Genomic DNA, 144,179 nt, shown 5'->3' with positions numbered 1-144,179 from the left:
ATTTTGTTTCTTCTTCTGTAATCCATGAAGAGAGTTTATTGTGCAAATATTTTGCATATACTTTCTACAGTGATGGACAATAAACTAATCGATTTGCAATTGGAAGGGAGCAAAAAATCTCCCTTTTTGAAGACAGGAATTATAATCGCGATAAGTCCAATCTGATGGCACAAGAGCTGTTTGATTAACGGATGTAAAAAAAGAGCTGTTAGTACCGGGGACCACCAGTCAACAAAGTTCTTAAATAACTCTGGGGGGAACCCGTCGGGTCCTGGAGCCTTGTGGTCCTTTAATTTAAGCACAATTTCACGCACTTCTTCTGCACAGACAGGGGGCCACTCTGGACTGTCGTTTATGTAGGCAGAAACATGTAAATCAGAAAAAAGAGGGTCTCATTAAAAACATCAAGGAAGTATTTCTGCCAGATATGACTGGGTATACAAGCTGCGTGGAAACTAAGTGAACCTGAGTCATTGGATACAAGGGACCAAAACTTCCTCTTTGAGTCGTTACAGTTTATTGCCTGTACAAGTTGCTCCCAGTGATCATTTAGTAGTATCAATTTACGTTCTTTGAGAATACTATGAAGTTGGTTCTTTAGGGAGAAGTATGTACCCAAGGTGTTACTACAGGAGGTATCTCTAAAGATTGCATATGTCTCCCGTAAGAGTCCCTTTGTGCGATAGTATTCATCATTTAGTACTAGGTCATGTCGACTTCTTGATTTGGTTCTTTCCACATGACTGGTGGTCGTAGTAGTGGCAATAATCTCCTTTCTTACCAACTGGAGAGAGTAGATATTAAATATTATTAAACTACCCTGCTCCCAGGTAAGAAGTAGGGCCATGGCTAAGTTGTTAAAAGGTGGTTGCTTACAGTTCTAACATTCCCTTCAGTCATCCAGACCCAATCCTTGGTGTTGCTCTAACATTAAATTGGTAATAACTGTCCAATTCAAGTGGGGAATCTGCCCAAGTTTCCTGTAAAATTATAATATCAAATTTACAATGAAGAAATAATCATTATCTAAAGCAAGACATCACTTCTGGTCTTCCACATTCCAGGAGATAATTTCCAAGGGCTTGCTCATCAGTTTCTGTGATTGTGTTTGACATAGTCATTTACTGGTCTTAGTCTGTGTCTCAAGTGAGGTAGTCAAAAAAATTTCAGTTGTGATCTGTGGACCACTTTACCCTTTAGCTTCAGAGCCCACAATCATATGGTCTTTAAGGGGGGGAATGTGAAATCAAGTCCAATTGGCCCGCATGATCAGTGAAGATACACCCATTAGTTCTTATAGGACCAATTGGATTCAAAGCTTCCTTCTGTGGATTGGAACTGTTTCCCTTCCCTTCAAGCTTGGAGGTGTTTTTAAAATGGTCTGAAGGGAGAGGATTTTGCTTTAACATTTCTTGGGCCCAGGATTTCCCCTTCTCCAAAATAATATGGGTCATGCTAGAATGCTAATCCAAGTCTATATCTTGTAAGGGGAGTATATCCTGTGGCTGGCCCTTGTGCCTCCAGGAGATCGCTACTTCATGTTGCTCTTTAGATGGGAGGAGATCCAGCCTGATAAGAACTCCCATCGAGCTATCATCCATGTCTTCCTCCCCTTTCTCTGTCAGTTTCTCCAATTCCATCCTCACAGTTGAATATTGAATATCTAACAGCTGAGTAGGGCGTATAATCCCTCTTTCCCCCTCTAATTCTCTTTTTAATGAGTCCAATCTGTAGATAATAGCAGTTTGTTCATCTTCTGGGAAAAAATAAGGTTTTTTTTTCAAAATATTTTCCAGAATTTTATCATTTTGGGATATATTTACTGGTGTCAGAAAAGTCATTATCAATCTTCACATTTTCAGCAAGATTGTTATTGTGATCTGATGTCTCCCCAGCCTTGCGCTGAAGACTACTGGAATGACCAGTATTGTGAAAAATTAGAGGGTGCACAAATGTCCCAAATGAGAATTGGCTATATTTACTCAGTGCACCCACCCCACAATTTTTTGAATATGGTGGAATAACTAATAGAGACACGACTAGGGCTCATCTTAAAAACTGACCCTCCTATCTTGCCATGGGCTTGCATGCCAACACCCCTGCAGCCATTTCAGCTAAGAAAAACAGTGACCCAACTCATAGGAAATATATTGTCTCATTTAACATTTCTATATTCAATGTAGACATAACGTTTAGACTGTCATTTTTTATGGTAAAATATTCTAGGTGGCTCCTTGAGGCAAATTTGTGCATCACATATGAGGACAACCTCTACATCCTGCAGAACGTGGTCTTGATGCACCACCAAAAACTGTTGGAGTGGGACCAAGTCCATGGTGGCATCATTTACTATTTCCTCTGATAGTCCTGAAGATACAGTGCAGGCAAGCAAAGGCAATAGTTCACTGAGACTATTAGGTCCATGGAGCAGAACATGTCAAGTAAACAATTATTCATGAGAAATTATACCCTATATGGTTAGGGATAACGTACCTGAAGGACTGCCTACAACCTTAAAAACTCATCTAATCACTACTATCATGTTTGCACCCCCTGCTTCAGGTGTCCCAATCTTGTGTGATTAGGCAGATGGCACTGTGGGAGAAGCCTTCTTGATTATGACACCAATGCTTTAGAACTGTCTCCCAAGTGAGATTCATGTGTCTCCTTACATTGCTGTTTTCTGCCAGTGGATTAATTTTTTTAATTAGTTTGGCATTCCCTCTGTGATCCCTCCTTCATAACCAATGTTTTCATGACTGTTTATCTCTTTAAATGTATTTAGCTCTGTTCTTGCTGCTTGAATGATATGTGTATGGGAGGGGGTGATTTTAAAATGTTGTTTTATATGTTTTAATTTGTTACTGCTTTTGTGGCCACTGTGATATAATTTTTGTAAAAAAAATTGTAATTTTTGTAAAATAAAAGCATTCTCCACTATTTTGTCACAGTCCATACTTGGACTCCACTCTGGGTATCTACCTTTTTTGCTTGTCCTTGTAGGTATCAGTAGTTGAAAGGGGAAGGGTTTTGAGGTCTTCCCTGTGCTCCTTTCCCCAGGATTGCTCCTCCATTGCTTGTATTACAGACTATCCTATCCCCATTTGCCTTTATCTTGCTTTTAAAGGTAAGCCTTTAGAAGAGATCAGTTCCTCTGTAGCTTCAGGGTTCTTGTGAGAAAGAAGGCCTAACCTTGAGAGCTGGCGAGCCAACTGGCCAATAAGTCCAGCCTAATTCTGTATTATTTTGTAACTGCCCTTCCATATGACAGGCAATGTAGTCTTATCCCTGAGTTGCAAGCAGTTCCGACTGTGGCCAGATTTGCCTTTCATGTTAACACACAGTGGACAATGCACAATGTTGAAGTAATGTGCTGTAAGGCTCAACTGCTTATTGCTCAAGGATGGGAAATATATGAAAGTTGTGGTTTCTTGGCTACTACATGGAAGTTGTGGTTTCTTGCAACCACGGAATAATGGGATTTTGATGCTTGAGATTTAGTAATCCATCAACTGAAGAGTTGCCACACTAGCCCATTTACCCACTTTATTATTCCAGTCCAGAATCCAGCTATAGGTTTTTTGAATAACCAATCATGATTCTGTGGACTAGTTCTTAGCCAATGAGCCACACTGCCACTGAGGAGGGGGAACAGGAAAAAGGTGGGCTACTTGCACATTATAACTGGGCTTGCTGTTCCCAGTTTAGTCACTTTGGTTGACATTTGGGCCACTTTGGGTAAGTTACATCCTTCAGACTTTTAAAATCATGAGGTTTCAATCCAGCAGAGTTACTGATGCTAAATGCTTTCAGTTGGATTAAATATGCCTAGAAATGATCTGAGCTGTGCTTTGAAAGCATAAACTGGTATGATCTCATTTCTCTGTACCTATGTGGCTTAGATCAATGGAAGGAGAATTGAAATTACGCCAGGCTTGCTATCATGTCTTTCTGATTAATTGTTATCTTACATTTGTTTTCTGTATTTTCCTGTGTATTTTCACTGATATAATTGAGCTTTCTATTTCATAACTGCTGTTGTCCCTGGCACCTCCTCCAAGCAAGACTACAAACAACCAGAAATGGGTTTAACTAGTTTATTAAGTTGCTGATTAATATCATAATTTATTTTTATTTTAAGATGGGGGACTGTGATTAGCAGCCATTGATGGCTACCTTCATTTGATCAATATCACTGCGGCTCCAAAACCAGCCAACACACAATTACTACCTTTATTTATATCTGCCGACGATTCATGCAGAGAGGTGCCAAGATTATTACTCTCCCCCAATATACCATTCAACAGGGAAGAGTTTAGTTCATGCTACTTAACATCCAGGATGCTCCTTCCCAATCCACTTTGCCATACAACTATTGTTGGGCTGGTCATGAGTGATCCTCCATTATAGCACAATGCCTGCCAATTCTTCCTATCTAATCATGAGTAACACATTCCTGCTGAACAAGTTATAGCCTAATGAGACTAAAGACCATTCTTATTTATATAAAAAACTTTTTGAAGCTAACAGAGAGCAGGTTAAAAAAGAAAGACTACAAAGCCAAGTGTAGGAACACTTTCCCTCCCACAAATCCTGAAGTGACCAGGTAATCTGATGCTCCTAGGAAGGGTAGGTGGGCAACAGCATGCATCAAATGCTTCCAGAGGGGAAGGCAGGAAGCTGCTTAAATGCTGCCCTGTTCTGAAGCTCCCAATAGGCTGGGCAATTTCTCCTTTAGCCCTTCCTCAATCCTGCTTCTTCCTCCCCAATCACCTCCCTTAATTGGGTGTTTCTATTTGTGATATTTGTGAAAGTTTGAGCCAAGGAGGGATGCAGTTTTTAAAACCCCTAAATACTGTTACATGATGGAAAATCTAGGATCTGATCCAGTCTCCAAATATTTAGAGAAACCATCAGTCAAGAGAGAATCCATTTTGTTTGTTAGAAGGTCTACTAAAATCTTTTTGCCTTTCTCATAAGCGTAGAGGTTTCAGAAAGCAGGTGGCAGTGTAGCATTCCTTCAAGCATTCCTTGTTAAAAGGTATGGTCATTTTCATTCATTCTAACCAGCTGGAACTGGTCAGTTAGTGATTGATTGAAAAGATTTCCTTTTAGGAGGGTTGGTGTAGATTTGCTCATCTTCCAGAACATTCTGATCAAGAATGTACTCTGGCTGATCAGTGATTACTTGATGTAGCCAGCCTATATCATAAATTAGTTCTACCAGTGTTAGCAGTTACTTTCCTTTCTGCTATGTTTTGTTCTCCATTCCACCTGAAATTCTATTGGAATTTTGCACATGTACTGAAGATGTCTAGTACCTTTTGCCTACAGGTATTTCCTTTTGGTATGCAGATTTTAGCTTTTGCTTTTTTATTTGTGTAACTGTATTGTACCTTGATTTTGTGTTCACTCTTATGGTTTTAAATCTATGTTTCCCTTTCTTTCTATAATAACATTTTAAAAATATATTTTGTTGCCTGGTGTTCTAGTTTAGAGCACATGGCTCAGTGTTGCTAACCCAAAGGCTCGGCCAGGTCTTTGATGCCATCACTTTGTATTGTTCATTGAGTTGCCCTGATGCCACATGTGAAGAAAAACAATTGGTAAGAAATTAATCTCTACCAATGTACATTTATCAGTCATTTTAAAAACCGATCTGAAGACTTCACAAAAATCATAATCAGAAATGAACTGCAAGTGGCTTTGGATCCTGGCTCTGGTCCTGATTTTAGGATTTAGCAGTGTTGTGGATGGCAGACGATTCCCAAGACCACCACGACGACGGCCACCACCACGAAGACGGCCACCACGACGGCCACCACAACGTGGTAAGCAATATTTATAATGGTGTTTATGGGGGGGGAGGAGTTAGATTTTAATAGTTTATTCTGCAGCACTTCCATCCCCTGAACCCAATCTTTGGCCCTAAATTCAGGCATGAAACAGCCCAATGACAGGATATATCCCTGTATTCTTTACTCAGTGTATGGGAGAGCCATTAAAAAGTCACTTCTGTGAGTTGGATGCTTCCTAACACTGAGGAAAGCAAGGAATAAGGGCTGACCTGTCCAGCCAGTTTTCAGGCACTTGATTGGCCAACAGTTCATAAAGACGTGCCCTTGTACCATGGCCGCCATTCTCTTGTGTTCATTGGCTCATTTTGTTCAGTGTGCTGCTTTTGTATTTATTATGAAGAGTTTCAAGGTAATTTAAAGTTTCTAAAGTTCAGGTTCACAAGGATCTCCCAATATTGCTGCTTAAGAGCCTTTATCTGTACTTTATATAAGCAGACATATATCATAATTGGAAAAGCATTTTTCACTTTTCCTTCTACTAGAGATACACAAACAAGCAGACCGAGGGAAAAAAAGCAGAGGGAAAGCATCAATAGTACAGTCCTACAAACCCATTTCCTCCCAGTTGGTGGGAACCTTTCCTGTGCTTCACTTTATATCCTCTGTGTTATATCCTCTGTGTTATAACTATGTTGCCCGCTCCATTATATAGCCCTATCAAAAAAGATCACTGCAGAGCCTCTTATCTAGTTGACATAACACAATATAATATAAGAAGGGCTCTGACAGCATTACGCTTCCAATCAATGCCAACAATGTATTTGGAAGGCAAATATGCTCAGATACCACTGGAGCAGTGAATTTGCATTTGCAGGAGCGAAATGGAAGATCTTTAATATGTTATGAACTGCCCCTTGTATGATGAGTCAAGGGCCAAGTTCCTTTTCAGTCTTGCATCCATGTACCAGATGCACTCTGTTGCAGATAAATAAGAATATAAGAACAAGCCTTCTGGATCAGACCAGAGTCCATCTAGTCCAGCACTCTGCTACTCGCAGTGGCCCACCAGGTGCTTTTGGGAGCTCACAATAAATCTCCTTCTCTCAGACTTGAATCCTTTTATTTCTTATAGGGTTGGCCTTTTTGCTTTGGCAGCCTCAAAGATTCGAGCTAAGAAAATACAGAAGGAAATAGTATAATTGAAATTTGTATTAGTCATGTCTGATTTTAAGCTCTGTCATACTGGAAGGGAAAATGGTGAAGGTTTGAGGGCTCATAAGATCTATTTTTATATGGTAAAACTTTTTTATTGTATCCTATGTCAACTTCATGTTTTAAAATTGTAATGGCCTATGGCTCTACAATAAAGCTCATCTACTACTATTAACTATGTTGCCCTGATATCTAATGAAACAGAAAAAAGACTGAAGTTAATCTTATATGCGTGTGGAAAAAAGAAACCATCCTGAATATGAAACACCATTTGGAGGAATTTCTAGTTACTTTATCATCCATAAGGACTTTACTGTTAATAGCTGTCATCTGTATAGAGCAGAGGTCTGCAACCTGTAGCTCTCTAGATGTTCAAGGACTACAATTCCCATCAGCCCCTGCCAGCATGGCCAATTTGCCATACTGGCAGGGGCTGGTGGGAATTGTAGTCCTTGAACATCTGGAGAGCCACAGGTTGCAGACCCCTGGTATAGAGCAATAGTACAGCTCACTAGCTGGGGATCCTGGACTAAGGACCAGTATGTCCCTAGTTGCTTTCACAGTAAACATTAGTTATACTTTGGGCTACTGATGCATATCCAAGTCAAATGGGATTCTTGCCTAGAAAGGTAAGACTATAGAAAATTTTCTGGGATGCTAACAATCCAATCCAGAGTTGGCAGAGGGCAGTGGCCAGGGAAGGTGCCACTACCATACCGCCACACTGCCTCCAATAGGTTTCCTAGCAGTGAAGCAAGGAAAAAATGGGGGGGAGGCCCTGGCAGCTGAAAAACTTCCACAGGGGAAAATGGGCATGTGCCACGTTTCTTGTGGCATGTATTTGAGGCTGGGGAGGGCAGTGTTCCTAGGCTGGAATCCTGGTAGAAGCAGACTACAGTTGGCTTCACCCCAGGAACACCTCAGTCTGCCCCTCCATGCTGCCCTTCCAATTGTACCCCAGTGTAGTTCTGCAACGGCACCAACTTACTGGTTTGCTTGCTGCAGGGCACCCATACTCTGGAATTTTTCCCCTCCCCACCAGAGGGTGTGCCCATTATGCTGGCAGAAGGGGACAAATGCATCAGCCTGGCACTATGCTGCTCCCAGATGCTGTTTTGCCCTTCCTGGATTGAGCCATAAGACAGGACAACTCTCCATAGCATCTCTGTAATAGCTCAGCAATACAATTCAGTATATTCAGCAGCAAATGTATCTTGTAAAAATAGACTTGGTTATGATCTCATTGTGGAACTTTGATATTCCCCATAGTTAATCTCATTGCTGGGACTCATTTAAATGGTGGCACTTCAAAGACATCTTCAGTTAGTAGAGATTCCAAGTACCCGGGTTGGTCTATAGAAATTCCTAAAATGAAATCCTTGTTAATCAAAACAAAACAGAGAGTCACCATCTTCTTCCCATGAGACTGAGAGTGCTTGAAAGAATTCTGTCTTGTGCTGAGGCCCTAAGCTATGTCAAGTATAAAAGGCCCCATACCTTTACCCCAAATGCTATATTATTCTAACAATGAATAATAGGGTTTTTTCCCAATATTTAGTGTGGCCTTATAATCTGACGTTCTAAACTGGAGGTTCTAAACTTTCTTCTGCAAATTCAAGATTTGGATTTGTGCTCCTTACCTTCCTCAAACAACTAGCCATCCAATTTATTTACTTGCTTCATTAATAGCCTGCTTTTCTTGCTGAGGTTCAAGGCAGGTGTGCATGATTCTCCAACAGGAACAGATGAATAGCCTCAATTTTATTCCTCCCCCCCCCCCTTATTAACAGCCAGCCTGGTGGAGAGTTCTAGAAAATGTAAAAACATGCCCAATGCTTTGTGCCATTTTAATTGGTCTTAGTAAAGGGTAGTCTTTGAACTGCACAGGTCGGAAAACTAAACCTAAAGATCTTCTATGGAGGCAGCTGAAAAAGCAGCTAAGTGGAGGGATGAGGTGAAATTATTTTTTCTTCTCTCTTTCCTTGTTTGTTTTTACCATTTAGCCTCATGGGAAGTTATAGAGAACTCAAAAACCTATCCATTATTGTAACATTTTAGTGGTTTTGAGTTTAGTTAATAGGAAGACTAAGCCTACAAATCTTTATATTATCCTATGGTGGCAGCACAAAAGTCAGGAAAGCAGAGTACTGAGGCTGGCAGAAGCAGTCACTGCACTGAGATCTTGAGACATTGACCAGTCTAGTAAATTTTTCACCCAAGTAAAAACACAAAAGTATAGTACAGCCTATAACACAAGATACACATGATTGGTGTCAGCTGAAAGAACTTTCAGGATGGTCGTGGTCCATTTACCCACTGCTGAATACAACAAAGGATTAGGGAAGCCAGTCCTTGATCTATGGCAGCTACATGCAATAGCTGAATGGGGTTGCATGAAACATAGGAGAAAGTGTTCTAGCAAAGTAAATAATGCTTGCCACTCCTAGCTACTTCATGTCACTTAATCTGGATCAGGACTGGAACTAAGATCGATTCCCCACGGTCAAATATCAGGGTTCCAGCAAGAACTCCCCACTGCTTGAGCGACGAACAGGGATTCATCCCGTTTTTGGCACTCGTTCTCCCCCTTAACCCATATCCTGGCAGAACCTGCTTGAAAGTACAACTTTTCTTCTTAGCACGTTTTTGATCCAGTTTTAAGGGAAAGAATGGGGATCCAATCTTTGTTTAAAATTCCTGCTGTGACACAAATGTCTAGCGACCAATCAGCTCTTGGCAGGCGCTGAGTGATGCACATGCAGCCTCTTCTGGGTTTTGATTTCGCTGCTGGTCTCAGCGAGTGTGTGCGTGAGGAGACATTAGCATAGGAGAATGGAAAAAAGCTTAAATGATTAACCGTTCACCCTTCCAAATGAGCAAAAACCCGCTTAAGCACTTAAACGCTTAAACGTTCATCCTTGCAAACGAGTGAACCTCAGGTTGCAAGCAGCAGGGAAAAATTTCCCACCTCCAAAAGGTCCCGCCCCAACACGGCACTACAGCCAATCAGGAGAGACCAGCAAAGGAGATCGCATAATAGTGGGGATTGCTACATTTCTGGAATCTGAAATAGGCCTACCTGTCTTCGCTGAATACATGCTGCAGTGGGGAGGTTGAAACCCCGATGAAAAGGTGCATTTTTTTTACAAACTTGGTTTGATCTAGATAGAATTTCTCCATCGGGAATCAACCTAAGACTTCTTACCTTTTGTTTTGAAATCTTCAAGGGTAGCATTGAACTGCCCATCAATATATAATTTCACAGTTAACTCTGAATTTTTTTGGGGGGAGGGCCAAATAGGTTCGTGTAATGTAGCAGAAAGACGTCGAACAGATTGTGGTTGGCCAGGAATATCCAGACACACCTGTGAGCAAAGAAGTTGTTGTTTTGCAAGCTCCCGTAGGGCCCCATGGTGTTTCCGTCGTCGTTAATAAGGTAATACATTCTGTAACTCGTTCTTTGCTGGCCTGCTTTTGAAACTGCTCTGGAAAATGCAACTGGTCCAGTGGTTTGTGATGGGAATTCTGCATTTTATTTTTGTGATGTTGTTCAACTGTTGCATTATTTAATGTATTACTGTATGATTTTAACAATGCATGTCAGCAGCCCTAAACCCAGCATAGGCTGTGGAGGGTGGGATATCAAGTCAAATAATAAATAATAAATAAAATAATGATATACCGGTAGCTTCATTTTTTATTCATTTTAAACATGCAGCTTCTTTTGTTCCTCCCATGGCTAATAATGCAAAACAAGCAACATCGGTAAGAAGGAGGCAAAGTATGCCAGGGTGTCACTTGTAGGGCTATTAGATCTGTTAACTGAACACTGTCTGCTTACTTAGCTAAATTGTTAGTAAGACAGTTTACAGTCAATACAATACAACAACCTTTATTAGGCATATTAAAATAGGCTCCAGAGCATTACAGACATTTCTGAAGTACAAATCAAAAGTACATTCAAAACACAGACAGACAAACTGTATCTAGCATTGGACGTTACTTAGAAAATTCTGTCACTTGTAAAAGAAATTTTGCTACTTTTTCCAAGAGTATGGCCTCTGTGTTATTTAACAAAAGCTCCACAACAGAGTTGTCAGAGTCTCTTTCAGATTTGTCTAAGACCCGCCCAGGAGAGAAATTCCTAATACCCACATATCTCAGACAGTCAAGTATAATGTGAGCAAGAGTCTCCACTTGGTTTTCACAGTGTGGACAGACCCGATCCTGGAGAGGGATAGATAGGTAGCAACCCTTTGTAATGGCCGATGGAAAAGTATTGCATCTGGCCCTTGTAATAATCCATCTCTGTTGGGGGTTCAGTTAATAGTTCAAGATATTTGGCTATGTGTCCCTGTTCTGGTACTATTCCGACAGAAAGGAGTGAGCATGATTTATTTGCTTGGCACAACAAGATATGGTATCCCTGTTCTAGAAGTCTGCTTTTTAAGGTTTCCAGAATCTCTCTGGGTGACAGCATACAGAGATCTTCAAGTATTAAACCTAGAGAGTAGATTTTTTGATTTAAGAAGTTGATACCATTCGGAGGCAAATAGGTCTGGGCGCACAATATATGTTAAACTGCGCTCATCAGAGTTAAAACATAGTTTGATCCAATACTTGAATGTATTCAGCCATGCTCTTGTTTCAAGTAGGTTCTGACCAGTTTCTAAGCATAGTACAGCATATGGTACAGAGTGTGGTACCCCAAGTATTTTGTAGAGGAAGCCAGATTGTATTATTTCAACTGAGTTGTTCCATGCAGCTATCCATATGGGAACTCCATAGAGAAGTTGCTGAACTACTTTGGAGTTGAAAACCTTTAGAGCCGTGGGGACATATCCCCTTCCCCTGGAATGAAAAAAACTTACCACCGCTGAAGCAGTGTGATAGCTTCCTTTTATAGCAGTGTCTCTGTGTCTGGCCCAAGTGGCTTTGTGATGAAAGGTTAGGTCTAAATATTTAAAGGACTTGGAGTGTTCAACCTTAATCCCATTGATAAGCCATCTGGAAGGCTTAAACACATTGGAAAAAATGACAATTTTTGATTTTTCTGGGTTTAAGGATAGGAAGTTAGATGTACAGTACTCCATATTTTTCTAAGAAGCCTTTTAAGACCCACTTGAGACCTAGAGATCAGTATCACGTCATCAGCGTAAAGTAGGAGTGGTATGGGTTTGTTTGAAAGAATTGGGCTATGTGAGTTAACATCTGACAATGCGTGTACCAGATCATAAATAAGTTAAACAAGACTGGAGCCAATACAGTTGACAGTATTCTCAGTATACCACGCTTTTCCTCCAATGAGGATCGAAAGAAGCTTATATCATTCTCCCCTCCCTTTAAGTATGTCAATAACCCTCTTAGAGTTGCCAGGTTCCCCAGCCCCAAGAAGGAGATTGGAGGAAGGGGGGGATAGGTTGGAAAACTCATGGAGATTTGGGGGTGGACCTGGCAAAAAGGCACCTCAATGGAGGATAAGATCATATAGTCTGCCCTACAAATCATTCCTTTTTTCCAGGAGAAATGATCTCTCTAGTCTGGAGATGATCTGTAATTCTGGGGGATCTTCAGGCTCCCCCTGGAAGTTGTAAAACTAGCCAAGAATGCCCTCGTAAGACTGGCAGCACTACAAGGCTGAATAACATCAAAAATGGCAAACAATATAATTTCAACATGCAAATATCTTTTCAAAATCAAACCACAGGAGCTTAACTTTCAGCTCATGATGTGAACTTCATAACTAACTTACATAATACATAAGAATTATGTTCTAATCAGAGCTGTAATCCCACTGGCACAGCTTCAAACAAAGAAACAGATTCTCTAAGAAGAATGCCATGTTTCCACCAGGCCGATCTGCTGCTCATGAGTGCTTGATATCGTTGGATCTTCAGTGGCCCATGATGTATAAAGTACTCTCTTGAGTCCCACTGTATCAATTCATTCCATACTTTTCAATTCAGACCATGATCTGGCAGCAAGCTCTCATCCTTTGCGTTAATCCCCACTTACCAGCAGCAGATCAGCCTAGCAAAATCATAACGTTCTTCTTAGAGAATCTGTCTACTTGTTTGAAGCTCAACCAGTGGAATTACAGCTCTGATTAGACTATAATTCTTATGTTTGAAGCATTGTATTATATGAGTCTTGGTTATGAAGTACACATTGTGAGCTGAAAGCCAAGCTCCTATGATTTGATTTTGCATGTTGAAATTAAATTGGTATTTTTGAAGTTACACAGCCTTGTATTGCTGCTAGCTTTAAGAGTGCAGTCTTTGCTAGCTTTACATTTGAGCTGCTCTATTACTATGGCAGAACCCTCCTGGAGGTTGGTATCCCTACTTCTGAGGTAGATTAGGTTGCAATTTGTTCAGTTAGAAAATGTAAAAGCAATTTTTTTTGGACAAAAACTGAATGGAAGAATACAAACATGGAAGGCTATGGAAAGAGTTAGCACCATAGACCTTGCAGGGAAAGGGAAGAGTTAGCAGAGATAATTAGAAGGATCCAGCCAGAGTGAGGAACTCATATAGGAAACCATATAGATCAATTACAACCTGTCCCCTCAACACACAAGCATCTTTTCTGAAATCCTTGGTTTACATTTGATTCTACTTTCTAAGATTTTTTTTCTTCTACTTCTTCTTTTAGCAGTATAGGCTGAGGTCAAGACCAGGGCCAAGGATCTCTTGTCAACAGAATTCATCAAAGAGAAATGATACCGGCACAATCTTTGGTTTTGATCACTTGAAATTTCATGTTTTATCCAGATTTCTAGCTTCTCTCAGCCCTAAAAGAGATGGAAGAAAGGGGGGTAGGGTCATATAAGCTCACACATCTGCAAATCTCAGCATTTAAAATACTCTTGCTATACATTATTTTATGAACTTGGTTAGTTTGTACTTTACAACTGTTAATCATTACCATTACTCTTTAGAATGCAAAAATGGATCTTACTTTTCCTCTTTGCTATTTTATGATAATCAAACTGCTTGACGCATTAAAGAATATGGAAGCATTGTAAAGGTTGCATGTCTCTTTCTAGTGCTTTTGATTTATAGTGAAACTTTCCACACCTTTAGATAACCAGAAATATATCCAAAAACATGAATACAATCCAGAAAATCTCATTATTGTCATATTCCTAGAATCATTTATGAAATGGTATGTAACCCTTCTAGACATGTTTTCCCTGGCAGATACACTAATATAATCATCTTGTTACATCAAACAGTCTTTGTGCTGGGTATGTCATTTGAAGGGTGTCTGCTTTGCCACATAAAGAAACACAAAACACAAACCCTAAAGCAAATTACTGAATTGTGAAGTTTATGTATGACAGGATTTTCAGTCTGAAACAATAAATCTTCTAGGAGAGTGGAAGTGGAAAAGAGTCACATAGTTAACCAAAATGTAATTTTATTATGCAGACTAGGAATCAACATAAGAGCAACAAATAAGCAATTTTATCAAGGAAATCAATACAATTCAGTAACATTGTGCAGTCCTAATATTCAGTAGTAGCAATTTAAATCCAATAACTCAATTAAAGCTGCTTCAGTCCAAACTCTCTTCCTCCCACAAAGCCAAGCCAGAAAAAGTGAGAGAGTTTTGGGGAGTAAAAATCAACTTATAAATCATAGCTCTGTTGCAAGCAAATGGAGAGGACAAAGAGAGAAATCTATGAAACCAGAATGGATAAGGAGATATGCATAAGCATTTTATTGTCATTGTGCACGCACAACGAAATTTGTCATTGTGCACGCACAACGAAATGGAGATGGGACTCCTATGGCACTTTTGCAGAGACTGAATAATGCACTTAAAATGCACTTAAAATGCTTCCAAGTGAATGTGCCATTTCACAGAGGCCGTTTCCGCACGGAGGCGGAAACGGCAAGGTCGGCGCATTTCGTGCTGACCCGACGACACTGGGACCGTCCGCACGGACGGTCCTGGAAACAGCCGGGCAGCCGGCATGCGCACGGAGACGCCGGCGTCAAGCCAACCTGAGCAATTAAGTCATCCCTGGGCTCCTTCCGGCATCATCGCCGAGGAGTCTGGGGACGCGCCGCCTCTGGCCCTGCGCCACCTGCTCCAGCCCGGCGCGGAGGGCAGGGTATGCGTGTCCCCAGAGCCTCGACGAACGCGCCCGAGGCCCAGGGATCAAGGTAAGTGCCGGGTGGGTGCGTGGTGAAGCCGCTGCCGTTTGTTCGGCAGTGGCTTCACGGCGGCGTTTCCCCAAAAAGAGCGCTTCCCAGCGCTCTGGGAAAACGGCGGCTTCGGGCGGGGGCGGGCGGTGCGAGGGCGGCCTGGAGACGGTGTTTTTGCCGTCTCCAGGCCGCCATTTAATGCCCGTGCGGAAACGGCCAGAGTAAAAATCAAGCATAATGTGGATTGAAAGTGCTTTTTTTCAGCATGTGTGAACAGCCATTAGGGAAGGCAGAATGAGGAGGCTGTGAAAGAGGCATCATGCTGGACTAGCAACAAGAGAGGAGAGAGAGATGGAAAGAGTGAAAAGTAGAAATGAAGTCCTTGATGGAAGGAAGAATAAGAGGATAACGGTGTTCTGATCTGTAGTGCTAGAAGATCTCTTTCACTTCCACACACACACATGCACATGATCATACATGAAGAGTCAGACCATTAGTCCATCCGTATGCATATTGCCTTTTCAGACTGGCAGCAGCTTCTCAAGTAGAGCTGTTTCATATCATCTACTTCCTGGTTCTTTAAAATGAAGTGGCCAGGGATTGAATGGGGACCTTCTGTATAACCTCTTCCCATGAGCCACAACCCCTCCCTAAGATAGTCTTGGAGGAAGGGAATGCTAGTGATTTTTCAGCATAAAGCATCCAGAAATAAATCTTGTGATTTTCAGCAGTGGATCAAAGTGGAGTCCCCCTGATATGTGTGGTTGTTATGCGTGAAAAAGAAACAACAGTCTGTATAATTTGAATACAGACTGAGTAAATGTGAATCCTGAAAATTTCAGTTCATACATACTGAAACAGTTTGTGCATGGTACACATGTGTGGTGCCTCTGTTCTCAGAATAGTGACCCTAAATATTGGGAGAATTGTGGTTAGCAGGCACTCCTGTTACATATACCCTCCCACAACCCTCCCCTAAAAAAGCAAACTATGCGCTCCTGTTACACATGGTTTACTCCCCACCCCCTCCCCTTGGCCTGACCCCGCAAGGCTGCTCCTTCAGCCAGCGGAGTCTCTGCCAACCTAAGGAACAACCTGGCTGGGCCTCTGCTGGGCGCTTCTCAGACCCACCCCACCAGGCTGCTGAGGTGGAGCCTCAGCTGGCCGAGGGAGCAGGTTTTGCCTTGGGTGCCACTCCCCCATCATCAAAATAGTAGAGGAACTGCTGGTTCTTGTCCTTTAAATAACTCCCAGTTTAAAGTGGGTCCCTGGACAAGGTTTTCCCAGCTGCCCTCCATGGCTTCTTATGGAGACAAAAAAAGTGAGAAAAGGTAACATTAAAAAATCTCCACGAATATTGAAGCCAAACAGCCTCATCCAAAGGGCCAGGCTGATGGTCACAGCACATGGCCACTCTGCCTGACCCTCCCACAAAGGCTTCCTAGTGGTACCAGGAGGCTAAAAAAGCAAAAAAAAAAAAAAATGCCTCCCACTACCAAGAAACCTCTATGGAACTGAATAGACTTTTGCAACCTGCTTACCTGAGGGACAGCATCTCCCTGTACTGCCCCGCTAGGTCCCTCTGCTCCTCAGAGGAGAACTTACTGGAGGTCCCTGGCCCGAAAGTTATATGGCTGGCCTTGACAAGAGTGGTGGAACAGACTCCTGAAAGAGACCAGGGCTCTGCGGGACTCACAAAGTTTCCGCAGGGCCTGCAAAACGGCGTTTGGCCAGCCAGGTTGATTAGTAGATCCTGCAACATCTAGGCCTCCCATGGGCACGGGGTGGGAGGGAATTGTCGCCATCTGGATTGGGTTGTTTTAACGGATTGTTTTATTGTATTTTAAATTGGGATTTTATTGTTTATTATTATTGTTCACCACCCTGAGCACTTTGAGGGAGGGTGGTCTAGAAATTTAATAAATAAATAATAAACCTAATCCAAATGTCCTGTCAACAGCATAACCCAGCAAATGTCTGGGATTAAACCAACTAATGTTGGCTCCCCCCCTGTCCATGCCTCCAGACTACCTTCGCTGTGCCATCAGGGGCATAGGAGCAGTATCTTGTGCCACATCTCAGTGGCAAGGGAGGTCGGTGGTGGCTGCACACCAGTAATTTTGCCTCTCCACTGGGGTAAATGCCCTGGGAAGAACAAATGCACCAGCCCAAGGGAGTGTTGCTCCCGCAAGCCCCCCCCCATAAAATCTCCATGAAGTCTATTGAATCCATTGCTGTGCTGCTAAGTCCAACCAATCTAAAACCTGAAAAATCCAAAACTATGTAAAATGTGAGAATCTTAAACTATGTGAAACACATAAATCTCAACTAGTGGAAAAATGCAAGAATCTCAAAATAAAACACAAGAATCCACCAAAACCCCATTAATCCAATACAACTCAACTTCAGGAAAGAATGAACTTTTAAAAGTCTGAACACTTGAAAGTGTCAGAATGTTACCTAAAACAGCTTAACAAGCTAACACCAAGCCCAGCAGACACAGGAACACAGTTTTGGAGTGGGGAAGGAAAAAACTCTCACAGGCACTTGCAAACACCAGTTTCTGATATTCCTGGCAAATCCAAAATATTTCCAGAATTTTTCAGGACCCCCTTTTTTTGGTATCCCTCCCAAAAAAATCCCAGATATGTCTAGAGGAGCTGAATATTCCAAAAATACTTTAGTACTTTTCAGATATATATTTTTGTTTTGGTCATGCCCAAACATACATCCTTAGTCCAGAAAAGACTGAAGTGGGCTAGCCAGTCAAACCTGGTAAAAGACTCTCATGGCCCCAGCTGCTATATACTTATACAGCATTAGGCCTGGGTCCAAGAACAAAGATAATAGTTTAAAGAGTTAGCAGTTGCATATTTAAAAAAAACAATCAAAGCTTCGTTCAAATTAAACGGTTTGTTGAAGGCCCAAGCTAAATTGCATAACTATAGACATATACTGATTTCTTTGAATCATAGTATGTCTACATTGTCATGGAAGTTCACCCGCCTAAGGTGACAGCTTATAGATAAGGGGACTATTAAAATATTTAACAATAGTGACGGTAACAACCTTTACTGATAGTGTAGAAGGGCTATGACACAAATCAAAAGATTTCTCCACCCTCCTGCCTACTGATAAAAACAGGTTCATTCTGCACAACAAAGATAAGACATTCTGATGATGCAAAAAAAAAAGGTGTCTTGGGGAAAGCTCCACACAGCTTTTCCCCTAAGGTGTCCTCAGAATGCCTTATTTCTGCTCAAGCCATCTGAGGAGAAAGGCCTAATTTAGCCTAACGGCAGATATGTTTAAAAAGTTTGGTTCTTATATTAAAATGTTGGTTTTGGTTTTCTTTAGCCTTCCCAGGCAGTAGCAGAATAAGTTCATTAGCTGAAGGCCAATGCAACTCATCTGTGACTACTGATCAAAATGTTACATGCTAACAATCCGTTGAAATCAGTGGCACCTGAGTATTGCATGCTGGGAGTAATTTTGAAAGAATGACTATCAGCGGCAGTTAAGGCAGAATAACTATCAGCGGCAGTTAAGGCAGTCGAGCTAAGCCCTCAGACTGAGGGGGTTGAAAAAAAATCTCTCCATATACGTGCGTGTATTTATGTCAGTGGAGACTGTTTACTGTTCAGCTAGAACTTGAAATGTGAAACAAATGAACTGTAACTAAAAGAGTTACTTAGTTTAGTGTGTATGGTAACAAACTCAAGCTTCGGATACATTGTTTTGCTTTTGCTCGTTTCTTGAGGAATATTTTACCTCTCAATAAATGAAATATTTTTTTAATCTGCTCTGAGTGCTTTATGTCAACCAAATCAGAATCCACGCAGTAGCAGAGAGTTCCTCTTGCTATACACCATCTGATTTTGAGGATGCTTTAAAATGCCCCCCCCCCCAAGTCGCCTGCAAGATGTCCCCTGCACAGAATGCAGAGCTCTGGAGGTGTTTTATTTTTCCTGCCCAACCAGTAAACTCTCTGGTCAGTTTCACCTTTTGCTTATGCTCGACATTTTATGTGCTGCTGAAGAGATTCTCCCTGCATCCATCTGCTGAATGTTTGCTCTTCAGGTTCTTATCCTGGTTGCCTTGCCACCCTGAATTGTACATAGTTATTGTCAGCTCTTCCTGCTAATTACCATTCAATATAGAGTTTTCATTAAAAAAATTTTTTGGGGAGGAGCTATCTTTGAAGATACAGAGACACACAGAAGAGAATCTTAGCTGTTTGAAGGATTCTCATCCATTGGGATAGCAGAGGACCGTCCCAATTCTTTTCAGTGGGAATCCTCTGAGCAGCTAAGATATTCATATCCGTGTCTGTATATCTTTGAAGAGAACTACGCCATTATTTCTTTTTTTAAGGGAAAATTATATATTATTGGAATTGGAAGGAAGATCTGAGTACAACTATGTACTTCTCAGAATTAAAAAGTACATAGGATCAGAGTCTGAAGAACAAACGTCCTGGGGTAACCTTCAGCAAATGGATGCAGGAAGAAACCCTTCAGTAGCACACAAAATATCAAGTGCAAGTGGAGGGTGAAACTGATCAGAAAGTTTACCAATCAGGCAAGAAAAAATCTCTTCCCTCCAGACGTGTACCTGCCAGAGGGACATTTGGTGTCATATCAGAGGCATAGCAAGGGGGGAAAGCACCTGGTATGTCCTCCACCCCTGCCATGCCCCAGTCCACCCCAGTCCACCCCGGTCCTGCCCGGAATGCCACGCCCCACCACACCCCCACAGGGGCGCACACCCAGTGTGTCGCACCCCCGCCCCCTTGGAGCTACGTCTCTGGGACCCATGTCCCCGGGAACCACTTATTTATTCACATGGGGGTGCAAAATCGTCCCCCCTCTGGTGGAGAGGCACTCCCCCCTTTGCCGACCATAGCAGCCCCGTTCCTTATATCTGTTCTTTTTCTTTACTTTTTTCAGAGTGTTAAAGGAAGTTTTAAAAGGGGGACTTTCAAAAGGAGCTTCCCACCAACTGAAACAGTCCCACAAGAAAGACATTTTGCACACTGTGATCAAATGATTTCGATTTCCAAGTCACTTAGCCTTGGGCTCATGTCTTACAATGATGCATTTAGTCACAGATTATGTCCTTTTCAGAATGTTAGTGCTTGACAACTTTTAAAAGCAATAAAATAATCAAAAGCCTAAATATTAAAGATGCAATATTCTTTCAGTTATGCAGCCAAGGTTTGCTTCTTGTATTACTATTAATACTGGAGCCAATGAAGGCAGAGGTCAAAGAAATGGACTAGGATTTGGGATATCCAGATTTCAAGTTCACTGAGTAATTTATTAAACAGAAAGCCTGTAACTAGTTCAGTCTCTAAACACTCTAATAAAAGAAAGCAATATCATTTTAATTTTCAAGACATATATTTGAGAACCGAACATGAAGAACCAGTTTGCCAGCAGAGAAAAGTGGAATGACAACATTACCACTTTTGAAGTATTAATACTGTGACCAAAAAAAACAACACCCTGAATGAATACACAAATAGGCTCATGAAACCTGCCACTTGTCATCTGGATATTCCATCAGAAGAAAAGAATCTGAACAAATGACTTTCCCCCAAAGTAATCAGAATCCCTCTCCAATAGGAATTAAAATATAGCCCCCATGGAATTGTTGCCTATGAAAATGAACACATAATGGTTATAGGACAGTTAGGCAGTCAGTAATGTTTCTCCATGCAACAGGAAGTTCCTTATATAGTCGTTGCCAATCAACACGTCTTTGGCAACAAGTAGTTCAACCTTAAGACATATTAACTGACAAAAATGTCATACAAGGAAGTAATGCTTTCTTGTAACCACAGGATAGTGGAATTTTTTGTTGTGTAAGCATGAAAGAAGTATAAAGTGTTAACCGACAGATTGCTACCATAGGGAGGAAGCAGAGGTCCTCCCAGGCCTGTCAGCTACTACCATAGCATATTATCACAAAGGCGCATTATGAGCTTATTAAATTCATTATGTTGTCTTCACAGGATAAACAATTTCAACTTCGATCTTTTTTCATTGTTAGATTTCATATCCATCATCATAAGTACATCTAATTAAGAAGGTGGATACTTAAATCCAGAGACTGGAACCATGAATAGACATGGCAGCTCTTTTTAGAAACCTTAGACAAGCCCCAGTTTGCTGATAAATCTGAAATCTCAAAAAAAAAATACATTAGAGATTTTTTTAAAAAACACATAGAAGTAGCAGGTGCAGCTTTAAGAAATGAATGCCTTCAGTGATCATTGCTAGGCAACCACAACAATATTGCTATCCTAAGTAAAAAACAAAGTAAAAAAACTAAAGCCTGAATGCGTCATACTAGCTAAAGACAGCCTCTAGGCTAATTCATGTTACTTAGTTGCTGGTGGAACAAACACCAGGGTCTACTTCCATTCTCCTCTACTTCCAAAAAATGACCAACAGCTGAGGATGAGTGGGGCCTTTTATGTTTGTGTAAAAAGTGCCCTCAAGTCACAATCCTGCAAATCAGTGTCTTTGGTTTCATCTGTGTAGTTCTATCACCCTGTTGTTCACCCTTTATACACATGATTGTACTCCTGTCTATCATAGTAACACCATTATCAAATTTGCCGATGACACAACAGTGGTGGGGCTCATCTCTGGAGGGGATGAGTCTGCCTATCGGAATGAGGTGGACCGACTGCTCTCATGGTGCAGGGAAAATAACCTGGTTCTTAACACTAACAAGACAAAGGAGCTTATAGTGGACTATAGAAGGAATAGCTCAGAAATTCAGCCCTTGACTATAAATGGAGATCAAGTAGAGCGGGTGGTCAGTTTTAAATTTCTGGGCGTTATGATTGGGTAAAGGAGGATCCTTTGGACCTGGGGTGTACATGACTGTCGCTGTGGTTAAGAAAGCCCAGCAAAGACTGTAATTATCTGAGACTTTTAAGGAAGCAACAACTGGATGGAGAACTCCTGGTATCCTTTTACCGCTGCGCTATAGAGAGTGTCTTAACCTACTGCATCAGTGTATGGTTCTCCAGTTGCACAGTGGCAGATAGGAAGGCGCTCCAAAGGGTGATCACTACTGCACAAAAGATTATCGGCTGCCCTCTCCCCTCCTTGGAAGAACTCTACAATTCCCGAAGCCTAAATAAAGCCCAAAATATTCTGAGGGACCCGTCTCATCCAGCACACTCTCTCTTTGAACTGTTACCATCCTGGCAGACGATACAGGGCCCTCAAAACTAGGACAAAGAGGCTTAGAGACAGCTTCTACTCCAGAGCTGTGGCTATGCTAAACTCTGCGGCTTCGTATTGATGTGTTTGGGGCTGTGTAGGGATGGGTGGAGGAAGGGAAAGTGAGGATGATGTGTGAGTCTGAAATTGTGTGCATCGAGGAATGCTGCTGTAAATTTCGTTGTGCGTGCACAATGACAATAAAATGCTTATGCTTATGCTTATCAGAAAGGCAGAGTCCACTACATACACCAAGGGCTTCTTAACTCTAAATTCTAAAAATCTACCTAGTTGGACTTTGAAGACAGGATTGGCCAATCCAGTAATCTGGTTTTGAGTTAGTTGGACTCTCTCACTCTCACATTAGGAAGGATGGGTGGCCAAAACATCTTTTTCTGATTACCTGCAGAAACTCAGAAGTCATATCAGCAGATTATATTTGTACTAAGGTGGGGAATTAGATGATTACTAATTGTAGAATCTAGTTTCTGTTAGATGAATCTTTCAGTGAAGCAAATTCAAAGCAGGAAGCCCTGCTCTGCAAAGCAAATTCAATTTTATTATACTGGGAATGGCAGGGATCTAGACCCTAATGACTATCATTGTGTAATAGCACACAAGGGAGGGCAGGCAGTATAGTATCTGATCTTGGAAGCAAAGTAGGGTTGGTACTTGGAAGGGAAACTACTAAAGAAGACTTTGCAGAGGAAAGCACTTCTCCACTTTTCACTTGCCTTGAAAGTCCCTTGCTAGAGTCACAAGTTGACTGTGACTTAATAGCACTTTACACACACAAGAACATAAACGTTCAATGAGAAAATTAAGGGAAGATTTGCAACTTCAGTTAGCACAGGGGCAAAATTAGTAACTTATTGTTGCTTGAATGAGTGAAAAGCAACAGCTCAGAAGCCCAATCTAAACTTGTTGGTTTTGGGGCAGGTTCATGTTGTTAATATGAATTTACTACTAGCAAAAAACTGTGACTTTTGCTAGAGGCTGCTTCTACTTCCTGTATCTGTGTCTCATTACCGTGGTCTTTGAAATGAGAGGCAACCAGTGCCTGATGCTTGATGTTTCTATTCTGGTAAAGAAAATACTGTGAAACATCAAAAACTTTACGTGTTACTTACACAGGCCTACTTTGATGCAGTTCTACCCTATCTAAGGACATAGGTTCAAGAGATTAATCAGCAAATTGGCATATTTAAGACTTGCTTAGTGATTTGGTGTAGCTAAACATGGCTGCAAGTTTTATCAGCTACGCCTTTTGTCAATGAGTTACTCATTATGAGTTACTTTGTGTACTTTTATTGGAAATGATAAAAATAGGGGCTAAAGAGTTTTGCGCATAGTCCTTAATCTCAAACATGTACAATATGCTATACTGAGTGAGTTAAACAGAATTCTCTGTTAAATTTCTATTTGTAACCAGATGACCATGGTACAAGTAGCTAGTGTTGACTTCTACGGATCTTTACAGATCTTCACAAATCATTCTGTATATTAGTTACTATTTTTCTGACATGACAAGCTAGACTTGCCGCAGCCCAAGATCTTTGTAAAGAGATTTGCCACTTCAGGCATTAACTGTTTAATCTGGCCCTTGGTTATATGATGAGATATAAGAACTTCTAAGGAAAGAGCCACCTCAGGCCATTTGCCTATTTTAAGTGCATGGAAGATAAATAACTAAAATAAATAAACCTGAGAAACAAATTATGATAAATAAATTTCCATACAGCTTCCAAATTAGCAACAACCAAATCCCAAGTAAACAAAAATGACAACACACAAGCTAAATAGCAACTAAATAGCACTCAAATAGCAACCAAAATTCTTGGGCTTTCTCAAGGGGGGGCAGGGGAGGAAGCACACAAAAAACTAAGAGAGGATGGTGTTGACCCCACCAAGTGTTGAAGAATAACCAAATTCAGTGTGAGGTGGAGATTGATGGGACAAAGTTTGTTGTCATGTGAGCCAAAATTAACAGAATTCTGTTTTGACTAGAGTGAATATTTGAACTGAGAAAGGAGACATTTTTCTGATTAAATGTGTGGGCAGTATGATTGATAGAACAGCTCCACCAACAGAATATGGATTAGTTTCAGGTTGCATTGAGTTGATTGATGAGGAAGGAATGAGAAGCCCATCATTGTCTACTGAACCCTCCCAGTAAGATTAATAGACCCACCAGTTATCAGTTGCTTGATAGTGTAGCTAGTATACATAAAAGTGATAATCAAAATCAAAACAAAGGTGGAGTTAGAACACAAAAATTCCCCTCCCAAGATAAATATTGTAAATAAAAACTGAACAAACAGGAGAGTACAAAAATTATAAAAAGCAGATCTTCCATCTAGACTTCACAATTTTAAAACAAAATTTTAAGACAGAGAATTTCAAGTTGCCATGGAGCACAAGACGTTCTTTTTATGGGCTGCTGTCCTGATTTTAGGACTCAGCAGCCTGGCAAATGGATACACCATACTATGTGAGTGGAACTATTTCATTCTTCTCGAATAATGCTAAATTTAATTAGTCACATTGTGTTTTATGCAGCAGCTATGTTTGCCACTGTTATAGAAGTGTTACTTAGCCAATTTATGAGGACAAGGGTAAAGAGGAGACACTGTATGCAGAGACCATGTGCAGCCAACTGGCACATGTTCCCCATCTCCAGGTGTTCCTATCTTAGGGGCTCTGTTTGAGGCCACGTGTATGCTATCCTAAGTTGAGGGTCTCAACACCTATCAGTACTTGGTGTACAGGAATTGACAGGAATGGAAACTCAATACAGCCCCTGGGGTCAATCCCAAACAGATGCTCATTTGAGATTCTAATTTGGGCTACAAAGTTTCAGCCCTGGTTGGAGGATCTGGTAGAAGAACTGTATGCATAGCAACTGCTTGCATGAAAAATATAGTTTTTCTTATTTTACACCATTGGCCTTGGGCTTATTTTTATTTCTTGTGACTGGCATGGCCTTTTTATTTATTACTAAATAAGAGGCAAAAAAGTAATCTGGTAGTAATTTCACTGGGAAATGTTTGGGGGACAAGCTTCTTTATGCATTCATGACATAATCACCACATGGCTCCATTTGACTGGAAAATATATTGTTAATTTATCTAGAGTTGCTGATATAGCAGTCCAAAAGATTTGAGGGTTACAGTTCTTGATGCTGCAAAAAATCTTGTAAATTATATATTGTATACTTTCAGGATGCAATAGAATGTTGGAATTGCTTAACAACCAAGTAAAGTTCAGTATATTCACCAGTAATTTAGACTGACTGATTGATATACAGCGGATCGGAATCCTGAGGAGAGTTAACCCTTCCAAACTCCTTTACTTTAATGAATTTAGAAGAGTGTAATTCTGCTTAGGATATTTAAATTGTAGTACCTGACAAATCAACAAGATTTTGAAATTCAATCAACCTTAGCAAAGCCAGATAATAGATTTCCACAGAGAATTCCTTTTCAGTCCCAAATGTAGCAAACTGACCCCAAACATAGGGGGCTGACTCTGAGCTGGAAAATTCAGGTGGGATCTGTAGATTTGGGTCTGGAACCTGGAGAAGATGGAGTTTGGGAATAGAGGGGCCTCAGTAAAATATGATGCCATAGGGTTCACTCTCCAAAGCAGCCATTTCTCCAGGGGAACTGATTTTTGATGTCTGGAGATAATTTGTAATCGTGGGAGATCTCCAGGCCTCGCCTGAAAGCTGGAAACCCTATCTGGACATAAGTAAAATCTATCCATTAAGTAAGGAGAATGTGAACACCTCTATATCCTGTTTCTTTCCATGGTCATGCCTGCAAATTGTGAGGAACAGCACTAGGGGTAATTCAAGATCATACAACAAGAAATATCCTCTGAGCCACAATTGAAGAACAATATTTATTAATGACACTTTAGTAATGTGATTCAAATGGGGACGAGGAAATCGCTCATTCATGTGTGCGGGCTTTTTAAAGAACGTCACCAAAAAAACCCTTATAGCACAGAGTGGGCTCAATTTGAACAGTTACCGGTAGTTGTGTTTTAGTCCCTTCTCATTTAAAACAATGGGGCTGAAGTAAGAGTAATGTTCTTTAGCATGCCTTGTTTGATGACATCTTTACAGCATATGATACGAAAACAGCTGGTGGTTGTAGGAATGGCTGGAGGGCTGGAATAAAAGGCAGGTGGACATTTTTTCTTGATGGCTTACTGGTGCTACATGGATTTGGTTTTCTAAGACAAATTTTTAACACAACAGTATGATTCTTTAGAATAGTCGTACTGGATCAGGACGTATGACAGAAATGCCTTAAACCCCTGAATTCATGTCAAAGTTATAAAAAGATCTGCACTCTGTATGTGCTCAGAGTGTTAACAAGTAAACAAGGGAAAAGCAAGGGAGGTATGACTCATCTTCTAACATGAGCCATCCAATTCAACGAATATTGAGAAGGCCTAGCTAGAGAAGAATGAAGGAAGCCTCACATCTAAGTCACTGAGACCAAATGGCCTGCCTTTGGGAATAAGCGAAGACAAAGGGTCTAGCAAAAGGGGGGTGGAGAGAGAAGGAGAAAAAAACCCCAGTCCATGAGGGAGAAGCTCAAAGGCATTTTGCCTTCTTCTTGGGAGCTAACTCACACCTGAGTTCCACTGCAATGGCGACCATACCTACCTGTTGCTGACAAAAGGGAGAATCCCCACACCATGAAACCAGGTAATTTCTGAATTTTGCGGCCCCAAGAGTGAATTGCTCATCCTAATTTTGCCATAATTTAGCAAATGTGAGAGTTAGGATCAGAGAACATTGATTATATTGCTTTTTATTTGGATCCTTGTTCACTCTACTGTGTATCTAGTCTATGTGTGCAGTTCTTAATTTCCTGTTTAAAATTCTTTATTTTGAATGCTGGTGGTCTAATCTCTGTACCCGGATTAACCCCATTTAGACACATTTATCAAGGACAAGAAATGAAAGGTGCTGGTGTTGATCCCTTCACCCCCAGAGCAAGCTAATCCCCTCAAGAGGTAGTGACAGCACAGTAGAAGATGCATTTAATAGAGCAGTGCCTTTAAAGGACAATGTGACATACATCAGAGATGGCAGAAATAGGTATCCATCTGCTTCTAGTGTTTTGCACAGCTTTGAAAATCAAATAGTGTCATTGCTCTACTTTTCACAGAAGTCCAAATAGTACATTAATTTTCACTGTCTTTAACAGCCTCACAAGAGTGTGCAGTCCGAACAAGTGCCAGAGTGAACTGTGGCTACCCAGCAATCAGTGCACAAGAATGCAATAACAGAGGATGTTGTTATGATTCAAGTATTTCTGGTGTTATCTGGTGCTTCTTTCCTAATAGTGATCCAGGTATCCATTTCACTGGTTTTCTTCATTTCTAAATGTTGTCAATTAAATTGTTTTTGGTTTTTTATCTCAACCCCCAGTATAATTGCACAATGACCCCCTTTATCTCTTCTGTTTATAGCAATTCCTTCTTCGTGACAAAAAATATGTAATTGGCTGTCAACAAACAGAACCTCTCACTTTGCAAAATACCTTCCCTGGACTCCCTCCTCAAACTGTGTCCTCTCCAAGCCCCACCCCCAAATCTCCAGGAATTTTGTGAGTCAGAGTTGACAACCCTAGTGCACACAGTTGAGTTTCATTGTACTTAGTCCATGCTTCCAATGGGCTTTAAGCACTGAAATGGGGCACATCCACCTAACTTCAGCAAAGTTTTGGCACTGGGTCCTCTCTGACCTGTGATTTCCATGGGCTTCTATTCAGAATTGTAATGTTTGCTCATGCTAAGTCAGGCTTCCTATTTTTCAAACCATGGACAGCTACATCTGGAAGAAAACAGCATCCATCATGAATAGAGCAGGTGCCCATATCCTAAGGTCCAGATTTTCTTGTGATGATGAGGATCTGTGATTAGCTTGCCTCACACACAGTATAAATACAGCATCTTTAGGACATTATAAAAGATTCATTTTGGAATGCTGCGTTCCCTCTATGCAGGAGAACACAAGCATTGCCAGCCAAAATGGATCTTTCCCCCTTCCTACTGCATGGAGCTCTTGTCAGTTTCACAGCTTTGCCCATCATTTTGTGTGCTGCCGCAGATTCTACATCGAGATTCCCCACAGAGGTTTCCTCTGCTTGCAGCTCAAGCTTGTTTAACCTAGCAATCTCATGCAAGTGTTGTTTTTCCTTTTTTTCTTTTGAGGGGGATGTTCACAAAACTACCATGACACGTTCAGAAAATCTGCAATATACACATGTTTGTATTGCTGTAGCTTCACAGACATCCCTCTCAAAACAAAAACAAAAAGGAAAAACAATACGGACATGGGATTGCTAGGCAAAACAAACTTTATCCATCTATTTTTGACAGTGAAATAGCAAGCAGATGAGCTGCAAGTAGAAGAAACCTCTGTGGGAAATATCCATGGAGAATCTGCTGCACCACCAAAATGGCAGGAACGAGCAGCTGAAACAAAAGTAAGAGGTTTGGATGGGAGAAATAAAGCGTTTCCTGCCTGCTGGTATTCACTCAGCAGGCAGGGATTGTTTTTAACATGGGCTGGGGGGAAAAGATTGCTAGTTTAGTGTTGTTGTTTTTTTTAAAAAAAACCCTAATTGAGAGGAATATAACTGGCTGAACTCATTTTGGGAGAAAGAGATGAGTGAAGTTCTTTCCCAAGATGCTTTTTATAATGCCCTAAAGATATTTTATTTGTGCTGTGCAGATTCCACTGCATAATCATCCACAGAAAGGGGTGGGTGTGAATTCAAACCAAGGGGCTGAGGAAAGGGGAGTTAACTTTTCTTTACAAATGCCTCCTGCACCAAGCCTTCTCAAATTCCTGATAGAGAAAAACACTTGTGCCAATATGTAAAATTTTTTTCTTTTCTCTACTAGGGTTTTAAAAGCCCTGGAAAATTTTCTTTCAGAAAAATGTGCATATTTGTGGGGAGATATTTAAACACTTCCCTTCCCTAGTGGCATAACCCCAAACCATACTAGAGGCACTTGCAGCTGCTTTTTGAAGCTACATTATATGTTATGGGGTACAGATCATCACACATAGTTTGGTTCTTAGTGTATAAATGGACAAAGGGCCATGAGAGAACAGAGGTTGGTAGGCAAAGAACAGGAAAAAAGATAGGGGAAAGTAAGCAGTCTCCCTAGTCTACTTCTCCTTCCTTGTCTCAGAAACTCCCCCCCCCCCTCTAAAAGAGAACCAGCATTGTGTAGTGGTTAACACCCGCAGACTCTAATCTGGAGAGCCAGATTTGTTTACCCCCTTATCCACATGAAGCCTGAAGTAGCCTTGGGCCGCACACAGTTCTCTGAGAACTCTCTCATCTTCACCTACTCCACAATGTACCTGTTGTCGGGAGAGGAATGTGTTCTACATCCCAAGTTTGAAGGCTTCATTTTCACCAAACTCCGATTCACTTATATGAGAGCCAAGTTTTCACTGGAAGCAATTCAGCCTGTGCCCAAGAAATGAGCTGAAAACTATCCTGATAGATAAACTCCCCATTCCAGTTGTGATTCCAGGATGGTAGGGGAACTGAGATAAAAAAGTAACGTATATTGCAGCTGGTTCACATGTTATTTGGGGTCACTTCTTTTTACTCGCAGGTCTCGTCAAAGTACCTGAGCAACATGAGGTGTGAGTCAATAGCTCACGGATCTCAGCTGCAGCAACTCCCATGATCTCTGAGGTACAAGCAGCCCCAGAATAACCTGTGAACTGGCAGTTCAGTTATTAGTCCCTTTTGATACTTAGGAGGGTGTTAAAAACTGTAAGCTTCAGTGTTAGATTTTTTAAAAATGTTATATTGTTTCTTCAATTGCTATTCTGAGTTTGGTTAAGTTGATCAACCCCTCATTTTGTAGCTAAGTCAAAATCTCTCCCATCTCACCCCTATTTTAGCAAAAATCTGTTAGCTGATATGTGAAATATCAATTTACTTTCATGTCAAATGCTCCTCTTACAGTGTCATCTTGAGCAGAAATGCATCCTTCTATGCTCATTGACTTCAGTAGAATTAGAAGACTGTAAATCTGCTTGGGATGCCACTGTCAGTTATCAGCCCAGAAACACTTGAAAGTTATGGAAGGATCTTATGTTACTGTCTTTGGTAGGTGTGAATGGCCCATCAAGATGAGATGCTTGCATTCACAGGAGTTGGTTTAGAGTGGCCTTCCTACACACTGTTCTGTGGGGCTGGCTTTCATCTCTTGTTGGTTAATAAGATACTCTTATCATGGAAGCATAAAGGCCTAGAATAATTCTATAGTTATTTGTTTGTTGCAGTAGATATGTTTACAGCCTAGCCAGTATGGTATACTTCTTTCCAAGTTGAATAACCACATGACTTCCATCAGGGCTTGGAACAAGGGGCTACTTGTAAGTAATCTTTGAGTCCAATGTGGATCTATATCTGACATTTTTTTTGGCATCAATGTCACACCTGACTTATGGCAACTCTGTAAGTTTTTCAAAGCAAGAGAAGAGTTTGGGATTTATACCCCCCTTTCTCTCCTGTAAGAGGATTCAAAGGGGTTTACAAACTCCTTTCCCTTCCTCTCCCTACAACTTGTGCAGTAGATGGAGCTGAGAGAAGTCTGAAGAACTGTGACTAGCCCGAGGTCACCCAGGAATGTAGGAGTGTACAAGCAAATCCGACTCATCAGATAAGACTCTGCTGCTCATGTGGGATGTGGAGAATTAAACCTGGTTTTCCAGATTAGAGCCCACCTACTCTTAACCATTACATCACATTGGCTCTCTATTTGAAGATGAAGATGGGTTGCCATCACCTGTCTCGGAGTCACGACTCTGGGTCATGACCACATAATGACTTTTGGAGTTCTCAAATCTAAGTACTGGTTAGGGGCGGGGCTGAGAGTGTGTGACTGGCCCAAGGTCACCCAAGTAAGCTTTTATGACATTAGTAGGGATATGAATCTGGCTTTCCCAGGTCCTAGTCCAGTGATGGTGAACCTTTTTGAGACCGAGTGCCCAATTTGCAACCCAAAACCCACTTTGTTATCACAAAGTGCCAACACGGCAATTTAACCTGAATACAGAGGTTTTAGTTTAGAAAAAACAGTTGGCTCAGAGGCACGCGTTACTCAGGAGTAAGCTTAGTGAAGCAACCGTGCAACGCTTCAAATGGGTGAATCACGATCATAGGAGGGTTTACTCAGAAACAAGCCCCATTGCCAGCAACTGAGCTTACTCCCAGGTTAAGGATCATGCCCAGGCCAGCCTAGATGTGTGTGTGTGTTGGGGGGGGTGATTTTCTGCCCCCTCCCACATGATGAACTCTGTGCGCGAGTGCCCACAGAGAGGGCTCTGAGTGCCACCTCTGGCACCCGTGCCATAGGTTCGCCACCATTGCCTTAGTCCAACACCTTAACCACTACACCACACTGATTCTCTATATCTGGCATTAGATGGTATAAAAATATTTTTAATTCTCTATTTTTATACTCTTGGCAACTTTTAGCATGTTTTCTCCCTTCTAACTTTTTACTGAGAGCCAGTGTAGTGTAGTAATTAAGACTAGGACCTAGGAAATCCAAGTTCAACTCTCCAATGCGGAATGTTGCAAGGTGGAAGCTTGCTGGGTGACCTTAGACTAGTTACAAACTCTCAGTCCTGACCCTGGGTAGTATTTAGATGGGAGATGTTCAAGGAATACCAGGATCATGATGTAGAGGCAGGCAGTGGCAAACCACCTCCAAAACTCTCTTGCCTTAAAAACCCTATGGGGTCACAATAAGTCATCTGTGACTTGACAGCAAACCCCCCCCCCCCCCAAACTTTTAAAAATGGCATGCACATTTCTGTGTCTCTCCTCTCTGCCTGCCTATGATAGCTTTGGTTATGCCTTCTAGTTTGGATATTCTTTGTTAACGCTGGATTTATGTCCTTCCTTAATGAGGGATTTTTTAAATCGATGAATAGAGCCACCAACAGGCTTGCAAAAGAAATGTCCTGTTCCTTTCATAAAAACTTAAAGTGTGTAAATAGATTGCTGAAATTTTTCATGGCATGGAAGTAAAAAAATTCCATTCTCTATTAAAGGCCCGGTCTACCAGTTCTTCTTAACAGTGGGTAGGACAGCCCTCCAGAGAGCTGGTCTACCTGTGATTGAACCAGAAGTGTATCAGGGGAAATGGCACCTGGGGCAACACCTGGTAAAGTGAAAGGTGTGTGCCCAGGGACATGAGTTACCCCTGGATTAAACTTAATAGATGGTCCACCAGTTCTTCTTAACAGCAGGTAACCAGCTCTCCAGAAAGCTCATCAACCTGTGGTTGAAGAGAATGGGCACACCTGGTTGCCAGAGAACTGGTCTTCCAAGATGGGGAAGATCTAATGGATTTGGGGGAGGGATTTCAGTTCTTGCCTTGGATATTTTTCTCTGTGGATACACCCCTGACCCACTAGCCCTCTCTAGGCACTTCTACTGAAAACACCCAGAGGAGCTGCCTCCTTCACTGTGTTTGTGTGTTATCGAGTCATTTCCAACTAACAACCCTATTAATCAGTGTCCTCCAAAACATCCTATTGTCTTGCAAACTGAGGGCTGTGGCTTCCTTTATAGAGGCAATCCATCTCATGCTGGGTCTTCTTGTCCTTCTGCCTTCAACTTTTCCTGAAATTATTGTCTTTTCCAGTGACTCTTGTCTTCTCATAATGAGGGTTCACTGAGGGTTCCTGAAAAGCTGAGCACTCTTACTCAATACAACAAAACAAACATTTGACAGTTTTAAATTGCTATGAAAGTGCACAGTCTTTTAATGCTAGAGGGGAGTATTCAGAGTAATTTGTATTATGTTGTGGTAGGCTAGACAACAAGATGTGGCTGTTTTTATTTCTTAAACACCCCAGGACAATGATATAACATTCATCTAAATACATTTTTGAAATAAGAGCTATTAGGCTGTAATTCTGTATGACATTTCTTCTCAGTTAAACGTAAGTTCCTTCCACACATGCAGAATAATGCACTTTCAATCCACTTTCACAGTTGTTTGCAAGTGGATTTTGCTATTCCGCACGGCATTGAAAGTGGATTGAAAGTGCATTATTCTGCATGTGCGGAAGGGGCCATAGCTAGTAGTGGCGTGCTGATCCATATTTGATACACTACTTGATACTCTCAGCAAGATGTCTCCCAACGCAAGATCATCTGAGAGCCCTTTATTTTATGTTCCCTGCCCAATTTACATGAAGGAAAAAGGCAGAATGTAAAATATAAGACTCTGGATCTTATGATGCATTAGAGTACAACTGAATTATTTTAACTTGGCAGCTTGATCCTCCTATTCATATTCACGGGGGTCAATTGGCCTCCAAAGTGTGAAATGCAATGCTTCAGCACTAATGTGTTTTTAAAATCCTGTTTTGCTTTCAGAATGCATATAGAATAAATGTGATTCAAGAATCTTGCTGCCTCCTCAAGATGGAAAATAAAGTTGATTTTAATTGTGTACTCTCCTGTTGATGACGCCACACACCACTTTCAACAACATATTCCTTCAGCACTGTGTCATGCCAAAAGAATAAAAGGAGCAAGCAAATCTTCACTGTAATTTCTCCAGTTTGATGCCTGGGAAAAGGGGGGATATGGGGAAGGGGGGTGAAAAGGGCAGCCTTTTCCATCACACTTATGAAGATCTGGAGGAAGGTCTGGATCCGGAGGAAGGAGTTGATAACCACCAGTGAATCCAGCAGGAATGACCAGCAGTGAAGAATCCTGACGCCAGTCTGCGGGACTCAGAAATTCAAAAAGAATACTTCCAGTAATCAGTTCTAAAAACTGTTGCATGTACTAACACTGATAATAGTACTGAGGTTTTCTGAAAAGTGCACTCAATAGAATGGCCAATGAAAGAAGTCTATTCCATTTTTCAGAGGCGTAATGAGATGTTATTTATAAGGTGATATTATTTACCCCTGTGGCAAGAAATGCTTCAGCAGTCCCTTTCTGCATAGTGAACCTCTGTTAAAGACTCCCCCACCCCCAGGTACTGGAATGAGATAGGGCTGCTGCAAATTATACAGCAAACGTCTTTGCCAGTCAAATTTATGTTTGAAGACAGCAGTCAGGCATAAGCTAATTGCTCAGTCTGTTTGGTTCATGCCAAACAGTTGCAAATGTTTGCTGAAGCAGTTTCCTGGTGTGTGTGTGTGTGTGCAAAATTGTACATTTTCAAAGTCTCTACTGATTCAAACTGATCAATAGTCACTAAAGACTACTTAGACAAGCACTGAAAGGTGGAATTGAAAATGCAGTTAGTTAACCAGTTGATATTTCTGAATTATTGTCTGTTTAAACCACTGCAGGTGAACAATTATACAGCAAGGCTGGGGATGGGGCAATAGAATTTAACTGGGTTGTGTTAGAATGCACATGCATGAAAAGGTATTTGCACTGTGCTGCATGGTTGAAAGGAATACAGACAAGCATTCTGCTGAACACCCATGAACAGATCACCCATGAGCACATTTACAGGGTGGATCAAACTACTCTGAGTACAGGATGTGTGCCCCAGTAGGGGTATTGGAGCATCCCTAGAATGAACATGAGAATGTGTGTAGTATTTACAAACTACAAGTTACATGCCAGTGGGTAATCAAATCCAGACTGGTGTTTTTATTTTTAAAAAAAGCAGCTCTAGGAAGAGATGGTTCAGTATGAAATGACATGATGAGGAAGCACCTTAAATCAAGTTTCAAGAATATTTTCTCTCTCATTTTCCCTGTTCTAGACCTGTATTTGAAATTAGTAGACCAGAAGTTTCTTAAAGTGTGGTCTAGTTCATTAATCACCAATTATTTAGAGATATGGTAAATTTATATGAGATAATGTTCTCCCTCCTATCTGCTATTACCATCCCTGTTCACATTTTACTTCTCAAATTCTCAGTTTACCAGTCACTACTATACTACTACGACCACTAAGATAGCTGTACTGGGAAAGTAGTTCAATTTGTTTTACTCAAAAAATTGAGCATAAAGTCCAAAGCCTGCATATATCTCTTTTCATTCATAGATCAGGACACGCACACAGATATAAAATGAGCTGTGAATCAACCAGCTCATTCTCTTTTTGTTTAGAGGTTTGTTAAGAGAATAAAAAAATTAAAAAGGTGAGAAAGAGGCTGAAGAGAAAATATTAAAGAGATGGGATGGATCAAGAGATGGAAGTGGGAAAAGACATAGAGTATAAGATAAAAAAGAAATTCCATATTTCTGGCTGGTTTCTGGAGCTGAAAAGTTCAAAACTGCTATCCTTGAATGCTGTATCTGTTCAGTTAGCATTAAAATTAGAATTAGGACTAAGGCAGTTGTCTGAAAATAGCAATACTTTATTCTTTGTATTTCATTATCATAAGTGTTCCCCATTTTCAAGAAATCAGAGATCTAATTTGGAAAATAATGCACATACAAATATCCTATAGGAATTAACTATACAGAAATATACAAAACTTTTAATGTTAGTCTATGTAAAGTGTAGAATTAGAATGCCCAACATTCTAAATCTTTTTAATAGGTACATGAATTCAGGTACATGTAGTTCAATCAGCTATATTTTCTGAACTACAAAAGACCAACAAGCCACCTAAAAAATGACAGTTTACATTTATCTACAACAGTGCAATATATCATAGCGTGCAACAAGCAGCAGTCTCTAGAACGGCAAAACCAACAATAATGCTCTGTGCATTATACATCCAAGAGACAAGCTAGTTGATAAAACAGTATTATTCACACTTCAGCACGCTGATTTTTTGACAGATTACTTGCATTGACTTTTGCTTTTTGTTTTAAATTAAAAATTCACACATACACACAAATATCTTAAATAACTAAGTAAAATTTAAGGGCAACATTTCACCACAACCAAGAGGCAGTATTGTACAAACAGTTGGAAACAAGGCTAAACAGACAAACCTGTCAGCCGTACTGTCATGTTGTACTTCCCATACAGTGGATCATTTCTCATTTTTCAAGAAAAATGCCACAAATGCCTAAAAAGGATTGTTGGGTTTCTTAAAAGGGGTGAGGGGTGAGGAAGGGAGGGTTTTCTAGACTTGTTAAATATTGGTATAGTCATAAAATGGGCAAAAAACAGCATGCATATTATCTTTCTCCTTCATTAACTTCAATGGAAAAAATAAGCATGGACTTAACTCTAGTAGATTCCGCACAACATATTTATAACAAGCTTCAATCATTTAAATGAACTTGTCTTCCCTTTTTACAAATGGAAAACAAATTCATTTATAATGATTGCAATTCAGTATAAATCTGCTGTGCGGAATCCATCTCTCTCCCTTTGAAATCTGTAGGACTTTAAAGTGCCTGACTTGTGAACAGGTGTATGGTTTGCCTAGAATGGTTGATACAGCACTGAAGCTACCAACTCATGCAAAAAGTGTTTATATGATTAACAGTACATTCCTTTGCTGAGTTACATGATTCTGAAGGGCTTCGAGTACTATGGTTCTGCATAGGTTTGCCCTGCAAGAATCACAGCCACTAATATAGTGACAGATGGGTCACATTTGTCAACAGTCCCAATGGCAAGTGTCTTCATAACAGTACAGGTTATCCAACCTATTCTTTCTGCCCAAGAATAATTTCTAGCAATGATGAAGAAAATAATTGTTGAGTGAATAATGATGAAAAGAAAAACAAATATACTAAAGACATGGTTTCTTCACAGCTAGCAGTTCCTGATTCCCTATAACTCAAGTTTTACGACTGAAATAGAAAGCACCAATGCAAATATTATTCCAGCCCATTAGAAGTCCAGATAAGAGCTTTTCTGGAACAGATTTTTCACAGCAAGTTTCACATATTGACTGTTCAGTTATACAGATCTGTCAAAATTAAATAGGAGCTATACCCACAGATCTGAGCCACCCGTCATGCTGATGTATATATGGCTCAAGTAGTGGGCTTCTGTCAAGCACGTACAAACTTTTTAAATCACAGCTGCAAGGAGGCGTTGAAGCCATGAAAACTGCCAATGCTAAATATAGATATAAAAATTGCCCCCATTAAACAGGAATCAGGCTATATCAGTTTCCAAAGCAATTGAGGAGGAAAACACAGATACTGCCCTGAATTACTAGCTAACATGATGATCAATGTAAGCTTAAATGTACAATGAATGTAGGGCCATTTCTGCACGGGCGGAATATGGTGGCCTGGGGACGGCAAAAACGCCGTCCCCAGGCTGCCATTCGCACAGGGGGCGCAGTTGCATCACAGCCGCGCCGCCCTCGCGGCGCAAAGCCGGCGTTTCCGGAGTGCGCTGGGAAGCGCACTTTCCCTGGAACGCCGGCTTCAAGGCACCTCCCCCCCACTCCCTCCCTGCACTTACCTTGTCCCCGGGCCTCCAGCGCGTCGCCGAGGCCCGGGGTCACACACCCCTGCCCTGCGACGCTGGAGCAGGCGCGCAGGGCCGGAGGGCGTGTCCTCAGGCCTCGGTGACGTGCCGGAGGCCCGGGGACATGCCGGGTTGGCTGGGCGACAGCGCTCTGCGGCGCTGTCGTCCCGGCTCTTTCAGGGACCGTCCATGCTGACAAGCGTCCCTTAAGCTGCCGCCGGTGTCGGCGCGAAATGCTTCCGGCTCCAGCCGCTCTCGGCCATTCGCAAGGAAAGCTTGGCCTAGGATTTCGATCTTGTGTTTGCTGTTTTGTTACTTAATTTCCTTTTGTGTGTGTGTGTTTTTTAATGGGCCATGGGGCTCAAGTACCAAGGTGTACATGGACAGCTGGCATTTCAGCTAGAAAATAAACGAAGTCAGGAATATACGGTTTAAATTCTGTTCCTGAAAATTTAAACAAATGCAGTCCGAGACACATAGCAATAATTTTAAAACTGAAAAGAAATGGAATGATCTTATTGGTAGAGTTAATACAGGCCATCATAGTAAACACCACACACCTGTTTTGTCTTGGCAAAACAGCAAAAATTCCATTTTGGTATATATAAACCATAACATATAATTCTTAGGGAGCTAGGTTGGAAGTGTCCTTCAGTCTTGCATGCTATCATTAAACGAGAACTGTTCCTTCCCATGGTTTTTTAAGAGGAATAGAATATTCAAGTTACAAGTATCTGCTTCGGATAAATGTTTTACAATGTGTTGTGCAGCCAACACCAAATGATAATTGAACTCTCTTCCCATAAACTTATTTGTGGTTTTAAATAACCATCTTGCTTTTGCAGTTTCAAACACAAGAGTTTCCAGCAGATTGTTAATTGCGGAGATTCATTTAATATTAGAATAAATCTGGTCTTTCCACCTTTGCTTTTGGAAGGGAAACAAAAAGAACAGCATTGAACGTTGAAGGCTTTTACAGCTAGAACGTTGAAGGCTTTTACAGCTAGAATCAACTAGCCATTGTGAGTTTTCTGGGCTGCGTGGTCATGGCATGATAATTTTAGCTTCTAACCTTTTGCCTGCTTCTAAGGCTGGCATTTTCAGAGGCATGTGCCACAGAGAACACAAATGAGGGAAAGCTCTTTTTCAATACAGTTTTTTTCTTTTGTGTTATTGATGTTGTAATGACCCCCACAGTTCACAGTGAAGATTTGAAGGGATAACTTTTCATTTAAATCAGGGCTACTGAGGGCTGTGGGTAACAAATACAGCATTTTATTAAGTAAAATTCAATATACCTTTCCTTTTAGTCTTGTCCAGAACACAGAAGGATACAGAATTTAACAATTCAAGAAAATTAATTAGAGAGGACTAGTCTTATTTATTTCAATGGCTCAGATGGTATAGTGGTTAACAGCAGTGGTCTCTAATCTGGAGAACCTGGTTTGATTCCCCACTCCTCCACATAAGCTGTGAACCCTTAACTGGTGAACCAGATTTGATTCCCCATTCCTACACCCTTCCAGGTGACCTCGGGCTTGTCACAGTTCTTCAGCACTTTTTTTTCTTCAGCCCCACCTTCCTTACAAGGTGTCTGTTGTAGGGAAAGGAAGGGAAAAAACTTTATAAGCTGCCATTTGTCTCCTTACAGGAGATAAAGGAGGGTATTAATCCAAACTCTTCTTCTTCTTCTTCTCCTGCTTAAGTGATCATTGTCTTGAGAATTTCATCAAAGCTGAACATATCTCAGCAAATACATTTTAGGTTGGTTGGCTGGTGGTGAGTGGGAAGAAGAGAACAGGAAACTCCTTGTTTATTCTGATATATAAAAATGTGAGGGCTAGAAAGTGAAGCTTCCCAATCTGAGGAAAGAACAGCATCACTTGTATCTTGTACAAAGTGACTTGTACAAAACACACTGCTGTTAATTTTGGATAAATGAGTCCTTAAGTGTTCCTGAATGCCTGTGAATAGATTCTTAGTGGTGCAGATCTGTATCCTCTAATATTACGCTAAATTATTTCTATCAGTATAAACAATTTCAATTTCCTAAACATATTAGAGCATAACAGGAAACTCTCTAGGAGGGATGACATTTTCAGTCTTAAGTTAGGAAAATCTGTTAGGAGGCTAACAAACATCTATCTCAGCAGGGTGCCTAATATATCCTGTTCTGGCTTTTACTGGGTCACCTGCACAAAACAGCAGGTCAGCATTTTCTTTATCTGAATGCTTTGAGCTTGATGTGACCTTCAGATCTTTATCAACCCTGTACTCTTCTCCAGCAATGTTTATTATGTGGATACTGATCTCATTTAAATTGCTATGTAAAGCCACAAACACAACCAAATTCTGTCAAGATATAAACCACGGACAATCCTTAAAAACATTCCTTAAAACATTCAAATGTGATTTGAGGTATGATTCTATATTTTCAGGAACTGGAATTCTTAGCTTCTGCATTCATGGGAGGCAGTTAATTGAATAATAAAGACTTTCAAATATCAAAAGAAAACTGAAGAAGATTGCAAAAGCAGAATGCTACAAGAAACTATTGACAGACAATTTATAGGCATGACTTCTCTGCTCTGGAGTCCTTTTCCAGCATTTACTACGAATTTGACATTTTATCTTCATATTGAAATTTTTGGAGTATGAGACCAGCTCATAAGAATAAAGCTCTAGAGCTGTGCATGTAAATAAGAACCAAATTACCTGTATTCTTAAAAACCCATGCATTAAAATGTGTGGATTTCTGCCTTCATGAAGGATTTCATGTTGCGGGGACGGGGGGACTTGCAGAAAATGCAGGAAACTTGCAATGAAGTCTGGGTGCATTCTTCACATTTCCACTTGGTTGCTGACAGAATAATGATGAACCATCTCCGGTCATTTTCTACTTGGCTGTCAGGACTATAGCTATCTTCCAAGAAACCATTTTCCATGAAAGAAAGTTCCTGTGATCAGTACTGACACTTTTGCAGATTCAAAACAACATTTCAAAATTCCCTTCTAGGTCTTCCCAGATAAAGGCAAGCAGTATAACAAGAAGATGACCATACCCAACTGAACTGATTACCATAACGAGGCATCCTCTAATCCAACACACTATATATATATATTTTACAGGCTAGTCACAAATTCATTTGCAACCAGGGTATGGAATCTTTGCAGCCACCATCAGATATGAAATACAGTCCACAACTGCGCAAATAATGTTCTCACAATGGGTTTGTTTCTATCTCTCTGCTCGGATTTTGTATCTGAGGACAAAGTAGGCAACAAGGCGCAGGGCTATGAAGAAAATGCCAAGCACGATGAAATCCAGATAAAGTTTTGCATTTTCTACATCCAGCTCTCGAAGGATATCCTTTGATTTTTGAAAGTGACAAATTTCTTCATCACAGTGGAGATCTTCACGATCCAAGCCATAGATGGAAAGAATAACACCCTCAAACCCGTATCTAAAGAAAAAAGGATATTATGCAAAGTCAGAGCAAACCAGGATGTATACTATACTATACATCTTCAATTCGTTGCTGCTTTCAGGCTTGGGAATATTAATTATAATATCAATTGGGATTCCATATAAATATTAATAGAAGTCCAATTAGGTAAGACCTATTCATATGTAAAAGTAGGCTTCCATCAGCAAATACATGCTGTGTAGATTAATAAAAATCACGCCCTCCCCGCAAAACCCCACTCAAAGAACTGTGCTCATCCTAGAATGAACCCAATGAACAGTTGATCAGTGTTTTAATATTACCAATCACATGTTTTGGGGAATGGATGAGGAGACTGAATCCAGGTCAAAGCTATATAAATTGAGGGCATTTTTATTGATCATGTACATATAAACATCAGAAACTGTCTTATACCAAATCATCCCATTGATCCATGTAGCTTAGAGCAGTCTATTTTGGCTGACATTAGTTCTCCAGCATATCAGGCAGAAATATTTTAACTGCAGATATCAGGGACTGAACATGGGATGTTCTGGATGCAAATGGTTGATCCCATCAACATTCCCTCCATGCAGTATAGCAGACAGGGTTCAACTGAATGTTGCCCGGCACCAAGTGACTGCAGTTCCCCACACTGTATAATAGCCAAAAAGTGCCTGATTTAGGCAAACTGTCCACATCAATCAATATTTCAAGGTATTTGCCAAATACAGGTATCTCTTCTCAAAAATGTTCTTTCACTTTTTAAGAAAGTCCCCAAAAGAGACACTATAAATGTCAAAAAGTGCAGATGAAGAAGCAGCAGATATTGTTGAAATATACCTGACATATGAAATGTAAGACATCCATTGGAGGTATCCTGGAATAGTATCAAAGCTGACAAAGAATCCTGAGAAGAGGAGAACTGGAATCGCTGTAACGGGACCTACAAATGTTGCCACCTTAAGAGAAACAAACAGAAACAAATATATTGGTAGCGGCAAAAATGTATTATGATTTGTCAATACTAACAATTTGTCAGCTTAAATGCTTTTTTAGCATTTGCTGTAAACACGCCTGTGTCACCCAGTACATATTAAGCACAATCTTCCTTATGGTCTGTGTCTTACAGCTAAGAGAAACAGCACCTTTAATAAAGATTACAAGACAGCTGCCAGATCTGTAGAGAAGCAGTTATTTAATCAGGACTAATCTTGGAATGTGATTAAAAATGCTAGAATAAGAACAAATTCTTATGACTCCCAAGACACAGGTGAGCAATGATAGGCTTGACATATTTTTCCACCAGTAACAAAATTATAGTCCATAAATATTGGCGTCTTATACAGGACCTTTCAGGGTGTGAGCAACCTCCTTTGGTATGGTTAAGGTGATATGCTCATAAGATCTGACATTTGGCAAGATCAACAGCAGAAAACGCACATTACAAGTGTGCCACTGCATCACTTGTGCATTAACATGGGTGTGCAAAGAATTTATATCACCTACATTCAATTATCATAAGACGTTACCACACTTATCAAATTGCAATACAAAAAAATCAATTTATGTTATATTTGGTGAATGTTGTTTACTGTATTTTGGGAGCACAACACATTGTATGAAGGTTTGAATTTTAGAGCAAGCATCTAGGATCCAACATCACATAAGAGAAGGCCCACTGGTCTAGAACTTCATAGAGAAACAACACGTTCTGGAATCTTTGAAGTTTTTTGTCCTGGCTGTTGTCAATACTTCAGTTAAACATTGGTTTGATGCACCCGAGAAACACCGCCAATTGGACTCTTTCTACATTTTTCGCCTTAACTATGTAGAGCCTAGTGGTCTAAATCAATCTCTGGACCTCTCCCCGAATGTATCAGTGCACACAACCTTGGGGATGTAGTGACTGATGACAGCTGTTGTAGCAGTAGCCTAAATCTTATTAGAGCAGCGTAGAGATTTTTCTGTTAGGACATTAGCGAGCAAGGAAGAACTCTGTGAGCAATGATGTCTTCATTTAAAGTATTTGGAATTCAGTATGAGATTGTTATAATGCCATTTAACTATTTATTTTATATATCTTTAAAAGTCCAGCACAGAATGACAAACTCTGGTAAGAGTTTTTTACTGTAAGCTATAAGGATTACATAAATATTGGCAACTTTATTGTTTGTTTAATGTTAAAATGGTTAATGATGGAAGATAATACCTTTTTTAATTTTAGAGTATCCTTTGGGTCAAGGAAGGAGTGAGGTTCAGCCCAACTGGGTTGGCTTGCCCAGAGAACGCTTTAAGAGTATATAAAGAGAGCTATTTGCTCTAGTTTATGTTATACACGTATCTTCAGGAGCTACTGAACCCTAAAAAGCTTTTGTGATTACTTTGGGTGTATCAAATGTATCAGAACAGCCTTAGTGATGTGGATAACTATTCTGTTGTACATTGACAGAATGTGGGTTTGTTATTTCTTTTCTTAGTAAGATTGGAAGGTATAAATGCCAAGGTATTTCTTGACTGAGAAACAGTGTGTGACTTGATAATACAGCTATCTTCTTTTGATTTCTGACTTTCTTTGATGTAAGCATTGCTAAATATTCTGTATATTTAATTTCCTGGTTTATTATAATGATATAGTATTAGGTAGTTTCATGTGTTAACATACTTAACTGGAGCCTACACATGAATAACTGTGGGCTGGAATGTAACCTTAAAATGGACTTCTCAACAATAAATGATTTGCTTGTGTTTAAAAAGTGTCTCCGAGCCACTTGCTCTATTTCTGTATACCAGTTAAATTAATACCTTATGCATATTTACCCATACATCCTACAGCAAACACCTTGTGCATAATTGGCCTTTGTTTAAAAACCTTTTCACTTACTGCAGTAGACCTAATTCACAAAACATTCTGCAAGTCAGCTGTGATTTCACAGCACGTTTCACCACCACCATACAAGCAAATGGTTACTGTGCAGCTTGCATGCCCTTGCAGCTGTATTATTATTAGAAACTACAACTCCCAAAAATGTCTCCTTTTTCCAGAAACTCAGTGGGCTCAGCCCCATAACCACCACTAAAGCACAAGTTCTGCACTAAAAGTGAAGTATGAAAACTCCACTCTCCCTCCAGAAGACATTTTTAACATGCCATTAGCTACTTCCCACAGTCAAGAAGGCTATTTTGCAAGCTCAAAAATATTAGGGATTTCACAGCTGTGCAGGATCTCTGCAATGCAAATTCAGTCTTCAGCTGGAGCATGTTTCCAGCTTCCCAAGTATAATTCTCACAGACCATAAACCTCCTTGATTTCATTCATACCATCATTAATTTTTCAGTTGGTCTTTCCTACTGGAAAAATTACTAGATGATAAGTTTGATAGTTTTTGCTTTGACTATCCACTACATTTTGCCTTAACCTCATCTTGTTCCTGCAGACATTTTGAGTGGTGCTGATTTAATAGTTCTATTGATCACATTTTTAATTCACCATTTCTCCAAAAAGCTCAGGGGAGAGCATATGGCTCTCCATTTCCCCCATTTTAAGCTCTCAACAACTGTGCAAGATAGGTCTAACTGAGAGTGGGTGACAGGCCCAAGATCTATTAACTATCAATAGTTTTTATGGGACCTCATTTGGAATATAGTGTGCAGTTCTCGTAACTCTATCTCAAAAATGATATCACAGAGCTGGAAAAAGTACAGAAAGGGCAAACAAGATGATGAGGGAACAGAGCACCTTCTTTATGAAGAAAGGCTGAAGAGTCTGGAAGTTTTCATTTTAGACAACCGCATGGGAACATGATAGAGGTTTATAAAAGAGGGGTGAAGAGAGCTGACAAACACAATCTTTTCTATCATTCCCAGAATACTAGAACTCAAGGGATTCCAATGTATAGTTGATTCAGCATGGAAGAAAGGAAATACTTCTTTACACAATGAGTTATTAAAATGTGGGATTTGCTGACGGAAGATGAAGTGATAGCCACAGGCTTAGGCAGATTCATGGAGGATAGGTCTATCAGTGGCTACTAGTCCTGGTGACTAAGGAGATCCTCTATGTTCAGAGGCAGGAAATCTCTGAATACCAGTGCCTGGAGGCAACATCAGGGAGAAGCCTCAGCCTCCACACCCAGATGCTGGCCCTCCAGAGGAAATGACTGGCCACTCACTGTGTGAGACGGGATGTTGTGAGACTGTGTGAGACAGGATGTTGGACTAGATAGATCCTGGTCTGATTCAGCAAGCTTTTCTTATGTTCCCATACCAGAATGACACTGCAGCTCTAAGCCCACTGCACTGTAAATTTGTTAGTAATTCCCTTGTGGGTCTCTGCTCTGTGCATATTTTTCCTTTATGTGATGCAATGTTCCTGCATTGTAAATAACTCTAGTACATTCACAGATCGTTACAAATGCACTCTCTTATTGACTGTAACTCACATCATACCATCAATGCATATTGTGATCTTCAAGGTTAAATAAAGCAGATCCTGATTAGAAACTTAGCATTATACATTTTCAGCAGCAATCACCCTGCACACTGTCATATGGACCTAAAAGGTAGCTTACATAGAGGGAGTGGGTTGGATTTAGTGCACCGGTCTGCAACCTGTGACTCTCCAGATGTCCATGGACATCTGGAGAGTCACAGGTTGCAGACCCCTGATTTAGTGGAAGAGTTTACAAAAGGGGTTGATCAAACAGCTGTTTCCCACCTTCCCCAAGCAGCCCAAGATAAGCAAAGTGTACAAATGCACGATGGCTGGGATGCTCCAGAGAGAACAGAGATAAGCCTTATTTTCCATTTGAGTCATGCATTAGCAGAGAAGGGAAAACGGCAATTATTATTTACCTTATTCCCCTTTATTGCTGTAGTGTTCCATCTTCTGGCATACTTTGCTTTTAAGTCACACAGTACTCAGAAGAGTTTTGGGACAGATGGCAGGGTGGTTAATGAAGATAGAGACAGCTCCCCTCTGCCAACTGCTTCAGTGAACTCTTCTTCTAGATCCAACTCAAAATGTAAAAACTTGCTGGCTAAGCTCAGGACTTTTTAGTCAGATTGAGGAGTTTCCTGGATCTGGGTTTTTGAGCCAGCTTCAGGACAGCCTCTGAATCTTTCAAAACATCAACAGCTTCTTCCAGCATGTCAAAACTCAGTGAGAAAACTTGTATTTTATAACTTCTAAAAAGAATAAGGGAATATATTCTTTGTAAAAATGAAATACCTGGAGTGAGGTGGAAGCTGCACCAATCAAAAGTCCCAAAGACTGAGCCACTAATGATGTCATTGTTCCCAGTGCTGCAAACAGGACAAATCGTACAGCATCGGACGGCTGTGCTGTCATCCAATAGACAATGCTACAATAAGCTACAGGAAACATTACCTGCAGGACAAACAAATTTCATCTAATGTATTGTTATCAATGACAAAACTGAAAGACAAGGTTTTACTTTATTTTGGCAATGGGAATGTCCTGCTATGCTACTTCTACTAATTCTGCACTCATGTCTAATGCCATTATTCAACAACGTACATATACGTATCAGAGAAAAGCTGTCAGAGTCCTCTATCATCTACCTGATTAGCATTAACCATTTTTGGATTAAATAATTTGTAAAGAGAGGCCCTTTCCGCACGGGCAGTATATGGCACCCTGGGGACGGCAAAAACGCCGTCCCCAGGGAGCCATTCACACACCCTCGCACCACCCAACCGGCACGAAGCCGCCGTTTTCCAACCTCACTCGGGGAGCGAGGTTTTCGGAAAACGGCGGCTTGGAGCCGCTGCCGTGCGAACGGCAGCACCTCCAAGGCGCCCTCCCCCCCTTCACTTACCTTGTCTCCGGCTGTCCGGCGCATCGCCGAGGCCTGAGGACACGCCCCCCTGCCCTGCGACGCTGGAGCAGTTGCGCAGGGCTGGGGGGAGGCACGTCTCCAGGCCTCAGCGACGTGCTGGACGGCCAGAGACACTCCGGGTCGGCCGGGCGATGGTGCTCCGCGGCGCCGTCTTCCCGGCTGTTTCTGGGACCGTTCATGCGAACGGTCCCAGGGGGGTTGGGTCGGCGTGGAATGCGCCGACCCAACACCCATCGACGCCGTGCGGAAACGGCCAGAGAGAGGAAGGCAGAATAGGAGAGCATATATCAGTAGCATTTTTGATAACATGCTGTGAAATGCTTGTCGTTATTGCAATTTAACTAAATGTGAAGGAAAGACCTGAACACTGCATAGAGGGTTGCAAAGCATCTCTCTATGCTTTGCATGTGCATGCATACTTGAACTATCAGATTTCTTCTTAGTGAAGGCTAGGCTATAAATTGCCATGTTTGGGGGTATGTTTTTTCTGCTCTACTGGCACACGTTCACTTATATAGGAGAAAATATCAATGCCACTGGGCTGGTACAAACCCTGTCCTTGGTTAATCAAGTGTCTAGAAAGAAAAACTGATCTTCGCTCCCTGTCAACTGATGCAGCAACTCTGACTTTGTCCCATAAAATTCAGTGGCAGCCATTGCAAACTGATCAACTGATCCATCTGCAAAGTTTCTCCTGCTCTCCCCCATCAGCCTCTCCTCTTGAGTCTTCCATTTGTTGGCATGATCAACAGTGAAATTTAGAGGTTTCAAGAGTATAACAACCACAACAAAGAATATGTTTGGAAATGTCTATTATGCATACAGCTAATGTAATTAATAGCTGTATTAAAAATGGCTCACATTGGCTGTATTAAAAATTAGTGTTCTCCACTAATTTCTATTATGCATAGAAGAGAGCCAGTGTGGGGTAGTGAGGTTGAGAGTGGTGGACTCTAATCTGGAGAACCAGGTTTGATTCTCTGCTCTTCCACATGAAGCCTGCTGGGTGACCTTGGGCTAGTCACAATTCTTTCAGAATTTTCTCAGCCCCACTTATTTCACAACAAGCCTGTGGTGGTGTTTGGGGTGGGGAGGTGATTGTAAGCTTCTTTGAGATTCCTTCAGATACAGAAAAGCGAGGTATAAAAACCAATTCTTCATAAAGAATACACTTAGGAAGGGTTGTTATTGACTTTATGGTCATACAAAAAATGTGTGAATTGCAAAATGATGTTTACCTGAAAAGGAACATCAGCCATGGTTTTTGCTAAGTAGTAGGCCTTCAGACTATACCAATAATTCAGATGTTCTCTAAGAAACACACCCATCTCCAGAGGAACTATGTCAAACAAATAAATATACAGTCAAACTGTTTGTAATCCTTCATTATAATATTGCTACTGAGACTGCTAAGAAGTATGTGTTGACTCTTGTACTCTGCAGGCTCCAGGAATTGCTCCTCAGTTCTATTAATGAAGTAGAAAACATTTAATCCAGGTTTTCAAGATTCAGGACTACATGAGGTAGTTGTTCCCAAAGAACCTGCAGATTTCTCTGAAAGGAAACAGAAGGGTTGAAGTCCTGTTATAGGAAAAGTAAGCTCTACATAACCAAAACAAAATGATTCCCACAAGGTTCATGGATAAGTGTTCCATAACCTCAAGAATCTTGTGAGTGGCTCTATCAACATACTAGCAGCAAATGTTGAAAACAGAGAATCACGAAGGGTGAAAAAGATTCATTATTTCTAGGTCAGAGCAATAGGTAAATCATGAATAATAACATTATAGTGGTGAGTATTCTTCAAAAGGATCTATTTTTAAAAACATTATGATGATTATCACTAAATGTGCTCACCCAATTTCAATTATGTCAAAGTAAATATTCTAAGAATGCAAAGCCAGGTTAACTGAAGTTGCTGGCAAAGTTAATGATATTGCATCCTGCGAGTTATTACATCCTATAAATGTTCATTTGATTCCACTTAAAATCCCTTATTTATAAGTGATAGCAACTGTTGCCATTACTCACATGTAAGGACTGTTGGCATGAGAGCAGCAAACATAAGAAACAGCATGGAAAAAAAGAGGAAGCCAGAATTACTCAGAACTTTCTTTGCTTCATTTCCAATCCCCAAATACAGCATCCCTATGAGGAGTCCAATTCCAATGTGTGACATGATCCGTAGATGTGTCAGAACCTGAATGTGAGGTAAAAGGAAATTTGTTATGAGATCCGGGGGGGGGGGGGTGTCCTAGTAAGTACAGTAAAATGTGTATATTGGGTAGTTATAGACTTATATGTAAATCTGACTTTTAGAAGTGAAAATTTTGTACGCAACAATGTGGCCTTATACAAGGCTATCCTGAAGGGTTTACTTTGCTTACTGGCACCAGTTAAATGGACCAAAGCAACCCCCCCCCAAAAAAACCCCAACATTTCCACTAAATTTTCACTGAAATAGCTCTTTGTTAAATAACTCTAATAATGTGCCCTAAATACAGACTTTAGAAGTAACATTTTGGATTGCTAAGTCCTCAGGGCAGGAGCTTGTCTTGTTAACTGAGAGTCATGTGTCCTGCTGACCCATAACTCTATTGCATTAGCAGTGGCATTCTGACATTATCTGAGAAGAAAACAGAATTCCTGTTCTCCCCATTTTAATGCAAAGCACGCAGATGTTGTAATTCCATTTTCTAAAACATGGTTTTAATATTATGCTGTAATGTTTTAATGGAAATGCTTTAATGTGGCACTTAGAAAGGATATAAACTAAAAAATAATAAAATAAATCAGTAAAATGGGTAATTACAATAGACCATTTCTTTAAAAAATTACTTAAAACCAGCCTTACCGAATCCCTCATTATGGTGAGAAAAGTTCTTTTAAATAGGATGCAAAACTGAGTAAGGCAGCTGGCTGAGAAACTGTGACAACCTTCTGTGGATGAAGAATCCTGAGGAAATAAATAAACAAAAAGTTAAATACTGAATTGTCTCTGTTTTTCAAGTAGCTATAATGAACAAAATGTTGCATGTGGATTTCTGAGACCACTTTTCATGCCCTAGTTGAGCCACAAACTGACAGGGAAGCTCAGTAATTCTTGACTTCATGTTTTTCTTCTGTCTTGTTCCTACTGTCAACAAGACAATTGTATCACATTCTCAGTGGTAAATGATATCTGGTGCAAGTATTTGCCATGAGCATTGACAGTTGCAGATATTTGTTTGCATTGGATGGCCTTAAGTATTTGCAAGCACCTTACAGGAAATTATAAAGGAAAAGGGATTCACAGATACAGAGGGCTTGACAGCCTCCATTCTTCCAGGTTTGGAGTCAGAATTCAGTGGTGAAAGATATCAAGTCTAATTTCAATGGAAATATAATGCAAATCTTCTAAATGCTACTGGCCAAAAAGATGAAGTGAAAGCATTCCAGAATTATTGAGGTGTTCCTGTGGTGACAAATTACCAACTGAACATGCCAAATGCAGGCAGGTACTCTTTAAATTAACTAATTTGTCATATAAAAACGGAAACATCCCCCTGGTATCTGCATCACTAAGCACACTTTAACACATGAAGAATAATGCACTTTCGATCTAATTTCAATGCACTTTGCAGGTGAATTTTACTGTGCAAAATAGCAAAATCCACTTGCAAACAATTGTGAAAGTGCATTTAAAGTGCATTATTCTGCATGTGCGAAAGTTTCCCTAGACCAGCCTTTAAATCAGAAGGATGAATAGAAAGTACTGTAAAACTCACATGTAATATCAATGGTTTGGTGTTACATGTGTACTTCAATTTCTGCCTGTATTTTCTGCTTTATTGTAAGTTACTGTTTGTCATTACATCCAAATCAAATACACAAACAGAAACTTAGACCCATCAAAAAGCTGTTGTTTCCAGTTCCAGACAGCAGGAAAACTATGTTGTGTGCTAACCATCATTAGCTTGGTTCAGATGTCATGAAAAACTATGTTTTAGCAGCATATCTAAGCTTCCAGGAAAGGCAGGGGTCATCCAAGCAGGTGGTCAGCTTCCAAGAATCCTGACCACATCCTCAGACTGGACAAGCTAAAAAGTACCCACCAAAACTGGACAAATTGATACTCTGAGACCATCTGATTCTGTCACTGCTAACAAAGTCCAAGTCAGTGACAGATTTTATTTGCAAAGGGAGGATGTAATAGTGGCAGAGAAATATGGACTACTAAAATGAGCTATAGCTCATGCTAGATTTGTCCTAGTCTTTGCCCAGGGTCACTCTAGTTTTCCCCATTGTCTTTTCATCTTCCATAGCCATTTGACAACCCGCAGGGTTGCCTGGGCTCTTTAGATGTGCGAGACAGTGTCTAGGAATGACTGTGTCAATTGTTCAAGTCATTTCTTCATTTCAGAGATCAACCAAGGTATCAACAGAAGAGCCGACTGTATCAGCAGAAAAACCCCTAATGCCATCCAAAACCAATTGGATCTATCAGGGTATGGGGGAGGATCATCTGAATTGATCTCTCTCACCCCTGCAGAGTCTTGGTACTTGCGTCCCTGCTGCCAGGGATTCAGAAACTATTCTTGAACTACTAATTTACTTCAGTGGCACTAGGAGAAATGGTTTGAGGGACTCTAGCTCAGTTTCTTTTTACAATTTCATTCCTATTTCAATAATAATTTCTATATGAATTACCTCCTCAGATGGTCTGTGCCACAGGAAGGGATTAAGTTCACTTTCACCTCCAGAGTCTCTCTTGTAATCTGCGTCACACATTCCATCTTGGACTGCTCTTACCAGCCTGTTGTTCTGGTCTCCATACTCACCAGAGGCAACCTCCATTACTAAACAAACAGAGAGATGGCAATTATTCACCATCTTTATGTGAACTGTTCAGGAAACAGACAAATATCTGAGACATAAAGAATTATTCTTAGTCTGAAGCATGTGCATATACACTGGGTCCGGATAATTTTTTTTAAACGAACAGTGTTATCAAAAGACCGTGAAATAGAAAGCAAAAGCTCTTTCATGTTTCTAGGAAGAACTCAAATGGACAATTTCAGTACACAAGTATACGTTTGAGGTCAGATAGAAATATGAAAGCACTACACATTTTTGGCTTTTCTGGACTTACAGTCCTGATCTATCTACCTACTTAGCTGTAAACATCCATACACCTACCAGCTGGGACTACATGCTTCTCAGGTAGTGAGCATTTGTCCACATCAACAGTCTAGATTATTTTAGATGAAGCATCTATTGCACTGTAAATCTGCAGATGGCAAATTTGTGCCCACCCTAGAGGGTGAAACAATATAGTATACATTTCACTACAGCCACTAAAGCACTAAGTATCTCTTGAAATTGCCTCAGAGAGTATAATTTTGGAATGCATCTCAGCAAGAACTCTGACAGCACAATACTTCTGTTCATGGAAGATCTAGAAAGCCCATAGGTGAACAAGGTGACATTTGTTGATTCTACAAGAGCCACAGAGTGAGGACAACAAACAGAATATGGTCAGCATGTTGCTGGCTGCTTCAAGTAACAGAAAAGAAACTCACTCACACGACCTCTAATTTTCTTGATATTTCGAGATATCAATATAAACAGAGCTTGGAAATAGCAAGTCTCTGTTCTTTGGCAGCAGCAGTACCAGCAGGAGGAAGTGTTGTGTGATGGGGAGGAAAGGGGAGGGGAGGGGGTGAGAATATCTGCTCTAAGACAGTCCCCTTCTTTAGCAGCCTGTGGTCCAGGGAATTGCTTTGCCTCTTTCATTGGGGGAGGGAGGAGGATTACTTTTGGAATAGTAATATCAAAATAAGTGCAGCTTAAAATGCTAAGCCAGAAGTAGGTCGGACTACCAGGTGTACTGAGATCTGTGCCTTTAAGAATCACTTGCTGGGTGGAGTTAAGAGAACCAGGTCTGGAGATCTCTGCAGAAAAACTTCAGGGAAAGAAGTGCCTCCATTTGTGTAAACAGAAAAATGCAAGGAGAGCCCTTTGCAAGCCCACTGTGCAGAGAAGAGTCCCAAAGTAAGCGTTACATGCATAATGGACATATATCTCTCAACTTCCATGCTGTTTGGGTCATCTGACTTTAGAAGGTTGAGGGTTACAGTCTCATTCCTATCTTTTACAGGTTGATTTGCTTTCTTTGCAATCATTTGTATGCAACACTTGTGAAAACCAGTTCTGTGGAGAAGGGGACAGGGGAAGCTGTTGCTTGAAACTATTTAAACTGATTAGCTGCCTTTTGCTTCTGAATCAGGAAATCTTCCAGCAGTACATAGCAGACCATGCAGGAGAAAGATGAGGCTTTTGTGCCATTCATATCGCAGGAAAAAAAACCCCATTAAACACAGCTTCTTTCACCGTACTGATCAATAAGAGGGAAAGCTAGACCCATCCAGATTAATGACAAAGGAATTCTAACTCGTGAAGTTTGCCAACCTTGCCCACCACTAGATGGCATGCGTTAACAAGAAACAAGGGAAGAAAAGGGAAGCATTTTTAAGAAGAGAAATGTCTCAATTTTACTTACCAAAATCTGCAGGATTGTGGTAGGTCGGACAATTTAAACCCAAATCTCTCAAATACGGCACAAGGTTTAACACTTTCCCACAGTAAATGCACTGCCCTTGGCTCAAAACGTAGAGCTGAAAGAAAGAAAAATGATAACAACATGATGAAAGATTGTTTCAGGCTGGTTATAGAATTGGGCAGTACAGCATTGATTGAATTTGCTATTCATTGCTTGCACTGATAGCAAGACCACTTATTAAGATGTGTAACCAGAGAACGTTGAAACATAGGTAAACTCATGAGACATGCATTGATTAGGAAACTGTGTGCTTTTTGGCTGTCAATGATTCCAGAAGTGGTGTCAACTTTTGGAAAATATACCTACAATCTTGTCAATCTTTTTTCTTTCTTTTTTTGCCATCAAGTTGCAGCTGACCTATGGCAAGTCCATGCAGCTTTCAAGGCAAGAGACACTCCGAAATGGTTTGCCATTGCCTGTGTAGCAACCCTTGTATCTTCTAGTGGCATCCCATCCAAAATCCAACCAGGGCCAACCTTAATCTGAGGAGATCTGGCCAGCCTGGGCTATCCAGGTCAGGGGTCTGTAATAAAACGTTCTAAGAAAAAATGCTCTCTTTTTTTGTAATCTTACCAAACTGATTGGGAAGAAATCAAAGCAACAATATTGACTTTGCAACGGGTTGTACAATTAAGCATCCTCCAAGGAGATAGATAAAATATAAACGCTGCTTTTAATGGGGTAGTTTTAACATATATAGAGCCACTATTTAATGCTATTTAATTTAATTTGATATTATTGTTTTTACTGTGTGCTCTATCGGTATGTTTTTGTTCACCGCCCTGAGCCCTTCGGGGGAGAGCGGTTTATAAATATAATAAATATAATAAATATAATAAATATAATAATAAATATAATAATAATAATAATAATAATAATAATAATAATAATAATAAAAAAAATCTTAAACACTGGCATATTGCTATCAGTTATTGTAATGTACATAGATATACCAGTATTCACAGATATTTTCCAGAGATGCCATCTTCCACCTCAAATTTCTTAAAAGTATTTGTATTAGGATTTTTAATCTTTCCATTATGCTATATCTTGACATTTTCCTCTTTATTTAGCCATACTTTTATTGAAGACCCATTTTTGTCCCATTCCCTGTACCAGCTGGATGTTTCGAAGAACATGTTCAAATGTACAGTGCTCACAAGAACCAGTTCTCTCATATGCTGTGCAGCTACATTTACATGTTGAGGGTTACTTGTTTGACATCAACCAGCATCCTGTAACACCCATCAGAATATATCTTTGCAGAGAAACATACACCAGGGCTACTTCAGACCTCTACAATTTTCTCTATGCAATGAACAGCACTTGTCTCTGAGACTATACTTGCACAGGGCTAAGTGTGACATGAAGACACACATAGTTCAGCAAAATTGCTACCGTTTTGCATTTTAAAAGAAAGCAGCAGCAGGAGAAAGCATTTGAGAGAAGAGAAATGGTACATTTATTATTTACCAGAGCTGGTTTTCTTCTCTGACAGTTTCCAAATATATATTAACCATAGCATGAACCACAGCCAGTGGTGATTTGGAGTTCAGAAGTGTCAGCAGGAAGTAGGTTAAGCACACCTAACACTCCTCTGCTCTAAATTTCTCTTTCCCTGCAAAGGGTGATTTTTATTTTTAACATGCTTAGCTGCATAAATCTGAAAAAAAATTAGGCCATAGAAGAACTTTAAATTGTATCGTTTGCCTGCATGGTTATAGCTGGTGCTGTAGTAGTAGGGCTGCCAACTCCTTGAGGAATTTCTGGAGATTTAGGGGTGAAGCCTGCAGAAGGTAGAGTTTGGGGAAGGGCCTCAGCAGAATATAATGCCATGATATAATGTCCATCCTCCAAACAGTCATTTTCTCCAGAGAAACTGATCTCTGTCATCTGGAGATCACTGTAATTCCAGAGGCTCTCTAGACTTCTGGAGGCAGGCAAGCCTAACTGGAAGTAATTTCCATAACTGCGTGACAGATTAAAAAATTACTACTATAATCCTGGAAAGGAGGGAAGGTGGCATGGCATAGTCCAATCTTGTCAGATCTCAGAAGCTAAGCGGGGTAAGTACTTGGGACGGAGACCTCCAAGGAAGGCTCTGCAGAGGAAGACCATGGCAAACCACCTCTGATTCTCACTTGCCTTGAAAGCCCCTTGGAGCGGTGGCCGTAAATCAGATGTGACTTGACAGCACTTTACACACACCCAATCCTAGAAATCACTTTTGGTAGGTATCAATTAAAATAATAATTTCTCAGTGAGAATTTATGCCTAAGACTGGTCAAAATGTATTATGTCTAAATTCTAAATGCCTGAACTCACACTTTTTTATCCCATGTATATTTTCCAAGTACAAGGAGATTTTTGACATGCAGACAATTTTGAACACGCAATGGACAAAACAGCAAAATTGTATGAAGAAATTGTTTTTGAATGACAGATGTGAAAGGACTGTAAGACAGCCAAAAGCAACATTACTATAACTCACAAACAACTGGAGCACCCTGCCTTTGGAAATTCAGAGTTCTCTGTTTGCCATCTTTAAGAAAAAAGTATAAAACATATGTCCAATCCTATCCTTGAAGTTTCTGAAGTAAATCTCACAAAATTTAATACAATTTACTCCCAAGGAAGTGTGCGAAAGCCACAACCCTATTCTTGTAAATCATTCTGAAAATAACTTCCATTCTTTTGCATCTTCCCAAGGTCTGATCCCAGTTTCTCATATCCACCAACATAATGGGGAAAGGCTATCTGAGAAGTTTAAAGCACACCCAGAATTCAAACCAGGAAGTTTATTCAGGAAGGGGTAAAGGGACTAAAATATGTTTTGACTATAAACTAAGACATTAACAATTCTGTGTGCAAAATGCAATGAGGCTTCAAATACAACTTGTCACCTAGGAAGAAAAGGAAGTCTGTGACATAAATACTTACACATACAGGTATGAAAATTTAGGGAAAGAAAAATTCAAAATGATACCTGATCAAAGAGTTCAAAGAGTTTGGCACTGGGCTGATGTATAGTACAGATGATGGACCGGCCGCCCTGAGCTAAAGCCTTCAATAGAGATACCACTTGAAAGCAGGATGCGCTGTCCAGGCCACTGAGAAGAAAACATTTTGTATTAAGCTAGTGCTTCTACACACTTACAGCTCAATTTTTTTAGCGGGGTGGGGGGGGGGTGGGGGATGCCATCATTGCAAGTGGAAAATATACCAGTGGAGGGCATAAATACCTGGGAACTCAGGTGCTGTGCAGTTTCATGGTACCTTATGCTATTCCTCTGAGGAGTTTAATAAAATTCTAATGTTTTATGTTTGGAAAGACTCTAGCATGATAATCTATGAGATCAACTATATATATATATAGTTGACTATATATATATATATATATATAGAGTAAAACTATATATACAACTATATATATATATAGAGTAAAACTAAGTAACAAGATCAGAAGAAGTGAATTTCAGAAGAATTAGGGTACATTCCAGCCTAAGGGTATAAGGGAGGTGGGAGATATCCTAGCACGACATCCCAATTTTCTAATATTTTAGGTGCTAACCAATAGCAATACAGTATATCATGCATGTCAAAATAATAATTCATGCTTATTTTAGGCAAAATGTACCTGGTAGGTTCATCAAAAAACATAACGGGTGGATTGTTCACTAGCTCCAAAGCAATGGCAAGACGTTTCCTCTGGCCCCCGGAAAGGCTTCCAGTTCTAGTATTGGAGCATGGCAGCAAACCCAGAGCCGTCAAGATCTCCCTTACCTGAAGAAATGAACAACACAAACACAACATTCCATACAGTTTGTATAACTACTATCCATATTTGATTCCACTTGATATGGTAGATTGCCACCTTAAACTTGATACAGTAGATTACTATCTTAAACAGATTGTTAGTATTTTGTTTTATTTATTTTTTAAAAGCCTGCCCATAAAAGGTCTTAAAACTATGTCAAAAGCAGGAGATAATGAGGATGGTCCAGGCTTCATATGAGGGAAACTGAGAACAGGCAAAGGAGGTGATTTCCACTAACTCTATCCACACTCACAGTAAACCAACTGAGTGTCACTTTGGAACTAGAGCATGAAAAAAAGCCAGCCCAAAGATGACCAGAAGAAAGCTGAGCCAAATGGCCACTGTCACCTGGGTATCATAGAAGCTACTTGGTTCAGTCTGTTCCTGGGACTCTGAAACCAAATTAACTTTCTGGTATTCAGGAATGCAGTCTTTTCAGAAGCATATCATTTCAGTGAAATTTCCCCCATATTTTTTCTTAGGTCACAATCACAAAAGACTTCCAATATATTTTAACTTCTTTGCTGTTCTCAATGAAGTAAGGAGGGAATTGAATTAGGGAGCCATCTTTAAAGAGGATTATAAGACAAGACTGTATATATTTATTTATTAGAAAGTACCAATGTAAACCTCATTTCACCATTTCCCAAGTGCCATTGCCCATTACAGAAGGGAACAGTATTTCCTGTGTAGAAAGTGAAGCAGAAAAAAGAATACCTCATGTTGGTTTTGTTTTGCAAAATCTTTTGATAAAATTGGACTATATTTTTCAACTCTGTTTTTGTCCAGTTTTACCAAGTTTCTAACTAAATGTTCAACTTTCAAAATGACTCCAAATGGCATATGTTACTTCTACTTCCATTGGCATCATGGTCAAATCTTAACATATAAATTCATTGTATTGTTCGAGGTTTGCTTTTGAAATTGCTTTTTGGGACCTACCTGCAAAGTAACTCTAGACTACCTTTCCCTTTCCCAGTGTAAAACACAGGAATCTCAGTTAACAGGAAACATGCTCATATTGTTGTTGATTTGCTGTTCGTTAGAACAGCCATGATGTGAGCCGCCTCGAGCCCTTCGGGAATGAGGCGGCCTATAAGTTTAATTAATAAATAAAATAAAAATAAAATATTCTATTTTTCTACTCAAAATTTCTGAAAATACATCAGCAATGGGAATTTTGGAAATTTTAAACTAAGTAATCAAATATATTTCACTTTATTTTTCACCATTGGCCTTGGCCTAATTCTTTTTTTTAATCTCCTGTGACTGATGTAGCTTTTTATTTCTCCCTGTATTTGCTTTCTATATTTATACACACAACAAACTACAAGCTGCCGAACTGGTATCAGGTCATAATCTGAAGGCACCTGATGAAGCCAGCCAGCTAACTGAAGCAAAAATAGGCTAAGTCTTATGAGTGTCTGCATGGGAAACTGTCTGGCAGCTGTACATATACTGCCTTTAGTGTCATGGAAGAAAGATAAAATACAAATAAAAATACATTCCTAGCTGATTCTTTACTACATTTTAAAAATTTCAGTAGCATCAAACTCACTTCATGACCAAAGCAGTGTACGTACCATCTCCCTCCTACCTTCATCTTTTTCTTGAAGTTTCAGGTGAGCAGATACCTGAAATATTAGCACAAATATGTTTATTAGCAGCATTCATACCTGGTAACTCTGTCATGTCTATACACTGGTTCTATAGCAGATAGTATTTTCAACTTTTTACAAGCTAACATGGATGTTTTTTGAGGGACTGAAACCAAAACAAGCAAACACATAAAAACCTAGCAGCTTAAGAGATGAAATATTAGCTGAAAAAAAATTACCCATTTTTACGTTGTTAATGTTACATATGGGGAGATCAGCTCTTCTGCTACAATAGGATATCTCTGCCTGGTGCAGCAGTGGAAGAAAAGGATGGGGAAACTGACATTGCATCAATGCTGTGACATCACAGCCTTTATGAACCCAGAAGTGACATCCACACATTGGTACAATGTTCTAGAATTCCGCCAAATATCTGGATGTCTGACAAGAACTGCCTAGCTGATTTCACAATAGCTTAGGAAACAGACCTTTCCAAATTAGTTTACTCAGATAGGCCTCACTGGCACCATGCCAAGGAGGACTAGCCTTGTCTTCAAGTCCTGTAGGTGATTATAGAAAACACATAACCACATTTACAGGAAGATGAAGGAACAGACAAGGGACTGGTTCCTTTTGAGATTTTCCAACATGCTGGTGAGGAGCAGAGGGGATAGATATAGTTAGGATATTGTTGCCAGCACTGGCGGACTTGCCTAGGAACAAGGGGTACCCCTTGTCCCCGGGCGCATCCATTGCAGTCACGTGGGGGGCGCCAAAACATCCCCTCACGCAGACTGATTTTGGAAGCCCAAGCAAGCCTGAGTGATTCCTGGTGAAGCCGACTGCTGAAAAAATTAAGGAAGTTTCCCTGATTGATAGCCCCTCACTCCCCACTCGCTACGGTGGCCCTGAGTGTCCAGAGGGCGGGGGAGAAATACCATTGTGCCTCCAGGAGGAGGACTGGAGAGCTCCGCCTCCCCTCCCTCTCGCCCAGAGTGCAGTGACTTATTCTCCAGTAAGTCCTTGATGTTGCTCTCAAGCCTCCTCCTCCCCAGCAGATGGGAGCCAGCCAGCACAGGAAGAGAGTCCATAGGGCTGGCTAGGAAGGCAATCCCTGCCCCATACAAGGTGTTTTGTTGTGGGGAGAGGAAGGGAGGGCTGCGTTTGTGAACTGTTTGGAGACTCCTTAAAAGGAATGGGCAAATCCCAACTGGAATTCTATCCCTTAAAATTTGTTTGCAATTGTGAATGGCCTTGATTGGGTGTGTGTGGGGGGGGGGAGCGCCTGGCTTCTTAAGTTTTGCTGTGGGGCTGGGCTGTAATCTGCAGAGTGAGTTTGATGCCCCATTCTCTGCCCCACAAGGTGTTTGGCTGTGTGGGGAGAGGAAAGGGAGGGGTGTTTGTTAGGGGCTGTTTGGAGACTCCTTATAGTAGGCAATGTGGTATGAATCCAAACTGTTCTTCTCTATTCCCTAAAAATTTTGCTTCTGCAATTGTGAATAGCCTTAATATTGGGGGGGGGGGGGGGATGGAGCGCCTGGCTTCTTAAGTTTTTTGCTGTGGGGCGGGGGCTGTAATCTGCAGAGTGAGTTTGATGCCCCTGACTTCTCTCTGCCCCACAAGGTGCTTGCTGTGGGGAGAGGAAAGGGAGGGGGGGTGTTTGTTAGCTGTTTGGAGAGACTCCTTATAGGGGCAAATGTGTATGAATCCAAAACTGTTCCTTCTATTCCTAAAATTTTGTTTGCTATTGTGAATAGCCTTAATATTAGAGGGGGGGGGGGGGGATGGAGCGCCTGGCTTCTTAACTTTTGCTGGGGGGCTGGGCTGTAATCTGCAGAGTGAGTTTGATGCCCCACTTTCTCTGCCCCACAAGGTGCTTGCTGTGGGGAGAGGAAAGGGAGGGGGTGTTTGTTAGCTGTTTGGGAGACTCCTTATAGGCAAATGTAATAGAATCCATAGACTGTTCTTTCTTATTCCTAAAATTTTGTTTCTGCAATTGTATGAATAGCCTTAATATTAGGGGTAGAGCGCCTGGCTTCTTAACTTTTGCTGTGGGGCTGGGATGTAATCTTGCAGAGCTTGAGTTTGATGTGCCCCACTTTCTCTGCCCCACAAGCTGTGCTTGCTGTGGGGAGAAGAAGAGTGAGGGGGTGGTTTGTTAGCTGTTTGGAGACACCTTATAGGCAAATGCATGAATCCAAAACCTAGTTCTTTCTTATTCCTAAAATTTTGCTTCTGCTATTGTGAATAGCCTTAATATTAGAGGGGGGGGGGATGGAGCGCCTGGCTTCTTAACTTTTGCTGTGGGGCTGGGCTGTAATCTGCAGAGGGAGTTTGATGCCCCACTTTCTCTGCCCCACAAGGTGCTTGCTGTGGGGAGAGGAAAGGGAGGGGGTGTTTGTTAGCTGTTTGGAGACTCCCTTTATAGGCAAATGTATGAATCCAGACTGTTCTTCTATTCCTAAAATTTTGTTTGCAATTGTGAATAGCCTTAATATTAGAGTTGGAGCGCCTGGCTTCTTAACTTTTGCTGTGGGAGGCTGGGATGTAAAATCTGCAGAGCTGGAGTTTGATGCCCCACTTTCTCTCTGCCCCACAAAGGTGCTTGCTGTGGGGAGAGAATAGAAAGGAGGGGGTGTTTGTTACAGCTGTTCTTGGAGAGACACCTTATAGGCAATGTATATGAATCCAAACTGTTCTTCTATTCCTAAAATTTTGTTTTGCTATTGTGAATAGCCCTTACATATGTGTAGAGGAGGGGGGGGGATGGAGCGCCTGGCTTCTTAACTTTTGCTGTGGGGCTGGACTGGAATCTGCAGAGTGAGTTTGATGCCCCACTTTCTCTGCCCCCACAAGGTGTTTGCTGTGGGGAGAGGAGAAAGGTGAGGGGGTGTTTCTGTTAGCTGTTCTGGAGACTCTTTAAAGGCAATGTATGAATCCAAACTGTTCTTCTATTCCTTAAATTTTGTTTGTATTTGCGAATAGCCTTAATTTTGGGGTGGGGGGATGGAAGCCTGGCTTCTTAAGCCTTTTGCTGTGGGGCTGGGCTGTAATCTGCAGGAAGTGGAGATTTGATGGCTCCACTTTGTCTGCCTCCCCACAAGGGGAGAGAGAAAGGGGGGTGTTTGTTAGCTGTTTGGAAACTCCTTTGTAGGCAATGTGACATGAATCCAAATTGGTTCTTCTATTCCTAAAGTAAAATCTTGTTTTGCAATTGTGAATAGCCTTAATATGGGGATGGGAGCCAGCCTGGCTTCTTAATCCTTTTGCTGTGGGGCTGGGCTGTAATCTGCAGAGTGAGTTTGATGTGCCCCACTTTGTCTGCTCCCACCTGCTACCCTACAAGGGCAGGAAAGAGGGAGAGGAAGAAACTGGGGAGAGGAAAAGAAGGCATTTGTTAGCTTGCAAACTCCTTTCCCTTCCTCTTTCTCCACAACAGACACCTTGGTAAAGTAGGTGTGGCTGAGAGAGTTCAAAGAGAACTAATTCAAGGTCACCAATCTCTGTGTGGCTTCATGTGTAGGAGGGGGAAAACAAACCAGTTCATCAGATGATAAAGGTCCACCTCACTCAAGTGTGGGAGGGAGTAAGGAATCAAACCCAGTTTTCCATATTAGATGCCACCAGGCTGAAAAGGGCACATTCATTCATCTTTGCTGTACACTTTGAAGCACTCAAATTACCTATAACATCAATTATGAGGGTCTCTTATGATTCTTTTGAATGTTTGTTTTTAGACAGCATTGTTGCCACGGGTAAGTTGGGAGCAAGGTCCTCTCCAGAGCAGTGGCTGGCTGCTTAATCTCCTGAGGGGACAGGTTGGTCAATAAAGCAAAAATAGAAGCTCTGATAGAAAGTCAATTTGTAGTGCAAAAAAATATTTAGGGAATTGGTCAATGTCATCCATTTGTTTTCCCCCTTCCTCAGCTGCTTTGGCTTTTTTGGACAAAAGCCATGAGGTTCTGATCTTTCTGCATCATCATGTGGGTGTGGTGGAGCCCACTCTTTCTGGCCTTCAAGAGGGGACCTATCTCCATCTAGTCCAGCAATTAGTTTCCCAGTATTAGCCAGCCAAATACATCAGCACCAACTCCTGAGCAGAGACCTTGTGAGTTACAGCAGTCCCTATTCCCTCAGCATACACTGTCAAGTGAAAAAACTCCTCAAGAGGCACACTGGCAGAAAAATGATGCCCAAAGCAAGACAAGAGTTTTCCACCCCTTCCCCATGCCCAACCAGCACCTGGGGCAAGACCCGGTTTTTCCACCCCCCCCATCAAGTTTCTCCTCACTTTATGGTTTCCCTGTCAGCCGCGGGGCCATCCATGTTCTCAGGAGGGCCAAAGTGGCTCCTCACCCAGACTCTGGGGGCTTGGGGCAGGCCGCCCAGTCCCCATGCTTAACTCCAGAAGGCCCTGCATCTTTGCCAGGCCGCCTCTTACCTGGGCATGTCGTGGGAGTTTGCAGGAAATGATAAACACTGTTTCTAAAAAAAATACCCACCCACCCTCTTCTACTACTAGGTTTGTCTGGAAACAAGAACACTGGAACCTTGACACTTGTTTTAAAATGAGTAGAGTATAGGTAGAGGCACTACTGCAAGGTGGCAGATTTACCCCACATCAGATCCACAAAGATAAATGGAGAAAGCCTGCTATCCAAGGTACTTCAGCCAACTCACAGTTGTCTCTCTGATTTTCTTTCTTTGTTCAAACTGCCTTTGGGAAGGTTCCAACTTCTGATGGGGGCGTGATTTGTGAGAGATTTACATGCTTAAAAGTTAATTCCCACTTGCACTGGCTTGGAGCTGTTTCTGAGGCTAACAACCTACCTCATAGGGTTGGTGTGAGGACAAAATTAGGAAAGAGAGTTGGTGGGGAGAGCCATGTATGTTTTGCTGGTGGTGGGAGGTGTTTTGTGAGCTGGTACAAAAAATCATTGTTTGGTCGTTGTGGGGGAGGGTGGTCGTCCATACCTGGGGGGGGGGGGGGCACCAAACTCAGATTTTGTCCCCGGGCTCCAGTTTGCCTAGATTCGCCCCTGGTTGCCAGCTAATGGATGGCAACCAGTAAGAGGCTGGGGGCCATTTGGGGGTGGGGGTGCATTTGGTGATATCACACCTCTCTAAGAGCCACCAGAAATGCTATGGCTATTTCTAGAGTTGGCTGACATCCCTTTTAGATTTTCCTCAGATGTGATATCATGCCCCTACCTGATGGTGATTTTCTATGTTATTTTTCTCCAGCCAGCTGCAGGAGTGGCAGGGGAAACCCAGAACCAGGGACGAGGGAGACACTATCCCAGTATAAAACTGGTAAACTTGAGTTACAACAAAATGAACCATAGACTCATAAAACTGGGAAGGACCCGGAGATCAGTTTAGCTCAATAAGACAGACTTCTCCATAAATCAACAAAACTTTGGTACATCAGTCTGACATTCATGGTTTTTTTATTTGCACATTACAGTTCTTCCTCCATATATAGAGTTGTAACTTACTTCTAAGTAACCCCTGCATTGGAACTAAAATTGGACATGGCTATTTCCCTTTTAGAAACATATTTTATCCACTAGCTGTCATAAATTTATAATTCAGATATAGATAGCCATGTTGATCCATAGCATAAAGAGATCGGGTCACTTGGTTCAGTACGAGACCTCCTTCCCCACCACCACTGTCCACTGCCACTCAGTTGAACAGTGGGAGAAAAATGCTTGGGAAAGGGGGGGGGCAGTGTCATTCCAACACCATGAAATTACTACCAGCACAATCCAGAGAAGACATCATCCTGTTGGGTGATGCTCTAGCATTCATGCAGAAGGATGTTGATGCAATCATGTTTTCCACCCATACATCTGTGTAACCACAGCGAACATGGCTGCTGCATAACTTGTGAGACAATCCTAAAAATACCGCACTCACAGGGCCTTTCTTATTTAACCAAATTCAGGTTCACAGAAGTTTTTTTTTATTTACCATCATGGCTTCTTGGACAGTAAGATGTGGAAGTAGCATGTCATCTTGCATAATGTAACAAGACACTTTGCGGAACGAACGCAGATCACGAGGCTGTCCATTGATGAGGATCTCTCCTTTCATTCCAGTCTCTCTAAAACCATGTTTTTAAAATAAAAAATTACTAATTTTGTCTTTTATATTTATTTAAAAATTAACATCTGGCTTGCACATCAGTTATTTACAAATGTGACATCAATCCTGTTTGTGAATAAGCAAGTAAACAGACTATAAAATGGTTACCAATGGCTCTAATTCCCCAATAATCCAAACGTTTTGGGGGGAATCTTGGGGCAGTAGACCTCAAAAAACAAAACTCTATTATGTCTAATTTTACACCTCTACAATTCATGCAATGCATTTAGAATCCTGAATGAAAATATTTGCATAATCAAAACTTCTGTGCATTTACCGTAGAGATTTAACCAGTAAATCTAATGAAAATTTAAATACCTAAGGAAACAGCTGTAATGTTTCAACACCCTTGGGTCCTCCATGTGGCTTCCATTGCCACAAGAACCATATGTGCACTGGGAGTTCTATGCTCAAAACTTAATTTTTAGGCATGCACAGGCCCAATTCAGATTGGTACTGCAGGACCAAGTACACATCTTGTTAGAAGACCTCAAGGCAGCTATGAGGGAGACCAGAGGTCCTTGTAATGGTGAATCTGTTATTTATAGAATCAGCTTTGTAAAACTTCAGTGCTGAAATAATATTATTTGGACACACACACAATTATAAATATATAGTTACATTATTTTATTAAGCATGTAAGTCAGACTTAGGACTAGAGAGCTGGCAACGTTTGGGAGATTTTGGGGGCAGGGTCAGCATGGTGTGGTGCCACACAATGCCATGATGTCATTTTCAGTTACATAACACCATGTGTTGCTGTGATGCTGTAGCAAACCTTCTAAAATATCTAGTTTTACAACTGAGTTTTGGAGATTACTAGTGTGTCACGGCTGTGTGATACCTTTCTTGTTACATAATTTGAAGTAACGCCATAGAATCAAGATGATGTGATTTTTTTCCAAAAAGTGTTGCTATTGCTGCACCAGAACAACAGGAAGTTTTAGTAGGAGCTTTGTTTCCCCTAGTTAAGGCCTTTTTATGGATTACATGGTTGCAAATCTTGGCTGGCATTTAAATGCAAACTTGCAAGAGAGAAGTAGCCAATCCTGGATCCCCCATGCCTATATCTCTTTAACACATTTTCAAACACCTATTTGTGTCATTCACATATTACTTTTTTAGGAGTCCACTAAAAAAAACCTTAAGAGTTACATCTTAAAACAAGAATGTGTGAATTAACACTTATGATAACAATGGTCTACTAACCTGTATCCTGCCAGGATGTTCATAAGTGTTGACTTCCCAGCTCCAGAAGGACCCATTATTGCCACAAGTTCTCCACTATTGAACTTCCCAGAAATTCCTTTCAATAGGGTCTTGAAACCTGAAGGTAAGGGGACATTTATTAATCCCTAAACATAAAATTCAAAAGTCCACACCCAAAAATCTACCAGTCCACACTGGACATTTATTAATCCCTAAACATAAAATTAAAAAGTCCACACCAAAAATCTACCAGATTTTTGCCTATTATAGTGGGCTCACAAGGTCCTCTGACTATCTTTTAACCAGTTTGATGTCGGCAAACTGGTAATTGAGAGAGTGGTGGCAGATCAGCTCCAGAAGTTTCTGAAAGACGCTAAAGTGTTGGATCCCTACCAGTCTGGCTTCCACCATGGTCATGGGACCGAGACGGTTCTGGTTACTGTTGTGGACGAGCTCTGGTACCAGTTAGACAGAGGCGGTTTGGTGCTGCTGGTGTTATTAGATCTCACTGTGGCGTTCAACATGGTAGTTCATGACCTTCTGGTCCACCGGCTTGCTGATGTTGGGGTGTGGGGGACAGCCTTGTGCTGGATGAACTTGTTTCTCCAGGACAGGGGACAGCAGGTGATGCTGGGGAAGGAGAGTTCCAGGCGGCATCCCATTTTATGCAGGGTGTTACAGGGGGCAATCCTTTCCCCGATGCTTTTTAACATCTGCATGGACTCCCTGGCCAAGCTGGTCCAGAGTTTTGGACTGATGTCACCAATATGCTGATGACACCCAGCTTGTCCTTACAATGGCAGGCCAGCCGCACTCAGCCCATGAGGCTCTCCAGCAGTGAAGATGTGGCTGGTTGGTTAAGAGCTAGCAGATTGATACTGAATCCAGCAAAGATGGAGGTTCTGTGGGTGGGTCAGGGGAAGAGGCTAGCCGACTTTAGTTTGCCTGTGCTAGATGGCGAGGCTCTACATCTGGTCTCGTTGGTTAGCAGCCGGGGGGTGATCCTGGCTTCCAGGATTTCTTTGGAAGCTCAGGTCACCAAAATGGCCCAGACAGCTTTTTATCATCTTCACCAGGCACAACAGTTGGACCCATATCTCTCCCATTCTGACCTGGCCACAGTGATCCATGCAATGGTCACCTCCAGATTGGACTATTGTAACTTGCTCTATGCAGGCCTACCCTTGAATCTAATCCAGAAATTAAAATTTGGGTAGCATATGGCCACTAGGCTGCTAGCTGGAGTCTCTAGATGGGAACCCGAAACACCTGTCCTATACCATCTCCACTGGCTGCCTATCAAGTACTGGGTTATCTTCAAGGAATTGGTTCTGATCTTTAAGGCTGTGAATGGTCTTGGACCCACATACCTTAGGGATTGGCTTTCTCCATATTCCCAATCAGGTCCCTCTGCTCCTCAGAGGAGGACCTCCTGGTTATCCCTGGCCCAAAAAATATCCGGCTGGCCTTGACAAGGGCCAAGGCCTGTTCAGTCCTGGCCTCCACCTGGTGGAATATGCTCCTAAGCGAGATCAGGGCCCTGTGGGACTTCAGTTGTTTCTGCAGGGCCTGCAAGAGAGAGCTATTCCTGCAAGAGAGAGCTATTCCACCGGGCTTTTTCTGGAGGCCAGCTGGGCTAACTTTTTACTGGCCTCCCAGGGACTTTTTGAGGTTTTCAAGTCACCATCTTGGTTGTTTTAAGCTGTTTATACTGTACGAGTTGTTTTTATAGTGTTTTAGGATATTTATTGTTGTTTTATTAAGTGTTGTTTTACGATATTGTATTGCCACCCTGAGCCCCTCAGGGATGGTTGGGGTAAACATTCAAAAATAAATAAACAAATATTCTCTTTGGTAATGAGTAAAAGGTTTTATCTCTTATGAAGGTCAACCAAATGGAGGCAAGTTGCCCATGTAGTAAGAGAACTAGGCCCTATATAATCCCTTACAAAGGATTAAACATATTCAGAGAGATAATAATTAGTCATTGTGTTGCTAAACACTGAGGCTAAACTTCCTTAGAATCTGTTGAGCTATACATTCTACACAGGCATCATATGTGTCCTGTGAAAACTGGAATATATATTTGAAAAGCCATTTTTAAAAGGTAGCAGTGGTTGCTGTTTTGTCCTGAACTTGATTGTTTTCTTTAAGAAATAACTATGGGGTACTCGGGGAAAAGGAGGGGGGGAAAAAACAGGCCACTACTGAAGAGATTTTAGTTCTGAAGATATTGTAATTTGTGCTTCATGTGTTTTCAAGAAATAAAAGTTGATGTTTACTATATTTACAGTCTTTCCCTTAACTGGAGTATATTTTCTCAATACATGTAGTGATTTCCTGTGCTATACTTTATCCTTTTTTATATTAAAAAAAGACAATTCACTAGTATATTCTGTCTCTGCATTCCAAATTTATATAGAATATGTAAGGAACATGCACTTTAGGTAGCACCCTAGTTATACAAATATGATTATTGCAACCAAAACTCTTCACAGAGATGATGCACTTCTGGTGATTGGGAAGTCCTCCAGTGAGCAAATGGTAAAAAAAAAAATAAAGCAAAATCCAATGAAATATAGAACATGAATAGAACTATGATATGGGGGGTGCAAGATTCGTGGGTAGAATTCCATCTTCTCCCCCATTACCAAGTGTGGACCTCATCACCCACTTCTGAGTCCAGTCACAGTAGCGCCAGCAGTGTCTGGAAGCTACTCTGATCCGGGAGTGGCTTCTGGTGTCTGCCACCACGGTTGATGGGTCCAGAGCAGCTCTCAGTGACCACCACAGAAACATGGTAAATACATTTTCTGTGAATGTGCAGACAATGCCTTTTATTTTGGAAGAGCCTATCTCCCCAATGAATTTAAAAGATTTCAGATTTTTCTGCAAATTTGCGGGTCCCCCAAGTTTTTAGGAAAATGTGTTTAGTATCAGTACAGCCACAATCTGTGGATTTAGATTACCACAGATGGAGGCCACATGCTGCTTTTAGATATGGAGATGTGGTAAGAGAAGAAAACACCTTTTTTCCTTTCCATAGCTATAACCATTCATCTCTACAGTGTTGTCTGATAGTATTATTCTAAACAGTGAATGATCTGTTGTCTGTCCCTCTGTTAATCTCCGATTCATCTACGCTGTGATGGAGACAGGAACCTGGACAACTGCAGTCTATGTCATTTACAGTTTTGTGTTAGGCATCACTGTCTGCCAAAATCCCAGAACTATCTTGGACATTTCCACATTCTTGCTTGTGTGCTATACTGCCAGAGCAAGAGTATAGGCACTAGCTATGTGGGTATGTCTCACAGAATCATGCAGCCTTTTCACACATTCAGTTTACTTTATGAACCTTGTGCTATTTATTTCAGAGCAGCTTTATAAACAGCTGAAGTTTGGGGAAACTACTTTACATGTAATTGTTGATAAGTATTACTTCATTTGTACATAAAATGTGTAAACGATTAAAGGAATAAATTATGTTTTGTCACTACTCCATTAAATCATGATAATTAGTTTGGTGATTGTATGAGAGAAACAAACTTCTTCCTCAGCTGCCCTTGTCCTTCAGAGTATGCCTGATCTCCCTATATGAACCTTCTTTTGTTGCAGTGAAGCAGTTCCACAGAGTTGAGTATACCCTTGCTGCATCTCATATCTGTCACCATGACATAATCACCACCAACACATCTGGAAGTCCCACCTTTCCCCCCAGAAATATGGTGCACTAGACAAATAACATCAGTATCCCTTCTTCTTGAAAAATTGCTGCAAGCATTATGCATTTATTCTGACTAACATATAGAAATTAGTTACCACAGGCATTTTAGAATGATAATTTTCTAATTATAGTAATCAAAATGGTCTACATAGCAACCTTTGTTCATGCTTCATCTGTCATCAAATAAAGATGGGAAATCTACATAAAAATGGCAAGTAATACATTACAACCCTCAACAACAACAAAGTAAACTATCTAGTAAATAGCATTTCATCTATAGATACAGATTATTTTTAATTCAAAAAGAAACCAAAGACATTATAGGTGTCTTTAAATATAACACCAATATAGAAACACATTATAGATGTATTTCAAACTAAAGCTAAATCTGATCCTTATTCCCCAACTGCTTGCTTAAGTAGCTAGACTAGAGATTAAAGAAAGCAACTGAATTCAAAGGCTGATAAAGCAAAAGCAGTCAAACTACCAAGAATCTCAACCAATATTATGGAACAACCTCCCCACTTTCCTCACTTTTGATCTTTATGAGGCAGCTGGAAACAGTTTTATTTAAAACTGCATTTGATTAAAATAGTCCTAAACTGTGATTTTAATTTTTGGTTCTATGTATTTCATGTATTCAATTTTAGATATTTTATCTATATTGTAAGCAGTGCTGGGATTCAAATAATTTAACAACTGGTTGTTTACAAGCACCATTTTAACAAACGGTTCTACCGAAGTGGTGCGAACCTGCTGCATCCCACCACTGATTGTAAGCCTCCTTGAGCTCCTTAAGGAAGAAAAAGTAAAGATAAAGCACCAGGTCATCACTGATCCACGGGGTGATGTCATGACAACATTTACTAGGCAGACTATGTTTCAAAGGTGCTAGGTACTCAGACTCGGTGCTCAGGTACCTCATACTGCAAAGAAAGGCCCTGAGCTTATAAAGCTATAAACACAGGGGCTTCACTGATGTCAAGATCATAGACTGCAAGCCTGGTTACCTGAACAGCAACAGGAGAAAATTAAAACAAGAAAAAAAACAGAAACAGACACTGAGCCAATAGTATGGAATCACTTCCAGAAATAAAACTAAGAATTTGTTGATTGGGTAACCATTATAAGCAGATACCAATGAACACCCAGATACTAATGAGTTGCTTTATATAAAAGTTTACTACCTGAAAGGGTGGAGTAACATGAAGATAAAACAACAAACATTATGCTGTACTGTTACATATTTATAGCTGTTTCAGCACATGGCTAGGACTGACAGCATGACAGAGAACAAAGAAAACAAATTAACTTCATAACTTCAGGCATACGTGTTCACAAACATGTAAGCAATGCCTATTCAAACAGGCTGATTGTTAATCAATAGGTCAGTTCATTAGAATGTGACCTCAACATCCTGTTTGCACATACTTAACACTTTCATGACAGGTTGTGACAGACACCTTGTAAAAAACAATATAATTAGTGTAAACTCTATGGTGAAACCACTCAGAGCAGTGGTGGGTAACAAGAGGGGACCTACCACGGAGTTTTTACTAATTCCTAGATAGGCATGAATTCATTTCTGGGTTTTCTTTTGACAACTCTACCTCCAACCTTAATTATCAGATGGAAAGAACAAGAGACTTTTGGTTGGGGCCTGGCCCTAACCCTGCCCAAGGGATGGCTGACCATTGAGCTGAAAAGTAATCTGAATGTTCTGAAAGTACCAATTTTGTATCGGGCTTCTCTGCCAAGTTCTGGATCTAGGTACTCAGGTAATAAGGGAGTCCTGACTGAGCTTGAGGTCTTCCAAACCCCTAGGCTTCACTAAAATAGAAGTCCATTCTTAGGTTTTCCTTCTCCCTCATAAGAGGGGACTCTATTCCAGGGTCCAGTAGGGAGAGGCCAGCTGTGGTCTCATAGATCAGAAGATAGAAAAAATGCTACTCATCTCTGCAGATATAAACTTAAATGAAGGAGGCAGTCACAATCTAGCATTGGAACACAAGACAGTTTTAGCAGACTAATAAAGAGCAGCTACATGGTATGGTTAAACCTTTGCAGACTTGCAGGAAATCATTATTTATGAGATAGAAGAGATGTCATGTGGTGACTTTCTTTTCTCGTTACTATTCATATGGTTAAAATGGTAATGTTAACTGGTACACATTTCGTATTAAAGTTACAAATTGAAATGTTTTTTAAAATCTAGAAAATCTTTGTTAAAGGAACATAAGAACATAAGAACAAGCCAGCTGGATCAGACCAAAGTCCATCTAGTCCAGCTCTCTGCTACTCGCAGTGGCCCACCAGGTGCCTTTGGGAGCTCACATGTAGGATGTGAACGCAATGGCCTTCTACGGCTGTTGCTCCCGATCACCTGGTCTGTTAAGGCATTTGCAATCTCAGATCAAGGAGGATCAAGATTGGTAGCCATAAATCGACTTCTCCTCCATAAATCTGTTGTCCAAGCCCCTTTTAAAGCTATCCAGGTTAGTGGCCATCACCACCTCCTGTGGCAGCATATTCCAAACACCAATCACACGTTGCGTGAAGAAGTGTTTCCTTTTATTAGTCCTAATTCTTCCCCCCAGCATTTTCAATGAATGCCCCCTGGTTCTAGTATTGTGAGAAAGAGAGAAAAATTTCTCTCTGTCAACATTTTCTACCCCATGCATACTTTTTTAGTCTTAAATCATATCCCCCCCAGTCAGCCGCCTCCTCTCCAAACTAAAGAATCCCAAATGCTGCAGCCTCTCCTCATAGGGAAGGTGCTCCAGTCCCTCAATCATCCTTGTTGCCCTTCTCTGCACTTTTTCTATCTCCTCAATATCCTTTTTGAGATGCGGCGACCAGAACTGGACACAGTACTCCAAGTGCGGTCGCACCACTGCTTTATATAAGGGCATGCCAATCTTTGCATTTTTATTATCTAATCCTTTTCTAATGATCCCCAGCAGAGTTTGCCTCTTTTACAGCTGCCATGCATTGAGTGGACATTCCCATGGAACTATCAACTAAGACGCTTTAAATCCCTTTCCTGGTCTGTGACTGATAGCACTGACCCCTGTAGCGTGCATATGTGAAGTTTGGATTTTTTTGTCCCCTATGTGCATCACTTTACATTTTGCTACATTGAACTGCATTTGCCATTTCTGAGCCCACTCACCTAATTTATCAAGGTTCGCTTGGAGCTCTTCGCAATCCTTTGTGGTTCTCACCACCCTACATAATTTGGTATCATCTGCAAACTTGGCCACCACGCTTACTCCACCCCTACTTCCAGGTCATTTATGAATAGGTTAAAGAGCACTGGTCCCAAAACGGATCCTTGGGGGACACCACTCCCGACATCTCTCCATTGTGAGAACTTCCCATTTACACCCACACTTTGTTTCCTGTTTCTCAACCAGTTTTTAATCCATAGGAGGACTTCCCCTCTTATTCCTTCATTGCTGAGTTTTCTCAACAGTCTCTGCAGGAACTAGTCAAAAGCCTTTTGAAAATCCAAGTAGACAATGTCCAATCGGGTTCACCCCTGTCCACATGCCCAAGTACACCCCTCAAAGAACTCTAGTAAGTTTGTAAGACAGGATTTGCCTCTGCAAAAGCCATGCCGACTCTTTCTCAGCAGGTCTTGCTTTTCTACATGTTTTTTATAATTTTATCTTTTATGATAGATTCTACTAATTTACCAGGAACAGATGCTGTCAAACTGACTGGCCTGTAATTTCCTCGGTCCCCCTTGCAGATCCTTTCTTACAAATTGGAGTGACATTGGCCATCTTCCAGTCTTCAGGGATGGAGCCTGATTTCAGGGATAAGTTGCATATTAAAGTGAGAAGATCAGCACTTTCATGCTTGAGCTCTTTAAGAACTCTTGGGTGAATGCAATCTGGGCCAGGGGATTTGGTAACATTTAGTTTATCAATGGCTGCCAGAACTTCTTCCTTGTCTACCACTATCTTCGCTAATTCCTCGGATTCGCCTTCCTGAGACGCTTGGTTCAGGTGCAGGAATGTTCCCCACCTCTTGGGTCAAGACAGATGCAAAGAATTCCTTCAGCTTCTCTGCAATCTCCTGCCATCTTTTTAGCACACCCTTTTGTTCCCTTTTGTCATCTAACGGGCCTACCGCTTCCCTCTTTGCTGGCTTCCTGCTTTTGATGTAATTTCTTGAAGAACTGTTTGTTGCTGGTCTTGATGTTCGTGAAAGCCATGCGTGCCTCTCATAATCCTTTTTTTTTTTTGCCTCCCCTTACAGCTAACTAGCTTATCTTTTGCCACCCTTTCCGTTCCCTCTCATATTCATCATCAGTCAAACTGGACTTCCATTTCTAAAAGACATTTTCTCTTTTTCTGATAATTTCCTCAACCTCTCTTGATAACCATGGTGGCTTTCTTTTGGACTGGGTGCTGCCTTTTCTAACCTGTGGAACACATTCCAGCTGAGCTTTTATTACTGTGTTTTTAAATAACCCCCAAGCATCCTGGACAGTTTTGACTCTCTTTGAGTTTCCCTTTCAGCTTCCTTCAAGCAAGACTATCCCCCCTCATCTTTGAGAAATTGCCCTTTCTGAAGGCTTAATGTAACTACATTAGTGCAAGTTGCCACTTGTTCGCGATGCTGAGATACTGAATCTGGACAGCATTGTGGTCGCTGTTCCCTATCGCTCAACAACACTGACTTCCTGCACCAGGTCCTGGGTCCCACATATGAATTAGATCTAGGATCACCTCTCCCCTGGTTGGTTCCACAACCATCTGCTCTAAGCCATTGAAGTCATTTTAGCATATCCACAGGGAATGCTCTCTCCTTACTATGACCTGAACATGCATTTTTTCCAGCTTCTATAAGGATAGTTAAAATCACCCATTACCACTACATTTTTTTGTTTTTGTTGGCCTCTCTAATTTCTTTTTTCCATCTCAGAATCCTCTTGTGCACTTTGGTCAGGGGGACGCATAATATATTCCTAATATTAAACTGTCTCTTCACACCTGGTATCATTGATATCCACAGGTGATTCTGTAGGGGAACCAGCTCCCTCTTGCATTGTCTATTTTATGTGATACTATGCTCTCTTTTGATGTAAAGGGCAACTCCACCCCCAATGCTCTTCTGTCCTATCCTTCCTATAGAGCTCTGTAGCCTGCAGAACAGCATCCCACTGGCTCCCTCCCTCATTCCACCCTGTCTCTGTAATGCCCACTTTATCCAAGTCCTCCTTCAACTCTCTGCACTCTAGCTCCCCCATTTTAGGTCGCATCGCTTCTACTATTAGCATATGACACCTGTATACCCTGTCTCCCCTGTCCTTAACCTGGGATTTATGTGCTTTACCCTCAAGTCTTTTGCAGACACCTATCCCTTGTCACATGCAATAAATGCTATGTTCCTTGCTTGTATGTGGTTGGATTTAGAAAACCTCCCTCTCTGTCTGCATCCCCAGAGATACTGTATTCAACCGGTCACCTCCTGTAGCTCCTGTCGGCTTTTCCCCTGAAAGTGATCAGTTTAAAAGCTGTTCCTGCCACCTTTTTTAATGTTGAGCGCCAGCAGCCTGGTTCCTCTTTGGTTAAGATGAAGCTCGTCTCTGTTTGTACAGGCCTGCCTTGTCCCAAAGGTTCCCCAGTTCCTGACAAATCTGAAACCCTCTCTGCCTTACACACCACCTTCTCATCCACTTCCATTGAGACCCTGTATTCTCCGCTTGCCTAGCTCAGCCTCCTGCTGCACAAGTGGAACGGGTAGCATTTCTGGAGAATGCCACCTTGGAGGTCCTGGACTTCAACCTGTTTCCTAGCAGCAGCCTAAATTTAGCTTTCCAGGAACCTCCCGGCTACATTTCCTGCAATGTCGTTGGTGCCAATGTGGGACCCGCCAACTGCTGACTCCTGCACTCCCAGCACTGTCTAAAAGCCTATCTAGACGTAAGCGTGACATCTGCAACCTTTTGCACCAGGCAGGCAAGTCACCACCATGCGGTCATCACGACTCTCACAATCCCAACTCTCTACATTTCCTAATGATCGAATCACTCCACTACAAAGGGAGCCCCCCCACCTCCCCTGAGGGGTATCCTCAGCAAGCGAGAGGATAGCTGATCACCAGTTAAGGAAGGGATCCCACTCTCCAAGGAGCATCTTCCCCCACCTCAGACTGGCACCCTCCGGCCCCTCAAGACCTTTCATTCTCCATGACATCTGAAGAGATGTCACCTTGGGAGTGGGACCTGGCTAAAGTTAAGTCCCTGAAAGCCTCGCCTCGTCACTCCTCTGCCTGCCTCTTTCAGCTTCTCCAGGTTCAAGCTGCCACCTTGGCTTCAAGTGAGAACGCCACACGCTCCTTTGAGTGCCAGGAGAGCCTGACATTGCAGCGAGGGCACACCCACTTAACTTCTGTCCTGAAGTGGCAGATAGTCATACATGTGACACTCAGTGCAAAACACTGGAAAGCTCCCCATCCCCCCCCCCCTGCTGGCTTTCTGCCTTCATATCTGATTTGTTTAGATATTTAAATATTAAGCTTTTAGTCACTGCCCCCCTGGAGCTATCTGCACGTACTATCTGTCAAATATGTCCTTATTAATTTAAAAAACAAAAAAATTAAATTAAAAAGATGAACTCTGTTAACCCCTGTTAAGCCCCACCTTCCAGATTCAGCAGCCTTAGCTCACAGGAGCCTTACAAGGAGAAAAAGAGATAACACCTGTTAAAATACACTGTTTTAAAAGCTGTGGCCTTGAGAAAAGCCCTCCAAAATGATCACCAGCAGGTCACTCTGCTCTTCCTGGCCAAGTCTTCTTCCCACTGCTGCTACTCCTCTCTGCTGGTTCCAGAGACTGAACTAAAGCCCCACCTCTCAGGACAAAAGCCCCACCTCTCAGGACAAAGAGGAACAAGAGATGAACTCTGTTAACCCCTGTTAAGCCCCACCTTCCAGATTCAGCAGCCTTAGCTCACAGGAGCCTTACAAGGAGAAAAAGAGATAACCCCTGTTAAAATACACTGTTTAAAAAGCTGTGGCTTTGAGAAAAGCCCTCCAAAATGAACACCAGCAGGTCACTCTACTCTTCCTGGCCAAGTCTTCTTCCCACTGCTGCTACTCCTCTCTGCTGGTTCCAGAGACTGAACTAAAGCCCCACCTCTCAGGACAAAAGCCCCACCTCTCAGGACAAAGAGGAACAAGAGATGAACTCTGTTAACCCCTGTTAAGCCCCACCTTCCAGATTCAGCAGCCTTAACACTCAAAGAGTGTTAACAGCAGCCTTAACAGCAGCCTTAACACTCAAAGAGCCTTACAAGGAGAAAAAGAGATAACCCCTGTTAAAATACACTGTTTAAAAAGCTGTGGCCTTGAGAAAAGCCCTCCAAAATCAACACCAGCAGGTCACTCTGCTCTTCCTGGCCAAGTCTTCTTCCCACTCAAGGAATCAGACATGAGGTATGTACACATCAAAGGAAGTGCCTTGTAGGAAAGTTCCCCCTTAAATCTGAAATCCTACATGAGTTATAACAGGGGTAGGGAACCTTTAACACTCAAAGAGCCATTTGGACCCGTTTTCCACGGGAAAAGAAAACACTTGGAGCCGCAAATAATAAAGATAACACTGTATATATTGGGTTTTTTTTACCTTTTACTCCACTCATTCTGAGAAGTGCATGGATGCACCCGCCCTGCTGCCTGCAGGGCGGGGAAGGATGGGGCCAGCGGTTCAGCCTTGCCGGCCGCCGGGAAAGCGCCCGCCCCGCTCGAACAAGGCGGGCAAGAGGGGAAACCCACGGCACTGGCCAGCCGGCCACGGGCAATTGGTGTGCCCGCCCTGCTGCCTGCAGGGCAGGCAAGGATGAAGCCAGCGGCTCGGCTCGTGGAGCCGCAGTGCAAGGGCAGAAGAGCCGCATGCGGCTCTCGAGCCGCAGGTTCCCTGCCCCTGAGTTAGAATCTATCAGATTACACTTGGGATAAACCCTTAAGTTATACATTAATGTACACATGTGTCTCAGTATTTCCACAAAATAGTATGATTACCTTTAAGAGTTGGGAAATCAGATTACCAGCACTGATCCTTTAATTAAGATTTTGGCACCATATGGCCTTTGTCTGTATGAATCAGGCAGGTAAGAATGCGTGCATGAAAAATGCAGTCCATAACTGTTCATCTGAGTAGAATGTGGAAAGATAGGAGCCATGGAATAAATGTTAAATTTCAGCTATTAGACAGGACAGATTGCACTGTATTCTTCAGCAGAACAAAGGCTTAACTAAATAAAATGCATGGCTCTTTTTGAAGCTGAGGCCTTCTTCCTGAAAAACAGCCTGCTCATTGTATACATTTAATAACTGAATAATGCTTTTCTTTAGAGGTACTAATGAGATGTGACAGTCCACTAGGCTGCTAGACCCCAAACACTTGAGTATTTGTGGCTGCAAAGTTGAACAGATGGTGTGACCTACTCCATTTTGTGTCTTTTGCTGCAAACTTGCTATTCATTTGTGCACTTAAATACTGTACGCACTTTACACATAGGAAATTCTTATTCTAGAAAAAAATTGCAAAGCATAAGTATATGGGTGATCTCACTGACATTCAGAATCAACACAAGACAGAAAATAGACGATCATGTAAAACCTTGCTTTTCCTTTTTGCCACTTGAATATGACTTCAGCTTTCATGTTCACCATAATTTTCAGAAGCATCTTCAGAAGTTCTATTTGGTCATTTTCAAATAAGTCTTGCATTTTTTCCTCTTTGTCTTTTTTAAATTTTAACCACCAGTATAGACACCAAGCCATTTTAATGTGTGTCTGTTCCATCAAGCTTATATAAACTAAAGGGTATTGCCTATTTCTACCCCATTGCAAAAGTTAGTAACCCAGATTTATATTATATAAAGACTCCAATATTCTCTGAAATTAGACACTCATATTCCTGGTGCATTCCAACCCCCCCAACCCCCCCCCCCCCACACACAGGAATCCAGTGGAATAATTTTAAACCAAGTAACCTATTGAAATTACACTTCACAAATGATGGCTTATGTGATTTTATACGCAAAGATTTATTAGTGGCTTTGGAAAATATTTTAAATAAAGCCCAGGTTCTTAAAGTCAAAAATAGAAAAAGGTCACAGAACAGAAGTCTGCCCTTGCTCCTTTCCCTCTGTCACCCCTGCATCTTCTGAAGCCATGGTCCTGAGGTGCTCCCCGTAGACTGGGTTACAATGTAGGGAACTGAACATCAAGGATAAATCTTCAGTGATCAATCCCTTCCCCTCATGAGCAAGATCTTCCACAATGCAACAAGAGTGCATAAAAAGGAGAGGCGGAGCAATTTCTGGCAATTCTCCTTACTTGCTAGAGCTCCCCTGGTCTATATTTCTCTCTCTCCCCAAAGATCTTTCAATCAGCAGAAGCTTTCCAGATGATGCAGGGAGTAAAGGGAACAAATCTTTTCTATAAGCTTGTCCTAGTCACAGTTTACTGGATCTAACACATTCATCTCCATTATAATAAAAATGTACCAACTCCAAAGATCATTCATCCTAGATGTAAAGAACTGGAAAAGTTGAACTTCTGCACAAACCATTTCATTGTAAAGAACTCTCCAGTACGGATATAGTTCTTCATTACACTTAAACGGCTAAAATGAAACGTCTAAGTCTTTTCTACAGGACATTGTGAGGGCCTGACTTTGGGGAGCAGACTAATATCATGTGAAAAGCATAAAGCCAGATTCTGTTTGGATATAAGTAGCCTGCCTTGAAGATGTGCAAAAAGAGCCTCTTAAATGGGTCAGTGAACAATAATAACCCTGCTCCCATCAGACTTCAGGCAACTGACTCAGTGTGTGCTGTATTCCATGGTGTTAGCCTCCTACTGACAGGTTTGAGGAACTATAGTCATAAATAGTGCGTTTTGGTCAAAAACACTACCAGCTGCTCATTTGTTCTCTCTCAAGTAAGGGAAAATATTGTGAGATAATTTTTGCATGATTCACAATTTTAATATTTTCTGTGAGTCCAGGGGCATTTTCTTTGCAAGTCATTCATCATGCCATATATAATATTTTACCATGGTTTTTTTTAAAAAGAAAGTAGTAAGGTGTGTGGTTTTTTTTAAAAAAGCACTTCTATTTGGTTAGCAATATATGCTTCTCAACAAGAAAGCCGCTAGACAGAACTGTTGAATTTCAGTGGAAAGTGATAGAGTGATAAGTAAATACCATGATAGTTTGGGAACCGTAATCCGAATCTCCAACATATTGTCATTCTTTCTATCGTTGACACATTATACCATAATGTAATGTTTGTGATCAAATAAAGTCTCCATGCATTTTGCTTCTGGTTTCAGAAAAAAGATTCGTTCAAAGATTCTAGGTGAGACATGGACAAGACAAGTCAAAAGTGAGCACAGCAATCACCACCACTATGTAAAGCCATTGCTAGCTCACTGTGTAGGCAGTCTGTCAGCTTTGTGGTTTAGAAGGCAGCTGTTTCTGCACTAGTCTTAAACTAAAGGGGAGTTAAATAGTCCTATCCAAGTGGCAAGGTGGGCCTCCCCCCAAGAGAGGCTTTCCGGCAGCATGGGGAGGCAACAAAACAGCCTCCCTGCCATTGGGAAGCCTCTATGGGGCTGACTCGAATGGGGCTGACTCAAAAGGGTCACGTAAGTCCAGCTTCCTTGCTGCCAGCATATACTAACAAATGGCCAGGAGGAAGATGACTAATATAGCCTCCTTCCCCGGCCACAATCCCAGACTGCCCCCACTGAACCCGTGGCAGGTCCGCTGGGACACTGGAACAGCATCCTGTGCCGAGTCCCAGCACTGGGAAGGCCAGTGGCAGCCACGTACTGGAAGTTTTGGCTCTCCACCAGGGTAAGTGCCCTGGTGAGGGCATTTTCATCAGCAGAAACCCACATCACTTCCAGCAGCCGATTCAGCCGCCACCCATCCACTGAATGGGGCCATAAGTAGCTCTAGAATGTCTCCTGGTGGCTCAGAACTCAGCATGATGGTGTGGAAGACTTTCCAGAGCTACAGATTGTTTTAGAGCTACCTCACTGGGGACTAAGGAAAAGGGTGGAGCTAGCTCATTAGAAGTCAGTGGGAGGGACATTTTATTGGATTTATATCCTGCCCATTCCCAATCAAGGTAGGATTCAGGGCTCTCTTCAGGGTAGTTATTTCCTGGGTGCATTCTTACACTCAGGCTTCCTTCGCATCTTCGTGCTAAACAACGTGGTGTAGTTGTTTGAATGTTGGACTATGAGTGGAGAAAGCTCAAGCCCTGAGGGCAACCCTGAGATAATCATTCTTTTTCAGCCCTAGGTCACAGGTTTGTTTTGAAGACATCATGGAAGGAAGGAGAATCATGCATTCTCCCTGAGGTCCATGCAGAAGGAGGGACAATAGAAAGACAAATAGGCAATAAGGAATTGGGTTACTAACCTTCAAATGAGGACTGAGGTTTTCCTGGAAATACTACTGATCAGCAGACTACAGAGATCAGTTCTATGGCATTACCTCCCTGCTGAACTTCCTCCTCTTCCCAAATTCTACTCTGCCAGTTACCATCTCCAAATCTCCATGAATTTCCTAAGCCAAAGTTGGGAATCCTAGGAAGTAAGAGGGTCAAAGTAGTCTAGGTCTCCTTTGCACTCAGAAAATGAAGAAATGTCCAGATCTGTTAAGTGGAATATACAGCATTGTTCTATCACTGTCACCACGAGGGGGGAAATGCTGATAAAGCCTATAATTTACACCTGGATCTGAAGAAAAGATTTACTAATTTTAGTCATTACGTAGTCTACCAGACTTTTTTTTTTAAAAAAAAGGTCTTGACTCCATCATCTTTTACACAGACTGAAGTGCCTGGTGGAGTATCATTTTTTTCTCCTGATGAGGTCATTTTGCAGATAGCAAGAAAAGCTGTAAGTGATAATGAGACACTGGAACTGGAAAGCAGCTTGTTCAACTTTTTATCTGTATTTGCGAGTGCATGTAAAAAGATATTTGCACTAGTTCCTGTCAGGATTCTCCAGTCCAGTATAGTATAAGCTATCAGCAGCAACATTTTTGCTAACATATCCATATATGTATTTGCCTTCCTTATTTCTTTAGACTCAGAGCTGCTAGCAAAGCAAGAAGGTGCAAACACATTAAAAAGTTAACAATCCATCAACAATATAAAAACACACAGCCAGATATCCCAGAACAGTTTAGCACCAGTGAATGCCTTCTGAAATAATATCCTTTTATGTGTGCTCTTTAAAGCGGAGTGAAGGCAAGGCACCCTCCGAACCCACTCTAGTAAGCCATTCCAATGGACTAGACCCAGAGGCGGGAGGTGCGACGCACTGGTGCGTCCCCTGTGGGGGCGGGGGTGTTCTGGGGTGGAGGAAGCACCAGTGCACTGGGCACTTTCTTCCCTTGCTATGCCTCTGACTAGGCCTACAAAAGACACTGCTATCAAGTGTCTACTCCAGCAAGAAGTGAGATAATGAGAAGATGCTAAACAGGGTTTCAGAGTTAGGTAAAAGATCAGTCCTACTGCAGGGATGAGACCCAATCTTCTTGCAAGATGAACTATAGGAAAACATTGGAAGCTCATCCCTGACCCACAGGCTTGGTTCTTGACAAATTCAGCACAACACCAGCAGACTTTATTATTTATCTACCTATTAATCTCTAGATTTCTTTTTTGAAGTTCACATTAAGGAGAGGCAACTGGATTGGCAGATATTCAAGAGGTGGCTGACAAAAAAGATCCAAAATAGAATAAAACTAGTAAAACTATAACTACAATAAAAGCTAACAATGTTAAAACTGACAACCGTAAAACAAAACAGAAGTTAAGGAAAAGATTTTAAATAACAGTTAACATTGAAGGCAATACAACCAATAAATAACACTAATTATCGCTATAGATCTGCAGGGTTTTTTAAAAAAATCATCTACCAGCTGCAGCTAAACTGAATAGAAACCAAAAAAAGAGATAAATGGAAGGAATTCACCAGGTAAGGCATCACCACAGAGAAAGCCCTATCCAACTACCATAAATCTCATTTTTTTAAAAAAAAAGGGCACACAGAACATGACTCTGACAACAATCTCTACATCTGGGCAAGTTCCTATATGACTTTATTTACTTACAAAATTTGTATCTTGCCTTCCCACCCTTATAAGGGCCACCAAGGCAGATAACAACTTAAAACATACATGGTAAAATCACATTTAAAACCATTAAACCAACCCCCCCAATACACATAATTAAAATAATTTCTAAAGAGTTTATGCAACACATAAAAATAGCAGTTGAAAGATTGATTAGGAAGGAGGATTCATGGAGGGAATTACAAACAAAAATTCTTCACCCACTGCTGGAAGATAACAGAAGGGCAAAGATATAACTCCCTGGGGAGAGTTCCAGATTTTTGGAGCCATGACCAAGAAGGCCATCTCCCAGGTTGCCACCCACCTAACCTCACAAGGTAGGTAGGGGCACCAGATGCAGGGCCTCAGGAGATCACTGAAATGGTCCAGCAGGTTCAGAAAGGAGTGAGCCGTCTTTCATTTTAAGCCTTCATGGACTAGAACCCAATGTGTCTGATAAAGTAGTCTTTTATATAATAAAACATAGGCTACATGTATAATAAAACATAGGCTACATAAAACAAAATAAATATTGCTAGGTTTTTAAAGACTTGTCTTACACACATTCACAGTAAAGAGGAAGTAAACCACGTGTAGTTTCAAAAGATAGACAAGAAAATACTGAACACTGGAGCAGGTGTGCTATTAAAGAAAACAGATGTTATTGATTTCAGTGGAAAATATGACATACAATGATGCTAGCCCAAACAACTGAACAAGTTTTAGGACAGATCAACTGGCCCATTCACCAGACTCATTTTCTGTGGGATTTTATCCCTTTCTATTCACATAGTGGAAAAAAAATTGCCAAATGATCTTTCTTGGTATGCTCCTACTTATATTGTTATACTTATCAGCACCAAAAGCTGGACAGCAACTTGATCAGGGTGATCCCACTTATATAAACAGCAGAGGGAAGATGGCATAGTTAGAATCTGATCTTGTCAGATATCAGAATCCAAACAGTACTTGGAAGGGAAACTGTGAAGGAAGGCAAACCACCACTGCTTCTCCCTTGCCTTGAAACCCCCCTGTTGGGATCCCCATAAGTAAACTGTGACTTGATGAGGACACTCTATACACACTCATACACACATTCATAAAACAGCCTAGTTTGGGAGGACTGACATCATATCCCAATTAAGCTACCAGTTCAGAGAATCTTGTTTGCACAGGTCAGATGCTAAAACACTGTTTGCCACTTTTTTTTTAGCAATAATTATTTTAAGCTATGTTGTTTAAGTAAAAAAAAAGATAAGGGAAAATCCAAAATTAAGCAGCTACAATTAAGAAAATGTTATTTTAAAGATACAATAATAACCCCAAAGTAAGCTTATAGTTCTGATTTTCTCTTGTTTTCTGAAATGCAAGAAATGATTTGAACAGCCAAAATAATAATCCATTTATAATATTAAAAATGCAGGCTTCAGCTTGAATGTAAGCAGTGCAATCTTTGTGATTTGCAGAATAGGAATATATATGTGTGATTTTGGTCCTTACAGTTCTACATTCTTTCCCTTTCTCATCTTAGCAACAGTAGTCACAGTGCAGCCAATCAGCATCTGCATCCTCCCTGCTTCAGCATCACATACTGAGGTTACTATCGTTCATTGACCGATAGTAACCAAGCGAGCATAAGAGAGAGCTGGCTGATGCAGCACCTCCACTGCAATGCACCTGCTACGATAAGGACAGGCTTTTTCTGACTCCTCTAACTAGGATTAGCAAATAATTTAGATCAAATCCTATTTTTAATCACTTGCATCTTTAAATGGTGCAGGGTATGGAAGCATGCAAGAACCAACACACAATGAAATGAATTCTTGTTTAAATGAAAGTGTCAGAATGGATCTGTAACAGTACCTCAAAAAATGACAGAAATGTAGTACATTTAAACCAGGTTTTGTCATTCAACAACCATGTGAAAGCTACTTTCCTCATCTATTTTTAAATGCACACTTCAATTTTGAAGTTGTTTGGTTAAAAAGAAGGAATCTAATTTTTTTGTGATGGTATAATCTCAAAGTTTGATTTTTGAAAGTTATGATTTAACAGTTGTTCAAAATTTGTGTTCCAAGAACATGGAAGTTTTATTTGAACAATTAAAAATAAATTTTTTTGGTAAAATATCTGTCCTTTTCAATATCCTAAAAAGATTATAAGAAGAATGTTTCAATCACATGAAACAGCATTATGCAGATTGATATACCAAGAGGGAGCAATGATACTGGGTGACAAACACCAGGAATACTTTAAAAGACTATGCGATTTTGGCAAAAGTACAGATTCACATTTCAGAGGAACTTGAGTAGCTAACATCCTTACAGATTGTGTCCCAAGTATTCTACAGAGCATTCAGTTTTGCTAAACTCAGATTCCACACATGGCTCTTTTTAGATGAATACATAAATTTTTAAAGTGTATGTCTAAAAATGTAGTTCAACCTTGCACAGGAACCTTGGCTGCTAGCAAAGGTGACGAAAACTTGGAAGGAGAAAGTGGAAAGAAGCAGGGAAGGACAGGTTCAAATGCAAATGGTAACCAAACTTTATTATTGAAAGAACACAGTGGTCTTGGGTGGGACAGTGACAACCTGTCAACAAAATAATATTCAATGCCCTGCTACCTGCTTTCCCTTGGGTGGCAGATGCCTGGGGGGCTGACCTCCCTGTCTCCCCTTTTGACTATACTGGGAATCTCTCCCTTGTTGCTGAGGAACATGTTGGGATTTGAACTCCTGGGGGGGGGGGGGGCTGCTGATAGTGAAAGGTTTATTAAAACAATACTAGTGTAAGTAATGAGAGAAGTATCTCTGTTTAAAAACCCCAGTCCTCTGGCAGGTAACACCCAACAATTTTGTAGTAAATCTACTTTTTCTAATCCTATCAAGTACAGCATCAGTCTCCTCACCAAAGAGATTTTTGCCCTAGATAGGAAGGTCTTCAACTCTAGCCTTTGTGTCAGGGGTAAGGATGAAGCCCTCAGCCAAGCATGTCTTCTTAAGACCACTCCACATGTCATGGCCCGGCTAGCACCGTCAGCCATATGTCTCACAGTGATTAACTGCTGTTTACTCAGCCTGCATCTCTCAGCAAACAAGACCTTGCCCAAAGTCTTTTTGGCCTCTTGTAAGGAAGCAACACACTGGTCATTTATGCACTTACATTCTGCCTCACAGCCAGCATTTTTTTTTGCCTTTTCCATAGCCACTGCAGGGCAGAGAAAAGGAGCTGTGTGGTTTACAAATGGTGGCAAAATGTGAACTTTCCTGTTGCTTCGCTTTTTCCCATAAAGCAAAACAGCTAAACGGGAAGCGTTATTCTTTATCCAGGTTTTGTTCCTGCTTTCACCAGCTCACCCAACAGCAGCTTTTCCTGCTCTTCTGACCACTCTTCTGGCCACCATTTCCAAATAATCAGAAGGGCTTTGCTTGTCCATGTCTGCTGGTTGGGAGCAAGGCTCAGTCTAATGCTGAAGCACGGGACAGGGGAAGTTTGCACAAAAACAAGGCATGCGGGATTTAGATTTTTTGCCCCCATTTGACTGGCAGGATTAATTTAGATAAGAAAAAAGGACTCTTTAAAAATTAAAGCGTGTAGGCAAAAGGGCCTCTACTAAGGTGGTACATTTATTGTGTATGTATGAACAGAATAAAAGACTCTGCCCCCCCCCCCCCCGCCCTATTATCTGTGTGAATTAGTCTGGTCCTACTAGGTGGAGCTCTTGGTTTCAGTTTCTAGATCTCTGGTGGCTAATGCTGATGGTTGTAAGAGGTGTCTTCTGTGCAAATGAACACAGTTGTTATGAGCCAGCTTGTGTCTGCTGAGTGGACTGGAGAACTGTGTAAGTACTCCAGCCCAATCTCTTGTGTAAACAGAAAACCATGGGAAAATCCCCATTACAAAGCAAACAGCCATTTGATAACATCCCATCATAGCAGTGAAATTGGATAAAAGAATACCAGAATAATATACTTTTCCCCTAAGATGTCTAATTTCCTCTCCTTATCCATGGGGGAAGAATGGGCTCCAGACCTGAAACATGAGGGGAGTACCTCAGTGACCCTCAAATTGGGTATGGGGTGGTGGAAGAGGAATTGTGACCTTTCCAGTTTAATTTCCACAAATGCTCCACTTTTTTGGTGGAAGCTTAGCCAGAAGCTTAGCCATACACCCTCAGCTATTTCCTGAAAACCTTTGATTAAAGGAAGGGCAACTGGTTCCATACTGGCACTGTATAACATGCTCAGGATCAGATCTGAAGACTTTGGATCCAACTGAGCATAGTTAATGTCCAGGCCTTTGACGTCTGAATAAGTTGCTTTGTATAGAGCTTAAGGTCTTCTATTGGTGAAGAGGTGGAACTACATGTTCTACTGGGACATTCTCCTACATAATCTCCAATTGCAATGAATGGGAATTGACAAGAATTCCCATTTTCCCCACCACTCAGGAGAAGAATGTTGACTAGTTTATCAAGTGGTTACATATATATATATATACCATTTGCAGTTATTTCTCTTCATGCTAGTCATCTATGTAAGCATCCTTTGGCTGGGCCAGTTCTATTTGTTGTTAGGCATTAAAAGAAGTCATATTTACTAACAGCCCAGTGACTGAGAAAGCAACTATATACCGAGACTTTGCGATTTATTTTTTAAAAAATAATTAAAATTTAATAATCAAATCTCCACTCCAGTGAAGGGGTTCTGATGAGCATGTAGAGTTTAGTATGAACAAATGCTGTTTTCCCATTCTATATAATGTTGGGGAGCACTGTGTATATCATTTGAAGAAACTCCTTCATTTGAAGAATCTCCCTGCACTGACTTGGGATCACAGCTCTCCCTCCCTCTCTCCTTAATCTGAGGCAGAAACAAGTAAACTTATCATTTTTATTAATGGTTCCTGGGGCCTCGGTTCTTCTGTTGGTATTACTTTTTCCTGGGAAGTTGGTCTTCCGTTAGTTTTCTAAACAGTTGAGAAGTTGGCTATTGATTCATTATATATTTCCATATTACATAAATATGTGGTATAGTACCACCAATCCAATTTCGATTTCAGTACAGTGCATTCAGCAATTTGTTTTTATAAGTGCCAAAATTTCGCAAGGAAAGAGGACAAAGTCAAATGAATTCTCCTTTGGATTTGTACAGTTAAAAATACAGCTGTTAATAAGAAGATGATTTACCCCTAAATTCAAGAACTATCTTAAATTATTGTTGGTGTACTTCATGTGAGAAGTCTCATGAACAAAGAAATCTGCTCCATTCTTACCACAGAATGAAAATGTTGAGACCATATTACATAGTATTATCTTTTTTGCTCAAAATATTTCAGATTTGGTTCACACACTTTGGAACATAATTTTTTCAAAATTCTAAGCTAACAAAGTTCTATGTGAATGCCTTCTTTTCATGTGTTTCTCTCTCAGAAATGACTTAGAATTAAGATATTTCGGTTTTGACTCATACATTCTTGAATGCAACACTGGTATTCACGACAACTGGAAGTCCAAGACTGACTATGAGGATGACACGTTCCCATCTACTTTCATCATATACAGGAATGTACATACACTGCAGAATTGTGCACAACAGTCTATTTTTCTTTTCATCTGTTGAAATTCTAAAGTCTAGCACTGAACTGTTCATGACAATTTACACTTAGTTATGGAAGTGTCAAAGTTAACTAACCATGTACACAAAGAGAGAAAACAGTCCTACAAGAAACTTACAGTGATTGCCTGAATCCTTCTTCCAGAAAGCAGAACTGATGGTTCAGAAACAGAATTTTAAGTATTGGCACATGCACATCTAAAACAGGCAAGCCAAGTAAAAAGTATTGCATATCAGTATTAATTAGGATGAATGAACCACTCAATCAGAAACATACAGCCACACCAGTCTGTTAAAAAGGGAGACAGTCCCATGTGGAAATATAATTACTCCATTAAAACATGCGACACTGGCCTCAAGAGTTCCATTTTTTCTCTAGGGTAATTTTTTCTGCAGAAGCAGTTGCTGCTGGGAATCTGATATACACCTTCCTTCCTTTACTTAGAAGACACTGGCTACAAGAAGAAACTATTCATCTGTAAAGTTTTTGTTTTCTTACCCTTCTTTCTCCACCATGATCCTTCCTGGACAGAGTATGAGAGTTCTTTAAATTCAATGTTCACAGCTGGTCTCCTGGGCAGGTAGGAGAAACGATGGGCTTCTGTCAAAGCATTGTCAAACTTTTTCAAGTGGCAGTTTAGTAAATGGACATCTTGTGCATCTGTGCCATTGGAGACCACCTCATCTACTGAAACACATACAGACTTTGGCTCAGGCATAGCAGATGAAGAATTGCTGGCATTCTGGAACACAAAGGGGAAACACAAATATATCTGTGAGTGAGTGAGTGAGTGAGTGAGTGAGTGAGTGAGTGAGTGAGTGAGTGAGAGAGAGAGAGAGAGAGAGAGAGAGAGAGAGAGCAAACACAAATATTCACAGCAAGTGGCTTGGTGAATTCTATAATTGGCTGCAGATCACATATGGTTATCCCAGAAAGAAGACTGAATGCTATGGCAAATAATAAATCATATTTGTAATAAATGTAATAATAACTAACTTGAGGCAGAGTCTAGCTGATGAGGGCCAGGCCATATCCAGATTTTTTAAAAAATCAGATAATGTGTGAAGTGAAACCTCCATCTAAGACCCAGGAGAGCCAATCAGAGCAGACAATACTAACCCTAATAGACCAATGATCTGAGGCAGCTTTGTGCAATCAGAAAGCAGCCCACAATCTGAAGCCTACACCAGCTGACCAGAGCCATGCTTTCTGTTTCAAGGGGCTGTGTAGCTAATCTAAGGCCCCTTCCTCACATGCAAAATAATGCACTTGCAATGCACTTTGCAGCTGGATTTTACTGTGCGAAATAGCAACATCTACTTGCAAATAATTGTGAAAGTGGACTGAAAGTGCATTATTCTGCATGTGCAGAAGGGGCCTAAGTAACTATACTTGTCTAAGTAGAGATACTAAGGTAGCTTCATGTCATCAGAAAGCAGTAGGTTTCCACTGGCCACCAATGGGAAATGGGGAGTAAGGCTGCCAGATGCAGGTTGGGAAACTCCTGAAGATTTAGGGATGGAGCCTGGGGAGGACAGAGACCTCAGGGGAGTACAAAGCCATAAACACCATCCTCCAAAACAGCATTTTCTCCAGGAGAACTGATATCTAAAGTCTGGAGATGAGATGTAATTCCAGGGGAGTCCCAGGTCCAACCTTGAGGCTGGCATCTCTAGAAAGCAGCCAGCAACCTAAGGCTAGGCCAATTTTCCATATTTGTGAAGTGTTTCTCCCCAAAAGTAATGGGCAAACAAGGAACACCTTACCACTGTCCAAAGTACAGCAATGGCTGCTGCTGGTGGCAGATTTTAGCAACAGTGAAAGATAAAGGAAAAAATATGTTTACCATAAGTAGGAAGTGTCATTGTAGATCCTTATCCACCCTACAGCATTGAATCTTTAATGCAGGCTTAATGCATACTGCCTTACAATGTGGGTCATAGCCTAATGGTAGAACTTGCTGAAGATTTCAGGTTAAATTGTTTTGAATCTCTGCTTAAATGGGACACTGGGAGAAGTGCTGAGAAAGACATCTCCTGAGATCTTGGGGTACCATTGCCAATCAGAATTGATAGTACTGTATTGATCAGTGATCTGATTTGATACGGTAGGTCCATATATGTTTATGTTCAAGACAATACTTGATTATTTTAGTAATAAACCAAGTGCACTGAATCCAGCCAGGTTTTTCACTCATGGCATTTAATTCCCCTCCTTCCTCCAGCCAGATTTTCAGCACAGTTGTTTAGTTGTCAAAGGGGATCTGCTCCTATCCTTGCCATGAGTGGAAAAGCCGGTTGGATCTGTCCCATGTTCACAACTTAAGAACTGGAGACCAGCTCATGCTACCACAGCAAGTTGTTTGTTCATGTCCAGGCTGATTATATATCCAACAAGAAATATCAGTTGCTTCAAATTTTTGACAATACTAATGAAATTTAAACACAGTAATGTAGAAAGAAAGGCAAATGTGAAATTCACCAATCATTTATTTTTAAAGTGAGGTGTTTTGTAGAGTTGTTCAAAGGTTTGCATGCCATAGCTTCAGAATACTTAAGACTGTGCAGTATCAAAATATCTGTTTTTAAAATACTGAGCATATGAATCCTTAATGTACAGGGTTACTCATGATTACTTCTAAAAATGTAATGCGATATTAACTCAGGTGCAGACATCCTCTGAACTCACATCTTAATTTTGGTTAGATTTTATGAGTTGCTGGATAGCTGGGGGTGAGGGGAGAAATGCAAGTTGGTCAAGATGTTAAACAAACCTGGACAATCATTTCATTATGCCAGATGATGAACAGGAGGATTCTGTAATGACTTAGGTGTTGCACTTGTCTACAGACCTTTTCCGGGGGCAACTCTCCCCCACCATCACACACTGCAAAGGACTCCTGGATTGTGTTTGGAGTGCAACCAAATCTCATTTGCTGTTCAGAAGGATCTTACCCCAAGATAATTCAAAAAGTCAACTAGTCAAGAGTGTTATTATTTTGGGATGCCAGGAGGAACATAGAAAATCAAATATTCTTTCTTAGGTGGAACAGATCTCTCTGACTAAAACAGCACATTTCAAATTTTATAATTGTGGACATTTGCAATACTTTTTAGAGTAATGCATCTGAACTGATGCTGCAGTAGACACATTCTAAATTCCAGTTCATACAACCAATCCCCTCCACTGGACTACTGTGTCTAGTTTCCAGTGGGGTGTTTATCCCAGTTCCACTTTTCATGATTATATTGTTTTGTGATATACAGTAGCAGGCTGAACAACAAACATATTACCCTTCAAAACTAAACTATTGTGAAATATCTGTGTTCTTCAACTTAGAAATGTGCTTAAATAAACAAACAATGCTTCTACCAGGTTTATACCAAATCCATTATATAATAAACTGGAAATGTTATCTGTGCCTTAGTAAATCTCTTTTCAAGCCATAGGATGCAGTTGTGAGAGACTGAGCATGCTCAGAAAACCATCTAATCCCCCTCCCCCCCTCTTTCTCATGAGCTGAAAGCAGAGGTAACTTTCGGTCAAACCTGCTATGTGCAGCTGACTTCAAATCCAGGATGATGTAAATGACAAAAAAAATTTCCCCAAAACCAAAGCAAACCCTGCAATTCTACCCATCCAATACTGGTAAAATACCAATATATGTCACAGTCAACTACAACTTTGGAGGAGTTCAAAACCCAGAAATGAACATTTGTTAATGGGTATGGGGTGGGGGGGGTGGGGGAGAGATACATAGGAAAAAATACCAGGTTTAAAACAAAGGTTAATAATAATAATTTAAAACCACAGCCATTCACAATGCAAGACATGGAACAAACGGCGAGCGATATTTCCTTACCAAAGCAATTTACGCGCTGATGAGCCGAAGGTGTCTAAATTCATGCAAAATAAAACTACCGATCTCTTGGTCCTTCTCATTCACTGAAGACAAACCCGCCCGCACTTCAACGAGGAGCCTGAGCCATCCCAGCAACGCTCAGCTTAAGAGGCAGCCCCCGGCTCTACTCGGGGCGGCTCGGTCGAGGTCACTTTTGGAGAAAGCGCCCTCCGCTCTCGCGGGACTGCATTAACTCATCGCTTTGACCTCCTCCCCGGTATTATCTCTGCCGCTTTTAAGCACCTTCCCGAGCGCTGGCGGGGCGGCAATGAAGCCAACAGCGGGGCTTGGTTGCATGTGTCCGGATGGGGGCGTCTCTCTGCCCCCCTTCTTTTAATATAAGGTAGAACAGTCACCAGAGTCAAAGACCCCGACGGAAATTTGGCAAGAATCAGATGCGCTCAAAAGGTTAAAAAAAAACAACCCTTGCTCGGCGGGGAGGGGGAGGAGGGTGTCCTTTCCAAAAAGAAACGCACTCCTTTTATTTCTCACGCCCCCTCCCCGAGCCATTCAAAACAGAAAAGCTCTCCGAGGCAGGCGAGAGCCTGTCCCAGTTATTGTGCAGATTCGCCGCGCGCCTCCGGACTGCAGGATGCTGCCTGTTCACACCTCGGGAAAGGAGCATCCACTTACCAAAGCGGCTCCCCCTGAGAAAGCTGCCATCAGACATGCCATGGATGTGCCCCAGAGGCTGCTCGCAGGGCAGGAGAAAAGCGAAGCACAATGAGGGGGGGACGGTGCGCCCGGGGGGGAGGGGATCTTGCAGCAGCCCGGACAGCAGCTAGGTCAAAGCGCGCCAGGAGCAGGTCCCAAAAAAGAGGAGGCGGAGCCATGCCGGGGTGTTTACACAGGCTGCTCCAACGCGGCATCCCACAGGCTCTCCCACGGCTCTCCCCCGCCTTCGATTGGCTGAGAATCCGTAGGGGCGGGGCCTGACTCTTCCAGGTAAACGTGCTCTTGTTTTCCTCCGGCCCTCGATAGGATTGGCGTGGTGCAGACACCACACTTGTCCCGGAAAGGCGGGGGCGGGCAGAGAGCAGGTCCCAGGGAAGCGAAGGGAGGCTGGCTTCTGGAGTAGGGCCAAAGCGCAGAGCGCGCGAACCCCACAAGTGCGGGGATTCACAGGCTGCCTGAACATCATGTCCCCTGAACTGCTTCTCCCAGTCCTAGATAGGCATTTCGGGTTGTGCTTTCTCGATGAGGAGCCAGCGGGTGTAGAAACGCGCCTGTCACTTTATGTCCCGCCAAGAATTGGCAATGGCACCGAAATTTGGTTCTGGATTTCAGTGTCGGTAAATAATCCAGAGTCAAATTAAGCTTTGTATGCTTTCCTGTGGAGATTGTTGCATTCATTCTTTGATGGATGTATTTATGTTACTCCTTCTGTCTGTAAAAAATATATGTATTCTCCAACGCTAGGTATAGTTATATCTGTCAGATGAGGCTGTATCTAATGTATTTAAAGTAGTTGGGCTCCAGTGTATATCCCATAGTAGAATTAAATATGTTGTTAAGATGACAGAAGACACTTGGTGTGTTTTGATTTGCAGCAGCAGTTGCTGTCTCTCTGGACTCTGTATGAGTATACCTATTCATTTGTTTTGAAATTGGTCTAAATTCTGGTGTGTGTGGAAGGGAAGTATTCAATTTGCCCAGTACAGTACAACACTGGGAGGAAGAATCAGGCTGAAATTTCTTGTTGGGCCACATGGCTTGCTGATCTGACCTCTGAAATTAAAATTATTCTTAAATGATTGTTCCAGATAGTATCAGAAACAGCAGAGAATACCTTCTTACATTTTTCTCTCTCAGGACTGAATTCCCTAGAGATTGTGCTTACAAGTAGGCTGCCCAGAAGTAAATGTTCAGCAGTGTGCTGGGATGTTAAAACGGCCCTTCAACAAGCTGAGCCAAGTAGCATCAGCAGCGCTGACTGACCTGCAGGGTCCCCTTGGCACAGACCCAGGATGCAGTGCTGATGGCAACAGGTATCAACTCTCCTGAGGGGCCAACAATGCTCACTGCCATTGCTCCTGTGGCCCACCCAGATCTCACCACAGGAACCACTTTGCTCTTTGTGCCATGGTCCAGGGCAGAAGCCCACCAGGGCAGAAGCCCACCAGGAAATTTTCTGATAAGTTAAAGGCTTTCACGGCCGGAATCACTGGGGTGCTGTGTGATTTCCGGGCTGTATGGCCGTGTTCTAGCAGCATTCTCTCCTGACGTTTTGCCTGCATCTGTGGCTGGCATCTTCAGAGGATCTGATGTTAAGAAAGCAAGTGGAGTATATATACCTGTTGGAGTATCCAGGATGGGGGAAGAACCATTGTCTGTAACAGGTAAAGGGAGCACTTAGCAAGTTAGATTTACATGTGTTGAGTGGTATCCACCCATTAGCATGTGAGTTCATTGAGTCAGCAGTGTGATGTGGCGGACAAGAAGGCCAATGCGATTTTGGGCTGTATCAGTAGGAACAGCACGTGAATAGACTGGGCCATGGGCCTTCGCAGGGAGGCGTGGTGTATTTTTTTTGTTGGTCACCCATTTCTGCATAGCTACGCAGGAATGCACTCATGAACCCCCCACAGCCATGTTGACATCCCATGATACCCCAATATGACCCTGTGCGCCTGTGAGGCTACACCAGGGGTAGGGAACCTGCGGCTTCAGAGCCGCATGCGGCTCTTCTGCCCTTGCACTGTGGCTCCACAAGCCGAGCCGCCGGCCCCATCCTTGCCCGCCCTGCAGGCAGCAGGGTGGGCGCACCAACTGCCCACGGTCAGCTGGGCCACACCATGGACTTCCCCTCTCGCCTGCCCCATTGGAGCGGGGTGGGTGTTTTCCCGGCGGCTGGCAAGACCGAGCCGCCGGCTTCATCCTTGCTCGCCTGGCAGGCAGCAGGGCGGGCGCATCCATGCGCTTCTCAGAATGAGCAGAGTAAAAGGTTAAAAAAAACCCTATATATATAGTGTTATCTTTATTTTAAATGTCAAAAATTATTTGCGGCTCCAAGGGTTTTCTTTTCCCGTGGAAAACGGGTCCAAATGGCTCTTTGAGTGTTAAAGGTTCCCCACCCCGGGCTACACAGAAGTGAGTCGGGAATAAAAAAAAATCCAGAAGCACAGCCAGAGCAGAAATGCCTCCTTCCCGGCCATTCGCTCAGCAGCAATTGCAGAACATTGTTTTTGAAAATACACAATTTTGGGGAAAATAGGACATTGCAGCTTCATTTCAGCAGCAGTGGCTGTGCGAAGTTCTCCTCCAAAATGATGTTTTTGCTATCCTTACACTGCTGTTTTGGGCCCATGCAGAATGGGGCTGTGTGTTTATATGTTGGTATAACATTCAACCAGGTCTTTTACATAAAATAAATAAATACATGTATTATTAATTTTATTTTTTATAATTCCTGATTATAATTTGGAAGCTTTTTTTTCAGCATTGGAAACTTTTTCTTCAATATTATTACAATAAAAAGTAAGCAATTTTTGAAACTTAACCCACAATAGTCAGTCTGTGCTATATGATATTCAAGAATGGAGAATATTTTGTTCCAATGTTTTCATGCATCATAAAGACACAGAAGATGGAACTGTCCTACTAAAACCTTATTTTTGCCCACTGAACTCATTATAGCTGTGAGTCAAGGTGCACATTCAAAAACCAATGAAAAACAGTTCATTTCTTGACTGATAAAAAAGAAATGACAAAAAAAATCTAATTGAACAGGCCAGGTTAACTTAAAAAAAATAAAGACTGATGTTACATAGGTAGTTAGGGAGCATAAACATACACCAACAAGTCCTTGCAGCATCTATCTCACTAGATGCTGTTTTAGGAAATCCATGTTAAAATTTATCACCAATCCAAAAGTGGTATAGTAGTTAAGAGAGGTGGACTTACCTGTGGAATCAGATTAGTTTTCCTACTCCTCTACAGGAAGCCTGCTGAGTAACCTTAGGCCCGTCACAGTTCTCTCAGAACTCAGAATTCCAAATGTGTACACAGGCTCCAAATGCTTGGGGACCCTTTCAATATCACATTTATTTGTTTGTTTGTTTGCTTGCTTGCTTGCTTGCTTGTTTGTTTGTTTGTTTGTTTATTTATTCGATTTGATAAACCGCCCTACCCCCGAAGGGCTTAGGGCGGTGTACAACAGCAAATAACAAGACAATAAAACAAATCGAATAGCCCCAATTAAAACAATACAAAACCTTAAAACTATTAAAACTATAGCAGCAGTAACCTACAAAAAATGAATGATAATAAAAGGCGTCTGTGATCAAACCCCAGTGGACAAACCCTGGGCGGGAGGGGGTAGGCAGATGGTCAGATATATAGCCAGTGCGCAGGCAACAAAAGAGGGGCGGGCCTCCATGCCGCCGCCTCCAAAAGCCACAGTGGAACTATTAACAGTTAGTGGTGCAGGCTCCTGCAAGTGAACTCTCCGAGGTCCCCAAGAGGAACTCTAACTGCTGCCTGCACACGCTGGAGGAAGAGCGTTCCACCAGGCAGGGGCCAGGGCAGTAAATGCAAGTGTTTATTTATATGCAAGTGTTTGGGAGAAGGGTCTGGACATGGCAACCCATCATCCTAGCAACATTTATTATTTATTGTGTGGCTTAAAAATACAGGTTATATAGAATACTACAGTAGGAAAACATATGATGCATCGCCATTTATATATCTCAGTGGTCAGTGTTTGTAAATTGTTGCATGGTATCTGCCTCCAGAAGTGTTCCTCTAGAAGTGTTCTGATTTAGAGCAGTTTACAAGGATTTGAACTACTTCTTGTGCACATTAAAGACTTAACAGGGTCTCCTTCCCACTTTCCAGTTCTTTCACTTCCCTTGCGAATTTATCTGTTCCTTTCTTATGTTACCTATGGCCTTTATTGTTGCAGCCTAAGTTCAGAGTTGCCAATTCTGCCATGAGAAATTCCTAGAGATTTGGGGGCAGTGTTATAGGACAGTTGATTTTGGGGAAGGGAGGGAGAATAGCAGGGATGTCACTGCAGGACTTCTGTTTCTCCAATATTCCATGGTATACTGGCTGCAGTTTCCTCCAGGGAAACTGCTCTCTGTAAACTGGAGATCAGTTGTAATTCCAAGAAAACTCCAGGCCCCACCTTGAAGTTGGTAACCCTGTTGCACACATGATACCAGTACATTTCTAATGGCCTAACATGATGGCATACTGCAAAAAAAAACTGACCAAAAGAGATACCAATATATTCCTCTATAAAGCATGATAAATATTTATGCTACTTAGATGGTGCTCTTTTTATGAATTAAAAACCCCATTATTAATTTAGGCTACAGGTACTTGATAATTAACTTAAAAAAACAAGCAATGTTTCACTGTGTTAGAGCAATTCTGCTACTGTGTGTTCATATGTTCTGGCCAACAAATCCTATGCACTAGTTCACTTGAGACTGCTTGTGCAGTTCTACTTAAAATAGTTGCTGGTAGTGCCATCTTGTGGCACTTGCTTCACAGTACTGCTTTCCAAACACATTTTGGTAAGAACAGACTTTCTGCAGAAGAACAGTGACCCAAATTTATCTCTGGTTTCAACTGTAAACAGAATTCATGAGTGTAGCTCATCAGCCAGAAAGCCACAGCTTGCGAGCTTCATAGTACCTCTGATTCTGTGTGCCACAGCAGACAGTATTTATTAGGTGCCTTAAAGAAAGTGACCACACAAATACAGAGGACAAAATACGTTTTGTATTTTCAATGGATGATCTCTGCAGAACAGAGAACATTTTATTTATTTATTTATTTTTATTAATTAGATTTTTATACCGCCCTATTGCCCTATTCACACTTTAGGAAGCAGCGCTTGACTGTAAACCACAGTCCACATGTCTTACACCTGGAAATGGCACTTTCATCACTGATTAAAAAGAATCAAAGTGGTTCCACATTACAACTTTTTTGGTTCTACATGACTCCTAATACAGAAAAGAATCTGTCTCTATGGGCAAAATTCCACCACGTCTACTCATGAATAAGTTGTATGTAGCAATGGCTCTGCTTCTTCCTGTAATGTTCCGTTTCTTTTTTTGTGTGTGTTCAGCCTAATTAGTTTTCTCTTGTTGCATGGGTGGGGTGTGGGGGAGGACTCATAAGTCAGTGTGATGGATCCTGCCTAGATTTTCCTGGGCACAAAACTTTGTGCTGATCACAGCAGTCTAAAATTTCCCCAAAAGTGCTGGTCCCAGGGGACAAGATAGCACAAAAATAGATTCAAGCAGGAATTTGTTCCCCTGCAGGAGGCAGGATCGGTGAAAATTGCCTTACATCCATGGAGATCCATGCCTTACATCCATGCCTTACATCCCTTACATCCATGGAGAAAATTCTTACATCCATGGAGATCTAGGTGGGATCCAAGCAGATGTTAATTTCCATTTGTGTTCCCTTGGGGAGGTAGATGATGGTGATTGTAGTGGTTAAATAATGCTTTTCACTGCCCATAAAAGACTGGAAAACCACACAGGCACACCTTAATGCAACAGTTTACCCATTATTTTTCTCTCAATTGAGCATTAAATCCAGGGTTGTCAACATCCAGGAGGTGGCTGGAGATGTCCTGCCATTACAACTGATTTCTAGGTGACAAAAATTAGTTCATCTGGGGAAAAAATGGCCACTTTGGAATGTGGATTTATGGTATTATACCTTATTGAAGTCCCTTCCCTCCTCAAACACTGCCTTCCTCAAGTTCCACCCCTCCCAAATCTCCAGGTATTTCCCCCAACACAGAGCTGGCAATTCTAAAGGGCAGCCTTAGTTGGTGGACACTGGAGCAGCTGCTCAGGTTAAGACTCTTCACAGGAAACAGCTACTATCCCTGAATACCTCACTGCTGTAACCCCACCACTGCTGGTCTCTCTGCAAATGCAGTGAGCAACTGGCCATGGCAGTTTTATGCACCCTAAAGCCTGATTGGGCAGTCTCCTCAATGGCCAGGGCAGAAATGGTCCTAGAAATGACCCATGCCCCTTGCCAACCCCACTGTGTCCTCCGGACAAAGGTGGGGAAAAAAGACAAGCAGGCTTCTGAAAAGCTGGACTACAAGCTTGTGGGTGAGGGGCTGGCTGCTCCACCCTCCCTCATATCTTTACTGGTGGGTCCTCTGCCCAAACATTCGCTAAGGTGGCTCCTTTGTCTCATGAGCCAGCACATTCATGGCAATGGCTGCTTCTCCACTCAGTGGGTGTACAAGTGTGTTTGCAGAAGCAGCATCAGCTCATGCACACTGCATTCAGGGCTTAGGCCATCCACTTGCTGCAGTGATGGTTGTTTGCACCCCCCTGCTCATGGCAGCTGTGGAGTCTGCCTCTTGTTTGGGGCTGGACTGGCCCCAACTAGGGGGTGGCCTCCACAGAGAGCTGTGATTTTGCAGGCTGATTCTGGACTGTTGTCCAAGGCCCCAGAATAATTCAGACTGCCCCTGAATTCAAACTGGGTGAACAAATAATGGCAATTGCACACTAAAGAGCTAACGTGGAAGTACCCATAGTGCTTATCCATGAGAAGGCATACTCACATAGCCTATAGGTGAAACCTGTACAAGTTCAGGACACTAGCCCTCCCAAGTTTGTGCATTCTAGCCTCTTTGAACATCCCAGCCATCATCACAGTTCTTTATTTCCTGTATTTTGAACTTGGGGGGAAAACTAGCTGTAATAGCTAAACAACATCAGGAGTTCCTGCTTTCTATCCCTGCATCTGCCATATGAACTCAAAGATGGAGTCAGAAGAAAAAATAATTGTAAGAGATGAAATTCCACTAGGATATACAGGGCTTACACATGTGAAATCCCACTTATAAACTCAGATTTCATAGTCATTTCTGAAAATTATTTGGGAAATTAACTGTACAGAATGGAACTCAATGCACATCTATGTGAATGTTACAGTGCAGGGTGGATGACTGGTGATGTCAAAGACATGTCAGCTGTGTCGTGTGGGCAAGGAAGTAAGGCACAATCTAGCTCCCACCTACAAGCTATAAGAAAGTGATCGGGGGAGTAATCTCAGACTTAATCCGCTATGTCTAATCAATGAATTCTGTAGTGTCTGAAGCCTTTCAGTATGGGGTAGACTGGACTAGGGTCTGGAAGTCGCAGGTTCAAATACCTACTCTGCTGTGAAGCTTACTGAGTGACCATGGAAAGGTCACATTCGCTTGGCCAACTTACCTCAAGGGTTGTTGTGAAGGTAAAATAGGGAATAAAGAATTATGTAACGCATCCTAAGCATTTTGGAGGAAGAGTGAGATAAAATTATACTAGAAAGATGATTTTCTTTCCCCTGGAACAGTGGCCCCTTCCGCACACGCAAAATAATGCGTTTTCAAACCACTTTCACAACTGTTTGCAAGTGGATTTTGCCATTCCGCACAGCTTCAAAGAGCACTGAAAGCAGTTTGAAAGGGCATTATTCTGCATGTGTGGAATGAGCCAGTTATTTTTGATGCATTTCCAGAAGTGAAGAGAACATCGGGTTTTTATATACACTTGTAAGAAACTATTATTTGCAGAGATTTCAGTGGGGTGTAAAAAAATTTGCAGTCACTGGTTTGTTTTTGTTGTTGGGGGTAGTTGTTATTTGGGTTTATTACCCTTCTAATCAAATATTTGTAAACTGCCTTGTGCCTAGATAAATGTTTCAAATAAACAAACTGTGTAAACTGAGCAGGAATGTTTGATCTGTTGGTACCCTAAATTTGGATCCTCTAAACCTGAATCAGGACAATCCTGACTCTGCAAGAATTAATTAGCAATAATTAAATTATAAATACACAAGATAAAAAAAGCTTTGACACATACAACATAGTAAAAATAAATTATTTTTGCATATTTGGAAAACATCAAGAATTGTACTTACAGAAGATTTAAAATAAATATCATACACATTCTGTTCAGATACATCACAAGTATTTCAGTTACAGCTGAATCATTACGGTACACACACACAATACACACGCGCGCGCGCGCACACACATACACACACAAAGTAAGGTTGGACATTCTGCATGGGAAAAACTTGCCATGGCAGAGAGAAAATTGTGCATTCACAATTCCTATTTGCTGGACTGGATCTGAGCAACTGTTGCACATTTCTACAATGACTGCCTGGCTGGAAGGTGGAGGAACAAATGTTGGCCATTGCTTTTTTTTCCTTCCAAGAAGTGATCCTGCCATTTACCATCCAAACAGTGGGTAAATACTCACATACAGATACTCACATCCTCACATAGCATACAGCTGAAACCTGTACAAAACACATGAATTTCTAAGACTTTTAACAGGAGTGATTCAGAGAATAGAATAGCCTTGTAAAAGAATATGCATCTTAAATAACTTTTTCGTTCTTGCTCCCCTGTAAATGTTTCTCATTCTTAAAGGTTTTAATGCACAAGGTTTTAATGACCAGGCGTACTGCAGCTGTTTTATAGAAGTAGAGAGAAGTTTGGTACATTCTACACAGAATCTTTGTGCTAGGAGATCAGAAATATGTTGCAGGTTGTGTGGGGCTAGGACTATTATTCTAATATTCAGATGTGTGCGAAAGTAAGCACACGTCAAATTGTCAATGTTATCTTGTGAAGTTGCAAACTAGAGCAAATCACTTCAGGTTTTATACTACTCTTGAACATTCTGTGGAATTCTATTGACACATCACTTTTCTATTTTAGACATACATAAATGATCTACCAATGTCCATTTTTTGTTCCTGCTTAGGCTTGACTGTTTTCAGATGTACCTGTAGGATATTAAGTGCTCACTTAGAAAGCAAGGTGAATGCTTACAAATATCGATATGCAAACTTTCCCATTAGCCCTTGAGGCTCAATATCATATCTGCCAGATCTACTTTTCATATAATGACATACAAAAATTATTACCAAGAGAAATATTAACATGATGCCAAAGAGCACTCCAAGGACAATTACGGCTGTTTTCCAGGTTAGATCTTCTTTTACAGGTTTCTGAGTAGATATTGCTGAAACTGAAATTGCTGAAATTGAAAATACATTGTGGAAATGTTAGCCTAATCTTAAATATCAACAAATATAGCAGAATGTTGATTTGTTTCCAACACCCATAAAAAGATTCTAAGAGAACAGAGAAGCAGGCAAATCCCAAATCACAGTCAGGACATGGGTTTTAGAATTTTGAAGGCTAGCACCAATATACATGTAAGAGTAACAGCCCCATCTGGAAGGGGGAGCAAATCCACCAGTGGGAGCAATGTGCGGCCATGCTGGCAGATTTGCCCTCCATGGGGCACTTGGCCTGACAGAGGAGTGACTCTGGCTACAGGCAGCTGCTGCAGCACTCCCCAGCTGTGGGATGCGGTGCAGGATGTCACACCAGTGCCACTGCCGGTATAGCAGGGATGGTCTGGGGGCATGGCCTTGTATAGGCTCCCTCCAGGCCATTGGCCAGGGCTTCAGACATACACAGCCCTTCGGGGATAGGGCGGTATACAAAACCCATAAATAAAATAAATAAATAAAATAATAATGGCAAAGCATGTGGATTGACTAAGGTATAGTGATTACTGGAGCCATGAGCGTATGCGCAGTGATGCCTAGTGGCCAGTCCAGTGACTAGTCAATGAGGCCTAGTGATCAGGGATTTAATAAAAATTCTGTTATTCACCAAATTCTAGATTCCCTCTGGAAGTATACTTATAACTTATATAGAGAAGTCACAATGCCCTCAGTGTTAAAACCCAAGGCATATAAAACTGGTTTACAACATAATTTTAAAAGCAGACAACATTTGAGGTTGTGATGAGCTTCCACTGCTCGTCTTCCACTTGGGGCAAGGGGGGGGGGGGGGCTAAAGTTGTTACCTCATCCTTCACATGGTTTCATCCAATTCTACATCAATTCAAACTCACTGAAACATTTTTAGAGTAAATCCAAGCAGTTTGCACCCATCAAATATGACAGAAGTCTTTGTATAAGCATAGAAAATAAAAATGGCAGATGAAAACTGTTATTGCTTTCCTTTGCCAGAACACTGGCAGCCCCATCTACAGCTGGCTGGGAATGGTGCCACTGCTGTCCTATCCTGCTGCCTCCAGAGGGCTTTACAGGAGTGTGGGAAGGCAGAAAAAAAAACCCCAGCTACCTAAAAATCCTTCATAGAGCTAAATGGCCAGGGTAGAAGATGACCAATATCAGCTCCACCCCTGGACATACAATCTGAAGTACTACACACCTCCTTCATACCTTGGGATTCTGAATAACAAAGAAAGAAAATGCTCAAGTATTTGAAGCAGATAAAAGAGCCAGGTTTTATTGCTTGCCTCATCTTTTAGAACAAAGAACATCCTTCTCTTTGCTGGACTTGCTTCTGACAGGAAATAGAATACTCTGATGCAATGATATATGAGTCTGATGGAATAAAATCCATTGTCACAGAAAGTTATTGTGCCTGGTTGCTGTGGGTTTTCCCAGCTGTGTGGCCATGGTCTGGTAGATCTTGTTCCTAACGTTTTGTCTGCATCTGTGACCAGCATCTTCAGACGTGTATCACAGTGGGAAGTGTGTTACAAACTGTGTCAGTGAGAAGGGTGAATGCAGTTAAAACCACTGTGATAGCTCAAGGGATTCCAGAGATACGGGCATTTTTACCTGTGGTTTTTGGAAAAATCAGGGGGTCTGAATTTTAAAAAATGATGTGGGGTGGGGGCAGTGGTGGGATTCAAATAATTTAACAACCAGTTCTGGTGGTGGGATTCAAATAATTAAAAAACTGGTTGTTTACAAGCACCATTTTAACAACCGGTTCTGCCGAAGTGGTGCAAACCTGCTGAATCCCACCACTGGGTGGGGGAAAGAATCCTTAGGGGCCACTGAGCAGAACACAGTTAAAACTGCTGTGATAGCCCAGGGGATTCCAGAGATACAGGTGGCTTTGTCCAATGTGGCCATTTTAATATTGGGACTTTTTTCTACAGTGGAAGCACGCTACTTTCACTTCCAGTGAACAACACAGAACTGCATTTTGATATTTTGGTGAGACAGAGTATAATTTTACACTTTCTGGGAATTCTTAATGCAGCCAAACTATGAAAAATGTAATCCCTTGTCTTCAAGGAGAAGTGGCTGAATCGATTCTGCATGCCCAGCCCTCTGTCATCTTGTTGCTGCCATATTCTGCTAAATGTGCAGTTATGTCCTAAAATGACATTAGACAGCTAACTGTATGCTTACAGATTACTTGGTTGTCCAGATCAAACCTGATGATGGCAGACACATCCCATCCTTTCTACCTTCTTGATTATCTCTTAGGATATGTACCTTCTAACTGTTGTGAGGCACAGCCTTTGACATTATTATTCTAGATCAGGGGTAGGGAACCTGCGGCTCTCCAGATGTTCAGGAACTACAATTCCCATCAGCCCCTACCAGCATGGCCAATTGGCCATGCTGACAGAGGCTGATGGGAATTGTAGTTCCTGAACATCTGGAGAGCCGCAGGTTCCCTACCCCTGTTCTAGATGGTTTCATGATGAGTCAACCAATTAGACACTTTTATTGCAATTTGTCATAAACAAAAAGACATCCATTGCCTCTCACCTCTCACTGTTAGGTCAGTTTGGTTATCAAGCATGGTCTGGATCACGTCTGTTAAATCTGCTGTAAGATTTTGTTCTTCGATGAACTGTTGGCCATGTATTAGAAGTACAAAATATGCAATCAAACTTCCATTTTGATATCCAACCATTATGATGTCAAAGTTGTTACCTCCAAGCTTACTTGTCATTCCTTTAAAAACCTGAAAGTATTTAAATTTGTTCCAAACTGTAAGTAAATTGATGAGTCAGGAAAAAATAATCACATGCATAAACTCAAGGCTGGGCCTTCTGATTCCATTCCACTAACAGTGGAGCCTTCTATCAGCTCAAAGACTGTCTAGTCTGTCTTCCACAGGGGCTTATTTTGCTTATGTCAGTGGAAGGCAGCATCATTAGCAAAACAAAATCTTCAGATCCAAGCAAGAGACTTAAAACCATTCACTTTTTAAAGAACCCTTTCCAGAAAAATGTGGAAAAGTATCTGAACCAAGAACATGAGATTAGTCTATTAGTCTATTTGGGATTAGTTTTTCCAGCTCAGCTGGGAAACAATTGTATTCTTTGGATCTGGGTATCAGGGAACAGAAAAAATAAAATTGGTATTTGGAACCTAGAAAACTTGGTGGGGGAGGGAGAGGACGAAGAATTCCTGTACAATTTGGTTCCATTATTTGGGGGGGGGGGGGCTCTTTCCAGAGGTGTGGAGGGATTGGCTTTTGTTTTGGGTTTTTTTGTAAAAAAGATGCTGATGCCTGTCCTTTAAATAACCCCACAATTTTCAGGTGAATTGGACTGGAGTTATATAAGCATATATTAAATACCAATTATTAAAAGCAGCAGAAATTTTAAAAACTGGCAGATATAGTTTGAACATAGAAATGCATGCAAAAACAAAATTATTTCTTTGCTGATCATAGAATATATGAGATGGCCACAGACATACCTTATCTACTACACTAGATGAACTTGTACCACAGCCTCTCATTTTAGGTCTAGAAAAGTAGCAGGTGGCCTTCAAGCTGCCATCTGACACCAATATGAACATGCTGAAGAATCAGAGACTTTTCAGGAGTGTCCAGATAAAAGACTGAGTGCACACACACACACCCCAAAATGAAACATATGTCTTGTCTAGGGCCCCAGAAGGAAGAAATAAGATCTACCAAGGCAGTGACTAAAAAGAGCTTTCTCCTGATACCAGTTGTTAATTTAATCAACAGTGTCAAGGAGAAAACTGCTTGCTTAATGCTACCTAGAGAATTACCAAGAGCAGGCCAGCATCAGATTAAAGAGGGCCACCAGCCCAAGGAAACAAGACCCACATGCAGGGGCAATCGGGTTAGTGGGAAATGGTGGCTGTTGGCTCCTCAATGGTGGTGTAGGTGGGACAAAGTCAGAAGAAATAAATAAAATGGCTACTCCACAGTACAGTCTTTGATGTTGAAGTGGAGTGGTGCTCCCGCAGAGAAAATAAAGGACCTGTGGAGCCAGCATTCCAATAACCCCCAGTTCTGAGGCCCAAGAGGAACTAGGAGGGAGAGCATGGAGGGAGGGTGAATGGTAGGGACAAACTTTCACAAGGGCATGTCCATAGGAGTATTCACAATATACTGAAGTGCAGATTTTAAAGCTGGAACTGAAAAGCAGCTTAACACTTCTGCTGCTTAAGTGGCTGCAATGTATGTTTTAGTGTAGGGAATAATGTCAGATGGAATCAAAGACACCTGAATACTAGCTCTTACAAGCACAATGGGTCAAAAACAGATGTGATACAGATCTACCATATGTACTCACGCATACGTCAAGGTTTTCAGCCTTTTTTTAGGCTGAAAAATGCCCCCCTCGACTTACACGTGGGTCCCACTTACTGGTAATTCTTGTGTGGTGTTCTCCCTGTCCCATCTTTGCTCTGTCCTGCCTTCTTCTCTTCCGCCCCCCTTTCAGCCGCTTTCTGTGCTTAGTTTTCTGCTTCGCTCTCTCCTGCTGGCTGGCAAGCCTCCTCACTAACTCACCCTTTCTTTCCTTTCCTCGCAGACTCAGGCTTGGTTTCAGAGAAGGTGCCAGTTGGGCAGCCTGTCTCTATGGTTTTCTTAAAAGGGCAATGCTCCAAAGATTGCTTAAGCAACCTTTGGAGCATTGCCCTTTTAATAAAACCATAAAGACAGGCTGCTCAACAGGCAGCTTCTCTGAAACCAAGCCTTAGGGGGGGGGTGGGTGGGGAGGAAAGAAAGGGTGAGTTAGTGATTGCTTTCTCTGCTTTGCTGTCTCCTGCCTTCTTCCCTGCTGCCCCCTTTCAGCCCCTTTCTGTGCCTCGTTCTCCTTTGCCTTTTCCTCCATCATCTCCTTAAAAAGCCTCCCAAAGGTTCCTAGGGCGCTCCTTTCCCCAAACTTCAGCTCCTTTGCCAGCTCAGCACCCCACCTGCCCATGGACCTTTCCCACCCTCAACATATACTCAAGTCAATAAGGTTTCCCAGTTCTTCAAGACAAAATTAGGTGCCTTGACTTATATGCAGGTCGACTTATACATGAGTATATATGGTACATTTCTTTTACCCAATTTAAAAAATGAAACCCAGGTTGTGGAAGTGGAAAGACAGCTTAAGCCTTTTTCCTCCTGCCATTTCTTCATTAAAAACAATTCTCAATTACTTTGGTACTTGTAAACAAACATGCAATTATATTTCATATCTAGTTTGATCCTATGAGTCACTGTATTGGGCCAACATGAATGTAGGAAAACAAGATGTGGATAGTGTGTAAATTTTTCCCTAGAGTGTTAATTTTTTTCTGGAACATTAAATTTTAACATATTTTATAAGATTAATGCTTTATTGATTAGCCCAAGTTATTTTAACTGTTTTATTATATTATATAAACAACATTTGCATATTGAATTGTGGATGCTATATTGTTGGCTTGAGCCCAGCCTTTGGCTGGTGTAGGGTGAGGTAGAAATCAAAATTTAGTAAAGCAGAAATAAAGACTGGATGTAAAAGGCTTCATTTTTTGTTTAGATGATGGGTGAGAATACCATTATACTCTGAATGCTTTTGTATGGGAGTTCACAGGTTTCAAAACTGAACATTTTACATTTAGTTATTACCAGGGGCGTACTTGCCAGAGGGACATGGGGTAACTCGTCCCTCCCTGTCCCCTCCTTCAGCTTTTCTTCTCCTTTCCCCGGCTTGGGGGGTGGGATCAGTGGTGGGATTCAGCAGGTTCGCACCACTTTGGCAGAACCAGTTGCTAAAATGGTGCTCATAAACAACCAATTGTTAAATTATTTGAATCCCACCACCGGAACTGGTTGTTAAATTATTTGAATCCCACCATTGGGCGGTATCCCTCTCTGCCACCTCTCCCTTCATGCCCAGCCCCTGCTGTGTGCCAAGAGCTGCTCCCAGAGGCGCTCCAGCCACTCTTTTTGTGTGCAGGCAGCACCTCCAGCCACTCTTTTTGCATGCAGTGGCGGTGCCTCCTTCGCCACCCCTGTTAGCCGAGGCTAGCAGGAGTCATGCTGCACTTGTCTCTTCTTTCCTGACAAGCGCTGCCTATTGCCAAAGCCACCGGTCTGCTACTTGGAAAGCTTCCAGGACCTGGGGATGGCAGAAGTTGGCCTGCATGGAGCCCGGGGGGGGGGGGCTTGGTGGCAGGCTGGCCCAGGAGCCAGCCTGCTGCTGCGGCACCCGTCCAAGCCACCCCTGAGCCCCGCACCAAGCCCTGCCTCTCTGCTGGCTCCAGTAAGTGGAGAAGGGGGTGTGGGGGCTTGGGCAGGGGGGGGCGTGGGGATCAAGTCATGCCCCAAGGCACCATTTAGGCCTGGTACACTACTGGATATTACTAATTATTCTTGTTTGGGATGGATCTTATTGCCCCTTTTTATGAACCCAAGGTTATATAAGTCATCCATGTTTTTAAGTTGACTTTTAATAGGACTCTTCTAAGCATTTGGGTACTTGGTCGTTGCCCTTGTTTTATATGATTTGATTGTTATTTGATATGATTTTTAAATACATTGGTACCCTGCAGATGTTCCACTGGTGAAGCAGATCTAGAAGCCTCTCATGACCCCTGAAAAGGCATTGCCAGAATATGGTACACAGACAAAAAGCAATTCAAGTTGAAGGGAATCAGGTGAGATCACCTGCCATCCCTTTTTTGTCAGCACAACCTAAGATACAATACATTGTATTTAATCTGTAGCTTCACAAGTTGACTAATACATTTTAATCACAACAGTGATAATAACAACAGAATGTTATTTTGCAAAGTTACTTTATAACAGAACTTACCGTTTTTTCGATCCTATCAGACAGATTCTTATAGGTCTCACTTTCAGAGTTATAAAGATCAGGAAATATGAAATTCCAGTTTTTGAATAAAATGCGGCAAGCAAACGCTTGTTTGCCTGAAAAGAAATTCAATGTAGCTATTATCTTTTGCTAAAATAGTCTTATTGTGCTTCTAGTTTGCCATTTCACTATTATTAGCAACATTTAAAAGTTCATAAGCTCATTGTGACGGGGCCCTGGACACCCTGGGGCCTTGTGGTGCCAAGCAAGTAAAATGATTTGCTTTCATTTGATGGGTTGAATCTGGGAAGGTAAGGTTGGAGAACAAAGGGGAATCTTGACCTAGAGGCCCAAGTGGTTCTTCACAGCCCTGCATGAACTTGCTTACATTGCTGGATATGGTGCTAATGTTACACTATAGCAGTTATTTGCAACTAGATTCTCCATGGATTAAGACAAGCTACCTATGAATTATCACTGCTGCAGCACAATAGCCAATCATGTGTTCATGCAGCCTTAGTTAAAAATAGAATATACAATATGTTGTAATAATTATCTTTTTTTTTGCTATAACCCTTGTTCTTAAAACCATAAATGTCATTCCAAATGCCACTGTGTGTTAGATCCAGTGGTGGGATTCAGCAGGTTCGCACCACTTTGGCAGAACCGGTTGTTAAAATGGTACTTGTAAAGAAACAGTTGTTAAATTACTTGAATCCCACCACTGGTTAGATCCACACTAAATTTAATAATAATAATAATTTTCCTCTGGCAGCTGTGTAGTAAACAAAATTAAATAATAATTTTCCTCTAATAATAGGAATTCCTCTATTGGAAGGGCAGGAGTCATTCCTTTTTCCTGCTGCAGACTCCCCAGTTGGCTCTCTCCTATTGTTCCATCTTGTGTACATTTCTCTTTTAAGCAGAGGTGTTCACCTTCTATGATTTGAAACATGCTAGATTTGACAGCTGTTGAGGCATGTTTAGAAAACTGCAAGTAGAGTCTGCAAGAAAACTTAGTGGTCTCGGAGTGATGGTTTTGTGCCCTGTGCATGGCTTCCAGGTGTTCTTTAGTCATGATCTTGGATGGTTGCTCCTGAACAACTACACAGGCGCCTTTAGATGTTTTGAGCACTAGCCATGGACGTAGGAAAGGGGGGGTGGTTCTCGAGTTTGAAACCCTCATTCATGTCTGAAGCTCCACCCCTCTGTTTGTGGGTTTTTAAAACATTTTAGTGTTTTTTGGTTTTTGGCCTGCAGGGGGGACTCTCCTGATGATACTACCCGGGTTTGGTGAAGTTTGGTTTAGGGGGTCCAAAGTTATAGGGCCACTACCCACTTACCTCACTAAACTGCAACGCCGCTGCGACCCCGCAATGAAAAGCCTCCGTGGCTTCTGACCACGGAGACATTTGTTCCCCACACGTTTGCAATTCTTGAAATAACGCGGGCAGCAAAGAGCGGGAGTTCCGTTGCAATGAGGGGAATGGAGCGCTCCGATTGGCTGTCGAACGTGTGCGTCATGAGTTACGAGAAAGTGGGCGTAGCCAGCTGAGGGCGGGTCTCCGGAAAGTGTGATTGGCTGGGAAGAGGTTGTTTAGCGCAGCGATAGGTTCCGCGACGATGCGTGGAGTGCGAAGCGCCATCAAAGCAAGGCGCTAACTGAAGCCCTCTATTAAGATCGATGCGGCACATGCTGACGCCCAGCAGTAAATCGCTGGTCTGCGCTTTCTGTAGGAGACACCGCCATCAATGCAGTGTTTGGAAGTTGAAAGCAGAAGCCAGCTTCAAGACGACGCCTCTTGTACTTCCTCATTCGCTCGGCGCCGACATTTTCCATTTGCTCGGCACGGGCTTTGAACAAGTTGAGGCGTGAAGACGTGACTTCGACTGGATGTCGACACGTGTCTACGTCATCACTACGCGCACTTTTAGACGGGGACACCCCCACTTAACAAGATGGCGCTCCCTGTTCCCTGATTGGCCGTGAGCTGCGCGTCACAGCGAATCAGCCGCGCGCAAACAGCCGAGGTTCCCCACAACCCCGCAGCACCCGCGGGGTTTTTAAAAAAGTTGCTCTTTTTAGCGGAGCTAATTTGCCGCGCAGCCAGGAGGCGGGAGAGAGGTAAATCCCTGGCAGCCGCGCAGTGAGCGCCGGAGATGTGGGGAGCGTCCAGGACCCCCGTGGCTTTTAAAGAGGTGACCCCGCGGCTTATGGTGAGTGGATAGTGACCCATAGACTCCCAAAGGGGGCACCCCCATCCTCCAGTGTTTCCAATGGGAGCTAATAGAAGATGGAGGATACACCTTTAAGGGTCCATAACTTTGGACCCCCTGAACCAAACTTCACCAAACCTGGGATGGATTATCAGGACAGTCTCTTATTGATACCACCCAGGTTTTGTGAAGTTTGGTCCAGGGAGTCCAAAGCTATGGACTCCCAAAGGGAGTGCCCCATCCTCCATTGTTTTCAATGGGAGCTAATAGAAGATGAAGGCTACATCTTTGAGGGTCCATAACTTTGGACATCCTGAACCAAACTTCACCAAACCTGGGTGGTATCATTAGGAGAGACTCCTAAAGATACCCTGAAAGTTTGGTGCTTCTAGCTTAACAATTGCACCCCTGACAGCAGGCACCCCTAAATTTCCCCAGATTCTCCTTTTAAATCCACCCCCTTTGGCATGGATTTAAAGGCAGAATCTGAGGTCCTCAGTTTAGAAGAAGAAGAAGAGTTTGGATTTATATCCCCCCTTTCTCTCCTGTAAGAGACTCAAAGGGGCTTACAATTTCCTTGCCCTTGCTCCCTCACAACAAATACCCTGTGAGGTGGGTGGGGCTGAGAGAGCTCCGAAAAGCTGTGACTAGCCCAAGGTCACCCAGCTGGCGTGTGTGGGAGTGCACAGGCTAATCTGAATTCCCCAGATAAGCCTCCACACTCAAGTGGCAGAGCAGGGAATCAAACCCGGTTCCTCCAGATTAGAATGCACCTGCTCTTAGCCACTACGCCACATTGAAAGTGATGCTGTTTCAGGGTGGGGGATAATCCACCCCAAAACAGCATCACTTTCAATGTTGTTTAACTAGGGACCCCAGATTCTCCCTTTAAGGGGGATTTAAAAGGAGAATTTGGGCTCTCTAGTTTAAACCATTGAAAGTGATGATGTTTGGGGGTGGATTCCAGCATCAAAGTGGCTGCCCGGGGAGGGGGGAGGGCAAAACTCAGATTTTGCACCAGGCTCCATTTTCCCTCTATGCTTCTGCCCAGAGGGGAGGGGCAGGGGAGGGCAGGGCAGGGGAGTCTGCCAACCCCGACCTCGGAGAGCTGCTCTTATAAGCACTAGGCCAGAGGCGGGGCTTGGGTAGGCGTGGCCATGCCCTGGGGTGGGTGGGGGTGTGGCCCCACCCCCGAACCCCCCCATAAAAAATCTATACCTACGTCCCTGGCACTAGCATAAGGATTGAACTGTAGATTCATCTCTAGCTTGATTTGTAGCTTCTTTGATGCTCCTTTCTCTTCTAGCCTTCACTTAATTATGTCAAATGGCTTTCTCTTAAAGCAACAGAAAATTTGCAGAATACATCTTGATAAACTTGGGCTTTGCCTCTGTCATCAAAATGTTCACTGTCACAACATGCCAATTTGAACAAGCTCAGATATCACCTACCTAATTCTCTGCAAAACAGGCACAAATGTGTAGGCATAGACTCTCATAATTTATTTTGAGATCTGACTGGATTTTTTGGGTGCACGATTTGATTTGTGGGTCAAAAGTGATGGGAAGTGTTCTCCATCCCTCCTTTTTGTATGAGTACCACTTGACCCAATACAAAAAAATTGCAAGTGGTTGTAAAATTACTAACTATTCATGTGATGCCCTTGCAGGGACAAATTTTTCAAGCTTTCTAATTTTATTATGAGTCCATATTGTGAAATATTTTTAAACAATCAACAATAAATATAGTCCCATCTGTGCATTTTATGAAAAGAAAACCAGACAGGGACATAATTTGTTTTTAATGTTTCCTGTTTGGCTTTTCCAGTCTAGTCTTGTAGTGGCCAAGAAATTAATAATAAATATTCAAAACATACTTGAACAGATGTAGGATTGTTTGTCAAGGCACTTATTTGTAGGCAGTGAGCAAAAATCAGTCCGGTTAAAACACACAGTGGGATCTGTAACAACAAAAACAAAACTAAATTCATTGGAAAACTTGTAACATGTAGAGTTTTGTGCTCTTTAAATTGAACTTCACATTGTCTTGCCTGGTAGATATGAGAACAACCACAGTCCCAGTCCCATATGTGCACATTCTATTAGATGGAACTTTAATACTGATTTACACAATTATTTGGTCCATGGTAACCCTGGAAAGTGAAATACTGAATGCTATTCTGTGTCTGTTATGACCCAAACCCAGTCACGCTTAAAGTCATACCACTTACAACAATATATTATTAGCCCACCATCACAATTCTACATTTAAGAGGTTTGCACTAGTATACAAAGTCTAACACCATGTAAGTTACATATGATGAGAAAACCCATGTTATTTTCCCAGGAACCTCTCCCCTGTTTCCAATGGAAAAACTGGAAATTTTGGGTAAGCAAAAGCTACAATGGAATGTTTCATTTTTTGGAAAGAGTTAAGTGCTTTTTAAAGCACTATTTTACTTATTCTGTAGTATTAAGATTTTTATGTAAGATAAGCTACAGAACAATATGCTTGTTGTATTTATGAAAATAACATAAGTAAATATATGCTAAGGTATGCCACCAATTTTACACTGCCTTCCCTTTCCTGGGCCCGAGCTTGGTTAATGGAATGCCCTGCACTTTGTTCATGTTTGCAGGGGCACATAGAGACCATTGAGCATGTCATGCTGCACTGCAGCTTTTATAGGTTCCAAAGAGACAAGTTCATAAAACCTCATCTGAATGAAGCCCTATAGACTTCTGACAAAGGGAAAGTTAAATACTTACTCTGATAAGAACGTCCAGATCACTACAGACGTTGTTACATTTCTAGTAAAGGCGTTGAACATCCAAAACCTTAAAGTCACTCCTGATTAATGTTATGGATAATCAGTGTACATTGTTTTAACATTTTCTTTCCCTATCTACATTGACCCATACAGGTAGTTTTATTTATTTCTGTTTCTATTTTTTTTATTTATATGCCAATAAAAGGTGCTGCTGCTGCTGCTGCTGCTGTTGTTGTTGGAATGCCCTGCAGACCTTGGAACAACTTCTCTCAGACTCAGAGGTCTGGGATTTTTCCTCTAGGTCAATATTGCTCAGATATCCTCCAAACCTAGGATTGCACCTGGTGAAACAAGAGGTAGGACAACCTTTGCAGAGGAAGGAAGGCCTTGGAAGAAGTTAAAATAAAGTCTCATAGCCTCACTCATAGATGAACACTGTGCACTCCATGGGGCTGCTCCAGATAGATTGCTTTTAGCAGGAGATGCTTCCTCATCCAAGGAAGGTGATTAGGTATTGAAAAAGAATAAAAAGAATAAGAAGTCCACTATACTCTGTTCCACAAATAGATGACAGTAGATTGTATATTCCTCCTCCACAAAACAAAGCATGCCGAACCTTCTTTGTTGTAGAATGCTCCACCTGGGTCCTAGTGCCTACCTAGCCATGCTCCTCCACATCCGTTTGAAAGTTTTAAAGTAAAAATACATTTTTGGCATAAATGCTTTTGTATCAAAGTACGATGTCCAATGATGGACAAAATAATAGTTTTGACAAAGGCAGTGCATAAAAATGAATGGTAATTCTCATATTCTAATGTGGAAGCATCCAGTTCTCAACAACTGCCCATCAACTGACCAAACTATCATCTTTTTGTGAAACAGAGTATAACACAGTCATATTAGGAAGCTTTATTGTGTTCTAGTCATCTTTGTTTGGTGGGAGTTCTCCCTGTGTTTTTAATACCGTAGTCTATGTTAATTCTTCTACTTTTTCACAACTGTTATTTATAAAAGTGAACAGTTGTAAAAAATGAGAATTCTTACCATAGTTGGTGAATAAATTATATCTTTCCATTCACTCTCCCCTACTTGACTTTGCAGCAGAGGATGACCTGATTGAAGAGGAAGCTGCCCAGAGGCAGGCAGGATGCTTTGGGCTTTTCCTAGTCAAGCTTCAACCATAGTGCTGGCACCTACCCAAAATCTTTGTTTGCTCTGGGACTGAAGAGGTGTGAGACTGGATGGTGCCTCACAAGGAACCAGACCACAACCTGGAAAACTGCTGGACTGCTTTCCCAAAGTGTGACCCTGATGGCCCCACTGGTGATAAATCCATACCTGCAACCTGTGAGTCAAGTACTATCTAAGCTAAAACATCAGGCTGCAATAAAATCTGGATAGACAAATGCTTAGTTACTTCATTTGCAATACAGCAATAAACATTCAGCTCCCAGATCACTAAGAACATGATATTTATGTACCTTGACACATTCTTCCAGGATTTGTTAGATTCATATCTTTCATGCTTGAATAACAGTGACACTCATAACTGCCTATTGTGTTGATACATGAAGCCAAGTTGGAACAGTCATCCATTTTATTAGAACATTCATTGATGTCTAAAAGGTGAAGAAAAAATCATTTTAGTGACCATGATACTTAATAAACGACTGTTTTTTTAAAGATTGTGGTGATTTTAATTGAAAGCTGTCCTAAGAAGGACTCTGAAGAGGAGACCTAGAAATATCCTACCTAGATAAATAGATACATAGATATGGTATGTCATTTCTCTCTGTAGTTTGAAGGGAAGGAAAGTGTTCATAATCTTCCTTACAATTCTTGGCCCTCTACCAATCTTCTACTTGTACTGATTTCAAAAAAATCTGCTTACTCTTTTAAAAAAGTGAATCTTTCAGTCTTTTCTACCCTCTTAGGTGTAATGTATACCACATATATATACATTATATACACTACACATATGGAAATCATTACAGCACTTGATTGGGGAGCAGCCTTAATGAAGCATAAACAATGCTTTCAAAAGTGATTCTAGGAATAAAAACTCCTACAGATATATTCACAGTGTGGAACGCATGTTGCCCATAGATATTCATAGGGAATTCCCAATGACAGCAGTACAAACATACCGTTCTAAGCAGTAGATGCAGCCGCAAGCAGGACATTGAGGCCTCAAGGTTATAATAAACCTGGATGCTGGATAAAATGTAGTGGTATTTTCAGTACAATAGCTTACATGGTAATTCCCACATCACTTTACCATTGTAAAGAAAGAAGGCCTGTGGTGGTTACCAGTGTCCTCACTCTTAATTGTCTGCATTTTATTTGTTTTAATGTTTATTTTAAACGCATTCTTACCTGTGCATGTTTTGCCTGGCACCAAAGGATTTTGATCTTCAAATTGTGGCCTACATTGACAAGAAGCTGTTTCTCCATTTGATAGACAGTTGGCATATTCAGAGCAATAATTATTTCCCAACTCACAGAGAGGGATCACTATAATAGTTAAATGAAGGATTAACAAAATTAGAGCACAAAGATGAACACAGAAATAATTAGGCATGATTATATTAAACAACTTCTTTCATTTTTATACTCAAAGTGCCTTCATCAACATAGTCACTATAACTTATAGGGGAAAAAATGCTGTGTGGCTGATATCAGTCACTTGCAAGTTCCCTTCTCTCTCATATCAATAGCTAAACTGCAGTAATATCATGGCATTTCCAGATAATTTCAGTTGTTCACAGGAAGTATGCCACTGACAGAATTTTGACAGTGCAGTTTCTGTGAAAGAAGAGGAAGCCATTTTATCTAGAGGAAAATACACACAAGACCAAGTGACAGGAGAGCTTCCCAACAATATCTAGGCAAATGCTGGGAAATTTCAGGAGCTAAGGAAAGCTGAGTTTAGAGAAGAGGCAGTGTTATCTCCGGATGACTCTCTTGGAATTTCCTGTTTACTCTGTGGTAGAGACCATAGAGACTAGCGAAGGTTCCTAGAGCATTGCTATGGAAACTGTTTTTGCTCCATATACTTCAATTTCTCAAGAGCAGGAGATTGGGGCTGGGGAATTCCCCTTTGGGCATGGGCCACTAGGAAGCCAAGAGATAGGATAGTTTGTTTATACCATCAGGGAAACTTAGGTATGAAGGAGCTGAATGGAAGCAGAGTGTCAGGAAGTAGAATAGCTGATGGAAAGGGTCAGAGTCAGTGGTGCGCTAAGAAACAAATATTTCACAGAAGGAGAAATGGATAGAATCAGATCTGAAAAATGAATGATCAAGAGAACAAATGAAGGAAAACAGATGCATGGAGGAATGAGAGGGAAGTACCGTAAACGTCATGGAGGTCCCTAATGTTAACCACAACTGCGTTTTATTTGTAGGAAATGAGAAAATAGGTCAAAGTGTTAAGCAGTGAGGCTAAGAGCTGGGAGGCTGCAGAGGAAGATAACTAAGAAAGAGTGTTTCTGAAATAACTGTGAAAGAGCATGCAGTAAGCTGACAGCCTGTTGGGTAAAGGAGGGAAATTTTGAAAGGAAAAGCATAGTATAGGAATAGTTCTGAGGAAAAAAACTGGGCAAAGGACTAAATAGACTAAGGGAAAGCCTTTCATGGAATCTAGGGCCCCTTCCGCACGGGCGGAATATGGCGCCCTGGGGATGGCAAAAACACCGTCCCCAGGGAGCCGTTCGCCCAGTGGGCGCAGCTGCTTCGCAGCCTCGCTGCCCTCGCTCCGCCCTCGCAGCGCGAAGCCGCCGTTTTCCAACCTCGCTTGGGAAGCAAGGTTTGGGGGAAACGGCGGCTTGGAGCCACTGCCGTGCGAATGGCAGTGGCTCCAAGGCTCTCCTCTCATGGTCCCGTTGATTTCCAGTTTAACCTGTCCTGCGACCCCTCCAGCTGCGTTGTTGAGGCACTGGATTGACACACCCCCCCCCTCTGGTTCCTGTGACTCCGGAGCAGTCGCGCAGGGCAGGGGGGCGTGTCCACTGGCCTTGGCGACGCGCCGGAGGGCCGCAGGACAGGTAGGTCACCCTGACGACAGCGCAGCGCTGCGCCGTCGTCCCAGGAGATTCTGGGACCGTTCATGCGAACGGTCCCAGAAGGGTCGGGTCGGCGTCATGTACGCCGACCCGACCCCTTCCGTGGCCATGCAGAAACGGCCTAGGGGCAGACGGATCCAGACATTCTTGGTATAATAGCACGCATGACAGACAAGTAATAAGAGTCTGGATTTCACATCTTTTTTTTAATAACCAGTCAGATCTTTCACTGCATATCACTAGAACATGACAAAATAAAGAATGCCTTAAGAATCAATGCAGGTAAAAATTGGGTCACCTGTGGTAGAAAAAAGAACTGTGCATATTTCAGTCTTTCTGTTCTCTGCTACTCCCAGCTTCTTGCAAGTTACTCTGGAACATGCTGGGATGATGAGGCTGAAAGAATCCTGTACTCGTGGGTCCAACAGGCATGTTATCCAACTAAAGATGTTATGTAGGTCTAGGTTCTACCTTCTTATCACTTCTTCTCTCATTGGACTTCTTTGGGTTATAAAGCTGCCAGTGAATATTTTTGACTGGAAAGCACAGTGGAGTATTTTTATGACTATCTCTATGTTATCAAGTTCCTTTATTTTAAAAAGTGTAAGTGTTAAAATAAATGCTTCTTGAACATGAACTGGCTACACTGCACAGGCACCACCTTACTCATCCTCCAATCAGAAGGAGGAGGAGGAGGAGGAGTTTGGATTTAGAAATTAACTCCTTGCCCTCATAAACAAGTCAACTCCAGTATGAGATATTTCCAGTCATTTGCAGTATTCAAAGTCAAGTTTAAATGTTTATGTGCTTTGAATTGCTCCATCTCAAATATTTTTACTTCTACACTCACCAGTCTTCATGGTTGTTTGTTCATTCTTAGATTCATGATATGTTTCTTTCATATTGCAAGAGGACAGCCTCTTCACCAGTAAAGGTTTTATTAATAGGGAAAACATTATAATGTTTACATATGTACTATATCTCCCAGGCATGTCCACAAGTCAGCTATGAGGAGGCAAAGGACTGCAGCCGTGGTATACCTGAACTGATTGTGTTGCACACAAGCTGACTATGACATGATAGAAAAACATACCTCGCACAGAAGTACTATTGGGATCTACTTTCAGAGCTGTGCTTTTCCTTAATGCATCAGTGACTGCATCTTCCACCTCAGAGTAGGTTGTATTTTGATCAGTAGCCATATTGATGTTGAAGGCCACAATCACACTACCTTCTCTTAAGTCAATGACTGTGATACAAAGTTTTCCAGAATCTGCCAAATCTATTAATGTAGATGGCAGGTGGTTTCTTATCTGTAAAATGGCAAGATGGTGGTTATTCTCCTTTCCCTTTCATTCTCCATAAAGTACCTATATTCAGCATCTGACACTACTGATTTATGACATGATTTATCTTTTCATATTTGTTGGATCACCTCTTTTTAAAAATTTTGTAAGTATAAATATATACGAAACAGATTTTGAGTAGCACATACTTATATCCAACATAAAACTCAGTAAAACAAGCAAGTTATAAATAACAATGTTTAAATTCAGAAATCAGTAAAATAAGCAGGATATAAATAGATAAATTGGTAAACTGTCATGTTACCATTCAGTGAAACAAGCAGAATAAAAATTTATTATGGAAGTCTGTCATTCTTTTTGTTTCATCGAAGAAAATGCTGAACCACATTGTTACCATGATCTCAAATATGTTATAAGTGTCTATAACCTACAGCTAATCAGAATATAAGTATTACTGGTACTTAGTAGCTCATATTCCCAGTGGCTCATAAATGATATAAGAAGTGTAATTTTGTAATTCCAGTTTTGTAATTCCAGAACATTATAAACATGCCGCAGCATTCCATTAAAGGTGTTTTGAAATATATATATATTTATATAAAGGATTTTTATGCAATCCCTAAATATATGAGCAAAATCAACTCCAGATAATCCACACCTCTAACAGCAATCTCCAACATTCCTATATATGACAGCCAGTTTATGTGGAGTGAAATGCCACTAAAACAGAAACTTCTTAGTCTTGTAGACATATGAACAGTTTTTGATAACCATTCCTACTCATTTAAACCAATACTCATCTGCAAACAGGCTATTAAGGCCATGGGGAGAAATCCTAGTGCCCTGTGGGACTGTTTCCTCTCCCTAGGGCCACCATACTCCCAGGGAGGAGCAACCCTCATCCTATTCATGACTTTCTTGTAGCAGCCATGGAAATGAGACACTGATCCTTGCAGCCACTGCAGAGGTGAACTAGTTACCCTGGTCCCGTGTAGTTGTCCTGGTGAACCACTGCCATGATGGACAAGCCAGCTGCCCTGGCCCTATGTGCCAGACTTTGCCCCCCCCCCCCCCCGCCACCTCCAATTTGGAAAGTGGGCTGAATCTTTGAGGAAAAGTTTGATTTCAGGGATTGAAATCTGCCCTGAATCAAGATCTGACTACTATCTACTCAAAACCAAGGGCAATGTGTCTCCAACAGTATACAGGAGAGGAACCACAGTTAAAATGGTGTGCCCTTTTGTGGTAGAGAGCCAAACTGCTGCCTGGCTGCTGTGGTTAAATGACCAAGAATGAACAAATTGAAACTTAATCCTGGAAAGAAAGAAATAACACCAAGGCACATTGGAACACCCTTTGGGAAGCAACCACAGTGCAGAAAATATTGGCATAATCCAGCCACAGTTAAGCATTTAAACCCTAGTGATCTTAATTATTGGTTTCAAAGAAAGAATTAAACCCAAATTTAAGCCTGTTGCAGTTAAATAAATGGCTTGATGCTTTTATTCATTTTATTTTATTCATTTTATTCATATTCATTTGAAAATGCTATAGAGGATACCTCTTTGACAAACATCTTCTGAAAATTCTGAAACTCGGAGCTTGATTTGTTGCTATATTGAGGTTTGTATACTTCATTTGTAATCCTGGTTGTTCCACTGAATGCTATGGCATCTGTGAAGGGATCCAAGAAAACCACATGTAGCTTTTTGTAAAACACAATCACATGTTTTTCTATGAAGACCCCACCACCATCACCAAAAAAGTGACTCCAAGGTCCTTACATACAGGGTTAACCATGCAGAATTATAGGACAGAATAGTGGATAAATCCCTCAATAAACCTGGAATTGGGGTTGGGGTTATAGCCTTTGGACAGCTGGGCATACTTTTGTTTAACCCAATACCTATTTTCAGTCTCTGGTTAATAGCTGTATGAAACCAGCACTGTGAGTTCTTGAAATAAGCTTTTTCTGGGATCATCTAAGGTTGGTGGTATAGTAAGAAAGAATCTTATACAAAGTACATGTCGGACATATCCATTCAAATATTTTTAACTAACTCACTCTAAGTGAGCTAGTGTCACTGTGCAAATGGGCAAGTCTGACCATAAGCTATTTTTCAGACTCAGCCATTTTTCATGACAAAATGATGAACACCATGTTGTTCCCCTTGATTCCAGGATTGTAATGAGGGAAGAAGTGACCAATGATCAAGGCAGGCCCTGCCCTAATAGCATTGATTAGTTCTCCCTATCTTTTTCCACTCTCTGCAGTACCAGAAAAGGAAAATTCATGCACAGTTGAAGATCAGTTGCTTCTTTTATTTTTGGCTATGCCACTTGGTCACCAACATAAATTCAGATTAGGATGCAATAAATTTATCAACATATTATTTGGTATACATTCATATAAAAAGGGAAACATAGCCAGATTATTAAGATGATACCTGTCCAGACTGTAATGGAAGTGTTGATCTTGGCACAGCTCCTCACCTCCACAGTTATTGTGTATTGATAACCTGGAGAAAGGTTTCGAAATACCATTCTTGTGTGGTCTGTGATTGTTTCATTGATAATTCTGTTATCTACCATTAGAGTCACCATGTAAGGACCATCTTTTCTGTCATTCTGAAGACTCCAACTGAATTCTATGACTTGGCTGGTTACCTCCTCAAGCTGAATGTGGAAATCAGGTATGGCTACAAACAAATAACACAAGTGCTATAAATAGTGCATTTGCTTGATCTTCGCAAGTCTGAAAATAACTATTGACAAATACTTAAAACATTCTAAATGTTAAAAAATGCTTACTGAACCAAGAGTAATGTTCAGCATTGCTACTTTCCTGCAGTTTGAAAATTCTTCACATAACATTCACTTTTCCCTAGAATAACATGGGCTGTTTCCACATAGATGTTTTGCTCCAGCTGGCTTCTGTAAGAGCATCAACATAATATCATCATCTATTTGCCCTGTGTTTTTCCAATCTGCTGCAGACTTTCCCCATACTGGTTTGATACAATCTTTTTGAACAATCACTGTCAAAGCACCTTGTACACCATGTGGCTAAGAAAGTGCACATTTTTGTAGATCTCACCCATGTTGGTGCAATTTTCCTTACCTCAGTCCTTAAAACCACCATTTGTGCTGCTTATATGCTAGTCATTATCTATGCATTTATTATTGAACTTCTTCAGGCCAAGAAAACACCAAGATCAGGTCTCAAATTGGTGACTAATTAGCCTGAAGCACCAAATATTGTCAAGGACCAGACTGATTCATTTAGAGCATACACTTTTACTTGTTTAGATTAAAACTGAAATTGTAAGGCATGGTTTGTGTCAAGAACAAGTTTTTATTTATTTTAAAGATTATTCGGTACTTTTGGACTGCTCGCCACTGGGTGCAAAGTGGTTGGTTTCCAGGTCTCTTGTTGTACTCTCCCTTTTGTTTATTTGTATACTGTCTAACTAGTTAGCAACCCAAGTTCCCTGTAGGAAATGACTGCTTTGGAAGGGGAAGTCTGTCACATAATACCTTCTGAGGGCCCTCCCATCATCAAACCTGGGCCTCCCCAGGCTCCACCCCTCAAATCTGCAGGAATTTCCCAATTTAGAGCTGACAAACCTATCTACTTCCTAGTCAACAGCTAATCTACCTTTATCTACTCCTCTATTTTAAGCTTTCCCCCTCTACCACCACCACCACAGCCTCTACCTTGGAGAATTTTGGTTCTCCACAGTGGGGACCACAGCAGCTTACATTAGTCTCCTTTTTATGCACATAACAACCATGGAGGTAGGTTAGGCTAAAAGTATGTGGCTGGTTCAGAATCAACCAGTGAATTCTACAGCAAGATAGAAATCTGAACCTGGGTCTTGCAGACCCTACTCTGAAGCTCTAACTTGCAGACCCTACTCTGAAGCTCTAACTTGCAGACCCTACCCTGAAGCCCCCCAGTCAGCCCTTATATCGGGCTTATCATCTAATGTGACTCGCCGCCTCCCCCCTTTTCCCACTTTCCCGGGGAGAATTTTAAAATTGGGATAGGCAGACACTTCTTTTTATTGTTACCGCTGTTTTAATGGTTTTAATAATTCTATTATATTTATATTGTGTTGTACACCGCCCAGAGCCCCTCGGGGCGGTATAAAAGTCCAAGCAATAAATAAATAAATAAATAACTGCTACACCACCCTAGATTTAATAGACTGATTGCTATTTAGCAGTAGTTAGCAGCCAGACCTAGTTGAGTCATGGAACTTGGGTGGCATAAGGTCACCCAGAGGTTTCTGCCAGGCCTATGGTTGCAAACCTTCAGGTGGGACCTGGAGATCTCCCAGAATCATAACTGAACTCTAGATGACATAGATCTTTGCCACTGGAGAAAATTGCTACGTTGGAGGGCGGACTCTGTGGAATTAAAATGTGCTGAGGCCTCTCCCATTCCCACACTTTGCCCTCCTTAGATTTCCAGAAATTTCCCAACCTAGAGCTTGCAACCTTGGTCAGGCCTGGCCCCAGGGATTCCTACCTCAAAGGAGTCCTACCTCATTTCCCCAGCTTTTACTGACAGAAACAGCAACATTGAAACTTTGATTGCCTAGTAACAGTTAATGAGGGAATCTAAAACTCCCCAATATATTTTGTATTAATTTCAGATTTTTCAGAAAACCTGATATCCTTCTCATGTTTGTAGAAAGATTTGTCATGTCCATTCACAACTACAGCCTCTGGATTTGTATCCAAGGATTTGGCTGATTTTACTACTATACTATACTATAATATAGGATTAGGGTGAAAAATAAACCTACGGAAAATGACTAATTATTTGTTAAAATTACTTCTTGAATAATAAGAACAAATCTGTTTGTCTTAATTGGAGAGATGAACTAGAAGTAACAATAATACATAAAAACACACACCACAAAATGCGAATGAGAAATGACTTTCTATTAAATTATATAAATGACCAAAAACACTTATAAAATAAATTAAAATACAGAAAAAGCAATAACATTGTCAACACAAAGTACATCAAATGATCTCTGATTAGAATGAGATGCAATTAATTCAAAAGATAAAAAAGAAGACACTTCTACTCACAGCAAGGCCTTGAGGCTTGGGAGGTGGCTGCATCTCCACTTTTAACATACCGTGTGCCTTCAGATAAATAGCTAGCTGATACTACCGAGCTCAAATGAACCAAGGGTCGGGGACTTTGTGATGATTCAGTAGTTTTTGAAAGGTTCATGAAACTCAGGGTACTGCTAGAAGGCCACGATGAAACTGGACCTGTAGCAGCAGACACTGAGATCACAGAAGGCAGAGTGGTCCTGCGCGATTCAATGGAGAGGGAATCTGGTGTAAGAGTCCAAGGACTATGGCCATTTACAGTAGGCTTAATAGATGTAGCACTAAGAGACCAGCTGGAACCCATATTGCTGTGATAAGGGGTTGAGGAACCTGCCCTGGTAATATGTCCTTCGGTATTCTTGCTGACAGATCGGGTAACACTGTCAGTAGGGAACTGGATGGAAGCAGAAGTCCCTGCAGACGTTTCTGAAGACCACTCCAACGCGCCAGACGAGCTGCTGGTATGGCCTGCGGTGTCACGCTCCGTAACGTCTGACAGAGCAACGGAGGTGGAGGCAGTCAAAGGCTGGCTGGCGTGTGCGCCGGATTCCGGGGCGGTCCTCGTGACCATCGTTCCCTCGGTGCTTCCTGCCAGTTGCGTTCCTGGAGCAAGACCGCCCTGAGGAGATGTTGCTGGCCCCGAAGTCTCCGAAGGCTTTGGGGTTGTGGATGCGGGTGCAGCTGGGCTTTGCAGAGTACCGGTGGCCCGCGGCCAGCTACTGGTCGGAGCTGACATGCTTTCCGGACCGAGGGGGCTTGGCTCATCCGAATATGCTGTCGCTTTTGAGGGGCTGTAGCCTCCCTGAGTCCCGCTCGAAGGCCCTGGGGAAAGCGGCTCCGTAGAAGCTTCCTCTGAGATCACCGAGCGCGTGCTGCTGCGGCCGGAGTGCGTGGAGACGGACCCCGGACTGAATGTCAAAGGTACCTGCCCGGTGCCAGAATGTTGAATGGATGTAGAACGTAGAAAGCTGCTGAACTCCGTTTGGGTGGGATGAGGGGTTGAGGGACCCTCGCTGGTAATTCGTGCTTCGGTGTTGCTGGGGGCAGATAGCGTGGCGCTTTCAGGGGGGAACTGGCTCGAAGCAGAGCTCCCTACAGACATTTCTGAAGACCACTCTGGCATTGTAGACAGGCGGCTTATATGGTCCGTGATGTCAGGTTTCGTGACGTCTGAAAGCACAAGGATGGTGGAGGCAGACAAAGGCTGGCTAGAGCGTACGCCGGATTCTGGGGCGGTCCTCGTGACAATGGCTCCCTCGGTGCTTCCTGCCCTTTCTGTTCCTGGAACTGGACCGCCTTGAGGAGATGTTGCTGGCCCCGAAGTCTCCGAAGACAAAGGGAATTCTACCGGCGTCACGCCCGGTTCTAGAGCTGATCCCTGCGTGACAATGGCTCCCTCAGTGCTTCCTGCCCTTTCTGTTCCTGGAACTGGACCGCCTTGAGGAGATGTTGCCGACCCAAAGGAATCCGAAGGCCTTGGGGCTGTGGATGTGGGCGCAGACGGGCTTTGCATAGTACTGGTGGCCTGTGGCAAGCTACCGCTTGGAGGTGAGGAACGCTCCCGGGTCACTGGGGCTTCAGGTCGGGTGGCCCTTTCAGTGGGCAACTGGCTGGAAGCAGAAGTCCCTGCAGACGGTTCGGAAGACCACTCTGACGGGCTGGACAAGCGGCTCCTATGGTCTGTGGCGTCAGGCGTCGTAATGTTTGGCACAACAACGGTAGGGGAGGCGGTCAGAGGCTGGCTGGAGTGTGCGCGGGTTCTGGGGGGCGGAGTCCCTGTGACCATGCGTTCGCTCGGTGCTTCCCTGCCAGTTGCCCTGTTATTCCTAAGGAGCAAGAGCTGCCCTGAGGAAGATGTTGTGCGGTGACCCCGAAGTCTCCGAAGGCCTTGGGGTGGTGGAGGCGGGTGCAGCTGGGCTTAGCGGAGGACTGAGGTGGCCTCGCGTTACCAAGCATTACCGGTTGGAGGCGGACGCGTGCTTTCAGGACCGAGGGGGCTTGCTCCCCTGAATATGCTGTATGTTGCTTTTGAGGCTGCTGTAGCAGCTCTGAGTTGTGCTCACCGAGAGCGTTCAGGGGAAAGCGGCTCTGTGAGAAGCTACCTCCTGAGAGTCGCAGAATGCGGGCTGGTGCCATGCACGGAGTACTGATGGGAAGGACCGGGAACCTGGTTGAATGTCGTGGTCAAAGGGTACCTGCCCAGTGCCAGAATGTTGAATGTTTAATGGTTGTAGAACTTAGGAAGCGCTGCTGGACACCCGTTTTGGGTGGGATGAGGGTTGGAGGGACCCTCGCCTCGGTAATTCGATAAGCTTCGAATTGGTGTTGCTGGGGCAGACGATAGCGTGGCACTTTCAGGGGAACTTGGCTCGAAGAAGAGCTCTCCTACAGACAGACATTTCTGAAAACCACTCTGGCGCTTGTAGACAGGCGTGCTTATATGGTCCGCGTGGATATCAGGTTTTATAATGTCTGAAAGCACAAGGGTAGTAGAGGCAGAGAAGAGCTGGCTAGAGTATGTGCCAGATTCTTGGGTGCTCCTCATTACCATCGTTCCCTCAATGCTTCCCAATAGTTCTGTTCCTGGAAGAAGTCTGCTTTGGGGAGATGTCATCGACTCCAAAGTTTCTGAACGCCTTGGGACTGTGGATTTGGGTGCGTCTAGGCTTTGCAGAGTACTTCTGAGCTGCCACCAGCTACCACTTGGAGGTGAGGAATGCTCTTGCATTATTTGTTCTTCAGTGCTTCTGGGGAGAGATTGGGTGGCACTTTTACTCGGGAACTGGCCTAAAGCAGAAGTAGCTTCAGACCTTTGTGAAGACCACTCAGATGTACTAGACAAGCCTTTTGTATTTTTTGTAGTGTAAGGCTTCGTTAGATCTGACAGCACAAGAATAGATGAGGCAGGCGAAGGTTTGCTCCGTCGTGCACCAGATTCTTGAGTGCTCCTTTTTACCATGTCTCTTGCAGTACTACCTACTAGTTCTTTCTCTGGGACAGGTCCACCATCAGGTGATGTTTCCAACCCAGCTGTCTCTGAAGGCTGTTGGGTAGACGGTGTGTGTGGAGGGGGTCTTTGCAGAATACTTGTGGTCTGAGGCAAGCTTCCTGTTGAAGGTGGCAAATTTCCATGGCCCTGGTGTCTTGGCTGTTCCCAAGATTCTGTTTGTTTTGTGGAACTGAATCTTCTCTTGGCAGTCCTGGAAGGCCATGAGAAAAATGGGTTTCTAGCTTCCTCTGCGGTCACAGAAGATGCTGTGGGGCTGGTATAATCTATTGAGACTGTAATTAAGTAGAATATATATTAGTAGTCAGTAAACAATTTTGATATTATACAAATATTTTCACATCTTCATATCTGTTAACTTCACATATAATCTAGGGTCCAAGTTATATGACCTCAATATTTTCATCTATGTCTTCAAAACACCTATAAACCATAGATAGACAATGAACACATGGCTTCCCATCATATAATCCAGATTGTGTTGACTCAATCACAGTTATAAATGATTAACCAAACAATCTGGCTTTAACAACATAGCTGCAAAGCCATGCATATATTTAAAGGTACAGCGCTATATTTTGCAGGCAATTAACCTCTGCTTAGGTTAGATGTTGAATCTGTTCAATTTGCCTGATATCCGTGTTTTAAATAATTTTGCGAGGATATTTGCTAGTCTTCCTCAATTAATAATACTGCTCAAATCCTGTTTTACTCACATCCTCTGTACCAAGCTAGATGTGGTTTTCAAACTTAATGTTTTTAGAACACACTAAATGGTGTTGTTCTTGCTTCCCTGTAATAATTTGACCCACCCCAGATACAACACTTTAATGCCGGAAAAGCCCTCCCTAACCTTATATATATTCATCTCAGCACTCAAGCATACAATGGTATTTGCTGTATGTGCTGTAGCTGAAGCTCTGTGTAACCCAGGGTCCATTAGGGGGAGCTAAAGAGCTCAGATTTTCCATATAAGGAAGGAAAGAAAGGCTCCATTTCCTCAGAGGCCTGTAGTTGGAGCCAGAACTTCACAGATTTCAGTTGTTATGAACTGTATTTGCATATTTCAGGTATGAGAACATTTGTATTAATTGTTGAGAAGGGGATATTGTGTTTATATTGATTGACTATTAATCTAGGATTTTGGCTCCCTGGTTATAAACAAATATAAATGGGTGCTATATAACATTATTTTCCCCATAACTGTTAAGAGGCATACTGTGGCCACCCCTGAAGGCCTGGACAACATGGAGAGTGGCCTTAGCAAAGAACAACAAAGCCGTAAAGTCCAATCAACAGTGCCACAGGACACAGCTAGAGAGAACTGTAAAGGACTGAGACCCCTGGTAGTCTGTTTTGCATAGCAGGCCAGAGCCATTATATGTTGACATTGTTTCTGTATTGGCTTCCCATATTTGAAAGAGACCAGGCTGACCACTATTGCCATGAAACAGAAAAATAGATTTTGAAAGAAGGCCCGGTGAATGTTAAGGTGGGATCACACTGTTAAAGACTCCTTTTCCATTTCTGATAATATCCCTCTTAAAATCTAAGTGGGCTACATTTGGACATACAGATGAGAAGGAGGAATCCAGTTTTGAAGGACTTGAATGAAAAGGAAGGAAGAAAGCTGATGGAGTTAACACACGAAGTTAATACGGAAATTGTTCTTGTTGACCGCACTTAAGCAGGAAAGCCGGTTTACAGCCGGAAATAAATATTCTGAAACATGACCACTGGATGAAGCCTCAATTAATGTAATTTTATTGGTAGCTACGTTTTTGAAAGGAATGGAAGCTGGTGGCCGAAGGCCTAGACGGAAACACGAGTCAATGAAGTTTTCCCATTTTTTCAGCCGAAATGAAGCGCGGACGAAAAGGTGGCCGGACATGAGTATATATGGGTAATTGAATTTCATTATCAATAATTTCAACTAAGCATCCAAATAATCTAATTACTGAAACCGCCCATGTACCACTTATTCCTTGGCTCATGTCCTCAATGAGAAGTGCTAACAAGTGAGTTCTCACAACTTTTAAACACTTACGGGTATTAACCCTTTCAGTCCATCTCTGTTGCTAAAAATCTATATTTGATTTAATCCATGAAGATAGAGATCAAGAGGAATACGAATTGAATGTGGTACTAATGATGAGTAATCATCATCTTTTAATAAAACATCTGATGGACCAAATCAAATTATTTCGACACTTTGCAGGATACAAGGTCAACTGACAGGAAAAAAATTATCACAAAGTTTCTAACAAAGCAAGAAGTAACAGACATCCAATCTCATAAAATAAAATATTGTCAACCTATGTTACTTTGTATAAAGATAACTATGCCTGCAGGAAAATAAAGGAAGATCAACAAACATGGTCCAAATCAAGATTATCCTGGCTTTTATATGTGCGTGCGTGCATCATCTTGTAACACCTTAAATCTTATTCTAAGTCTTTTGTTGCTCCAAATAAATTCACTGATTTGGATTTGCCATTCTTTAAATGTTTATTCTTGTATGTGTGTATATATATGTGTGTGTGTATATATGTGTTGTGTGTATGTGTGTATATATATGTATATATGTGTGTGTGTATATACACACACACACATATACACACACACACATATATACATATATACTATCAAGCTGGAGAACTTGTATGGATTGTGGATTGGGGAAAAAACAGTTCAAAGAATAATAAAATTAGAAGCAGCAAATCTGATAGCAAGAATACATATTTATGGATGGAAAAATGGGATCAGAAGAAAGATTTGATTGGGAAAGACTCCTATGTAATAAAGAAATGATTTTTTTTGAATTTATAAAAAGACTGAGTCATTCTGTTTCACCTCTAAAATCCCCTATGGAAGCTTACTATGACAGAGGAACAAAAAAGAAGAATGATAACATACTTCATAAAGAAATGATTAATAGGGAAGGGAATGTCAAGTCATGGAAAGAGATGAAGGATGAAGGAAAGAGAATATAATGGTTGATATACTTTCAGTTAATGTCCAGAATCAGAAAAACTAAAATCAGAGGGAGAAAGTTTAAGAAATATGAGAAAATTTGAAAAAGAGATTTCATCACGGAAACATTTGTTGGGAAGGATATATAAAATCCTGCTTGAATATGAAACAAAAACAGAGCAAGTAAAAGTTTGCATGGTACAATGGATGCAAAACTTCCAAGAAGAAATTATCTTCCAACAGTGGGAGGCATTGTGGTCCAAAAATATTAAATTTATTACATGTCAAATGTTAAAAGAGAACTGATACAAAATGTTTTACAAATGGTATATGACTCCCAAAGACAGCATGAAAATGAGCAAAAATAGTAACAGGCTTTGCTGGAAATGTCAAAAAGTTGGATCCTTCTTTCACATGTGGTGGACTTGTAAAAGAATTAAAAAGTATTAGGTAGAGATTCGTGTGAAAATGCAAAGAATATTCAAGACAAAATTTCCCTTTGCTTCTAAGATAAAGTTATTTGGTATTCTTCCTGAGAACTGTCCAAAGAAACTTAGGCTGATTCCGCATGGGCCAAAAACAGCGGTGTGAAAACGGTGTGAAAACAGTATAAACCCTTTTACACCATTTTAAATCCTTTTACATCGTTTTCACACCATTTTCACACTGCTGTTTTTGGCCCATGCGGAATCAGCCTTAATGAATTATGTTTGTATACATTAACAACTGCCAGAGTATTAATAACACTCTGGAAGACCAAGAGTTGCCCAAATATGAAAACTTGGGAGAATACAGTATGTGAATATGCTACAATAGTGAAACTGACAAACTCTGTAAACAGAAAGTCAAAATCTGAGTTTGATGAGAAGTGGGGAGTATTTTTTCAGTATGAGGCTGAATCAATAACATAAACATGTTAATAGTTAAGGTTATAAGTGTTTGTTAAATTGGTATATATCAGTGGGTATTAATGAAATCATCTAAGAATAGAATGTTAGATGGGATAAAAGAAGATAGAAGGCTCTCAAAGTGGTATTATGTTTATACGTTATTTTGTTAGAATATAAAGTTCCATTCTGTTGCTGTGTTTTATGGTTAGCTATTTTTTCTATTTACTATTCTTGTGTTGTTTTTCCTGTTTTTCTGTTTACTATCTTCTTCTGTATAATTATTTTGAGAAAATCAATTTTAATTTTTTTTAATTAAAAAGAGGAATATGTATTGAGATTCAAGTTGTTGGAATCTCAGTTTCATATCTCCTATGCCTTCCTTGAATGTTAGTGTGTCAAGAACAATGAATCAGAATGAGTCCAGGGCATGCTGTTTTTCCAGAAAATGCTCTACCACTGGAGCTTCAATCATTTTATTGCCCATTCTGGACATAAGCGCAAAAATCCGTACATGGAGTCTGCATAAGTTCTGGGCAATGACAGTGGCCCACAATCACATATGATCAAATACTCAGCATTAATGTGATTACAATTAGAGAAAGTCTTCAATTGTTCGCAAAAACCTCTAGGTTCCACCCTAACTTCTTTACCTTCAATGGTCATTTTGCAATTGGAGCCCCCTCCATATTTATGGTGACCAACAATATTTTGTTCAATTGTGCGCAGACCAGTTTTGAAGATGCCAGCCACAGATGCAGGCAAAATATTAGGAACAAGATCCACCAGACCACGGCCACACAGCCCGGAAAACCCACCACAACCATTTGATTAAGCTGTTCCCTAAAGTTTTGGTTTTTCTCAATCTTAACAGTAGAAGGCTTTGGCACCCAGGCAATTCTTGAATGATTAGCCAATAACTGTAAATGGCTTGTTTGATTTTATCACTATGCTGAAAAATTCAAATATACCTGTAATTTTCTGTTGTGTTCTGGATATTTTTGGAATTGGTAATCGTGATCTTTCTATGGTGTCTGCTTTCACTCTAGCTTTTGTAATAATAGCCCAGGGATAAGCTCTGTTAAGCAGTTGGACTTCAATTTCCTGGTAGCTCTCTTATATAATCCTTAGTAGTAAATGAATTCTTCCTTGCCCTATGTAGTGTTCCTAGCCCTAGGTAGAGTCTACCTACCAACACATCTACTGTCAGGAAATGTTACAAACCCAACAGTCTCCAAAGGCGTTGGGGTTGTGGATGTAGGTGCAGCTGGGTTTTGCAGAGTATTTGTGACCTGAGGCAAGCTACTAGTTGGAGGTGGCAAACTTTCAGGATCCAGGGGGCATGGATCTTGCAAAGATTCAGTTGCTCTTGACTGGTTGAAGCCACTTGGGGTACTGTTCAAAGGCCATGAGGAAAGCAGCTTCATAGCAGCTGCCTCTGAGATCACAGAGTAGGGAGTGCTGTTGTTGGATTCTGTGGAGACAGAATCCAGTCTGAGTTGCCCTGGAACAGGTCTACTAGATGTTGCAGACCCAAAGGTCTCTGAAGGATGTAGATATGGATGCTTCCAGAGTACTTGGCTTTCCAGAGTACCTTCGGGATTTTAAGTGGATGTAGAAGTGTTTAAAATGAAAAGCTATGCTGATGATGTAGCAAGAGGTTTAATAAGGCTAATTGTAGAATTTGAAAAGGTGATCAGGCAACAAAAGGAACATTTGTACAAGTCTACAATTTCTTCAATTTGATACAGAAACGGAACAAGTGAAACCGTGTATGGTTGAGTGGATGCAAAATTTTGAGGGGGAAATCCTATGGACAAAAGGTATAAAATTTACAGCATGCCAATCATTAAGAGAAAATTTGTACAAGATGTTTTTCAGTGGTACATCACCTCAAAAGTATTTAGAAGATAGACAGGAACTTTAATGGGAAATTCTGGAAAGGGAAAGAAGTGGATGTTCATCTTCAATTTTCTGTGGACTCTCAGATTGGGACTACACATGCACAGGCCAAGCCACAGTGAAGTTCTTTAACTTTAACAGTAGAGGGCACTCGACCATTAGTCGCATGTGTGTTTCTTCTCCACTGATATGTAACTAGACCAGCAGCCCGACACTCTCTCCCTCAGTTCCTTCTTTGCCACAATCGGAGAAGGTTCATATGTGCTTTGCTCTTTATAAAAGAAAGGGCAGACATTTAGATGCTGTTTCTCCCCAATCCTTGTGGAAGGTGCTGATGGCAGAGCAGTAACTATGGCCCAACAGAGTTTATTTAAAAAACGCACACAGTTTGGGGCAAAAATGAACACACCCTCTGTTTATTATGTCTGGGAGAAAGCCACAATGTGTCTGCCTGTAAAATTTGCCAGTAGTTTACTACAAAGAAGGATGGATAGGGTGTCTAAATTGGAGGTAGCCTTGTATGAAAAGTTGCTGTCAGCGGTGGATATCCAGTGAAACAGACTTCATTGGAAGGGACTAAATCCGATGTGCCTTCAGAAAAGTTGGTGGCCTCAGTTCTGACAGGGTCGACAGTGGATCTGGAGGTGTCACATTTTAGACAAAGATCAGCCTCAGCTCAGATCCACCAACTAAGAAAGTGAAATAGAAGTTGAAACATACAGAGAAATGCAAGAAGTCTTCAGGGAGTCCACAATGTGAGCTGGAGGAGTTACCATATATACTCACGTATAAGTCTACTTTTTCAGTACATTTTTTGTGCTGAAAAAGCTCCCCTCGACTTATACGCGAGGGAGGGTCTCACTTAATTCTTGTGTGGCGTTCCTCCTCTCCTGTCTTCGCTCTCTCCTGACTTCTTCTCTGCCTCCCCCCTTTCAGCCGCTTTCTCAGCCTCCTTCTCTGCTTCACTCTCCTCTGCCTTCTTCTCTGCCTTCCCCCTTTCAGCCGCTTTCTCTGCCTCTGCCTTTTTCTTGGTGGTGGCCGGCCCCTGGCTCTCGGTGGGTGACAGCCAGTCGACCTGGGTGAGCTGGACAAGCTGCGGGATGGAGAGGTCAGTGGCAGAGACCTTGGGATTGGTGAGATGAGGAGTCAGTGGCAGAGCCCCCAAATAGCGCCCAACTGTATCTATTTTTATTTTTGAAATTTACCAGTAGCTGATGCATTTCCCACCCTAGACTCAGGTGCCTCGACTTATATTCGAGTCAACTTATACACGAGTATATACGGTAATTAAAGGGGTGTCGCTGCTCACTAGAACGCTGTTAGTTTGCTCGTTATCATCAGCAATGTGAGTTGTAAGGGGAAGACTGTTCAGAACAGAGAGCTTTTCTGAAACTAAGAGTGAAACTAAGAAGGGAGACTGTATTGCAAAGAGTGGCATAGACAAGGCAGAACTTGAAAGGCAGAACTTATTAAAGTTGCTGGCATTGCCTATGTTCCAGCAGCAAGTGGTGCAGTTGACTCAAACTATGCCTATGTCAGAATCGAGGAGTGATAGTTGGCCAATAGAGTCAGTTTGTCAAGGGACTTTGGAAATACCTGTGTTCAGATCCAATGTGGAAGAAAGTGCAGACAGATCTGAAGAGGATTCAGACCAGGTGTTGGCTCACAGTCTAAAGCTGAGCATTGAACTGCAGGCTCAGCATTGCTGGGTTCAGTTTTATACTATTGACTTCATCTCCGAATCTCTGTCTTCCAAGTCATGTGGACTTCAGAGGCTGAGCCAGCAGTAGTGGGAGAATGGGGGAGGGTTTTTTAAAGGTAACAGGCCAAAGTGACCCCAAAAATGCCAAAAAAAATCTTATTGCATTAGCATGTGTCCATTTGCAGTTGTAATTGTATGTTTCTGGTTTTTGTTTTTGTTTTAATATCGGTAACCAAGTTTTGTTGATATTCAGACTCTCTTCCTTTTTGTTCAAACTGTTCTGTTGCTTGTGGATTTCAGTGGCTTCCCTGTGTAGTCTGACTTGGTAGCTGTCAGAGTTGTCAAGAATTTCTGTGTCTTCAAATAAGATTCTATGTCCAGATTGGTTTAGAGCAAGTTCAGGTTTCTCAAGTTGGGTTAGTCTGCAACACAGTGCATCTGCAACTGCAGTTGTGAATGTGATTGCAGATGCAGTTGCAAATGTAACTACAAATGAACTCCTCCTGGACACATAGAAATACACCTCACTCCACCACCACCACCTGTAAGGTGGGTAAAATATATGCTCCACCACACAATCACTCCAAATTTTGTCATGGAAGAAACCACATCATTACATGCCTCTGCACCACAGATAGAAACACATGGCATGCCTCTGAAGATACCAGCCATAGATCCAGGCAAATATTAGGACAGAGTCCCTCCCCGGAGCTGACGGCGACCAGCCATTGGCCAAGGACATACCACGGGAGGAGGTCACAGCAGGCAGCCCCTGCTGGCACAGTGGCAGGTCAAGGGCCAACACAGCGGCTTTGAGGCAGCCTCGGGGGGGGGGAGGAGAATCCAGCCGGGCTCTCCGAGGCTACCTATGGCAGCCGTGAGCCGCCAGACCGCCGAGACTAGAGCAGAAGCCAGCCAGCAACCTGGTGCCACTCTCAGGAGCATGCCCAAGTCCCCGGCCTGCAACGAAGGTTCTGGTTGGGCTCCTGTCTGGGAGGCAGGGTCAGGAAGACTTGCCCAGTCCAGGAGTCAGCATGCAGCTGATGTCCCAGGGAGGGGGAGGAGCACAGGGTAACAACTGGGCAAGCAGCTGGCCGAGCACGGCCACAGGTGTGTGGGAAGAGGCCAGAAGAGGGAGGAGGTGATATAGGCTTGGAGGGAGAGAGAAGGGATATAAGGAAGGCAGAGGAAGGGGCGGGGTGGTTGGTGAGAGGGTTGGTGAGAGAGAGCAGGGAGGGTGCGGAGGAGGAAGAAGAGAGTGGAAGAGAGGAAAATGGGAGCGACAGTAAAGGAGAAGAGGGAAGCGGACAGAGGGGAAGGTAAAATGGAAGACCTGGCAAGGAGGAAGGGAGGAAGAGAGTAGCCCCTCCACAGGCAAACTGTGGGTCAAATGGATACTTGGCACCTCATGGCTCCAGGACAGCAGTGCTCAGGACAGGCAGCCCATTGCCCAGACAAGGGAAAGAGGGAAGGCAGAGGGCCCCATGAAGGGGGCTGAGGCGGGATTTCACCACAATTAGAAATAAAAAACTACCAGACCATAGACTTCCCACCTGGAAAACCCACAACAGCCAATTGATTCTGGCCATGAAAGCCTTCAACAATTCAGTGGTTTAGAGCTTTTTCAATTGTGGTCCTATATAAACAGCTGCTTTCTGAGGCCCCTGCCACATAGCATAGGTAGAGTGGGTTGCAGTTAGGCTAAAGTAATCTGCTCTCCTGTTTTCTCGTTCACATGCCTCCGTGCCGGCAGCAACCGGAGCCCGCGGAAACAAGGCAGATTGCTGTTGCACCTTCGCATGGAGGCATGGGGGGGGGGGGGTTTGTTCCTTTTTCCTCCCTTGCTGCATAGCTATGCAGGCAGGCTGGCATGGACCCTCACAGCCATACTGATGTCTCACGATGCTGCGAGATGTCCCTGTGACCCCACATGGCTACACAGCTGCAAGGCAGGGACTTTTCAATTGCAGGAAGTATGGCTGAGGAAAGTGCTTCCTGGGGCAGCTGTTTGCTCGTGAGCAGTTGCAATCCATGTTAAAATAGAAGAATCGCAGATAGCACAATTCTTGTAAAACCCTTTTGGGGGGAATATGGGTCAGACTCATGTTAGAGGCGGGAACCGTGCAAAGTCCCCACCCCTCCAATGGGATTTTTAGCATCCTTAGCCTGCATTTATTGGACTGTGTGGAAGGGGTCTGAGATCTGCCCTTGTAGGCCATGTAGGCCATGTACAGACAATGTAAACATTTTACTTAAACTTGCTTTTAAAGTATAACAGATGAAGTTCTTTGAGGATACTAAAGGATGAAAGTTTCCACAGAGGCTGCCCATTCCATGGAAACTGCTGCAAAGGGATTGGAAACATTCTAATTCTTGCAAAAAAAATCCTTGCAAGGTATGGGTTCCTCAAAAAAGAATTTAAATGTGCTTATGCAATATAAAGTATATATCCCATTAAAATGACTGAATTATATAGCTGTAAGAGTGAAATCCAGATAATCTGGTTGATATTGTTCATTACAAACATTTTTGAAGCAGTAAAAACACAATAAAACACAATTCTGAAAAACCCATTTTTAGAAGCAGAATAAAAACCCATTCTAAAAACATAATAACTTATGAAGTACTATGATAGCATACAAAAACCTGATCCAGCAACTCTAACGGGATCCTCTGCCTCCATAACTTCACTCATATGCATTGATGGCAAATATATGTTTATATACGGGAATATGATTTTGATAGCATACAAAACAATAAATGAAGCCAATTTTTCTTGTGCTCTTACACCACTCTGTCAAAAATAATTAATGAGCCAGTCTTCTCCTGCATTGTACCTTCACCAAAAATGCATTCACTTAACTAAATACAACATGTCCCAGATGGGAAAACATTTACAAAATTATTTTATAATGCAGCATGACAGAAACCCACTTTCTAATGAATACAAACCTAGAAGTCCATGTGACATGATTTTTAAAACTGTCTTCCAAGCAAAGAACATAGTATGCATACCATAACATTAATATATTGTTAACATAAAATATATACAATAACATAAATTGTGAGTTAAAATTTTGCTGAAATACAAATTGAGCTTTTATAAGAAATCTCCCCCCAAAAAAAGTTTCATGAGCTTTTAAAGACTTTCTTAATATTATTCAAATAGTCATCTTTTTTATCCATAAAGACTGAAAGAGCTGACAAAGTAAAAATACCATTCCAATCTCTTTGAAAGAGGAGCACTTTTACAGAGACAAAAGTGCTCTTATTAGCTTTGCTACTGACTCTTATTGCTCCAAAAGTCTGGCAGAAAAAGACTTGCTGCAGAGGAAAAACAATACCTTGACACTTTTACAGTCACTATCTATTCCGCCCTTACAGTGAAAAAGATTTGCTACGCCTCTATTGTCATGTTTTATTATTTTCTGCCAATTATAACATCTTTAGATGCAGAATAAATAAATCTAAAGATACAGATTTACTTGAAGCTGAAAAAAATCCTACTGATTGTTTAATAATCTTTATGGGGAAACATGCCAGAAATGTATGTCACTAAAACATCTTAACTTACCAAGCAAAATATAAAGAATCAGATTCCATGCATTCCATGGTCCCATTTCTTTGGTGCTCTTTTCTATGTCTGTTCCTTTGGTGCGAGTGACATTTTGTACTGCAGGTTCCCATGCTATAAACAGGGTGAGGCTGTATTGTCATGTTTCCACCTGAAGTAATCCCTCATACTGTCAGGAACAGAAGTCGCTTTACCGTTCCAACCAGAAAACCACCCACTTTTACTGAATCACTGTAAAAGATCAGTTGTCACATTTGTGGTTTTGTTTGTTTGCTTGTTGTTTTTACAAAGCTAGGTATACATCTGTGTGCATTTGTTCCTGCAAATAAGTGCTTTGGACCGAATGCAATAGATGCTGTGCAAGAGGAACAGCACAACATAGGTACTCTTGCTAAAAAGCAAAATACACCACTGTCAGATGCAACACAGGAGAATACAACCCATCTAACTGGCATTGTATGTAGCTCCAATATGGCTGCAGCATATACTAAAATTAAAGTAGAGCACTACTATTATTGGCCAACAGAATACCAAGAACATGCACAACTGTGGTCCTGATTCCTCAGTTTGTTCAGAAATTCTATTTTTTGTTATTTTGTCTTATATATTTAATTTACTATTTTGGTGTGGATGTCACGTAGGCCCATTCAGCACAGGCCAATAAACATGAGTGTAGGATGGTAAAAAAAAATCATTTGGGGGGATTTTGCACAGATCCAGCCCCTAAAACAAATCTGCCCCATGTTATTTCTCCCAAATCGGGTTGCGCTATTAGTGAGTCTTTTCAAAAATCCCAGGTTGCAGCCGCTCACAAGTGAATGGCCAGGCAGGAGATGCTTTATTTGCCTCCATTTTCCTTTAAAAAATTTTTGTGGCTTTCATCTATATAGCTACACAGATGCAGATATTTTGTATCGTGAGACATCAGCATGGCTGTGGGGGATTCATTTGCACATGTCTGCATAGCTACACATCAGTGGGAAGTAACTTTAAAAAGAGAGACAAATCTCCATGTGAAGGAGCGACAGCAACCCACAACAAGCTCTATCTTGCAGGCCCTGTGAAACTGAGACAAGTCCTGAAGGGTCTCATTGGTCAGAGCGTTCCACCAGGCCAGGGCCAGAACTGAAGAGGCTCTTGTTCTAATTGTGGACAACCAGGCCAGAAACCATGAGCAAGTAGGGCAGTGAGGGAAGATAACTCAGCAGTGTAGAGGAGTCCCCCAAGATTCTGATCTGTAGCTTGTTCATCACTATTGTACACTTCTTGTCACTTGACTTGCTTTCTGACTTTGGCTTACCATTCATCCTCTGTCCACAGTTCTTGCATGGACATTTATGAAGTCCTTATTCAGACAGACTTTTCTTCCCATCATGTGACTATGTCATGTGCTTCAGCGTGTGGTTTAATGGCAGCTCCTGGCTCTGGAAAGACTTCGGTACATGTCAAAATCATGTTTTACTGTGGCCTTAAACATCTGAAATAAAAATCGAATTGGGAGGGAAATATGGCACTAGGCTGGTCAACTGGTGATTGCTTTACCAATAACCAGCATATAACATTTAATCATATTCAGTTCTTTGTCATCTAAGAGTTTCTGTTGGGTTCTAATTTTTAATTATTTTGTCTTAAAATTCCCCAGTTCAGTTAAAGCTAGTTATGACTACGACCCAGTGAAAATTAGTTAAAACTAAGTTGCTGCATTGACTTCAGTGGAGCATAAACTATGATTCTAAAAATAACTACCTGAGAGTAAGCCCCAATGAAGAGACCTGAGCAGGATTCTAAGTAGTCCTTCTTAGGAATAGTACTGTTAACCCCAAGTAATTTTAACTGGATTAGGCCTTAGGATGCTATCCACAGCTGTGAATTATCTTTTGAAGTTTTGCCACTGAGCTGGACAAAAGATACTTGTAGAAACATATCTTTCCCACCTTCATCTTCCACTCTGTTTGCTGCCTGTGAGTTTCAAAAAGACAATTTCAGGGTAAAATGGTTTTGTAATGGTGGGGAAGAAGCAGCAGGTGGAATTGCCCCTCCAATCTTTTATGATGGCAAAGACTCTCTTCCTGGAGGAAGCTTTCTTAAGAAGGCAGAAGTAAGGCATGGAATCCAACCTAGTGGCATAGAGGGACTACACCTACTGTGTATTTTGTACTAAATGCTTTCTAGTTTGACATCTCCATTTTACATAGAGCAGTGTAAGAGACTGTGACTATCTTGAGCAGTGGCTGCCTTCATAGTCTTCTAACAAGCCTCCTTTTCAAGTCATCACAAACACTAAAAAGATTCAGAACTTTTAGAAAATATACTGAGCAATATTCTTTCAGCTATTCTTTGAAATGTCAGTTTAGCTGGCACAATATTTAAATCTATTATGCCACATTTTCATTGGAACTTTCCACATGCCATAGACCCAGTAAACAGTTTAACTAAAACAGTATTTATATACTATTTTACTTTTTATTGTTGTACATCTTAGTCAGAGACACAATAAATGGCATACAGAGTTACATGAAGGACAACCACTCCTTTATACATAAACTACATTCCTAATGGGTCGAAGGGCAGCTGAGGAAGTTACTATCAAGGTAAAGGTTTTGTTTAGATAACAGTCTATCACCCATCTCACTGTCATTCTTCAGGCATTACATCTTTTAGCGCTGCAAAAGCACTGAAAGTAATAATTACATGCATAGCCGGTGGCAAAGTCAGTTCCAAGAGCCAAAAACTTGCTATGAGCCCACTCCTAGAAGCAGAGGAGACTGGAAAGAAGGGCTCAGCCTTCTTCCTCCCTCCCCCCTCATGGTCAGGTGCAGGAGATGCAGGAGCAGCGAGTGACTCCTCTCTGGCATGCACAGAAGCTTACCAGAAGGAAATGGTGCCTGGGGCAACATCTGCTCCAGGTGTCCCACAGGCCCCCCCCCCCGCACCCCTCTCCACTTACCTTTGGAAGCTGCAGGCTGACTCCCTCCCCCAGGAAGGCTGGGGCAGGCAGGAGCCGGCCCACTGCAGCTGAGCTCTGCCCCCCCTCCCCCGCCTCCCTGCAGGCTGGCTCCTGCCTCTCTGGAGAAGGCAGGAGCCAGCCTGCAGGGAGGTCAGGGAGTGGGGCTTGGCGGCAATGCTGTGGCAGCGGGCCGGCTCCTGCCCTCCTCGGCCTCCCTTGGGAGGGGCGGGAGCCGGCCTGTGGCAGCAGCGAACACCTCACATCACAACACAGGGGGAGCCACTGGGCGCCGGCCAGGTCACCATGCTGTGGGGAGCCACTGGTTGCTGGCTGGGTCCCTGCACTGCAGGGACCTGGCCAGTGCCTGCCACCCCCATAGTGTATGCCTGGGGACATGGGTTATCCCATGTCTCCATTAGTGGTATGCCACTGGGCATGATGAGGCAGGCTGCAGCAATTCCTTCACTTCAAGGCTAATTTGTATGTGTGTTGGGGGGGGGGGTTGCTTCTGAGATCGCAGACTATTAGCAGACTATTAGCAGACTAGCAGCCACCATAAGTTTGCTCTTGACATTTTACAGTGATTTCCAAATGCCATGAGACCCCAGGAGGGAATCTGGGTAGGTAATCAGTTATCTGTACGGTGGGGGGAGTGGAATTGGGAAAGGTGCATGTGTATGGGCACGCACAGGTGCATTGCTCCTTCTGTACCTCAAGTTTCTTTGGCTGCCTGGCTCCATCCATCTTTCAGTCCTCCTCCAGCACATTAATTTAACTTTACATTGTATATGGTTTCTCTTTACCAGAGTAAATAAATTGAAATAAAAAAACATAGGCATAAAGAAGGGCCAAGGAAAGGAGCCAAATGGAAAGGGTGTGGTTAGGAGAAAGAAGTTGTACCCGAGTGGGGAGGGAACCTAGTTGATGCCCCAGGCCATGAAAACATGAGACCAGTCTTGTCTGCATGTTTTTAGCAGGCATAGTCTTCCAAGGAGTGTTATGAATCAATTGGCCAGGTCCAAATCTTCATTCCAAGTGCACATATGTTTAAAAACACTCCAATTAAATCTGTGAAGCGCTAAAGTACAGGGGAAACATTTCCAACCCTGCTTTGAGACCACAGCAGAATATGCTAGGAAGGTAACCCACAGCTGAGCTAAAGTAGACTTAAAACAAGAAGTTAGAACCATACGATCAATCATATTAGGTAATCTGTTTATGTGAAATTTAAAATTTGAGAAGCAGAATTCTAACATTGGTCATTCTGGCATGATGCATATGCCAGTACAATATTGGAGTAATAAGTCAGTATCCTAAGTTCTCTCAGCAAAGACAAGACATGTTTACACTTCAGGGAGCATAGTAACAGTACTGGATAAATACATTGCCAGAACCACTGAATTGCACATTGGCATGGAAATGACATCCCAATGTTAGCTAGCTAAAGAAGCAGCCAATCTGCCAAAAGCCTTCATGGAATCATATTCCTTGCCCTATCCAAAGAACAGAACAAGGAAAGAAACCAAGTGCCCTTCGCTGTGTGGGATATGGTATGCCTGATAGGACCCCTTTAACTACCATATCTAGAAAGTTTCTGAAGATAGGAGTTCAATTTGGGGTCTTCTTTTTCTCCACCTCTTCCCAGGGACTGCATTCTCCCTGTAGAGTTGCAACCCTTACCTAAAAGGGGCCACGGGTCTGACACAGCATATTCCTCTCCAAAGGAGAGGGGGCTCAGTGATCAACTTGGGCTGTGTCCTCCTTTTTCTGTTCATTAAAGGGGGAGAAGGCAGGTTTTTTTTTTTTAGCAAACACCAATTCTAGCAGCTGTAAAACAGAAGGAGGAGCGTTTACC

General features: G+C 41.8%; 2 protein-coding genes across 4 annotated transcripts; both read right to left on the bottom strand.

Annotated features, from left to right (window-relative positions):
- Positions 1 to 31,988: 31,988 nt before the first annotated feature.
- On the bottom strand, positions 31,989 to 93,707 carry ABCG1 (ATP binding cassette subfamily G member 1). Of its 3 annotated transcripts, XR_007244287.1 has the most exons (16): positions 93,568 to 93,707; positions 89,532 to 89,775; positions 66,530 to 66,647; positions 65,147 to 65,279; positions 59,156 to 59,206; positions 57,393 to 57,538; positions 56,742 to 56,865; positions 53,696 to 53,810; positions 51,844 to 51,992; positions 50,009 to 50,110; positions 49,186 to 49,354; positions 48,393 to 48,493; positions 46,524 to 46,682; positions 42,137 to 42,255; positions 39,731 to 41,311; positions 31,989 to 31,999 (listed from the first exon to the last, which is right to left on the bottom strand). XR_007244287.1 is itself a non-coding variant. In XM_048493885.1 (15 exons), exons 1-15 carry the CDS (start codon positions 93,607 to 93,609, stop codon positions 41,086 to 41,088), a joined length of 1,998 nt encoding a protein of 665 aa, XP_048349842.1. In that variant the 5' UTR covers positions 93,610 to 93,707; the 3' UTR covers positions 39,450 to 41,085. The 3 variants fall into 3 exon arrangements, 2 of the variants coding, with proteins under 2 accessions (XP_048349842.1, XP_048349843.1); XM_048493885.1 differs by lacking the exon at positions 31,989 to 31,999 and having other exon boundaries at positions 39,450 to 41,311; XM_048493886.1 differs by lacking the exons at positions 31,989 to 31,999; positions 93,568 to 93,707 and adding an exon at positions 92,896 to 93,031 and having other exon boundaries at positions 39,450 to 41,311.
- An 8,071-nt stretch (positions 93,708 to 101,778) lies between these two features.
- Positions 101,779 to 127,459, bottom strand: LOC125431312 (serine/threonine-protein kinase par-1-like). The gene is made up of 11 exons (XM_048494078.1): positions 126,770 to 127,459; positions 125,303 to 126,628; positions 122,644 to 122,895; positions 121,758 to 121,870; positions 119,983 to 120,202; positions 117,202 to 117,339; positions 116,307 to 116,444; positions 113,932 to 114,015; positions 109,839 to 109,954; positions 105,547 to 105,745; positions 101,779 to 102,968 (listed from the first exon to the last, which is right to left on the bottom strand). The coding sequence occupies exons 1-11, from the start codon at positions 127,116 to 127,118 to the stop codon at positions 102,757 to 102,759; spliced, it is 3,147 nt and encodes a 1,048-aa protein (XP_048350035.1). The 5' UTR covers positions 127,119 to 127,459; the 3' UTR covers positions 101,779 to 102,756.
- Between the last annotated feature and the right edge of the window lie 16,720 nt (positions 127,460 to 144,179).

This window comes from Sphaerodactylus townsendi, linkage group LG04, assembly GCF_021028975.2.
Source record: "Sphaerodactylus townsendi isolate TG3544 linkage group LG04, MPM_Stown_v2.3, whole genome shotgun sequence".
Taxonomy (NCBI): Eukaryota; Metazoa; Chordata; class Lepidosauria; order Squamata; family Sphaerodactylidae; genus Sphaerodactylus; species Sphaerodactylus townsendi.
The sequence above is the reverse complement of the archived record's forward strand: the minus strand, read 5'-3'. Positions and strand labels throughout refer to the sequence as shown.

What these genes read in the sequence shown, in the direction of transcription:
- LOC125431312 (XM_048494078.1), bottom strand. Translation starts at nt 127,118, where the DNA reads ATGGTCACAGGGACTCCGCCCCCCAGAACCCGCGCACACTCCAGCCAG. An exon ending in CCAAGCCTCAAGGCCTTGCT is followed by an intron (nt 122,896 to 125,302) that starts GTGAGTAGAAGT and finishes ATTTGTTTGTAG; the next exon opens with CCATACCTGATTTCCACATT. An exon ending in TTCCATTACAGTCTGGACAG is followed by an intron (nt 121,871 to 122,643) that starts GTATCATCTTAA and finishes ATCCCTTCACAG; the next exon opens with ATGCCATAGCATTCAGTGGA.
- ABCG1 (XM_048493885.1), bottom strand. Translation starts at nt 93,609, where the DNA reads ATGGCATGTCTGATGGCAGCTTTCTCAGGGGGAGCCGCTTTG. An exon ending in ATCATGGTGGAGAAAGAAGG is followed by an intron (nt 66,648 to 89,531) that starts GTAAGAAAACAA and finishes CCTTACCTTCAG; the next exon opens with GTTTCAAGACCCTATTGAAA. An exon ending in CAGCTTCCACCTCACTCCAG is followed by an intron (nt 42,256 to 46,523) that starts GTATTTCATTTT and finishes GTTTCTCTTAAG; the next exon opens with GTGGCAACATTTGTAGGTCC.